The sequence below is a fragment of the Nelumbo nucifera genome, chromosome 2 (genome assembly GCF_055504915.1).
Source record: "Nelumbo nucifera cultivar China Antique chromosome 2, China Antique-T2T, whole genome shotgun sequence".
NCBI lineage: Eukaryota > Viridiplantae > Streptophyta > Magnoliopsida > Proteales > Nelumbonaceae > Nelumbo > Nelumbo nucifera.
The window spans coordinates 77,005,849-77,150,027 of NC_142650.1; the positions used below are offsets into that span (position 1 = coordinate 77,005,849).

At 40.4% G+C, this 144,179-nt stretch overlaps 3 protein-coding genes across 4 annotated transcripts; 2 read left to right on the forward strand and 1 right to left on the reverse strand.

The window, feature by feature from the left end:
* Nucleotides 1–34,711: 34,711 nt before the first annotated feature.
* LOC104590080 (putative lysophospholipase BODYGUARD 4) lies at nt 34,712–37,426 on the forward strand. The gene is made up of 4 exons (XM_010248604.2): nt 34,712–35,234; nt 35,551–35,900; nt 36,501–36,697; nt 36,859–37,426. Exons 1-4 carry the CDS (start codon nt 34,826–34,828, stop codon nt 37,199–37,201), a joined length of 1,299 nt encoding a protein of 432 aa, XP_010246906.1. The 5' UTR covers nt 34,712–34,825; the 3' UTR covers nt 37,202–37,426.
* Nucleotides 37,427–57,443: 20,017 nt separating this feature from the next.
* LOC148802338 (long chain acyl-CoA synthetase 1-like) lies at nt 57,444–66,715 on the reverse strand. Its single transcript, XM_088899360.1, has 6 exons — nt 66,356–66,715; nt 66,196–66,256; nt 60,210–60,299; nt 58,098–58,343; nt 57,872–58,011; nt 57,444–57,726 (listed from the first exon to the last, which is right to left on the reverse strand). Exons 1-6 carry the CDS (start codon nt 66,377–66,379, stop codon nt 57,703–57,705), a joined length of 585 nt encoding a protein of 194 aa, XP_088755486.1. The 5' UTR covers nt 66,380–66,715; the 3' UTR covers nt 57,444–57,702.
* A 16,227-nt stretch (nt 66,716–82,942) lies between these two features.
* LOC104590078 (mediator of RNA polymerase II transcription subunit) lies at nt 82,943–104,910 on the forward strand. Of its 2 annotated transcripts, none has more exons than XM_010248602.3 (7): nt 82,943–83,321; nt 85,001–85,163; nt 91,246–91,720; nt 103,865–103,924; nt 104,020–104,088; nt 104,281–104,324; nt 104,373–104,910. In XM_010248602.3, the coding sequence occupies exons 1-7, from the start codon at nt 83,042–83,044 to the stop codon at nt 104,413–104,415; spliced, it is 1,134 nt and encodes a 377-aa protein (XP_010246904.1). In that variant the 5' UTR covers nt 82,943–83,041; the 3' UTR covers nt 104,416–104,910. The 2 variants fall into 2 exon arrangements, with proteins under 2 accessions (XP_010246904.1, XP_010246903.1); XM_010248601.3 differs by having other exon boundaries at nt 104,396–104,910.
* The last annotated feature ends 39,269 nt before the right edge of the window (nt 104,911–144,179 follow it).

Sequence of the window (144,179 nt, forward strand, 5' to 3'; positions counted from 1 at the left end):
TTATTTAGTGGAAATAAATAAAGTGCATGTTTGATTCATGTTGTTTGGTTTAATTCTGTGTAAAACCCTAAAACTGGACATTTGTAGAGACTCATGTTAGTTTTAAATGTTCACAGCCGTTGGATAAGTCTGGGGAGATTTATCCTGCCAAGGCTGATACTGGTGTGCCACCAAGTGTTGGGATGGCCTGTCTCAGCCATCAGGGTAAGACCCGAGGCACATACAGCATGGGATTACTTGAATCCTTGAACCGGACCAGATTTCCAGTCTTGCCCTGGACCTTGGAGATAGATGGGCAAAACTGGAAAGTTACACCTGACCCCTAGACTCGATTATGACACTTCACTAGGTGCTGGATCGGGCTGCCTTTGATATGCCAATCAGTGAGATCCTTAGTGGGGATCAAAACCTGGGTACGTTGGGGCAGTTTGAGAATTCATCTGAGTGGGTGGTCATAGTGACAGAATCAGCCACTTTGTCGGACAAAGGGTAATGATCGGGAATGCACTCTCTCTGATGGAAACCAAACTGCCGGCAGTTGATTTCAATCATTGGAATTTTGTTTTTGCAAAATTAATATATTTACATATATATGTACGGTTTTAAAATGTTTGCAAATGGTTTTAATTCCCGGGATCCATGTGAGAGGAGAGTGCGGCACTGTTCCTTACAGCCGAGGGAGAGGTCCTCTCTTGTCGGGCAGTGCTTGATCATTAAGGGCTGAGAGGTTAAGTGTAAGACCATTTAGGATAATACCTGATGGGCTAATCTTGCACCTGCCCACAGTCCCTGGGTTTTTATAAGATGGCTTGGCCCAGGGGCCACTTAATGTAAGTGTTAGGCCCATAGGGTCCATACGATGGACTCAAGGGGTTCATTGAGTTTTTCAGTGAATTCGGCTGGGCCTTGTATTAAAGGCTGGGCCGAACCCATGTGGCTGGTGTGTAGATCAATGCTTGGGTCCCACGCCATACAAAGAAGCCCAACTGGGCAGCAGATTGGAAACTAATTAAACACTGAATACTTAATGGGCCAAAAGCCCATTTCGAGGTGGGCTGATATGATCACCCATCAATGGGGCGAATTTGAGATTGAAGTTGGCAAAAAGGATTGGGCTCTTAGCCTTATCCACTCTTAGAGACCAAATTCAAATCAGATTTGAATCTGGTAACCTCCTGATAAGATCAGGAGTAAGCTAACTCTATCTGGGAAAGGGACTAAGATTATCCCCTATCCAAATACTGATTTGGATTGGGATAACTCCTAATTAGGAGATTTCTTAATCAAGAAGAAAGGGAGGAGATTTCGAATGAACCAAGAGGGAGAGAAATCAGATTTCGATCCAAGGGGTTTTGGTAAGCAAGAAGGGTTCCTGCGATTTGAGATTAGATCTCATACTCTCCAGAAAAGAAAACAGTTCAGCCTTTTCGTTTCTGGAAATCTCCTCCTGCCGCCGCCATCTGCATTATTGCAAGATTTGATCTTTGCAGAAAAGAAAGTCAAGAAACCAGTTCTTGACATCAGTCTTGCAAGAAAGACTGAAAGAATTCAGTGTTTAGTACATCCAGGGGATTCTTGCGATGGATCCAGTGTGTAGGACGCACCCTGCTGGTTCTGTTCCATCCACAGCTGTGTCATCTTCAGCAGGGATAGATCTTGGAGCATTCTTTGGGCGTGAACACCAACTTTGGGAGATACTGCTTCTCCGGATCAGGTATAATCCTCCCATTTATCTTTTGGTACAGATCTGGTTTGGTTAGGGTTCAAGTAGATCCTTGAATATTGTATTCTAAATTCAGGGAATATGATTCCCAGTTGGGAGAAGGTAGGAAATTTTTGAAATTCGCCCCACCCATTCCGCAACCTTTATGGCGTCCATCAGATGGATCCTACCATTCTTTCAGTGGTATCAGAGCCACAGGTTCGAATCTTGAACCAAAAGAAAATCAGATCTGACCCTGCGCAGATGGATAGAAGGTGTTCTTTCAAGATTGGCGCAGATTGTTTTCTTTTTTTTTCTCAAGAAACTGTTTCTTGTTAAGGGCGATTGATCTGAAATTAATTTTATTAAATCCAAAATTTATTTGGAATTGTTCTTTATTTATTTTGATTTAATGGACTGTTCAAACCTGGAGATCGCAGTGCAGTTTTAGCGCAGATGGTCTGCGCACCCTTTTTCTTTTCTATTTATTTATTTCATTCAATTCGGTCTGTAAATAATTTTTTTATTTTTATTTTTAGACTGAATGTATAGGATTTGATCAAGAATGTAATTAATAGAAATAGGATTTCTGTTATTTTTCTTGATTAAAGAAGATGGAAGGAGATGGCGGCGCTGGAGATTTGCAGATGGAGAAATCGTTTTCTGCGATTTGCAGTTTATGAAACTGCAACCCTTGTGATTAACCTCTGTTTTGCAGGTGGTGCGAACAGTCCATAATTGTTTTGTGTTTGCTAGAAATCAAAACTATTAATTTCAGATCATTCAATAATTAATTCTTGAATTGAAAATCAGTTTTGGACCATTTCGGACTAGATTGGACCAAAACTGTTTGGACCGAATCTGGGTTTCGAAAGGGGCTGTTCTCAGTCCAATTGTCTCGCACTTTTGTTCCAAATCTGATGTTCAATTACAGGGATTAATTCGGCCCACCTGTAAAGCCCAGTTTTAAAGAGTTAAAACTGCAAAAGCCCATTATTGTGAGATAAGCTGTATGGGCCGAACTGCTATCTGCGATTCAGCCCATACACCTAGTGGACATTAATCGTTAATGACTTGGTTTTTAAATGGGCCGTTGAATGGGCTTTACAGCAATTAATTGATTGGATCAATTCCTCCTTTACATGTGATGTTTGGATGTTTGATGTGCTGCGACCATGGGCCATAAGTACTTGGCCCGTGATGACTCGTTAGTGGCTCTTGCGCACACCATGGCTGAATGCACATCATTGCCATGGTGTCCCTGAAGGTCATTGGATGACCCCCTCTTTGCCTGGTGGGCCCCACAACCCTGAAAAGGGATGCGTACGGAACCCCTAGCCGATTAAGGCCCACCAGAAATCTGACTTTATGAAAGTCAGTGGGAGCCACTTTGGTTTGACCTAAATTAGAACTAGGCCGTGATTTTGTTCCCTCTAGCAAATATGAATGCAAGTGATAGGGAGATCCATATGATGGACTCTCTAAAGGCCTTCCGTCATTAGCACAATGATGGGTCCATCAGTAATGAGGAAACGCACCATAAAATTGGGCTATCCATTTGCTGTTGGATCTGTTAGAGTGTTTCATAAGATGATAGGGGCGTCATAGACCGATGTGGGAGGGGCTTCACCAGAAAATGGGAACTCTCTCACGGTACCTTGGTGTAACCTGAATATGATGGGTGTGCACTCACTGGACAGAAGGGTTTACCTGAAAACGGCTCTGAACCTTGTCTGACAGAGGCCAAAGGGAAACTCATTTGATGAGTGGATATGATCCGTCACAGAAAGGTGGTGGGGTTATGCAGCTGAAACAGTTGGCTTCACGCACCCCATGTGATTTCCCACATTTCCAGAGACATTTCGTCGTCTCCGTCACTGAGATAGGAGGGAAATCACAGAGATGAACAAATGGGAATGGAACATAGATTAAAAGCCATATCTATGTAGGTAAACATGAATCAAACTAAGGTTGTGGACTAATGATTTTGCTGTTTTATCAGAAAATGGCAAACGGTCAATTTGCAAAGCTTCTAGACGATAACAAGCTTAAGGGCCCAAACTATGCCAACTGGTACAGAAATCTTATGCTGGTCCTAACTTCTGAAAAGTTAGACAAGGTAGTGAAAAATCCTGCCCCGGAACGTCCGGGTGATAGGGCTTCTGAGGCCCGTAGGAGGGACTACCAAGATTGGGAGGATAAGAACTCCCTAGCCCGCTGCTTTGTCATTGCCTCATTAGACAACTCAATACAGAGGCAGTTCGATCAGATCGAACTTGCCAAGGACATATTGGACAGTCTAAGGACAATGTATGAGGAGCAGAACCGTTCTACTCGACAGAAGGTCCTGAAATTGTTCATGACCGCGCAGATGACCAAAGGGCAGAAAGTTCATGACCATTGTCTTCGGATGATGGGATACATCAACGAACTTGAAGCTCTTGGATCCGGGCTAGATCTTGGCACGCAAGTGGATGCCATCCTAAATTCTTTGCCCTCTTCCTTCAATGCGTTCACTATGAACTACAATATGAATAAGCTGAATGTCAGCGTCCAGGAACTCAGCAATATGTTGCAGAGGGCCGAGGATTTACTCAAGAAGGATGAGCCTGTGGTTATGCTTGCTGAAGCTAACAAATCGGGCAAGAGAAAGAGAAAGGCAAAGAAGCCCCAGAAGAAGACTACCAAACCCAAGAAGCAGAAGAAGAACAAGGCATCTGATGTCTGTCACTTCTGCAAGCAGACCGGCCACTGGAAAAGGAACTGTCCTACCTACCTGGAATCTAAGAAAGGTAATATCGAAACTTGTGTCATAGAAACTAATATGTTAGTTACTTCTGTGTCCTGGTGTGTTGACTCCGGGGCTTCAACTCATGCGTGTAACTCACTGCAGGGGTTCAAAGTTAGCAGAAGGTTGAGTGAAGGTGAAGTGACACTGTTCTTGGGAACAACTACAAGTGTTGCAGCTGCGGCAATAGGAACCGTAGAATTAGTTTTTAAAGAAGGAGTCCTTGTACTTAAAGATTGTCTTTATGTACAGAACTTGAGAAGGAATTTAATTTCTGTTTCAAAATTGTGTGCTGATGGATATATTGTTTACTTTAGTAATATGATTACTGTTAAACGGAATAATAAATTCATCGCATGCGGGGAACTGGAGAACGGTCTCTATGTTCTGCATCCTTCTTTGGAAACTAATTTAACCGAAACTACGTCGGTCGAAAATCCCAAGAAAAGGACTCGTGATACAGTAAATCCCACGTGCCTCTGGCATTACCGACTTGGCCACATCGGTGTCGACCGAATCACAAGACTGGTAAAGGATGGTCCTTTGGATTTTCTAACCGTAGAAAATCTTCCCACTTGTGAACCTTGCCTCCAAGGTAAGATGACTAAGCGGCCATTTGACGGTAAGCCTGAAAGATGTGCAGGCACACTTGACCTAATACATACTGATGTATGTGGTCCCCTGAGTGTTAGGACACGGAATCAACACGTGTACTTCATCACCTTTACAGATGATTTTTCATGATATGGTTACGTGTACCTAATGAGACATATGTCTGAATCATTTGAAAGGTTCAAAGAGTTCAGACAGGAAGTCGAGAAACAGTTAGGGAGAGAAATTAAGACCCTTCGATCAGATCGAGGTGGCGAGTATCTCTTTGACGAATTCAGGGACTACTTAAAGGCCAATGGGATAGTGTCACAACTAGCTCCTCCTGCTACACCTCAACTCAACGGTGTTTCAGAGAGGAGAAATAGGACCTTGTTGGACATGGTCCGGTCACTTCTCGTACGCTCAGAATTACCCACATCCTTTTGGGGATACGCATTAGAGACTGCTATCTACGTGCTGAATAGGGTTCCAACCAAATCAGTTCCGAAAACTCCATATGAGCTTTGGACCGGAAGGAAGCCAAGTGTGAGACACTTGAAGATTTGGGGTTGTCCTGCACACGTTAAAAGAACAAGTGCAGACAAGTTGGAATCTAAAACCAGCCGTTGCCTGTTTATAGGCTACCCAAAGGATTCGGTGGGTTATCTATTCTATGACCCAAGTGAGCAGAAAGTGTTCTGTAGTCGAAACGCCCGATTCTTAGAATCCGATTACATCCTGGACACCCATCATCAGGAAATAGTTCTTGATGAGGAGAGCTCAGGAGCAGTGGGAGATGTCCCACAAGTTCCAGGTAATGACCAACCTAGAAGGTCCACCCGGGTATCCAGACCACCAGTCCGATATGGTTATGACCAGGATAGTTACCTGGTGGAAGCCTTGACTAGTGAAGAGGATCCCGTGACTTACGCGGAAGCTATGTTAGACATAGACTCCCAGAAGTGGGTGGAGGCCATGAGAGCCGAGATGGACTCAATGGAGACCAATGGAGTCTGGACTCTAGTGGATCCACCCTCCGGGGTAAAACCAATTGGTTGCAAATGGATCTACAAGAGGAAGAAGGGCCCCGATGGCAGGATTGAGACCTTTAAAGCTCGTTTGGTGGCGAAAGGGTATACTCAGAAAGAAGGCATCGACTATGAGGAAACCTTTTCACCGGTGGCCATGCTTAAATCCATTAGGATCCTGCTAGCTGTAGCAGCGTACCATGATTACGACATTTGGCAAATGGATGTCAAAACAGCGTTCCTGAATGGAGATCTTAGTGAAGATATCTACATGCAGCAGCCGCAAGGCTTCATTGCTGCTGGTCAGGAACACATGGTATGTAAACTTAATAGATCCATATATGGACTTAAGCAGGCTTCTAGGAGTTGGAACATCCGTTTTGATTCTGCAGTCAAAACGTTTGACTTTGAGCAGAATCCGGATGAGCCCTGTGTTTACAGGAAATCCAGTGGGGATAAGATCACCTTTTTGGTCTTGTATGTGGACGATATCCTACTCATTGGGAATGATGTAGGAATGTTAACTTCGGTCAAGGTATGGCTATCACAGCAGTTCTCCATGAAAGATCTTGGAGAAGCTTCATACATACTGGGTCTTCGACTCTATAGAGATAGATCGAAGCGGATAATTGGATTATCCCAGGCTGCTTACATTGACAAAATTGTCGAAAGATACAGCATGGAAAACTCCAAGAAAGGAAACGTTCCTTTCAGGCACGGAGTCACTCTCTCCAAGAAGATGTCTCCCAAGACTTCTGAGGAGATTGAAAGCATGAGAGACATTCCCTATGCCTCAGCTGTGGGGAGCATCATGTATGCCATGTTGTGCACTCGCCCGGACATAGCTCAGGCGGTGAGTGTGGTAAGCAGATTCCAGGCAAACCCAGGACAGGAGCATTGGACTGCTGTGAAGAACATAATCAAATACCTTCGAAGGACGAAAGAGTTTTGTCTGGTATTCGATGGTAGTTCACTGCAAGTTCTAGGGTATACCGATGCCGATTTCCAGTCGGATCCAGATGATAGAAAGTCTACATCTGGGTATGTTTTCACGATAGGATCGTGTGCTGTTTGCTGGAAAAGCAGCAAACAGGGGTCCACTGCAGACTCCACAACCGAGGCCGAGTACATTGCCGCAAGTGAAGCTGCCAAGGAAGCCGTGTGGATGAAGAAATTCATACACGAATTGGGAGCGATTCCATCCAGCACATCACCCATCCCGTTGTTGTGTGACAACAATGGAGCGATCGCCCAGGCTAAAGAGCCTCGGGCCCACTCGAAGTCAAAGCACATCGAGAGGAAGTACCATGTACTGCGGGAGATCGTTGGTAGAGGGGACGTCCTAATTCAAAAGGTAGCATCAGCGGATAATGTGGCAGACCCATTGACTAAGCCACTGACACAGAAGGTGTTTGAGAAACACGTGGAAAGTATGGGACTCCGGCTTGTACCAGATTGGACCTAAGTGCAAGTGGGAGCTGTTAGACAGTTTTGTATGCCCTTAGCTTCAATCATTTTGATGTACTTTTGTTATTTAGTGGAAATAAATAAAGTGCATGTTTGATTCATGTTGTTTGGTTTAATTCTGTGTAAAACCCTAAAACTGGACATTTGTAGAGACTCATGTTAGTTTTAAATGTTCACAGCCGTTGGATAAGTCTGGGGAGATTTATCCTGCCAAGGCTGATACTGGTGTGCCACCAAGTGTTGGGATGGCCTGTCTCAGCCATCAGGGTAAGACCCGAGGCACATACAGCATGGGATTACTTGAATCCTTGAACCGGACCAGATTTCCAGTCTTGCCCTGGACCTTGGAGATAGATGGGCAAAACTGGAAAGTTACACCTGAACCCTAGACTCGATTATGACACTTCACTAGGTGCTGGATCGGGCTGCCTTTGATATGCCAATCAGTGAGATCCTTAGTGGGGATCAAAACCTGGGTATGTTGGGGCAGTTTGAGAATTCATCTGAGTGGGTGGTCATAGTGACAGAATCAGCCACTTTGTCGGATAAAGGGTAATGATCGGGAATGCACTCTCTCTGATGGAAACCAAACTGCCGGCAGTTGATTTCAATCGTTGGAATTTTGTTTTTGCAAAATTAATATATTTACATATATATGTACGGTTTCAAAATGTTTGCAAATGGTTTTAATTCCCGGGATCCATGTGAGAGGAGAGTGCGGCACTGTTCCTTGCAGCCGAGGGAGAGGTCCTCTCTTGTCGGGCAGTGCTTGATCATTAAGGGCTGAGAGGTTAAGTGTAAGACCATTTAGGATAATACCTGATGGGCTAATCTTGCACCTGCCCACAGTCCCTGGGTTTTTATAAGATGGCTTGGCCCAGGGGCCACTTAATGTAAGTGTTGGGCCCATAGGGTCCATACGATGGACTCAAGGGGTTCATTGAGTTTTTCAGTGAATTCGGCTGGGCTTTGTATTAAAGGCTAGGCCGAACCCATGTGGCTGGTGTGTAGATCAATGCTTGGGTCCCACGCCATACAAAGAAGCCCAACTGGGCAGCAGATTGGAAACTAATTAAACACTGAATACTTAATGGGCCAAAAGCCCATTTCGAGGTGGGCTGATATGATCACCCATCAATGGGGCGAATTTGAGATTGAAGTTGGCAAAAAGGATTGGGCTCTTAGCCTTATCCACTCTTAGAGACCAAATTCAAATCAGATTTGAATCTGGTAACCTCCTGATAAGATCAGGAGTAAGCTAACTCTATCTGGGAAAGGTATGAAGATTATCCCCTATCCAAATACTGATTTGGATTGGGATAACTCCTAATTAGGAGATTTCTTAATCAAGAAGAAAGGGAGGAGATTTCGAATGAACCAAGAGGGAGAGAAATCAGATTTCGATCCAAGGGGTTTTGGTAAGCAAGAAGGGTTCCTGCGATTTGAGATTAGATCTCATACTCTCCAGAAAAGAAAACAGTTCAACCTTTTCGTTTCTGGAAATCTCCTCCTGCCGCCGCCATCTGCATTATTGCAAGATTTGATCTTTGCAGAAAAGAAAGTCAAGAAACCAGTTCTTGACATCAGTCTTGCAAGAAAGACTGAAAGAATTCAGTGTTTAGTACATCCAGGGGATTCTTGCGAAGGATCCAGTGTGTAGGGCGCACCCTGCTGGTTCTGTTCCATCCACAGCTGTGTCATCTTCAGCAAGGACAGATCTTGGAGCATTCTTTGGGCGTAAACACCAACTTTGGGAGATACTGCTTCTCCGGATCAGGTATAATCCTCCCATTTATCTTTTGGTACAGATCTGGTTTGGTTAGGGTTCAAGTAGATCCTTGAATATTGTATTCTAAATTCAGGGAATATGATTCCCAGTTGGGAGAAGGTAGGAAATTTTTGAAATTCGCCCCACCCATTCCGCAACCTTTATGGCGTCCATCAGATGGATCCTACCATTCTTTCAAAGGGATGTCATTCACCTATAGGTAGGTGTCACTAGTCTCGGGGTTTGTCCATCGTTTGTTACAGCAAGAGTTGCCATTTCATGCTCATCGCAAGGTGTTCATAGTGCATAAGGATCGTCTTGAAGTTGCAATATTAGTTTATGTCCATCACATGCCTTAGGCAATGTTGGTTGCTTATCGCAAGTCCCAAGAGGTGTTTTATGTTCATCACAAGTCTTGGATAGCCCTTTGTGCTCATCGCAAGTGTATGAGTTTTTCATCATTTTGACGTCCTCATCGTAATCCTGGTGATGGTAAACTACATGTACTTACAATTAACATCCCTACTTATTGATAAGGGTATTCTTGTCAAAAAGCATTCTTTGTAGTTCACCTATTTGCTTGCATGGTTATCTGTCTTTGTAATTGGGTGTTTGGAGATTAGTTTGTTGTCGATTATGATTTCATGGCCGTGGTAGGAAGAGGAGGGCTTGGAGATCTTTGAATTCTGTTGGAAAGAAGAAAGTAATTGGTGTATGTTCATAAAAAATTGGATGTCACTTAGAATTGGATGTTGCAAAGTGATGGGGCTTTGTGGCAATGAGAGTGTGGATTAAAGGGATTGGTTAAATAGTGAGTTTGTTTTGTGGCTTGTTGGCTGGTGGTGGGAATTAGAACAGATCCTTGCCTATTTTACTGTCCATTATAAGTGTGAAAATTTTTATTGTCTTCCGTTTTCGACCTTCGAAGCTGGTGTTGAGGGCTAACCTATTTCGTGGAACTTGGGAAATGAAGGATTGTGGGAAATGGCCCTAAGTTAAGGTATTGTTAGCAATGCCTTTGTTTAATGGTGTATCAAATGAGGGTGATACAATTGGATGTTTCCTCTATTGTAGCCGCCCTATTTTTTATGGAAGCGCTTTTGTCGAGAAACTTGTATGCTTACTTGTTATTTTAAGTTTACCACCCCTTATTTCTTGATAGAAGGCATTCTATTAAGAAACATTCAAGAGCGGGAAGAGATTGTGTTGAAATTTCAGTCTCCTATTTCTTGATAGAAGGCATTCTATCAAGAAAATATTTGAGGGAGGGAAGGGTGAGTCTAATTTGCAGCCCCCTGTGTCTTGATAGAAGTACTAAAGAGTAAGGATTGAGTGAAGTTTGCAACTTCCCTATGAATTCTTCTGTAGTTGGATTGAGCATGTTTCATCGAAAGGTGTGTATAGAACCACAGGCACATCGATACATGCCTAAAGTTGTTGGAACACCCAAATGCAGTGTTGTCAATAGGCATGTATTGTGATTGATGTGTTGGTAGAGTTGCTAGTGGGTTTCCAAAAATAGAAAAGGCTCGAAGATAGTATTTTGCATTTGGTGGTAAGGGGAAAATATGGTACAAAGGTGATAATAAGCCCCCTATTTAGTGTGCTGAATTTTGGAAGGAACATAATATTATTCTTGTGATGCAATTTGAGCATTTGTTGCAATTGTTTTTGTCACAACATACTGATAATCTCGTAACGATAATCTCGTGGATCATGATGCATGTAGTTTTATTTGAACTGAGTGCAGGATACATAGTCATGTAGTTTGGTTGGTGTGCTAAAATATTAACAATCAATTGAAAGAGTTCTTTTTCCATTAGTTTTGGTGTAAGATGGACGGCATTAGAGTGCACTAGTGTTGAGTTCTTGTGCAACTGTTTGATTATAGTAAACTTTGTGGTCTGTTCTACTTGTATCTATTTGTGATATAGACAAAGATAAAGTAAATTACTAGTGCCTAAGACTAGTTACCTAGAGCTTCATAAGTAATGTGCAATGCTTGGGGTTGCTAGGGCTCTATGAGATGACAGTATGGGATACCAGGGTCTTGTGATATGAGCACTTGGGGTTGCCAGGGTTTCATGAGACGAGAGTGCCTGGGTTTCTAGGGCTTCCTGTGATTGAGCACATGGGGTTGCCAGGGCCTCCTGGGGTTGCTAGGGAATTGTTTTTGAGCGCTTGGGGTTGCCGAGGAAATTGCGATGGGCTCTTGGGATTTCCAAGACCTCCTGAAGTTGCTAGGAAATTGTCAGTGAGCACTTGGGGTTGGTAGGGCCTCCTAGGGTTTTCGTGGAATTGCGATGAGCTCCTGGGATTTCCAAGGAATTGTCATTGAGCGCCTAGGGTTGTCAGGGAATTGCAATGAGCTCCAGGGGTTGCTAGGGAATTGTGATTGAGCGCTTGGGGTTGCTGGGGAATTGTGATGGCCTCCTAGAGTTGCTAGGGAGTTGTCATTGAATGCTTAGGGTTGTCGGGGAATTGCGATGATCTCCTAGGGTTGCTAGGAATTTGTGATCGAGTGCATGCGGTTACCAGGGCCTCTCAGGGGTTGCCGGAGAAATTGTGATGAGCTCTTGGGATTTCCAGGGAATTGTCATTGAGCACCTGGGGTTGCTAGGGACTTGTGATTAAGCGCCTGAAGTTGCCTGGGGCTCTCGAGGTTGCCATAGAATTGTTATTGAGCGCTTGGGGTTGCCAAGGCCTCCCAGGGTTGCTGGGGAATTGCTAGAGTCCTCAGGGCTTCCTAGCTGAGACCCAACCAAATATCCAAATTCCACCCCCTAACACTTATACCAGATGAGTGTCAATGGGGATGCCAAACCCTCACGGGATCATCGACACTCGCCTAAAAGACATCCCGAGGCCCTCTGACCGAATAAACTCTCGACGGTGTTGCTTGATGGAGTGAAACTGATGTCCAAACTCCATCCCACCGGCACTTAAACCTGGTAGAGGGTCGATGGTGCTGCTAAACCCTCATAGTTGCGTCAATACTTGCCTGAAAGACATCCCCAAGCCCTTCAACCCAATAAACCCATGATGGTCTTACCCGACGGAATGAAATAGAGGTTATGCAAAACCTTCGTTTTGCTCAGTCGAACCTATTTATAGGTCTGGACCGCTCCTTCTTCGCATCGTGGCATCGAGGGACATCATCGTACGACTTTGCAATGGTCCCATAACTGATCCATGTCCGGAGAGCCAAGCGCGACACACATGTCCAAATTCTACCCCCTAGTACTTAGACTAGGTGGAGGGTTGATGGGACTGCCAAACCCTTACAGAAGCATCGATACTCGTCCAACAGACATCTCCAGGCCCTCCCACCCAATAAACTCCCGACAGTCTTGTCCAATGGAACAAAACGGAGGTTTTGCAGCCTGTATTCCAGCGGACCTATCCTTATCAGTAGTTGCATCCCGGATTCCAGCAACATTCCCAAGTAATTGATTTTTCTTTTCCTTATATCAATTTGTATGTATGACTGCATATACTTGCTTATGAATGACTATAGCGTTGATGATGGGTTGCATTTTGTGATTGCGTATACTTGCTTGTGCATGATTATAAATCATACTTCAAGTGGTCAACTTTGCCTCATTGGATTACTGCATTTTCCTTGAAGCATTAGCAAGAGGTTTGCCCTATTCCCATATCCAAATAAACCTTTTACATAGCTTTTTTATTCATTGACTTAGAATGGAAATTTTCTTGTTTCAAACACTCCTAACTTAAGAACTTAATCCCTTGTTATTGAAATTAGAAATCCCTTGTTATTGAACTTAATCCCTCGTTAATTGAAATTAGAAAATCCAGATTTGGAGAAAGGCTATATACATTTAATTTGAATAGTTGTTTAGAATCAAAATTTTGAATTGGGAAGAGGAGTTCGTGATGATGGTTGAAGCTCAAGTTAAATACAAAATGTTTTATCGGTTCTTCACTTAGTGGGTTATCTTCCAATAGTAGATATTGAAGGTACAAGGTATTTGGGGAAATTCCAAAGACATGCTTTTTCATAGTCATGACCACTGGTTATATACTTAGGCGCAAACAACCACCGGCGATCTTGAAGATGGAACTGGTTCGATAGCAAGGACTCAACTAGAAGGAAGCAGCAGAGGTGGTGTTTGGACATAGGGGTGAGCAAAAAAACTGAAAAATCGAACCGATTGAAACCGAACCAAAAAATCGGTTAATTTAATCGGTCGGTTCAGTGTTTTTAAAAAATCGAAGGAACCGGTTCGGTTTCGGTTAACCAATATAAAAAACCAGCGGTTAACCAAACCGACCGGTATATATATATTTCTATATATTTTATATATATTTATGTATATTATTTATATACATATATGTTTATATATTTTTTATATATTATAAATTTATAAATATGCATTATTGATGATGCGCAATCCGGCCACTCCTGGCTAGAAGTGACGAGGCTTCTAGCTGGCGACGGGCAAGGGATACCTGCAAGAAGGACGAAGGGACCCGGGGTTGAATACCCAGTGGGAACTCTCTTATGCTTAAGTTAGAACTCGGTAGTGAGCTGAGAGAGAATAAATTTGCAAGAATATGAGAAAGCTAGAGAGTGGTGAATGTGCGATACCTCGGTCCCTGGGGAGTTGAAGTGTCTATATACCGATGCTCAGACGAGTTCGGCTGAGTCGGCCACGTATCCCTGTTGTGGAAGGATATGCTTGTCAGGCAGCGTCTCGAGGTGGCTGACCGTTATTGTCAGGACTGAAGGCAGGCGGGCTACAGTGACCGTTGCTTGGTATGGTCCCGCCAATCAGGAGACAACCCGCAGGTCACGACGCCACCTGTCGAGAGACGCGGGTATAGCCTTCTGAATCGGTAGGCGTTTCGCTGCCTATCGAGAGATGTGGGCACAGTTCTCTGAATCTGCAGGTGCTGTGCCGCCAGACAAAGGACGCAAGAGCAGTGTAGCAGGTATGGTTTTGTCAGATAAGAAGCTTCTCGCTGAGCGCTGCACTACCCTGTAGTGAGCTACCCCGTAGCGAGCTACTCTATAGTGGGTTACTCCGTAGCGAGCTACCGGTGATGTGCCAAAGTGATTCTGCTTTAGGCAAGTTGTCTTCGGGATGACCCACTTGCTTGGGCCTGGATTGACTAGTTCACGGACTGAGGTGAGCTTAGCTCGGAGTGCAGCTCGGGATGCCGACGCACTCGAGCTCGCTTTGTGGCGAGATGATACTTGGTAAGTTGTTACCTGCGTCGAGTCATGTCCACGTGTCACCTAGTTAGGGGGTCGGGTCAAATCGCCCTTCATCAATTGCCCTCCACTCCTTGAGCAAGTGGTTTTCCTCTGGCGTGGGGAGTTCATGAAGTGACTGGCGGATTTGACCTGTAGTTCAAACTGTCTTGTCAGACCACGTGAGGTGTACGCACGGATGCCACGTCATTATAGATCCTACGGGCGCCAAAAAATGCGCTAAACTGTTTTCGGTCTCGGAGAACGTGCATCCAATTTTGTTGTGGGCCGTTGGATCTTTTTAATCGGGCCATTGCTTTTCGTGCACAGTGGCTATAAATATGAGGGCCCCATATCTCATTTTTTCGTACCAACCATCCTTGCTTTCGGTTCTGAGGTCGTGCCTTCGCCTTGCTTGCTCGAGTTCCTTCCGTTCGTGTCGTTCTTTTCAGCCCGTCTTCTTCAGTGAGTCCCTCCTGCCTTACTCAATTATGTCTGGATATCCGTATGATGGTGTCCATTCTTGGCCTGGCAGTCGGGGCGAAGCCCCCTCGAGCACGAGGGGAGCTCGGGAACTTCCCGAGGGGCAGTCTCCGGAGGTTCGGGAAGCTTCTGGTAACCTGGCTTCCACTTCCCAAAATCGGGAGCCGGACAGTTTCGGTCCTCCCTAGGGAGCTTATCTACAGTCTTCCAACCAGTAATTATCCTTGGGAGCATGGTCACGACGAAATTGTGATCTTCGAGGAACAGCTCGCGGCTGGTCTTCGCCTTCCCCTGCACCCTTTGATAGTAGAAGTTCTCACTCATTTCAATGTCACCATAGACCAGTTGCACCCGATTTCTGTTCGGAACTTAGTTGGAACCATTTCTTTGTTTTTGCCACTATCTTGTCGATCAAGAATGCTTCCCCCGGAGCCCTTGCAAATAGAAGCTCCTATTATTTTTTCCCCCCGTCCTAGCTTCAAACTCCTCCATGGGTTGCCTAACAGGATCTCGGCCTAGAAGCGGGGATACTTTGTAGTACATAATCCCGAGGGGTGGCCCTTCCCGACCCATTGGAGGGTTGCCATCCAGGATCCGGGTGCTAGTTGGGATCCAGGGACGCAGGAAATGTTAGACAGTTTTGTATGCCCTTAGCTTCAATCCGATTTGATGTACTTTTGATATGTAGTGTAAATAAATAAAATGCATGTTTGATTCATGTTGTTTGGTATAATTCTGTGTAAGACCCTAAAATTGGACACTTATAGAGACTCGTGTTAGTTTTAAATGTTCACAGCCATTGGATAAGTCTGGGGAGATTTATCCTGCCAAGGCTGATACTGGTGTGCCACCAAGTGTTGGGATGGCCTGTCTCGACCACCAGGTTAAGACCCAAGGCACATGCAATATGGGATTACTCGAATCCTTGAACCAGACCAGATTTCCAGTATTGCCCTGGACCTTGGAGACAGATGGGAAAAACTAGAAAGTTACACCTGACCCCTAGACTCGATTATGACACTTCACTAAGTGTTAGATCGGCCTGTCTTTGATATGCCAATCAGTGAGCTCCTTAGCGGGGATCAAAACCTGGGTATGTTGGGACAGTCTGAGAATTCATTTGAATGGGTAATCATAGTGATAGAATCAACCCCTTTGTTGGACAAAGGTAATGATCGGGAATGCACTCTCTCTGATGGAAACCAAACTGCCGGCAGTTGATTTCAATCGTTGGAATTTTGTTTTGCATATATATATATATATATATATTTGTACGGTTTCAAAATGTTTGCAAATGGTTTTAATTCCTAGGATCCATGTGAGTGGAGAGTGCGGCACTGTTCCTTGCAGCTGAGGGAGAGGTCCTCTCTTGTCGGGCAGTGCTTGATCATTAAGGGCTGAGAGGTTAAGTGTAAGACCATTTAGGATAGTACCTTATGGGCTAATCTTGCACCTACCCACAGTCCTTGGGTTTTTATAAGATGGCTTGGCCCAGGGACCACTTAATGTAAGTGTTGGGCCCATAGGGTCCATGTGATGGGCGTAGGGGTTTACTGAGCTTTTTAGTGAATTCGGCTGGGCCTTGTAATAAAGGCTGGGCTGAACCCATGTGGCTGGTGTGTAGATCAATGCTTGGGTCCCACGCCATACAAAGAAGCCCAACTGGGCAGCAGATTGGAAACTAGTTAAGCACTGAACACTTAAATGGGCCAAAAGCCCATTTCGAGCTGGGCTGATATGATCACCCATCTATGGGGCGTATCTGGGATTAAAGTTAGAAAAGGATTGGGCTTTTTAACCTTATCCACTCTGGGAGACCAAATTCAAATCAGATTTGAATCTGGTAACCCCTTGATAAGATCAGGAGCAAGCTAACTTAATCTGCAGATAGGATTAAGATCATCCCCTATCCAAATACTGATTTGGATTAGGATAAATCCTAATTAGGAGGTTTCTTAATCAAGAAGAAAGGAGGAGAAACCCTAAGAGAGATTAATATCAGATTTCGAACCTAGGGTTTTGGGGCAAGCAAGAAAGCATCCTGCGAATAGAGATTGGATCTCATACAGACTCCAGAAATAAGAGAAGCTATTCAGCCATTTTCGTCCCAAGAGTTCTCCTCCAGCCGCCGCCATTCTTTCTTACAAGATTCGATCTTTGAAGAAGAAAGAAATCAAGAAATTGTTTCTTGACATCAACTTTGCAGAAAAGACTGAAAAAGATCTGGTGCTCAGAGTTTCCAAAGGATTCTTGTGAAGGATGCAGTGTGTAGGACGCACTCTGCTGGTTCCGTTCCACATACAGCTGTGTCATCTTCAGCAGGAGCGGACCTTGGTGTCCTCTTTGGGCGTGAACACCAACTTTGGGAGATACTGTTTCTCTGGATCAGGTATAATTCCTCCCTTTCCTTTTGGTTCAGATCTGGTTCAATTATGGTTCAAGTAGGATCATTGAATATTGTATTCTAAATTTAGGGAATATGATTCCCAGTTGGAAGAAGGTAGGAAAATTTTTGAAATTCGCCCACCCATTCCGCATCCTTCATGGCGTCCATCAGATGGATCCTACCATTCTTTTAGGAAATGCTACAGTCCTGGGCCGAGATCGGCTTCCTCTGTGCGGACAACTTGGCCGAGGACAAGCTCGTGCAAGCTAGCCTGAGCCCCGGTAGGTTTCCTTTAGGGTTCTTTTATTTCTTTTGCGAATTGGGCTAACACCTCTTTGCTTTTGCAGCTGCAATGTCGGATGTGGACGCGCGCTGCCTCCCGTTGAAATCCCAAAGGGGCCATCGTAGTGCGAAGAGGTTTCGCCAGGGCGAAGCGTCTTCTTCCAGGGCCGTTGACCGACCAGCCCCTCTGCCATGCCGGCGTTCCCCACCGAGGGGCATGATGAGAGCATCACCAACCCCATCCTAGCCATGTGGAGGAGCCGGGGCTCGATCTTCCACGAGGAGATAGCAGAGTGGTCAAAGATACACCCTAGGCATCTTCTGGGGATGGCCTCGACTCACTGTATGGTGGAAAGTACCTACACTTCTTCTCCCCCCCCCCCTTTTTTTTATTTACCTCGACTCTCTGTTGGCAGTTGAACTCCGCCCTCCATGCCATGGCCTGTCAGATGGTCGTTCACTCCAGGGATGCCACCGCCCAGAGGACGGAAGTGCGGAGGCTCGCAAGCTGGACTGGGCCCCGGGTGAGGTCCTCCAGGTCAAGAAGGGGAGCGAGGCCCAGGGGCAGCTCGTTCAGGACCAGGAAGCGCAGATCTCCAGGCTGATGGAGGAGAACGCCCGTTACAGGGAGGAGACCTCAAGGACGGCTGAGGACAGGGAGCGCCTTCGTCAGGAGGTTCGAAGTCTGGAGGCCACCCTCCATGAACAAGCTAGAACCTTTGGTGCTGTCGTGGAGGAGGAACGGGTCAAGGCCGTGGACCGCTTCAAAGAGTCCCCGAAGTTTCGCAGCCTCCAGGTCGAGTACGACACGAACTCCTACCGCTCGGGGTTCAAGCTCTACTGGTATCTGGTCTAGAAGAAGTTTTCTGACCTTGTCTTTACGGCATTACCATGAAGGTCCTGGCCCCTAAGACGGCGGATGCAGCGGAGGAGGAAGAGCCCGATTCCCTGGAGGAGACCGATGAGGACGTGGAGGTGTTGGATCCTTGATGTTGGGGTGTTTCTCGATTCTTCTCTCCTTCTTTTCTGATCTCTAGATGCATGTTCCTGGGTGGTTGAGCCCGATTTTCTCCTCTTTTTCTTTCTCTTTCTGATGTACTTTCCTAGGCCGTTAAGCCTGGTTTTTTATGAAGAAACTCAATATTTGACGAAATATTTTTTTTTGCTTAGAATGGTTCCTTTCTGATCCAAATCATACGTATATAGGTTACCCAACCCGTCGAGTTGTTGAGCTGGCAACAAATGAGGGTAACTGAAGCGGGAGTCATTCTGAATTACGCAAGTTACCCTGAACTATCAGTTCTATCGGTCTTGGTAGTGAGTAAGAATAACCTTAGTAAGATTTTCCTAAGTTTCTTGTCGTGAGCTGTCTGCATTTTTTACTTTAGCGGGCAACGCGGTGAGGTCTTACGCTTTGCTTGAAGCCACCGTTAGTTCGGTTTTGTAGCCCTTAGGCTCGAGGAGTGACTCGGAGTCCACTCCTAAGCTTTGCCCATGCCGTGGAGGCGACTGGGGCTTAGTTCGCCCATTTCCTAGAGGCGACTGGGACTTAGTTTGCCCATGCTGTAGAGGCGACTAGGAATTAGTTCGCCCATGCCATAGAGGTGACTGGGACTTAGCTCTCCCATGCCATAGAGGCGACTGGAACGTAGTTTGCCCATGCCATCGGTCACAGGTAGTATTGCCTTATGTTGCTAATGTTCCAGGCTCAGGGTACCTACTTTCCTTCCAACGTTTCAAGCTCGTATGTACCTTCCCCGAGTATTCGCTTTACCCGGTAGGGACCTTCCCAGTTCGGCCCCTGCTTACCCGCTCCGGGCTCAGGTACCATTACGTTCAGGAGGACCAGGTCTCCTACACGGAAGTGTCGCTTCCTGACCTGGTTGTTATAGTACCGAGCCACCTTTTGCTGGTATGTTGTGGTTCGAATATATGCGAGGTCCCGTACCTCTTCTATCAGGTCGAGGTTGGTGCGGAGCTCGTCATCATTGGCCTCTTTGTCGTATGCTTCTAATCGTAGCATAGGCACCTCGATTTCAGCTGGGATTACTGCTTCTGTGCCGTAGGTGAGATTGAAGGGGGTTTCGCCTGTGGCGGTCTTGACGGTGGTTCGATAGGCCCATAATAAACTGGGCAGTTCGTCCACCCATAACCCTTTAGCTCGGTCTAGGCGGGCCTTCAGTCCACGGAGTATAGCCCTGTTTGTGACTTCTGCTTGCCCGTTCGCTTGAGGGTGCACTAATGAAGTAAAGTTCTGTTGTATCCCCATCTCGGCGCACCAATCTTGAAACTTGATATCCTCGAACTGCTTGCCATTATCTGAGATGAGCATTCGAGGTAGACTGAAGCGGCATACCACGTTTTTCCAGAAAAAAGTTTTGTACCGTTCGAGCTGTGATTGTCGCTCGGGGTTCCGCCTCTACCCATTTTGTGAAGTAATCCACTGCTACCACCAGGAATTTCCTCTGTCCTGTCACTGGTGGGAATGGTCCAAGAATGTCGATTCCCCACTCTGCGAAGGGCCATGGGCTGGTAAGGTACTTCAGGTCGGCAGTGGGTTGATGATGAATATTGGCGTGCCTCTGGCATTTATCACATTTCTTGACGAGCTCGAGTGCATCCGCTTTCATCGTTGGCCAGTAGTATCCTTGTCGCAATGCTTTCTGAGCAAGGGCCCTGCCCTGCAAGTGTCTGCCGCACAGCCCTTCATGAGTGTCGCGGAGAACAAGCTTGGCCTCTGAGGGTCATAAGCAGCGCAAGTAGGGGAGCGTGTAAGATCTTCTACATAGCCGACCGTCTATAATGACGTACTTGGCTGCCTGTCGCTCTACCCTTCTGGCTGCATTGCGATCTACAGGGAGGGTCTCGTGCAACAGGTAGCTCGCGAGTGGGTCAATCCAGCTCGACTCTACTTGCGTAACAAGAGCTACCTCCTCTGCCCCCCCCCCCCCCGAAAATGTTGGGCGGAGGCAGGTTCTCTATAAACATGGTCCTCATGGAGTTGTTGCTTGTGCTGGCTAGTCGAGATAAGGCATCGGCCTCAGTGTTCTTAGATCTTGGAATTTGCTTGATGTAATACAATTGGAAGTCGCGTAGAACTTCCCTGGCCTTGGCAAGGTAGACGGCCATGGTGGGATTGCGAGCTTCGTAATCGTCGGTTACTTGGTTAACCACGAGCTGTGAGTCGCTGCAAATGACGAGGTGCTTTGCTTATACTTTGTTTGCTAGCATGAGTCCGGCTATCAGTGCTTCATATTCCGCTTTGTTGTTGGATGTCGTGAACTCGAAGCGGAGTGCGTACTCCAACTTCGTTCTGCCTGGGCCGTATAAGATGACTCTGGCTCCACTTCCTTGCTGGTTCGACGAACCGTCTACGTGGAGGATCCAAGGCTCCTCGTCCCAGGTTGACTTTGATGAGACCAAAAAGAACCCTATTTTTATCCCCAAATATTCACTCTTTTACATTTATTTAGCACTTAAATGGACTCATTACTCTTTTATTTCGATTCAGGGCAATAAAGAAGGCAATTGGAAGAAAACAGGGCAAATCGGGTGATTTTGCACAGTTTCGGCGACAGTCAGTAATCTGGGCCTAACTCTCAATTCCGGACTTCGAATTGGACAATTCAAGAAGCATTAGAAAGATGAAAGGAAGGCCCACAACTTTTATGTTTTGGGCTTCTACAGATTCGGCCCGAATCGAGTACGAAACGAGCCTGAAGTCAGAGCAAGTTCGCAGCCAGGCCCATTTCACAACTTAAGCCCGACTCGTAGAAGTACCTTGAAGCAGCCCAAGTTTTAAAGCAGCCCAACTCGAATTCAAGAGTTAAGAGTCCGAATTTTGAATATAATCTCCAAGGATAGAGTCTTGTCAGATCTAAAGTCTTGAATGTAATCTTAGAGAAATAAGAAGATTGAGATTAGATCATTAGATAAGAGATAGGATAGGATTAGTTCAAAGAAGACCAGGACTCCCTAAAGATAAGATGATCTCCTAGAAGGAGTTGGAAAACAGCCCTCTCCTCTGGCTATATAAAGAGGGGGGCGAACCAGCTCTAGCATTACTCATTCCAAGAACCAAGAGATCATCAAGAGGCCAAGAAGCTCAAGAAAGCAGTTTGGCTATGGAGAAGAAAGGCATGGAGATTGCGCAGATCATGAGTAGCTAAGCTTCTTTTTCTGATTCAAGGGGGGAGTTTCGATTGTGTCATTGTGAAGTTCTGTAGTTACTTTATTTTCTTGCTTTCTAATTCAAGTATTCATTGATTCTTGTGCATATTTTTATTGGATGTTGATGTTAATTAGGTTGATAAACTGAAATAATGTTGATCTTCCTACTGCTATCCATGATATCGGTGATCCGTAATAGTCACGAATAATGGTGCAAGTAGCAATTAGGTTGATTTTTTTTGGGTCAATTGTTCGTTACAGCCTTTGACCAATGTTTTAACATGGTTCAATCTAAAGGAATCGATGGAACATGATTCAGTAATTGCAGCTATCTCAATTATTGTTATTTTGATTTAACTGTTTTCACAAATCTTAATGCTATCACTGTTTAATATAGACACTATCGTACCCAGTTGGGTGGTGATAAATGTTGATCGAATGCTGGGTTTGGTCAACTGAATTAGGAAAACCCAAGGTTTATTATGGCTATCCTAATAAATCTAAGGTTAAATGCTTGAATTGCGAGAATGCTGAAGTGTACCTAGGATCAATGGCCAATTGATTCAACCCAAACCCTTGAACCAGAATTCGGTAAGACTGATTTTCTCTTTTTGTTTAAGTTGCTATTTATTTTCTTTTCTTTTAATTTTAGTGTTTAAATTCTCTCACTCAATTACATTATCCATTTGGCTAAGAGATTATTAATTTTCTCCCTGTGGGATTCGACCTAGTACCACTTTTACTGCAAATATTTGATTGTGGGACTAGCATTAATTTTGAGGGCTTCGACAACCCATCAAAATTTTGGCGCCGTTGCCGGGGAGCAACTTTAATTTCTTAGCTATTACCTTCTCTTTATTAACCTCTTTTGTTTTATGACTCGTGCTTCTCAACGAGGTGAACTCGAGTACAACCCCGAAATTGAGAGGACCACCCGTGGTTTAAGGAAGGAGGCTAAGCAAAGGAAGGATCGTTCACCAATAAGGGTGAACTCAGATTGTGAATTGCCCACTTGTGATTTTCGCATCTTCAAAGAAGGAGAAAGAATGGCTAACAGAGAGAGGACATTGAGGGAGTTGGCTGCACCGATTATGAACCAACAGCCCCTATGCATCACGTATCCCACTCTTGAGGTAGGTTTTGAATTGAAATCTGGTTTGATTCAATTATTGCCTTTTTTTCATGGTTTTCTAGGTGAGGACCCTCATAAGCATCTAAAGGAATTCCATGTCGTCTGTTCAAGCATGAAACCCCACGGTATGACCTTGAATCAGGTAAAACTCATAGCCTTTCCATTTACTTTACGTGATAAAGCAAAGGATTGGTTGTATATTCTTCCTCCCGGTTCAATACGCACATGGGATGAGATGAACAGGGTATTTTTAGAAAAATATTTCCCTGCATCCCGGGCTGCAAACATAAGAAAAGAAATATGTGGAGTTCGGCAATTTGGTGGTGAGACGCTCTATGAATATTGGGAAAGATTTAAACAACTTGTTGCTAGCTGTTCACACCACCAAATACCCAAACAACTTTTGATCCAATACTTCTATGAAGGGCTTCAGCCCATGGATAGAAGTATGATCGATGCAGCCAATGGAGGAGCCCTAGTGAACAAGACACCTGAAGCGGCCAGGGAATTAATTTCCAACATGGCCGAAAATTCACAGCAGTTCGGTGCAAGGATAGATGGCACCATTAGGCATGCAAATGAGGTAAGCCATGTAAATTTAGAAAATTAGATTTCTGACTTAACTGCCTTGGTTAGGCAACTAGTTGTAGGACAATTACAAACTACTAGGGTGTGTGGTATCTGTTCGATCCCTAGCCATCCTATGGACATGTGTCCATCATTACAAGATGGATCTATGCAGCAAGTAAACGCCGTAGGAGGATTCCCGGGGCAGCCCCAACGAAAGTATGATCCCTACTCCAATTATTACAATTCGGGGTGGAGAGATCATCCAAATTTAAGCTACGGGAACCAAGGAGGACACCAGCAATATCAGCCCCATTTTTTCAGTCGACAGCCCCAATTTTCAACACCCATCATAGCGCAAGGCCAACCCCCGAATTCAGGTACGTCATTAGAAGATATAGTTAAGGCTCTAGCTACTAATACTCAGCAATTTCAGTAGGAAACAAGAGCCAGCATTCAGAACTTGGGGAATCAAATCAGCCAACTTGCCACTTCCATTAGCAAGTTGGAGGCGCAGAGCTCCGGGAAACTACCATCACAAACGGTAGTCAACCCCAAGGAGAATGTAAGTGCAGTGGTGCTGAGAAGCGGGAAGGAACTGCAGCTAGAACCTACCTCACCAAGGAAGGCGGATAAAGGACTGGAAGAAGGGGAGGTACAGGACTCAAGAGTTAGAGATAATGTTTCAACCGTGATCAAGAGGACCTTACCAGAAAAACATGCTGATCCAGGTATGTTCACCCTACCTTGTGTGATTGGCAATAAGCAAATCGAGCATGCCATGCTAGACTTAGGTGCATTTATCAATGTCATGCCATACTCAATTTACTATGCTTTGAGATTAGGTCCTTTAAAGGAAACTAAAGTTGTTATCCAATTAGTTGATCGTTCTAACGCCTACCCAGAAGGGATTGTTGAGAATGTAATGGTGCAGGTTAACGATTTAATTTTCCCAGCTGATTTTTACATTCTAAAGATGGAGGAGAACACGATCGAAGGTTCAGCCCCACTTCTATTAGGCAGGCCATTCATGAAAACGGCCAAGACCAAAATAGCTGTGGATGAGGGTACCCACTCCGTCGAGTTTGATGGAGAGACTGTTAAATTTAATATTTTTGAAGTTATGAAGTACCCAATTGAAGACCATTCGATTTATTCGGTTAACAGTTTTGATCCAACTGTGTAGGAAAGTTTTGAAAAAGATATGAATGAGGAGTTAGAATCGAGTGCACAATTGGATACCAAGGCCCTTATTCCAAATTTGAACCTGCCCATGATGGATGGAAGGGGAGCACACCGAAAGCTGAAACCACGAGAGCTAAAGTAGCAAAGGAGGACGTCGAGCATAACGACGTTAAATAATTGCGCTTGTGGGAGGCAACCCATTGTATTTAGTTAATTTCGTTATTTTGTTTGGTTTTGATTTTTTGTGTTTAGCAGGAACCCAACAAGACAGGGAAGTACCCCCAAATCCTTCTACTTTATGCATAATCACATACATTGGGGACAATGTATAACTTAAGTGTGGGGGGATTAGGGAAATCGATTAGGGAAATCTGATGGAAATTTGGATAACCCCAGCATGCTTCGATCATCACTTCTTGACCTTATCTTCTTGAAATTTCTGCTCCTTGGAAACTTATCCTTGAACGATTTCAACTTATCAGAAATCATGTGCCTAGGCTGAATAGATAAGATAGGATGCAAGAATGACTAACTGAATCTTTCTTGGCTGCATTTGGTACCTCATGATTTAAATCGATCAATAGGCAAGATGCATAAGGGTTTGATTGATTTTCTCAAAAATTATTTGTCAAACATGGTTTGATTATTCTAGAACTTGTTGTGTTAGGCATATTGAAACCACGATCAAAGAATTCATGGATCAGGCGGCGAGACCCTGCGGTTTTTTGAATTAAAAAAAAAATAGAAAATAAAAATCGTGACTAATGTGAGATGGAGCATAAAATGCACTCACATCTATAAACAAAAGCAAGTGTGAGATGGAGCATAAAATGCACTCACATCATGAAAAGAAGGCAAGGGTGAGATTTTGCATAAAATGCACTCACCCTAGAACCCCAACCCCATTCTCACCTTCAGATCCTAGGAATTCATACTAAGTGGTGGAGATGTGATACATAGCAAGCTTATGGCAATAAGCACACCTTGTTTTGATTCAAAGAAAAGTAATTGCATCTGGCTGAATTGGTTTGTTAAAAGCAATGAGCACCCGTGCAGTCCAAGGAGTTTCAGCCCTGGAAGGCTTGTCTCCTTGACTATCGATTTAACTTGGGACCATGAGGAATGGTGATTTGCGATCACTCTTGGACAAGAAAAATGGGAGAAAGAGATGAAAAGGGAAAGGTTACCAAGTCTGGACTAAAGCATGCAATGAACCAGGCCTCATGTAAAGAAAAAGAAAGATTGAAAATCAGTAGTTGGTTTCTTTTGTGTTACTTGAGTTTTGCCTTGCCCGAGGACGGGCAAAGTTTAAGTGTGGACTCATTACTCTTGTATTTTTATCCCCTAATATTCACTCTTTTACATTTATTTAGCACTTAAATGGACTCATTACTCTTGTATTTCGATTCAGGGCAATAAAGAAAGCAATTGGAAGAAAATAGGGCAAATCAGGTGATTTTGCACAGTTTCGGCGACAGTCAGTAATCTGGGCCTTACTCTCAATTCCGGACTCCGAATTGGACAATTCAAGAATCATTAGAAAGATGAAAGGAAGGCCCAAAACTTTTATGTTTTGGGCTTCTACAGATTCGGCCCGAATCAAGTACGAAAATGAGCCTGAAGTTGGAGCAAGTTCGCAACCAGGCCCATTTCACAACTTAAGCCCAACTCGCAAAAGTACCTTGAAGCAGCCCAAGTTTTAAAGCAGCCCAACTCGAATTCAAGAGTTAAGAGTCCGAATTTCGAATGTAATCTCCAAGGATAGAGTCTTGTCATATCTAAAGTCTCGAATGTAATCCTAGAGAAATAAGAAGATTGAGATTAGATCATTAGATAAGAGATAGGATAGGATTAGTTCAAAGAAGATCAAGACTCCCTAAAGATAAGATGATCTCCTATAAGGAGTTGGAAAACAGCCCTCTCCTCTGGCTATATAAAGAGGGGGGCGAACCAGCTCTAGCATTACTCATTTCAAGATCCAAGAGATCATCAAGAGGCCAAGGAGCTCAAGAAAGCAGTTTGGCTATGGAGAAGAAAGGCATGGAGATTGCGCAGATCATGAGTAGCTAAGCTTCTTTTTCTGATTCAAGGGGGGAGGTTCGATTGTGTCATTGTGAGGTTTTGTAGTTACTTTATTTTCTTGCTTTCTAATTCAAGTATTCATTGATTCTTGTGTATATTTTTATTGGATGTTGATGTTAATTAGGTTGACAAACTGAAATAATGTTGATCTTCCTACTGCTATCCATGATTTCGGTGATCCGTAATTGTCACGAATAATGGTGCAAGTAGCAATTAGGTTGATTTCTTTTTGGGTCAATTGTTCGTGATAGCCTTTGACCAATGTTTTAACATGGTTCAATCTAAAGGAATCGATGGAACAAGATTTAGTAATTGCAACTATCTCAATTATTGTTATTTTGGTTTAACTGTTTTCACAGATCTTAATGCTATCACTGTTTAATATGGACACTATCGTACCCAGTTGAGTGGTGATAAGTGTTGATCGAATGCTGGGTTTGGTCAACTGAATTAGGAAAACACAAGGTTTATTATGGCGATCCTAATAAATCTAAGGTTAAATGCTTGAATTGCGAGAATGCTGAAGTGTACCTAGGATCGATGGCCAATTGATTCAACCCGAATCCTTGAACCAGAATTCGATAAGACTGATTTTCTCTTGTTTGTTTAAGTTGCTATTTATTTTCTTTTCTTTTAATTTCAGTGTTTAAATTCTCTCACTCAATTACATTACCCATTTGCCTAAGAGATTATTGATTTGCTCCCTATGAGATTCAACCTAGTATCAATTTTATTGCAAATATTTGATTGTGGGACTAGCATTAATTTTGAGGCTTCAACAACCCATCAGACTTCGTACTTGATCTCCATCAGTTCGGTTGTGGTGGTGCTGAAAGTACATTCTGCCATGAAGTCGGCTAGGGCTTGGGCCTTGATTTCTGTTTGAGGTTCGTACCGAATGTCATACACGCTGAGTTCAATAGCCAACTTTGTCAACCTCCCAGACACTTCGGGCTTGAGTAGTAGTACCTGCCTCAGAGGGTGATTGATAAGGATGATGATTGTGTGAGCTTGGAAGTACGATCGAAATTTCCAAGCTACTGTGACCAGCGCATATGCCAGTTTCTCGATCTCTGGATACCTAATTTCAGCACCCTGCAAAACTTTGCTCACGTAGTAGATAGGTCGTTGGACCCGGTCTAATTTTATTAGTACCGAGCTGATTACCTCATCGCTTGCGGAGAGGTACAACTTTAAAACGTCGCCCTCCTCGGGCCGGGTCAAAACCGGGATGCTAGTCATGTAACTTTTTAGTTCGTCAAAGGCGGACTGACATTCCTTAGTACACTCGAAGTATTTACTTTTCTTAATGGCCTTGAAGAAAGGCAGGCAGCGATCTGCCGACTTGGACATGAAGTGGCTCATGGCAGCCATTCAGCCTTTCAACCTCCGAACTTCTTTTATCTTGCGAGGGGGCCTCATGTCCGACATAGCCTTTATCATTTCGGGGTTAGCTTCGATGCCACGTCGGCTAACTATGTAACCCAGGAATTTTCCCGAAGTGACACTGAAGACACATTTGTTCGGGTTTAGTTTCATATTATACTTGTGCAAGATTTCGAATACACATTGCATGTCACTTATTAAATAGTTCGAAAGTCGGGTCTTGACGACCATGTCATCTACATAACATTCAACTTTGTCGCCAATCAGTGGCTCAAAAATTTGATTTACAAGTCTCTGATAGGTCACCCCGACATTTTTTAGCCCGAAGGGCATGACCTTATAGCAGTACAGGCCCAGTTCGGTAATGAAAGTTGTTTTTTCTTCATCGGCGGGGTCCATCTTGATTTGGTTGTAGCCCGAGTATGCGTCAAGGAAACTCAGCAACTCATGCCTCGAGGTCGTGCCCACTAGACGATCAATCTTGGGGAGTGGAAAACAGTCCTTCGAGCAGGCCCAATTCAGGTCAGTATAGTCGAGGCACATGCGCCATTTACCGTTGGCCTTCTTTACCAGAATGGGGTTAGCCACCCAGCTCAGGTAATGGACCTCCCTGATGAAGTCGGCCGCAAGAAGTTTCCCGACCTCCTTGTCGACTATCCTCCAGCGTTCTAGGGTGAGGTTGTGTTTCTTTTGTCTAATGGGCCTGACTAGGGGATCAATATTTAGCTTGTGAGTAATTATTTCCGAGTCTATGCCGGGCATTTCTGCCGCAAACCATGCAAATATGTCTAAATTTTGGAGTAGGAAACTTACCAATTGAGTTCGGAGGGGTTCTTCTACTGTTGCTCCGATCTGGAGGATCCTGGTTGGGTCTTCCTTTGAAGTTGGGATGGAGACCATTTCCTCGATCGGCGTGGCTTATTCTTTAGGGTATTCCACGGACCACTCGAGCTCAACACCTTCCGTCAGCTTGGCTTTTCCCTTTAGGACCGCTACTTAACATCTTCGAGACTCGAGCTGATCACCTCAGGCTACTCCTACGCCAAAGTCCATGGGTAACTTCATCGTCAGGTAGTAGGTGAACACCACGGCGCGAAGCGCATGGGTGATGGGCCTTCCTATAAGGGCATTGTACGGGGAGGGCGTGGCTACCACCAGGAAGGTGTGATTGAATCTTGTGATGCAGGGCCATGTCCCGATCTTTACAGGCAATGAGATTCGACCGAGGGGCCTAACTTCTTCTCCACTGAAACCCACTAGAGGGGTGCTCGCGGGCTGGAGGTCATCCTCCCGGAGTTGTAACTTGTCAAAGGTGCTTCTGAACAGGATGTCGGCTGAGCTTCCTGAATCCACCAAGGCACGTCTGACCTCGAAGTCATTGATCTTCATCCTTATGACCAGTGCGTCATCATGGGGGTATTGGACTCATCGTGCATCATCCTCAGTGAAAGATATGGGGTCTGAAACCCACTAGTCCCTCTCTTCTAGTGCGTGTCATGCACTAGTAAATCGAATAAAGCAAGAATTCGAACAAAATAAACATAAATAAACAAAATAAAATAATAAATAAAAACAGAAATAAAAATCCAAATTAATCAAGGTTAACAAGCTCCAATATTATAAATATAACCCTAGCAAGTGTATTAGTTATCAAGTAGTATAAAAATATCGTTCCCACGGGGATTTAACAAAATAAGTATTAGAACCACAGCCTTCCCTAATTATGTGGACAATCGAAATTCAGATTTGAGCAAGAACTACTGAAAATAAAAACTAGAAAAAGAAAATAGAAGCAAGGGTGATCACTAACCGAATATGCAAAGGATGAAATCGCTAGGGCTTTTGGTCCACCTAACCAATGTAATGAATATTAATGGATTCGATTAACCAAGATTATTTGTCATTCCCATAAGCTGAGGTCTTTCCAATTTTATTTAATATTCTCTCTCAAGATATACTAAAACTATGCCCATCAGGTAACCCTTCGGTCTCTCGAGTAGAGTTCTCAAGATGGAAGTGTATTAAGTCCGAGGAAAACCATTATATTCAGATGAATCATGTATATATATCTCTATATACCATTCAATTCACACTATGAACTATTCAGTCAAATTATGTGAATTCCTCTCTCGATTCATTCGCATAAACCAAATCAATTAAGAGGCGGCCAAGCTCTTAATCGCATTAAGAAAAATAATTCATAGACTATATGGAAATCACAATCTTGGATAAATCATAAAGACAAAAATATATTCATTAACAGGGTTTGGCTTTCCACAGCCCTAGCTAAAAACAAATCAATTCATGATAAAAGAATTAAAGCAAACAAAGGGAAAGAAAGAACTCATGAATTCGCCCATGGTGCTGAGATCTCCTATTCTTGCCGCCACCTTCTTCTTGAGGTTTCTTGAATTCTTAATCACCTTCCCCAAGTTTCTTGATTTGTTTTCTCCTTTCTTGATAGATAGCTCAATGCAATTTGTAATACCTTGATGCCCCTAGGGTTGGTACGCCCAGCTCTCATATAGCTTACAATTTCTTGGAGTTATCTCAAGAATGGATAATTCAACCTTTATCCAAATTCCTCCTATCCTATCCTATCTTATCTCCTATCTCATGATCTAAATCTTTCCTAATCTTTCTAGAATTACATTTAAAATTTAAATCTAAGAGGACTCTCGAAATTCTTGAATTCGAATGGGCTGCTTTAATAACTTGGGCCGCTTCAAGGTTTTTCTGTGAAATGGGCTTCAGCTGGGAACTAGGTCTCACTACGAAATTGCTCCGTCTTCGGGCCCGGATTTGACTTCGATGTAGGCCGAATCTGTGAAAGCCCAAAACATGAAAGTTGTAGCTCTATCTCTTGTCTTTCCAGTAGATCTTGAATCAGCCCAGTCGTACCTCGGATATGAAAGTCAGGCCCAGATTACTGATCGTTGCTGAAACTATGAAAACCCATCCGATTAGCCTTGTTTTCCTTCTTGCGACTTCTTTCCTTGCCCTGCACCCAAATACAAGAAATATGAGTTTAATTAAGTACTAATTTAGTATAAAAGATAGAATATTAGGGGATAAAATATGATAGACTTTATTCTCATCAATCTTCATCCTTATGACCAGTGCGTCATCATGGGGGTACTAGACTCATCGTGCATCGTCCTTGGTGAAAGATATGGAGTCTGCAGGCCGCGGGCGCTTCGGCAGGTTCCGCTCTTCATGTTCTAGTTCGTGGATCGAGGTCCTTCCTGCTGCCGAGGTGCAGCCCGCGACGATGGATCCACCTGTGATTGTGTTTATCACCCCGTGGACTGATCATTCTTCAGGTGGTTCTTGCTGCGCGGCTCGCCTGTTACTAGGCTCGGGGGCATCTCTCCTCTGTTCCCCCTGCCGATTTACCTGGATTTTATTATTTTTCTGTACAAAATTCTTTAAGTACCCGCAACATATGAGTTCCTCAATCTCGTCACGGAGACTTTTACAGTTTTCGGTACTATGACTGTGGTCTTTATGGAAATGGAAATATACATTCTTACTCCTGGTGGCAGGGTCCCCCTTCATCCGAGGTGGCCACCTTACAAATGGTGCATCTTTAATTGTCATTAAGATTTCCCCTCGCCTCGCGTTGAGAGGGGTGTAGCTCGTCCTCTCAACTGGAGGAGCTCGGGGGTGCTAACCTGACTTGTCTCCCCTGGCCGGGGACTTCCTCTTCTTCCTCTTACTATTTCTGTGGTACCGAAAGGAGGGGTGTGGCCTCATTTCCTCTACTAGGAGGTCAGGAGAGAGGGGAGATGGTACCGAAAGGAGGGGTGCGGCCTTTGTGACTCCTAGGCCCGCCTCTGCCTTGCCTTCGGGCTGCTCGGGCTGGTCGAGCTCCGAGAGCTATCCAGAGATCAGTGCATGGCGGGCTTTGGGATGCCGCCTCCGCTGCCTCTTGGCTGAGTTCGCGCTAGTGCTGGTTGTTTTGGTGCTGCCGGGTCGGGCCTTGGCCAGGTGAGAGTCTGACTAGAACTGGCTTTCGCAAGCTGAAGGACTTCGCCCAAAGTTTGTTGCCAGGACTTCGAACCGATTGCCCGCCAGCAAGGCTTCCGGCTGCACGTGCTGGGACAGACCGACCTTGGCGGGGCGAGCGCTCCCTAACCTGCCTTGTTGCTGCGAGGCGGCGGGGGCTGTTGGTCCTCTCCTACCGCAGGACGAGGCCTAGGAGGTCTCCTCCTTGCGGGGAGGTTGACTACTTCGATGGCGATCGAATGGCTGTTGGTTCAACAGTGTTACGGGGCACCGCGGTTGGGCTGACTGTTGGTTCTGTTGCAACGCTTGGAACTGCTGCTGGTAGAAGTGACACAAGACTTGTTGTTGGTAATGCTGAAGTTGTTGGATTTGCTGTATTTGGGCCTACATAACCCATATGCACTGCACTAAGTCACCAAGCTGGCTTTGCCCCACCGCGGGGGGGACCACGGCAGGTTCAGCGAAGGTTCACCGCAGAAGGGAGTGGGGAGTTCACAGCTTTGGCGACCTTGGGTAGGTCCAGCGTGGGAACTCCTAAGGTGTTGATGGGTACAGTAAACTGTCTAATACGTACAATGGGAGCTTGGAGGTGCTCCCCAGAGGTGTTTGTTCCGTTGTTAAGCTCGGCATTGCTAGAAGACGCATTGATACTGGTGAAAGTTTGGTAAAGAAGCCTTTTGAAACATATCCCACAGACGACGCCAATTGATGATGCACAATCCGGCCACTCCTAGCTAGAAGGGACCTGGGGTTGAATACTTGGCAGGGACTCTCCGATACTTAAGTTAGAACTCGGTAGCGAGTTGAGAGAGAATAAGTTTGCAAGAATATGAGAAAGCTAGAGAGTGATGAATATGCAATACCTTGGTCCCTGGGGAGTTGAAGTGTCTATATACCGATGCTCTGACGAGTTCGGTTGAGTCGGCCATGTATCCCTGCTGTGGCGGGATATGCTTGTCAGGCAGCGTCTCGAGATGGTTGACTGTTATTGTCAGGACTGAAGACAGGCGGGCTACAGTGACCGTTGCTTGGTACGGCCTCACCAATCAGGAGACAACCCGCAGATCATGACGCCACCTGTCGAGAGACGCGGGTACAACCTTCTAAATCGGCAGGCGCTGCGCCACCTGTCGAGAGACGTGGGCGCAGTTCTCTGAATCTGCAAGTGCTGCGCCGCCAGACAAAGGACACAGGAGCAGTGCGGAAGGTATGGTTCTGTCAGATAAGAAGCTTCTCGTTGGGCGCCGCGCTACCCTGCAGCGAGCTACTCTGTAGCGGGTTACTCCGTAGCGAGCTACCGGTGACGTGCCGAAGTGATTCTGCTTGAGGCGAGTTGTCTTCGGGATGACCCACTTGCTTGGGCCTGGAGTGAACTAGTTCTCGGACTGAGGTGAGCTTAGCTCGGAGTGCAGCTCGGGACGTTGGCACACTCGAGCTCGCTTTGTGGCGAGCTGATACTTGGTGAGTTGTTACCTGCGTCGAGTCATGTCCACGTATCACCTAGTTAGGGGGTCGGGTCAAATCGCCCTTCATCAATTATATATATATTTATATCATATTATTTATTATTTAAAATATAATATTTTATAATATATATTATAAAAACTAAAAAACCGAAAAACCGACAGTTAACCAAACCGGTTTGATTAACCGATTAACTGACTAATTTCAATTCGGTTCCGATTACTGGTTTTCCAAAACCGATACTACTGATTCGGTTCAAGAAAATGCCCCACGGTTCGATTAAGAAAACCGTGAGCACCGTACATGGTCAAAGATTTTAGGAAGAAGTTTCAAGCAACAAAGTAACTGTGTATAAAATATGAGGGTTATTTTGGTCAAAATTTAGATGACGTATACAGGTGTAGAGTTGAATTTGATTACACATTTATAAGCCGAACTCGGAATACATTTGTATTCCAGCCACCGTAGAAAGGTAGACGTTAATTTCAATTCTACCGTGGAGACATCGTTAAAAACCCCTTTATTTTATACATAAATATTATATTATAATATAACGCCTATAATACATGTTAATTCATATTATATATAAATTATTATATAACTTATAAAATAAATTTTATACACATGACATGACATATTATATTTAATGTTTTATACATAAAAGCAATGTTATATCGGTGGTTTTTTTATATGCCTGTACAGGAGATGTATAGGGGTTCTGACCGGTTCAGGGGTGGAAAAGTCTTAAATCGATTCTCTGAATTAATTTAAAAAAAAAATCTAAAAAATACTATCGATATTGCCCGATACGCTCCATCTATAATTTGAACGTTGCAGAAAAGTCATGGCCCCGGGCTTATATTTCAGGCTCGTGCACATGTGCTAAGCCCGGCCCGTCAGGCCCATGATCACCCCCTATGCGTGGCGTAATTTTTCCCGCACATTCAGGCAAAAACCTATCCATCCTTCAAATAATAATCAAATTCTAGAGTACGATCCAACCATCAACCACTTGGGTGATAACTGATAACGTCCACCAACCTTCCTTGAATGCTGCATACTTCTTTTATTAACTCTACTTTTCAACTTTCGCGTTTCTGCTGAGAGCTCCTCCGGCCATGATTTCGTCGGGATGGTCGGAGAAAATCGTCAGAAGCATTGTTTCCATAGTGGATTTGGTTGTTTTTACGTTGTTGGATTTTTTGGATTTTATTCTTTGTTTCGTTTACCGATTCTTGGATGAATCCATTGAAGTAAATCCCCCCTCATGTTACTGCCAGAACAGGGGAAAGCAGGGTGTGAGTGTCATTGGGGATGGAGAAGATGAACTCTCAGAAACTTTGTATGGTAGGAAGAACATTTTCAGGGATTGTGGTCTTCATAGATTGGGGAAAAGGGCGGATGATTCGGCCAAGAGTGGTAGTTTAAGAGCGAATAGGTGGTCCGACTGCAATTGTGAATCTTGTGTTTCATGGCAGCAAAATGGAGACAAGAATCTTCATGTTTTTGTAATGGAGCCATCACAAGGTACGTACAATCCATGGTTCTATTCATTTTCGAGGTAGTTTACTTTTTAATGGCTGTTAAATATTTCATGTTTTGATCAATTACAGTATCATTCTCTTAGCATCTAAGTGATTATGAGGAGTGCTTATGACTGAACTGGTGAAAATTAATAATCCAGAGCAACCCAGTTCTCATACTACAAACATCGACTTTGCATGAAAGATAGGAAGAACATCGCTCAGTTCTTTATGGTGTTCATACTTCTGTTCTCATAAGTATGAAGACTGCAAAACAATGTAGCTACTAACTGTCTTAATTCTTTTGTATATTGTGACAGCCATTAATGAGAACTGCAAGGGAATACTAGCTGAAAATGTGATTTTCTTACATGGGTTCCTCTCTTCATCCTCCATTTGGACGGAAACTGTGTTTACCAGTCTGTCTGAATCTGTAAAACGGAACTACAAGTTATTTGCTGTAGACCTCTTGGGTTTTGGAAGAAGCCCAAAGCCACAGGACTGTTTATACACATTGAAAGACCACATGGAAATGATTGAGAAATCTGTAATCGAGTCATCTCAACTTAACTCCTTTCACTTGGTTGCTCACTCAATGGGATGTATAATTGCTTTGGGCTTAGCTGCAAAATATGCCAAGTCTGTGAAATCAGTCATCCTTGTAGCTCCAGTGAGTATGTGAAACTTTTTTTTTTTAATTTTCCTTCCTTTTCTTTTGAGATTTCTTGTATGAGTGGGATAATATAACTCAATAGTTAATGCCACCTTTGAAATCAAGGAGGTATTTAGGCCCTGTTGGCTTTTCAGAAAGTTATGTACCCTTACCTTACCTGGGTAAGTGCATTTGCTCATGTTCTTTTATTTTCCAAATAAGTAAGACAATGACCGATTTAACCATAAGTTTTCCGTAGACCTCACATAAATCTGAAAAAAGAACAGGGGTATCTTGGTCAATGGAAACCAAACTCCGATTGACCAACTTTTCCCTCTCAAAGTTAAAAAAATGAATAAGCCCTTAGACTGTGTTTGGCTTGAAGGAAAAAGTAGGGAAAAGAAGAGAAAGGTAGGGAAACTTTTACAAATCTTGTATAGGTTTCCCTATATTTCCCTTCCATTCCTTACCTTTTCCTTCAAACCAAGCATAGTATTAGTGTTAGTCCATTTTTTCTTTTTCTTTTTCCTAATTTCTATTTCTCTTTTTCATATTGGATTCTTGGTTATGAAATTAAGCTTATTATATTACTCCTTTTCTATTGAATCTTGATTTCAGCCTTACTTCATCTCTACAAAAGAAGAGGCAAGTCTGAATGCACTTCATAGACTAGCTGAGAGGAGAATCTGGCCACTACTACATTTTGGCTCTTCTCTTATGTCATGGTATGAGCACCTGGGTAGAACCGTCTGCTTCATTATTTGCAGAAACCACAGAATATGGGAATGCATGCTCAAGCTACTAACTTGGAGAAGGTATGAAGGTGAATTTAAGTTTTGCTTTATAATGAAAAACAGAGAATAAGAAATAACAAACAGGCTTATAAAAAGAAATCAAAAACCACAGATTGATCATAAGGAAAGAAACACTCACCTTTATAATGAAGTATTTATTAACTCTGTTTTTTGTTTTTCAGAGAGTTGCCCTTCACGATTATTGACTTCACTAGGCACACGCATCATTCAGCTTGGCATACAATGCACAATGTGATATGTGGGGGAGCAAAATTAATGGATGAGTACTTGGAAACTTTGAGAAAGTCGGGAGTGTCACTAGCAGTCATCCAAGGTGATAAAGACCAAGTGGTTCCATTGGAATGTAGCAATAACATAAAACAAAAATATCCCCTTGCAGCGGTTAAAATCATCAATGGTTCTGATCACAGCACTGTTATTTTAGGTAGGGAGAAAGATTTTACAAGGGATTTAGAAGAGCTATGGTGTTATTTTTGTAGAAACTCATTGAGGAGAAGAAGATAAATAGTTCTTCAGGATGGTTAGTTTCTGGGTCGTCTATAATGCATTTATTCGAACCAAGACCATATACCCTAGATAGAAAGGATATGCATTTTGTAATGACTTTATTTATTCCCTGAAAACACATTAACTAAATGGCGATAATTATTATAGGAAAAGGGTGTATGCACCATGTTATTGCATTTCTGAGATTCTTGGTATACAAACTGTTTCTCCTGTGTGGCTTCCTATAATGACTTTTGCTTCTATGATCGCATAGTCCATTTGATTGATCCAAATTCTACCGCAACATAACTTGTGCACCAATTTTTAAATGCAGTTCGTGCTCTGATAATCCATTAAACTTAAAGGAGTTAAGAAACTCTTAAGAATAAAGAACTAATTCTTGGGATGAGTCACTACTGCATCCATGCTGCCAACATTTCGATAAGAGTGGATAGTTCATGGCATTGCATTTAGCATGTAGTTGTTAATCTGATCAACTTCAACATTTGTTGAGGGCAGTGTTAGCACCTACTTTTTGCTCAGTCCCCTTTCCAACCAACTTTTCACAGCACATGATTGTGCCACATCATCACACTTGCCACACAATCAAACTCCATCACAAGAAATAAAACCTTTAAACAACCAATTACACCAAATTTCAACCATAAATTCTTTGATTTCACCATTCATCCATCAGAGATTCCCTTTTAATGCATTTGACACTGACACTTCTCAAGCCTAAAACTTATGATCCACACATCCTTGAGATGATCAAACCCACTCAACAACCTCATAATTCAAATCCATGCTACCCTACCATGTTTCAACCTAAAATCCCCTCATTTACCGATCCATTAAATCAAAATTTCATTTTATGCCCCCTCATTGGTCCAAATACCCACTACTAGATTTTCATGATTCCCACACCTCTAAAGACATTAGATACTCCCACTAGACTCCAAAGATCCTAAGACACCCATTCACCAAATTTCAGACCTAAAAAATACCCATTTTGCCTCCTATCTCAAATGATTCCAAATCAACCACTCTCATCACCTATTACTCTCAAAATCATAGATCTCAATCACAACACCACTCCCAAGACATTCAAGCCTCACCAAAACTTTCCTCAACCACCTAATTGACCACCCAACAAATTTTAAACCTAAAAATACCCATTTTACCTCTTGTACGCAAATATTCTAAATCAATCACTTTCGTTGATTCCTACACTCAAAATCATAAATTTCTATCATGACACCTCCCCTAAGACACTCAAACCTTCCTAAAACCTTCATCAACCTCCTGATCAGCCATCCACCTAATTTTAGACCTTAAAATACCCATTTTCCCCATAGAAAAATTTTAAACCAACCACTCCTTTTACCTGTTACTCCCAAAATCTTAAATCTCAATCACAACACCACTCCCAAGACACCTAAGCCTCCCCAAAACTTTCATCATCCACCTGATTGACCATCCAACAAATTTTAGACTCACAAATACCCATTTTCCCCTCATCTAGAAATATTTCAATTTGACCACTCCCGTCACTCGCTACTCTAAAAACCTCAAATCTCGGTCATGACACCTCTTCCATGACACTCAAGCCTCACCAAAACTTTCATTAACCATTTGATTGGCCACCTAGTAAATTTTACACTTAAAAATGTCCATTTTATTGCTTGTACACAAAGATTCCAAATCGACCATTCCCATCACTCACTACTCTCAAAATCATAGATCTTCATCACAACACCTCTCCTAAGATACTCAAACCTCCGTCAACCACTTGATTAACCATCTATCAAATTTTAAACCCAAGAGTACCCATTTTGCACTCCATCTAGAAAGATTCCAAATTGACTATTCTTATTGGTCACTATTCTCAAAGTCATAGATCTCCATCATGATACCTCCCCTGAAACAGTTAAACCTTCCCAAAACCTTCATCAACTGCTTGATTGACCAGCCATCAAATTTTAGACCCAAGAATACCCATTCCCCCTATGTAGAAAGATTCTAAATTAACCACTCTTGTCCCTAGTATCAAAATTGTAGTTCTCCAACACCATTGAACCAGCTCCTCCAAGCACTAATTTCCATTCTCCTCTCTCTCTACTTCCTCCATTAATGAACCTCTTTCACAACTGAACTCCTCCATCTTCCTCCCTCTCTCTTTCAACAACACCATCGAACCCTAGCCTCCCAACACCATCTTCTTCCCCCTCTCCTTTCACACCCTCATCTTCTCACCACCTCCATGAACAACTAAATCACTCCATGACCGAAACTCTCCTCCATCTTCATATCTCCTCTCCATATCCCTAGTTAAAAGAAAAAAAGAAAGAAGCAAGAGCTCCACTCGGCCAAGAGAGCAAGGTAGAAGAAAAAGGGAAGAAAGAGAAAGATTGCTCCCTTGACCCTCATTGTTGTCTAGGTAACTAAACCCTAATATCTTCCTCTCTTTCCCCAACATCTACACTCCCCTGAACCGAACTTTCCTTCCCATCTATCTCCTTCCTCCTCTCTTCCCCAACCTCCATGAAACCCTAGCTACCAAAATCCTCCTGCATCCACCATCTCCCTCTCCATCCTCCATGAATCCTCTATAACCGAAATCCACTATATATTGACACAACACCTAACACCCACTGAATTCTCATTACCTCTAGATTCCACTTTCTCACAAAAAAAAAAAGGAAAAGGGAAGAAGGATGAAGAAGAAAACTTGGCCTAAGAAACCTAGGGAGGAATCAGTTCAAGGAAACCAAAGAAGAAAAAAAAGAGAAGAAATAAGGATAAAGAAGAAAAGGAAATTTGAACCCACCCCTCTACCTATCCGATTCAATCAAGGATTAATCCGAGAAAGGAGTGTCAACATTCCAACATTCTCCACTCTACAAGGTACCTGGTCAAAGGACACAAAGAGGCAACTTACCTCATCCCTTTCTTATTTTAATATCTATTTTTGGCATTTTGTAGCTTGTTGATTAGAATATGTCATGCTTTTTTAGTTGAATTCATGGTGTTAAAGTGTAGGAAACATTGGATTGAATTGTTAGAATATTTGAATGAAGAATATGTCTTTATTAGTGTTTTCTTTAATGCTCAAATGTCTTTGACATCTTAGTTTTTAGATTTGGTTCTATTTGATTTAGAGATAATGTGCACGCTATGTTGTTTAGTGCTGAAATCTTTTAATTCTTCAATTTTCAGATTTAGTTTTGCATTGACCTAAAGATGAATGTATGCGTCAATCTTTGATTTGCTTAGTTAAGTAAAATATTAGGTTGGGAGTGGCCTTAGAAGAGGTTGCTTGTAGGAGATTTCCTCCCTTGTGGTTTGGTCCTCTTCCATATGCTTAGTAGGAGTGAGAGGAAACTTGGACAAAAAGGGAGGATGCATGTAGTTACCTACTCCTTTGCTCCTCTAAGGATTCCTTACACCCAAAAAGGGAATGAGAAGGTTGAACCATTTGGCAAACAAGTTCACCATGACTAGCAACCTCTTGGATAGGCAAAACCATTAATTCCTTGTTGCTTTGTTTTTTTAGATTATTTTCTTCTCCTAATTTCTAGGGGAATTGTAAATTATGGGTAGGGGCATCAATCGACTGATTTTGGATTGGATCCAATCCGATACAAACCTTATCAAATCAGATTTGGATAGTCCGTTATAATTATTGGATTGGGCCAATCCAAATTAAATTGGTTCATATATATTCTTATTGGTCTGAATTGGACCTAAAGCACTTTTACAAAAGCACTTCTACAAAAGTACTTTATAAAACTGCTTTTAAAAAAGTAAATTTACAAAAGCACTTCTACAAAAGTACTTTATAAAACTGCTTTTAAAAAAGTAAATTTATAAAAGCACTTCTACAAAAGTACTTTTACAAAAGCACTTATACAAAAGTAATTTTTTAAAAGCACTTCTATGGAAGTAATTTTATAAAAGTACTTTTACGAAAACACTTTTACAAAAGTACTTTCATTAAAGTGCTTTTACGAAAGCACTTTTAAGAAAGCACTTTTGCTAAAGTGTTTTTTCAATGCCAAAAGGGTATATTTTTGTAATTTTTAGATTTTCTTCATTTTAATATATTTTTTATTTGTTTATATATTCTATTATTTTATATAATTTTTTATATTTCATTCAGTTTGGATTGGATCGATTGGATTTGGTTTGTATTGGATTTAGACTGGATTGGGTCCAGTCCATTTGTAAGTGGACTCACATGGAACTGGATCGAGTTGGACCAAATCGAGTCCAATTGACACCTCTAGTTATGGGAGAGGGGTTCCTAATACATTCCTTCTCCCCCCTTGATGTACCTAGAATAGCTTTCTGAGTCTTGTTTTTGCTTGCTTAAACATGGGAGGCCCATAACTCTCATATTTCATTTCTTGATGAGTGGCATCTCCATACTATTTCAGCCATGGAGTGAACCCCAAATCAATTGGGATGTTCACATAGATAAGTTTTAGATGTAAACTGTCTATAGATCTAGATATATATAATGAATGAGAGGTTTGATCCCATTCCCTTCGTCTTCTATTAGAAAGTCACTTGGTATATATATATATTTTGTTTTGTTCCTGGTGTTAGGGAGATGGGGTCTATGTTTCCATTGCTAACGTCAAGGACCCATTTTGCAAAATCAGAAGATTCAATGGAATCAACAACATCCTTTGATGTAGAAATGGTGTTTGTATGTTGTCCCTTTGTAATGACTAATAGTATTTGTCGGAAGTCACCGCCAAGTACAACTGTTTTTCCACCGAATGGTTGTTGATTTCACTTCATTACGTCTCTCAAAATGTGATCCAAAGCCTCAAAAGCATAGCGATGTGCCATTGGTGCTTCTTCCACCTAGCAATAGCAAGGAGGCAATTAATTCCTTATGTTGCTACTGGGAGGACTATCTTTCAATGTGCTCTTAACCTTGATATGATTATTTTCCAAATGAAAGTTTTCTCTGTTCCACCACTTCCACACACAAAGAAGAAATCACCTTTGTTGTTCATGCATGAGTTAGTGATTTTTTTTTAATATGAATCTTTGCTTAGAGTTTAATTAGGGAGAAAGGTTTTCAAATCTGCGAAGGAGGGTCTAGGGTCATAGTCCAATTCTTCACAAATTAATCTATTCATAATGGGCTAGTAAAGTGTTTCCTATGGAGTTGGTATTCCTAAATAGTCCTTTAAGAATTTGCCATTTTTCTTTAGTATCTTTTCTATCTCAAGCAAAGCCCAATTTTGCAGTCTTCATTATGTACTTGAATTCTTGTTACATAGACTTGTGATGTAAGCTTGTACCTGAAATCATCTGATAAGTGCTTTCAATATTTCAACCACAGTTGTTTTGGGTTTAAGACTTGATTAAAGAGTAAGATCGAAGCGAACAGATATCTCATTCGATTTGTAGATGCCCAAGTTAAAGCTTTCAGCAGTGCTTTATCCCATTCATTATTGTCATCAAGGAGACCTAGTGTCATACATGGAGATTTATAGTCATGATACACTATTCCACCAATTGTGCACAATTCTCTATAGTTTCAAGGTCTATAAACTAATGCAATAGCATTCGAAGGTAATACCTTTTGCTTGATGATGTGTGCAATATAATCTGCCAATTGATCTTCCCCTTTTCCTTCTTGTCCATATTTTTGCATCATCATTCCAAACAAACTAGCGAGGACCAGTTCGATGCACGGGACTTATCAAGAAAAGTGAAATAACTAAAACACATAACTAAGGAAAGAATGCAATGTTGTTAAAATAATTAAATCTTTATTTTAATAATTTGTTACAAAAATGTTTTCCTAATTACGTAATTTAGTAGTTTGGATTAATCTTGTTAATATTTATTCACAAAAATAATAAATTGTTGTTGATTAGTTAATAAAATAATTATTTTCCATATTATTTGTTAGTGTTCTATTTTATTTGTTTTACTTTATTATTGATTAAATGTTTCAAGTTTTTGTAAATATCACTGAAATATTAAATATATTTAAAGATTAGTAAATATAAAAAATTAGGCTATAGTCAAAATTAAATTAATCTAAGCCCAAAATTAAGGATTAAGACTTTGTATTAGACTTGGATTGATCCTTATCCTATGTTGGAAGGGATAGAAATCAGATTAAACATGGCCGACAAGTATAGTGGTTGGCCAATTTTTAAAAATTTTTCTAACCCCATCTAGCAATCGATTTCTTAGTAATTTTGAAATGTGAAATTTTGAGATTGATCTTGCACTAAACTTGACCAAATTTGAAACCAAATTAAAAAATGATTATACTTGATATGAAACCCACAAAATATATAGCTCCCAAAGTGGTAGTTCATGCCCAATAACAGTCCTAAAATCAGACTCTAATTAAAGATGGTGCAGTGTGTACATGAAGCTAATTCAGAAACTTCATTTCAATAAAACCGGTTCCCAATTTGATTGGACCGATGTGGGTATGTGAACCTGATATCCTTTGATGTTCTTCTTGCAAAAACATAGTACAGAACTGATGGAAATTAGACCCTATCACAGCTAGGTCGAATTAGGATTTTTGGGAGGCAATAAAGAAGAGAAGAGAGCAAGAGATTGGAGAGAACTAGTGAATTTTCCCCTCCCCTCTTAGTCCCTTATATAGAGAAATCTCTTAATATAATTAGGAGATGGTTCAAATCTAATTTTGATCAAGACTTCATCTTTAATTGATAAGCATTTACATCTTAAGAGAATGGGTTCTCCATACCCAAATCTGTGCCCATTTTCTACCCAAATCACATGACAACTTACTTAACTAATCATATTAGTAATGGACCTTAAGCCCATTTTCTCTAATAGTTCATGTCCCAAGGTGTTGCATGGAAACTTTGGGCTAGAATATTGTATGAAATGGGGCCCAAAAACGTCTCACATAAGTCCATAAGGGTTCAACACCATCTCTGGTAGAGGTTAGGATGAATTCATTGCTCAGTGGCAGTGAACCCCTAACCCAATCAGCTTGAGCTCATTTTGGGCCCAACATTTAAACATAAATGATCATTGGATTCAGCCACCCTATGAAGACCCAAGGATAAGGGACTTATATAAGATAAAACCCATCAAGTAATCATCCCTGTAATGGTCTCTTATACCATACCTCTTGGCTCATAATCGTCGAAACAATACACACAGGGAAGGACCTCTTCCCTGACTGTAAAATGTAGTGTTACACTCTGCTTAGATGGATCCTGGGATTAAAACCTTTTGAAAACCTTTTTCATAAAATAGTAATATAACATAGAAATATATTTTTCAAATTAGGTTTCTAATATAGTTGAAATCCATTATTGACAATTTAGGTTTCCATCAGACAAAGCGTAAACCATGATATTCACTTGGTCTGACAAAGGGGTCGATCTTATTACTATGATCACCTACTCAGGTAATTTCCTAAACTATCCTAACATGCCCAAATATTTGACCTTTGATGGATCTCACTGGTTGTCACAACAAAGACAATTCATTGCAAAACTTAATTCATTATCATAATCAAGTTTTGGGTTAAGTGTAACTTTCTAGTTTTGCCTATCCATCTCCAAGTTCCAAGGCATAATTGGAAATTGGTTTGGATTCAATGTTTCTCCTAAACACCCACTGGCTGTGCTTGGGGTCTAACCCTAGTAATTAAGACAAGCTGCTTCAACAATTCAGCAGCACACTGGTGTCAATCTTGTTAGGATAAACTCCCCAGGTTTATCCAATGGCTGAGAACATTCTAAATGAACATGATGCTCATAAGTGTCTAGTTTAAGAAGTAATCCATAGAAACACACCAATTTAAATATAAAACAATAATTTACTTTATTCATTTACTAATAAATGTTCGTATGCATTAATATGATTGGAGCTAAGGGCATAAACTATCTAACAGTTTCCACTTACACTTAGGTCCAATCAAGTATTAGCCACAATCTCATACTATCCATGTGTCCTTCAAACACTCTCTGTGTCAATGGCTTAGTTAATGGGTCTGCAACATTTTTCACTGATTGTACCTTATGAATTCGGTAGTCTCCTTTACCAGCAATCTCCCGTAGAATGTGATACTTCTTCTCGATGTGGCTCTTAGCTCTTTAGTTTGAGCAATGACTCTAACATTGTCACAAAAGAATGGAATGGGTAATGTGCTAGATTGTATGATTCATAATTCCCAAACAAATTTCTTTATCCATACTACTTCCTTGGCAACCTCACTTGTGGCAATATACTCAGCCTTGGTCGTGGAGTCTATTGTAGAACGTCATCTACATATAGAACTAAAAATGCAACATTGTCTCCTATTGTCTTTTTATAAACACAAGGTTCATCTAGATTTTGCTCAAAATCAAATTGATTGATAGTTAAGTCAAAATGGATGTTCCAGCTTCTAGAAGTTTGTTTTAATCCATATATGGATCTATTGAGCTTATGCAGCATGTCTTCCTGGCCTTTGGCAACAAAACCTTTTGGTTGTTGCATATAAATATCTTCAGTAAGATCTCCATTTAAGAACACAATTTTTACATTCATTTTCCAAATTTCATTCATATTCATAATGTGAAATTATAGCCAATTGTATCCTAATGGATTTGGCATGGCCAAGAGCAAGAAGGTTTCCTCATAATCGATTCCTTTTTTCTAAGTATAACCTTTCACTACAAGTTGAGCTTTATAGGTCTCAACTTTTCCATTAGGGCCCTTCTTCCGCTTGTAGATCCACTTGCAACCGATTGCTTTTACCCCACTAGGTGGGTCTACAGGAGTCTAGATTGTATTGGTATTCATTGAGTCCATCTCAGCTTTCATAGAATCTACCCACTTTAAGGAGTCTCTGTCTAACATAGCTTTTGTATAAGTCAAGGGATCTTTTTCACTGTTTATGGCTTCTATCAAGTAACTTTCTTGATCATATCTGAAACACACAGGAGGTTTAGATACCTGAGTATATCTTCTAGGTGAGGTGTTGATATTTGGAACTTATGGGTAAGGAGGTACAATTGGTCGGTTCGGTTTGGTTCGGTTCAAATCTAAAACCTAACCGACTATTCGGTTTTACTATTTCCTCTAACCGAACCGAACCAATCTTATCAAATTCAGTTCAGTTTGGTTGGGCCTTCATTCCACATAAACAATAAGCATTTACTAGGTGTTATAAATTAAAAGTTAAAATGGCCCCAAAATCCAATGATTTTAATTAATTAACTATTATTAATTAAAAGCTAAAATGGCCCCAAAGCCCAATGGTTTCAATTAATTAGCTATTATTAATTAATTGGCCATTTTCAAAAATAATTAATGACTAATAAACAATTAATAATGAGTCTTGGTTTTAATTAACTATTATTAATTAAAAGTTAAAATGGTCCTAAAGCCCAATGGAGAATTGACAAATTGTTCATTGGGAAATATAATAATTAATTAGCATAAAGTATTAAATAAAGCATTAATATTTAATATACCTGATTAAATAACAACATTAATTCAATTTTTGATTCGACTGGAAATTTCAATCAAACCAAACTAAAACCAAAAATTGATTTTTTTTTTAAATAAAACCGAACCAAACCAATACCCGAATTAACCAAACCAAATTAGCTTATTTGGTTTAGTTTGGTTTGGTTTAGTTCGATTTTTGGTTTATCAACTGAATTTGAACACCCCTACTTATGGGTTATCTCCCACTACCCCTTAGCCCCCCTCATCAAGAATAACTTCCTAATGATGATTGTTAAGGATGTAACCCTCTTTTAAGAAATGGTCATTTCATCTAACAGATGCCTTTTGTTCTCTTGAGTCATAGAAGATACACCCAATAGAGTCCTTAGGGTAGCCTACAAATAGGCAACAATTGGTTTTGGATTCTAGTTTGTCTACACTTATCTTTTTTACGTAGAGAACCCCACACTTTAAAGTGTTTGACACTTGGTTTCTTGTCATTCCAAAGCTCATATGGAGTCTTAGGAACTGACTTGGTTGGAACCCGATTCAGCACATAAATGATAGTCTCTAATGCGTGTCCCCAAATGGATATGTGTAGTTTTGATTAGACAATAAGTGATTGGACCATATCCAATAATGTTCAGTTTCTTCTCTCTGATACACCGTTTAATTATGGTGTAGCAGGATAATTCACCTCCTTGATCTAATTAAAGGACTTTTATTTGTCTCCCAAGTTGTTTCTCAACTTCAAGTCTAAATTCTATTAACTTCTCAAAGGATTTAGACTTATCTCATTAAGTACACGTATAGATACTAAGAATGGTCATTAGTAAAAGTTATAAAATATGAATGTTCTTACGTGTTCTAACATTCAAGAAACCATATACATCTGTATGTATAAGGTTAAGTGTGCTTATACTTCTTTTAGGCTTACTTGTAAATGGTTTCTTTGTCATCTTGCCTTGAAGGCAAGGTCCACAAGTTAGTAGATCTTCTACTATGAGAAAAACTAGAGGACTATCCATCACCAATCTTATGATTCATTATATTTTTATGTTGCAAAGTCAATAATGACACAAGCATGTGGGATTAATTATTTCTCATGTTCTTTTTATAGGGATGTGTTTTGAGGTTGTTTCGATCACATTTCTTTCTAGAGATGGGTGAAGTACATTGAGACCATTCTCAAGTTCTCCACAAGGAAGGAATTTGCTGTTCAACTTCATTGTAATCTTATTACTAAATAAAATAAAATAACCATCCTTATATAACTTAGAAGCCGAAATCAAATTTCTCCTAAATTGTACAACATAATGGCAATCTTTCAAGGTAATAATCCCTTCTCTAAAGACTAAATCTATTTATCCTATAGCGGTAACTAAAACTATTGTAAATGTATCCATGTAGAGTACGATCTCATTATCACTCAGACTTCTACTTTCCTTGAGTCCTACAAAGTGTTACATGCATGAGTAGAAACTCTGAAATCAATACACCAAGAGGCAGAAGTAACCAATATATTGGTCTCTATGACTTGAGTTTCCAAAATACCTTCTTTCTTCTGCTTGAGAGATTTTAGATATTGAAGACAATTCCTCTTCTAGTGCCCAGTTTGTTTGCAGAAGCACCACTCCTCTGATGACTTGTCTATTTTCTTCTTTTTTGGTTTTCTTGCCTTCTTTTGAGGCCTCTTCTTGCCCTTACATTTCTATCTTGCCAGATTTTCCAGTTCAACAATCATGGTTACTAGCTTGTCCTTTCTGATTAATTCCTTGACTAATTAAGATAGAGAATGCCAAGAATATTTGGGCGCAGTGAATTAGCAATCGGCCTTGTATTGTATTTATAGTGGAGGAGTTTTACAAAGAGGGAACTCTATCTTAGATAGAGTCCTAGATAACAACCAAGAGATAACACATAAAACAGATTTCATCTCATTAGGATAACAATTATCCTAACTCCTAAGGATAATTGTTATCCTATGGATGGAGTCCTAGATGTACAAGAGTGTAACTACTGGATATACTCTAATACGCCCCCTCAAACTCCATGCTCATCATGAACATGGAGTTTGTCCCTCAGGAAGCGAAACTGATCATCAGCGAGAGGCTTTGTGAGAATGTCAACAACTTGATCTTTGGAAGAGATGAACCACATGGTAAGTCATCGTGCAATAACAAGATCCTGGAGAAAGTGAAAGTCATCCTCAACATGCCGAGTCTAAGCATGGAACACAGGGTTGGCATCAAGGTAGGTGGCACCAATGTTGTCACACCAAATAGTAGGTATCTCGGAGATAGTGATGCCAAGATCTTGAAGAAGAGATGAAATCCACAGTACCTTGGTGGCAGATGTCGCACAAGCACAAAATTCAGACTCGGTGTTGGAGTGTGCAACTGTTGCCTGTTTGTGGGAGCTCTAGACAATGAGATTAGGCCCTAAGTAGATAGAAAAACCGTTGGTGGATTGGTGGTCAGTTGGACACCCTGCCCAGTTAGCATCTGAAATGCATAAAGGGTAAGAGAGGTAGACGACGTTCGTGAGATGTGCAGACCATGCATAATGGTATGTTTAAGGTAATGCAAGATGCGTTTCACAGCCCAATGAGCATCAGTATGGGCTTGCAGGAACTGAGAGACTTTGCTGACAGCAAATGAGATGTCTAGACAGGTGATAGCAACATACTGAAGGACGCCAACAACACTCTGATACTCAGTAGGATCAGTAAGAGGAGAACCATCATGACAAGTAAGTTTGGTGTGAATAGCCATGGGAGAGGAAATAGGTTTGGTAGCATCCACGTGAAATCGTTGTAGAAGATTAGTAATGTACTGGCACTGACTGAGAAGTACCCCATTAGAATTTTGAAGGAGCTGAATACCAAGAAAGAAAGTAGCAGGGCCCAGATCCTTAAGAGATAAATGGCGAGAGAGCTCTTGAATGCAGTTATGAATAGCACTTTGAGATTTCCCAATAAGCAAGACATCATCCATATAGATAAGTAGATATAGGGTAACATGCTTGGAACAGAACAAAAATAGAGAAGTATCAGTTGTAGAGGCTCAAAATCCATCTGTGCTAATTGATGAGTGAGACGAGCATACCAAGCTCGCGGTGCTTGACAAAGTTCGTAAAGGGATTTATGCAACTTGCAAACATGGGCCGGTCTGGTAGGATCTTCAAAACCCTTAGGCTGTTTAACGTAGATATCTTCATGAAGTACCCCATTTAAGAAAGCATAATCAAAATCAATTTGATGTATACACCACTGATTCATCAAAGCAAGAGAGAGAATGGTATGAATGGTTATGGGTTTGACAACCAGGTTGAAAGTAGTTGTAAAATCAACCCCAGGAATATGAGTAAAACCCTGTGCTACCAAATGTTCCTTGTACCTATCAATGGTACAATCTCCCTTCCATTTGATCTTGTAGATCCACTTGCTCCCGACCACATTCATGTCAAATGAGTAAGGAACAAGACTCCAAGCCATTAGAAACTAGGGCATTAAATTCTTTAGTCATGGCATCACACCAATGAGCATATTTGACTGCTTGTGAATACCCAGAGGGTTTCGAAGTATCATCTCCAGACTAAACTAATAGAGACTATAGTAAGGGAAACCTAGTTATGAGATGAGAGCGAGGTGGGAGAGACCCATCCATCGAATGAGTCACCATAGGATGCTGATGAGAAGGCTGCGAAGCAACTGGTACTGAGGCAGTAAGAATGTCCTGCATAGGACAGGTCCCATGAGGTCCGATCTCAGGAGAGGACGTACCTGTGGAAGAGGATGCCGAGTGGGGAATGCCATCAGTCGGCGATGGAGGATCTGAATCTCCCTATAGAAGTGAGTCAGATGCTGGTGAGTCCGGAGGAGAAGCTGGAGGTGGTAGCGGTGTGTGCAAATAAACCCCAGTGGGGTGATCAGAGTCAGTGGGAGCAATCGCAGAATACCCTGGGAACTTGTGTTCATAAAAAATAACATATTTGGAGATGTATTCTTTCCAGTTGCAGGGTGCAAACAACGATACCCTTTATGTTTGTTGTTGTAGCTAAGGAGATGCACTGCTGGGAACGAAAGTCAAACTTATGGCGATTGTACGGCCGAAGTAGGGGATAGCAAGCACATCCAAAAATTTTAAGGAACCTATAATCCGGAGGAGAGCCGAAGAGAACCTCATATGGAGACTTGTGCTGGAGAGTAGCAGTTGGAAGACGATTAATCAGATAAATTAGAGCTGAAACTAAATTGACCTTCATAAGGGAGACTGAACTGGCTTGACAGCTCGCATTGCTGGATGCCCAAGACATTTGTGCCAATCATAAACAGAAGAATTCTCGCCAATCTATGCAGAAGACCGATTTGTATGACCACCTCACCCGGAAACTGATACAACCCATCTCTACTAGTTCCTCGTAGCAAGATGTTCCCCGTATAATCCTTCACAAGAAAATATTCACCATGAAATTCAAAAAATAATTTGTTATCCCGAGCAAATTTCTAAACAGAAAGCAGATTTTTGGAGAGCTTCGATACATGAAAAATATTATTTAAAGAAAACTGGCTAGTAGCAGTGTATAAAATTGAAGAATCAATGTTCTTTGTTTCCAAACCTGACCCATTACCAACTTTGAATTGATCTGACCCACCATATTCAGATCGAGTTTGTAGATTGTCGACATCTGGCATTATGTGATGTGATGTGCCACTATTCGGGTACCAGGTTGGATCGAAGGAAGACTGAGAGGGAGGAGTAGTATTGTTGTTGTAGGTCGTTGGTTCTGCTTCTTCGTTCTTGTAATTGAGATCGTATCACCGACGACATTTAATCATGCCATGTCCCGACTTATTGCATAGCTAGCAAACAATTGTGTTTCCATGCCCTCTACCACCATTATTTGTGCGGTTTTCTGAAGAACTACGCCATCTGCCTCTCTCGCGGGTGTTCTCGAAAGGGGAATACTAATTATTATTCTGATTTTTTTTTTTAAATTAGCCATATTGGCCATAGGGGGTGAATCAATTATGGTAGCATTATGTTCTAACCAGCCTTTGTGGCTAAGAAGAATACCTAAAATATCATCAATATTGAGGTCCTCTATGTCAGACTTATTAGTGATGGCAGTAACAACAGATTCATATTCGGATCCTAGTCCGGCTAAGATATACAGAATTAAATCACTCATCTTTACTGGTTCTGTGACAGATACAAGGATATCTTCTATGGATTTAACTTTTTTGACATATTCGGAAATAGACATACCTCCCTTTTTGAGACTCTGAATCTGTCTTCTATACTGCATCAGCCTGGATCATGAGTAGTTTGCAAAAGACTTAGTTAAAGCGTTCCAGACATCACGGGATGATCGATGTCCTACAACTTGGACGAACACATTCTCCGTGAGTGACGCAATGGTCCAGGATAGAACCAGTTGATCCTTCTCAAACCATTCTACATGTGTTGGATTGAGAATCATCCGACCTCCATCTATCAAATATAGTATACATTGAGGAGGTGCAATGATAAAACCATTTATGTACCCCATTAATCGGTTCGTGTAGAGGACTGGTAGCAATTGCGCCTTCTAGAGCAGGTAGTTGTCGTTTGTGAGCTTGATAGGAAGATAATGGATCCCACTAGGGGGAACTGAATTTGAACCTGCCACGTTGTTGGAGGCTAATGCACCTGATGATTGTTGAGAAACAAAATTGAAGCCGCTAGAAGCCATGCGAGCAACAGTGCTCTGATACCAATTTAAGATAGAGCATGCCAAGAATATTTGGGTGCAATGAATTGGCCATTGGCCTTGCATTGTATTTATAGTGGAGGAGTTTTACAAAAAGAGAACTCTATCTTAGATAGAGTCCTAGATAACAACCAAGAAATAACACGCAAAACAGATCTCATCTCATTAATACAACGTGGCAGGTTATCCTATGGATGGAGTCCTAGATGTACAGGAGTGTAACTACTGGATATACTCTAATACGACCCTTTTCAACTAATGACAAGCTCTTGCAAGCTAGATTTTAGCTTATTCATGCTATAGTTGAGGACAAAATGATTAAAGGACATGGGAAAGGATTTCAAGATGGCATCAGTTTTTGTATTATCATATAATTTAGAGCTAAGAGCCTCTAGTTCATTTATGAATCCTATCATCTTCATGACATGGTCATGAACTAGCTAGTTCTCAGACATCCTAGTGGTCATCAACAGTCTAAGGACCTTTTATCGTATAGAACGATTCTACTCCTTAAACATGGTTTTCATGTTTTCCAAAATTTCTTTATTAGTTGTTATTTTGTCAAATTGTCTCTAGATAGAGTTGTTCAATGAGGTGATGATGTAACAATGGGCAAGAGAGTTCTTCTCTTACCATTCGTGATATTCCTTCTTTTCTAGCCTCAGAAGCTCTTTCATCAGGATGTTTTGGTGCCTTCTTGTTGGCAACTTTGTCCAATTTCTCAAACACGAGCATCAGGTTATGGTAGGAAATCCAATTTACGTAGTTGGGTCCTTTGTGTTTGTTTTCATCTAAATACTTAGTGAATGGCCAATGTGCCATTTCTAACAAATTGCATGAGTAATTAGTCAATGAATTAATTATTGTTTCATGTTATATACCTTAGAATGGACTTTTATCTACATTCCATTTTCATTTATTCATCTCTAAAATTTCCCTCTACCTCAAGAATGAAAACATTATTCATGTCTCTGGAAATGTGGGGAATCACATAGGTGCATAGGGCCAATTGTTTCAGCTGCATAATCCCACCACTTTCTGTGAAGGATCATGAATCCTCCCATGTCTCATGAGCTTCTAGTCTCCATTAGGAAAGGTTCATGGCCATTTTAGGTTAAACCTTTTTAATTGGTAAGTGATCACTTGTTATATCGAGAGCCCCAATGAACTATGAAAGAGTCTTCTATTTTAGGATAGGTCCCTCCCATTAGTTTATGATGCCCTTGTCATCTAATGAAGTAATTCAACTAACTGTCTCAGTGAAATAGATAGCCCAATTTTATGATGCATCTCTACCCACCAATTCAACCAGTTTTCATGATAATGATAGAAGGCCTTTAGAGATGTCATCTTTTGATATTCCCTATCATCTAGCACTTAGATCATTGATGAGGGAACAATTATATCAATCGTCCCTGGGTTGGTTTTACGTCTTATAATAGTGTCTCCCACCGAATTTTATATTCAAGTGGGCCTTAAATGGTCTAGGGTTCTTGTGGAGTTCCCCCTTTGGAGAGAAAACAGGAGAAGGGCCCATTAAATGGGAGATAATTTAATGATGCATAGATATCATGGCAATGGTGTGCATTTAGCCATGATAGGCATAGAGAAATACATAAAGTCTTTGCATGGACCAAACACTTATGGCTCATGTACGAATCACATTCACATAGCATGTTAGATAGTATATACCCCTTTGCTCTAATCAGATTGATGTACATAAACCATTATTAGTGAATGAATAAATTACACTATTATTTCATGTTCTAGCTGGTATGTTTTCTGTGAATTACACCTTAAACTAGACATTTATGAGACTCATGTTTGTTTAAAATGTTCTTAGCCATTGGATAAACTTGGGGAGTTTATCTTGATAAGGCTAACACTAGTGTGCTATCGAACTGGTTAAACAACTTCTCTCAATTTCTAGGGTTAGACCTCAAGCATAGATAGTGGGTGTTGAAAAGAAACACTAAACCCGATCCAATTTTTAGTTATGCCCTAGACCTTGGAGATAGATGGGAAAAATTGGAAAGTTGCACTTAACCTCAAACTTGATTATGATACTACACTCGGTATTGGACTAAGTTGTCTTTGATGTGCCATCCAGTAAGATCCATCAAGGGTCAAATACTTTGGCATGTTAGGGCAGTTTGGGAAATTACCTAAGTGGGTAATCATAGTAGTAAGATCGACTCCTTTGTCAAACAAAGTGAATATTAGGCTTTGCACTATCTCTTATGAATTTCAACTATATTTGAGTTTTGATTTGCAAAATATATTTATATGTTATATTACTATTTTATGAAAAAGATTTGCAAAAGATTTTAAGCATGGGAACCATTCGAGCATAGAGGTTAGGTCTAAGACACCATTACAAGGTTGATTACCTGATGGGATTTATCTTACATAAGTCCATTATCCTTAGGTCTTCATAGGGTGGTTGAATCCAAACATCATTTAGGTTTAAATGTTGGGCCTAGGCTGAGCCCAAGTTGATTGGGTCAGGGGTTCATTACCCTAAGCAGTCAATTCGGCCAAACCTCTACCAGAGGCAGAGTTGAACACTTATAGACTTCTGTGAGACCTTTATGGGTCCCACGCCATATAATATTCAAGCCCAAAGTGGCCATGCAACACCTTGGGACATGAATCATTAGAGAAAATGAGACTAAGGCCCATTATTAAAAGTGATGACATGACAGTTGTCATGTGACTTGTGTTGAAATTGGTCATGGATCTAGGTATAGAGTACCTATCCTCTTAAGAAGATAATGTTTATCAATTAAAGATAAACTCCTGAGCTCCTAATTAGATTAGGAGAGTGCTCTATAGAAAGGAGAAAGAGGGGAGAGTCTTACTAAACCGATTCTCTCCACTCTCTTATTCTCTTCTGCTCTCCATTGCCTTCTAGAAACCCTAATTCGACCTAGATTTGATCAGGGCTGATTTTCATTAGTCTTCTGGTGTGTATTTTCAAGAAAAACATCAGAGCATATCAGGTTTACATACCCACTTCGATCCAAGCAAGTTGAAGACCAATTATGAGACTGATATTGGGCATGAACTACCACTCTAGGAGCTGCACATTGTGGTCTTTGTATCAAATTCAATTAGTTTGAATTTGGGTTTCAACTTTGGTCCTGTTCAGTGTAAGATCAATCTCGAAATTTTAGATTTTAAAACCACAAGGAAATCAGTTCTTAGGTTAGGTTAAAAGATTTTTGAAAATTCGGCCAACCACTAAACCTAGTTTGAACATGTCAAATCTGATTTCTAACCTTTCCAACACATCATTCATAATTGATGAAAAATGAACTTAAATATTGTTAAACCTAGATCCATTTAGGTTAACACATTATCATCACATTAATGGACCCATTTATCCAATAAAATTGATCTTGGTATTTGAGCCCAACTACAAGAAGCAATTTGGCCCATATAGCAATCTATGTTGAAATGGGCTTATCTTGTTTTAATCTAAACCTAACTAGGTTTCACAAGTATGGGTTGAATTGGTCCATACAACGGCCCATAAAACCCCTATCCTATGTCCAAAATTGATCACTTAATCACTAAGGCTATGTTTGGTTTGAAGGAAAAGCTAATGAAAGGAAGGGAAAGATAGGGAAACCTATACAAGGTTTGTAAATGTTTCCCTACCTTTCTCTTCCTTTCCCCGCATTTTACTTCAAACCAAACATTGCTTAAGGGATTGCCAATAGTCTCGAAAGCACCCTAGGTTCAGCTCATGAAGGGTGGTCCAAAACTTGGTCAAATCGGCTTAGGGTTGGTGCCTAAAACATGCATCAATTCAAAACCATGAATCTACAATCAAATATGATTCACAATCAAATAAGTATGATTCACAATCAAATAAGTAAATAATCAGCAATATAATATAATAAAATAACTAGGTCTGACAGTGTAATGGTCCAAATCTAATCCGGGCAATCTGTAGGAATCCATCAATCTACAATCTCCACATCAATCTTGCTCTCCATCATTCCTTGTGATTTCCAACTTGTTCTCCAATGTAAACAAATTTAGAAAACCCTAATTTCTAATTCTTACATTAGAAAAAAACCATGAATATCAAAATCGCATGGTGTACATTAAACTTGCCACCAATAAAGAATTTGATCTCCATTACACTTTCAACCTGAGAATTCAAGAATTTACCATAGAATCATTCAAAGTAATATAAAAAAAATATAAAGACTAAATTTCAGATCATTGGCCCTAAACTAAGGGTGTATTTGGTTCACAGACAGGACTGGAATCAGAATCGGAATCACCTATTCTTGGTACCTGTTTGGTTCAATCAGGAATCGAAATCAGATTCCAATTGTTGTTGTTTGGTTCAACTAGAAGTTGGAACCGGATTTATCCAAAGTTTCCAATTCTGCCCATGTTAAAAGAACCGCAAAAACATCCACTAATTATATATTTTCAACATATACACACATCGACAACCTGCTACCAAGTGCATATATGGAGAAAATATGAAAAAACAAAAGAAAAGAAAAAACACAAAAAAATCATTCTCCATCATAAAAAATTTAAAAATGCACAACAATTTCTCACAAAACCCATCTACAAAAAGTTGACCTTTCAAAATCTATAGAAAAAAGCAGCGAAGGCAAGGGTAGTTAAACATGGCAACATTCAAGATGCAAGGGGATTATGAAAACAATGTCAAATTATTAGAGTCAATATCCTTGTTTTTAAGTATGAAAAACTCTAGTTGATTCCCTAACCAGAGAAGGGGCACAACCATTCACATTAGGATTCATGACGTTGAAAATCTGTCCTTCCATGGAATTAAACCCGTGACAAACTGAACATTGGGTCATTGGCTGTAGTCTATTGTGTATTCACATTTTTGTCCTTCACCACTTGTATCAATTGCAGTAGCTAAATTGGCCTAGACTAAAGGTTGCAGTCTACTTAATAATGTTAACTCCTATATCAAGTTAGTGCCTTTTTTTTTTTTTTGAAAAGTTCAGGTTAGTGCAATTATGATTGATCAAAATCCTAGTATTCACGGCTTTGCATAAAAATTCTTTCTGATTGCATGTTCTTCTGCAAGTACCAACTATAACAAGTCAAGGTGGTGTTCCCCACATTATTTATTGGGAGAAGGATATATTCATATTATGATATGAGGGCTCGATGACAACTACTTGGTCTGGCATGACTATGTTGCACATTCGTAGTTAACAACCCAATGATGCATCTAGAAGAAGAAGAAGAAGAAGAAGAAGAAGGCTCTAACATTTCTCTCCTGTCAAACTTCAATAAACATTATTGATTTCTACCTGCAAAATATCATGAGACCAGATTTGAAACAATACAATATTAATAGTTAGAATAAGAAGCCATCTTAGTGACCTCAATGTAGGTATCCAATAGAGGAGGAATTCTTTCTAGAAAAATAATTAGAAAATTAAGAATACCACTTACATCTGCAACAATAGGAGAGAAACTATAGATTTTCTCCAGATACTCAACTGCAACATACTCTCCTTGAGAGAGTTTGAAAATATTCTTCTTTCTATCAATGATCTTTAGGCCTCCATTAGGCAGAAGCTCACCTATTTCCCCTGAGAGAGTAAAAAGACAATGTTACTTTTGCAAGATAAACCATAAATCTTCTAATCAATGTATAGAAGAAATAGCTATGTTCAACCTGTATGAAACCACCCATCACTAATGGATTCCCTGGTTATATCAGGATTTTTGTGGTACCCAGAGAAGATGCCCTTTCCTCTAACACATATCTCACCACGTGGAGGATTCCCAAGTGTATTGTATCCCATCTTTGGAACTTTCTCAAGGCGTAGGTTAGAATATACAAATGGAATACCAACACTGCCAAACAATGGCATTACATCTGTGAAGCCTAGTGTTGTCATCTCACATGTCTCTGTTAGTCCTGTATAAGCCACAAAATGCGGATGAAATTCCCAACCAATTCAATATATGTCAATTGAAAAGATGGTGTTCTCTCCAATATATACATATTTTGTTAAATTGAATTTGCATTAGTTGCTTTTGGTACTACTCCATCTACAAATTAACGGAGAGACTGATAAAGCATGGATGAGTAATAATTTACCCAGATAACTTTCTTTTGCATGCCATACCTTTCATATGCCTAGATGAAGAAATCTCAGGATCTGGTTGGACCAGTTGGAATTCTTAACATATGCATAAATTGGTGATCTTAATGAAGCAATCGAGACATTTTTTTTTGGTAAACATCAAGATAATTTATATTGTTTTAAGATATTGAAACTCCTAGATTGTTTTTGCTTATTTATTTATTTATTTATCACTTATGATAATGACAATAAGAACAACAACAACAACTATGCAATTTTTATGATACACATTGAAATATGCACCTTGAGCTGCAAATTTTAGAAAAAGAGCTCTAAAATGTTGCAATGCTTATGGTTGCAAAACCAACACTACATCCCATGGTAGGGCGCAAGCATTAAATTGCTCATGGTCTGACATTTATAGCTCAAGGTGCATTTTTTGGTACTTGTACCAAAGAACATTTTTCTGTACTGTAAAATTTCTCAATAATAATTGATCACATACATAGAAACAACTCATGACTTATGTACCTTAAGGAAAATTTCACTTGTGATTGTTATAGGTCCATCATATCGAGAACCCTCTCAACATATGGAATGAAAGCTTGTTCTGCAACAGCTGCTATAGAACCAATAGTAGATTGCAAGGAAAACCATTTGTACACTTTCATGGTGAGACATGGAAGCATTGAATTCCTCAACCACCGAGTTGATACTATTATTACTAGCATAAATGCACTCTTGTGAAACTAATCTCTTTAAGCTAATAGTGATTTTCTTATTTTCTCTCATATGACTGGAAATACAAAATAACAGATCTGGAGAGCACACTTTCCGAAGTACCTCAAGGAGAACTTGGTATTTTTCTAAAAGAAAACTTTGGTCAAACTCTAGCAAGAGCATGTTAATTAAACATCTTAACAACATAGTCAAATCTTCTAGATGGTTTAAAATATCTGAACAAAACCTAGCTTGGTCTGTTGCCATATTTACAGATGCATTGAGCCAAGCAGGTAACAAAATGCCACAAAGCCTTATCCCAGTTATGTAGAGTTAGCTTAATTGATGATAACTGAGGTTTCTATTTATTAATTTGTTCTTTTTGTGTATAATCCTTGGAGCATAACCTTGACATAGCATAAGAATATATAAGACAGTTGAACAAGTTTCACAATAAAAAGAGAAGCAAAATATCTAACAACCACAATGCGCCATTTACCAATCATATGGTTGTCATTAGTTCTCTTTCCTTCTCCTTCCTAAACTGCGAGTGTGATTTCATCCCAAAACTAGATACACATGAAGGTAGCACCATATCCTCAAACAAAATCAAGGTTTAGTAATTGACTTCTATGACATGTAGAGCAACATACACATGTGGTGTGGTGTGTCCGGAAGTGTGTCATTAACCACTTTATAACACTAGTTTCAATATTTATAAATTTTTTGATTCTCAAAATAACTACAAAATGCAATTAGTTGTGAGAAAGGGGTCATATCCACATGGAAGCGAGGGAAAAATTGTTACGTACTTCAATCCGAACAAAATAACAATATTTGATCTTGCAGAAACATAAAATTTAATTAACTGAATTGGAATCCATTAAAATAAAATTCCAACAATGCTAACGGTAAAAATTGCAAAAAAATAAATAAATAACAGAAATGAAAAAAAAAACTAAATAAAAAATCTGCACCTCGACCAGAGGTAGCAGCCTCCGGATCTATCTTTTGACCCTCGAACTCCTCGAGCTGGACCTTCCGCCTTACCTGGCCGAATTTCAGATCTGTAGAAAGGAAGACAAAAATTAAATTTGATAAAAATAAATTGCAGAAATAAAATAAAAACTAGAAATTAAAAACGGAAAATAAAAACACATGTAAAAAGTAAATCTAAAACTATGGGAAACTGGTTGGGATCCGGATCTACAGGTGGCAGTAGTATTTAGGCGAACTACAAGCAAGAACCCCTCTTGCCTAGGCGTTCTCCTCTTCCTCTATCCTTCAACTTCTCAAGAACAGCCTTCCGTCTTACCTAGGGGCAGAATCCAACCCTTTCTCAGGACCCCTTGGGTCCTTTTTATAGAGAAGAAATGATAGGTTTGGGATTAGAGAGAAAAAAAGGGGCAGAAACTGGGGTTTTGTAGAAATATAGGTGCCCTAGGGTTGATAATGGAGGGTGAGGATTGTTCTAAGGTGATCCTAAGGCTGAGAAGATAAGGAGAATGCGTCCAATATTATGTAGGACTGAGATTTGGGCGTCTAGAATGGAGGGAGCAGATTTGGGCACCTAGAGCTGGAGAAATGTGATTTGTTGGTGTGATGTGGCGCTCTAAGGTGATTGGTTAAGGTTTAAGGAGTGAGGTGTAAGGCTAGGATGTTGTCTAGTGAGAGATCTAAGGGTATGAGGGGCTGCTAAGGCTTGGATGGTTGAGATTAGAAAGAGATTGCAGTGAAAGGTGGGGATTTGTAGAGTTGGGGGTGGCTAGGAGATAAAGAGATGAGGGGGAGGCACCTAAGGCTTCAAAGAGAGTTATTTTGCAAGAAAGGCGTCTATCTGGGCTTAGCAGAAAGGAGGCACCCTCCTGTGCTCAGTTTTTCATAGAAACACCCCTTCTCTCAGCTGGAATTCGCACCAACTTTCCAAAATCTACAGGAAACTCTGTAATTTTACTAGTTTTTACCCAAAATTTGCACAGGGACCCTTAGAGGTCACAAGAGTACAAATTAGCTAGTCTAAGGTCTAAAATACCCATGAAATAATGCCCTTAAGGCATCAAAATATAGAGTTATCATGGTGCCCTCAGTTTAGAGGAAACTCAAATGATTTGGGAAACTGATCTATTGGTTGAAATACTATAGATAAAACCAATAAGTGATTCCATGTCCAAATCAGGTCCATCAGAAGGGATGAGAGATCCATCTTATGGACGCCCAAAGATTGCGGAATAAGGGGGCGAATTTCAATAAAATTTTCTCTCCCTTCAACTGAGAATCGCATTCCCTATTTAGAAAATCATATTTTCAATGATCATTCTTGAACCATAAACTGAATCAGATCTGAACCAAAACGATTAGGAGAGAATTATATCTGATACAAAGAAGTAGTATCTCCCAATGGAGGTGTTCACGCCCAAGGAAGGATCCAAAAATTGTTCCCACTGAAGATGGCGCAGTGCAGGATGGAGCAGAATTAGCAGAGTTCTTCTCCAAAGAACTCTGTCCTTCACAAGAATCAGCAGGATGGCACGTGAGCACAGCTTCCTTTCAATCATTTCTCAAAGAACTAATGTCAAGATCCAATCTTGACTTCTCCCACAACTGGAGATCAAACTGGCAAACAGGGCTGCAAGAGCAGGGAGGCGGCAAGAGAGTATTCGCAGGGTGCAGAATTCTCTCTTCTTGATTTCAGCACTGAAGAAAATCTGATGATCTGTGTCCTCTAAAGGCTGCCGCCCCCTCCTTCTTTAGTTAACCTAAAAGATCAGCTCCTAATCCAATTAGGAGCAGCTTATCCAAATCATATTTGGATAAGACTTCTCTTTAGGTGATGGGGATAAACCCTTATCTTATCTGCAGATTAGATTAGCTTTCTCCTAATCTCATTAGGAGGTTTCTAAATCTGAATCACATTCAGATCTGGACTCTCTGAGTGGATAGGGTCAAGACCCCATCCTATCTGTTAATCCATCTCAGAATTCGCCCATTTAATTAATTAAATGAATAGCCCAGTTCGAAATGGGCTTTAGGCCCATTAAGCTTATGTGCTCACTTAACCTTCCTAACTGCTGCCCAGTTGGGCTTCCTTGTATGGCATGGGACCCAAGCATTGAAAAACACATCAGCCACATGGGTTCGGCCCAGCCTTTGTTACAAGGCCTGGCCGAATACACTGTTAAAGACAGTGCACCCCCTGAAACCCATCGAATGGGCTCTATGGGCCCAACACTTACCCTAAGTGGTCCCTAGGCCAAGCCACCTTGTAACACCCAGGGACTGTGGGCAGATGCAAGATTAGCCCATCAGGTATTATCCTCAATGGTCTTACACTTAACCTCTCAGCCCATAATGATCATACACTACCCGACAAGAGAGGACCTCTCCCTCGGCTGCAAAGAACAGTGTTGCACTCTCCACTTATATGGATCCCGGGAATTAAAACCTTCTTGCAAACATTTTAGAAACCATAATATATATACTTTTATATCTCATATAAAATATACTTTGCAAAACAAATCTCAACGGTTGAAATCAGTTGCCGGTAGTCTTGGTTTCCATCAGTGAGAGTGCATCCCCGATCATTACCTTTGTCCGACAAAGGGGCTGATCACTATGATCACTCACTCAGATGAATTCTCGGACAGTCCCAACATACCCAGGTTTTGACCCCCGCTAAGGATCTCACTAATTGGTACATCAAAGACAGTCCGATCCGACACCTAGTGCAGTATCATAATCGAGTCTAGGGGTCGGGTGTAACATTCCAAGTTTGCCCATCAATCTCCAAGGTCCAGAGCAATACTGGAAATCTGGTCCAGTTCATATATTCAATTAATCCTACACTGTATGTGCCTAGGGTCTCACCCTGGCAGCTGAGACAGGCCACCCCAACTGACTTGGTGGCACCACAGTGTCAGCCTTGTCAGGATAGGTCTCCCCAGACCAACCCACTGGCTGTGAACATTCTAAACTAACACGAGTCTCATTAAGTGTCCAGTTTAAGGGTATTACACAGAAACATACCAAGGGAACATGAATCAAATATGTATCTTTATTCATTTACAATAAACTCATAAAGTACATCATTCTGATTGAAGCTAAGGGCATACAAAATTGTCTTAACACCATCTTGTCAAGAGAACAATTCCAAGTCAGCAAAGATGTTGAAATTAAGTAAAACCATTGAATAATCTTGAAACTAAGGTAAATAAGGTTCCAAGTCAGCAAAGTAAATGAAATATTAACTAGAAATGAATTTTTTCCCTTCATGTTAAGCCCTCCTATATGTCAGAATTCAATCAACTATATATTGTGTAGATTGAACAAAAATCATTTTCAAAAGAATTCAATGAACTGCAAATTATTACTCCTACATCATCAAATTCAGTTTGTTGTGAAATGGCTAAAACATAAACTGGCTCACCATTCTGGAATATAACCTGATCAAAATTCTTTGATTTTCTTCAACTTTTGGGAATCAATCTCTAAGTACATGGCCTATAATAAACAAACACATAAACAAAAAAAGCAAGTCCAATAAAAACACAAAAAGTCCACCAAGTCCAAGTCCATTAAGTCTAATCCAAGTCCAATAAAAACACAAAAAGTCCACCAAGTCCAAGTCCATTAAGTCTAATCCAAGTCCAATAAAAAGCAAAAAAAAAAATTACAAAATCAAGTCCAAGTCCATCATCTATCGAAAAAAATCCACCATATATCAAACTAAAATGATAATATGCATAGCTTATGCATATTGCCTAGTTGTTAGATATAGATCCACCATAGCTAGAGAGAAGCTCTAACACATATTGTCTCCTCATTACTTGTGGTAGTTGTGAAAACACATTCAGCTTCGGTGCCTCGATAGACAAAATATTAGCCGCTCTAATACATCACCACTAGTTAATCCCTCAATCTTCATCAATTCACCCACAATGTTATTGCTCCTATCAGCTAATTGTTGCTCACGCTCATCCTCATGAGCCATTGCGAAAGCTATGGCCTTAAAATGAATACCAATATCTTCTATCAATGACCCAAATTTGTTCACAACAGATGAAAATTGTACCTCCAAATTGATCTGTGTATGCATTACTTTTTGTTTCTTTGCCTCCTTTTCTTTAGTTTGCTTATTCTTCTTCTTTGAACTGCTCATTCTTGGAGATGTTGAAATGATGGGTTAAGGAATTGATTGGCTTTCATCACCTAAATCATCATCATCACTGATAATATGTGTTTCACAATTTTCTATCTCATATACTTCCATATGATGAAAAACTTCTTCAAATGTTTCAACTAATTGGCCAGTTGACCTATCTTTGCCATAAATCTCTCCAAGTTCCCAAAATCATTTAAATTCCACATCGTACAAGTCACTCGCATCCTTGTGAGCCTAATATTATAAACAATACAATCTATATCAAAAGAACAAACAAAACACATCAAGGGAAACTATAAAAGATAATAAATGGATGGGTAGCTTACCTTGCACCAACGCTCGTACCAATGTTTCTCACATTGAATCATCTTCCTTGTATCATCCCACTTACAACTGCTTTCCTTTAACATTTGAGCAATTGCAAAGTATATCTACCCTCTTATCTCTTAAGAGGAATCTTTTAACTTTAAGAGAAAAATGGTTGTTTGTTTCCTCTTATCTCTTATCTCTTAAAGTGCAATTATACAACTTTTTATTTTCTAATGATACCCCAAAAAGACAAACACAAACTCTCATATATGAGGCCAAAATGGACATTTGATAATTTTTAGAACTTAGAACAACATTCTCTGCATTCAGAGTTCAGAGGAAAGAAAAGTTCACCAATACCAATATACCTCTTAATGTAATTATTGCACTTTCAGATGTCAGACTTCAAACGAACAGGCCCTAACTGTATCACTAACTAGTTACTCAATACTTGTGATGTAGGAACCTAGATGACTAAACATCAACTAATTGTCTAGGTCAACTAGTCAATTAACAATTATAATTTCCTTAAGGTGTGGACAACCATATATATCTATTTTGTGATGTAATGAGTCATTATTTAATGGATTGTAGCACAAACCAACTTGCTCAAATGAACAACACCAATTGCTATAGTTTTAATATTGAAATGTTGATACAAAGGCAATCTCAAAATTTTAGTATTGCATCTCTGTATTATTATTGATCCAAATGGACTCTAAGATGTAATTCCACACCCTCATACTTGTAGCAAAGAGTTCCAAGTTGAAATCTTAGTTGTATCCATTGCTAGCTGAATTCCCAAATTAGAACATTGAACTTTTTTTCTTTGAGAAACAGGATTAGGAATTAAACTGACACAATTTGTTACAAGCATTACAAACTGCATGAAAGAAAACTATTCCATGCTTCAAGGAAAACAAACCAAGAAGAAAGAAATGGTTACCCAAATTGTAAATTTCAATTATACCAGTAAAAACCACCATTAATATGGGCAAAGCATTATTTACTTTTTTTTACCAAACAACATAGGAATAGGGAACAATAAGAAATACCTAAGAGTTGGTTGGTCCCAAGAATAGATATCCAATACCACTATAGATTTGGTAGATCTAAACAAGAAACTTAATCGTTAGGACCAACAAAATTACAGATTTGTTAGATCTACAACAAAATTTGTTAGGACCAAAAAAATGAAAAAGTGGTTCAATGAAGGAAAATGAGAAACACAGGGATTTAGCAAATATAAAAAACATAATGAGAAACCACCAATGGAATGAACCGTTGTAGTGCAAGTTGCAAAGAGAATAATAGAGAAGGGGAGGAAGATGAAAGGAATACTTGAGAGTCCTTTGAAGGGTCTAAAAAACAAGAAAAAAACATTGTGGTTTAGCATATCTAACATAGGGGTTGCAGATCTAAAATACGAAAAAAAATGTTGATCTGCAATAAAAAATTGGTCCAATGAAAAAAGCGGAAGCATAATTTAGTCTTACCTTCACCAAAGATGAAGAAGGTGGTGGTCAAAGTTGTGACCATTGGGGGTGTGAAATTCGACTGGGGGAGAGAAAGAGCATGAGGTTCCAAATAAAAAAATATAAAAAAATGGTGTTAATGATGTGAAACAGAGAAGAAAATGATGATCGGATATCCTACCTTCATTGGAGAAGAAGAGGACATGGTCGGAGTTGTGACCGTTGGGAGTGTGAAGTTAGGTTAAGAAGACGAGTTCTGCCCCCCTTGATACTTTTTTCCTAGATGCTTCTTAGCATTTTTGTTTCTTAGTGGGCTCATACCTATTTGGTGAGACCCCACATCCCTAATTTTGAGGAGTTCAAATCAGCCCCCCACCAGATTGCCCCCCACAATGTCCCACAGCACATCCCTGCCATGTATTGTGAACATTTCTCGATGATGACATCATCATCTCTGGTATCATCATTGAGAGATGTTTCTAATACATGACAGGGATGTGTTGTGGGACATTGTGGGGGGATGATTTGATCTCAATTTTGAGAAGTGGGTTCTCTCATATTTCATTGTTTCTCCCTAAAACAAATAAAAGAAAATAAGAATCTTGGGGGAATATTCTTAAATATAGAAGTTATTATAACAAAGAGCCCCTCCATGTTCCTAAATATAGAAGCGGTTTCTCATCGTATCTCATTGTTCTTCCAAAACACATGGGCTCAGCATATCCAACTCCACATTCTTATATATAGAAGTTACTATAACAAAGAGGCCCGTTATTTCTCTACCTCAATAGTCAAATCATTCAGTGAACCTCATTCATCAATGTATCTCATTGGTTTGCATTCAGCAAACCAATCAAATCTGAAAAACAAAGATATTGTAATAAATTAATGAAAGAGAAAGTGGAAAAAGAAATGAATTCTATTTTAATCCAATCAAGTCAAAATAGCCCTGGCTTCATATACAAAGAATCTAAATTTTGAAACTGTTGAAGACGAACCAAGTTCAACTCTATTGCCTTTTATTAAGGGTCCTAATCCAAAGAATAATTTAACTAACATATATTAATACCCTACACATGTAAATGAAACTCAAACCAGGGGCAACATGTCAGAAAGTGCATGTTAGATTTCAGCAATCTAATGCTCTGTGCACTTGATTTAAGGGAAAAGTTCAGTTGTTTTCCTATTTGTATTTCCTCAAAAGCATCTTTAGAGATTATTAGATGTATCATTGTGTTGCAACTCGTAGATCAAAGCATTCCATGTAGCTTGGACCATAGAACCCAAATATTTCTTTTTTCAAATATACCATGGTTTTTGGTCTCTACTAATACATATTTTTTGTGCATCACCTCACCAAGAATAGCCTTGCTTAGTTACTAGATATCCAATAACCCTGTTTGAGAAAAAGCTTTGGAAACCTGCTAAAGGAAAGGCATGAATTTAGACATATGAATTCAAAAGAGAGGATATAAGATTAGGACTAGCAATCTTGACCCCAACCCATTTGACCCACCCATTCAATTGGTAGGTCAATATGGGTCGAGTAACCCATTAGGGTCAGTGGAAAAGGGTCAGGGTGGGTTGGGTCGAGGGTACCCATTAGGGTCAAGATGGGTTGGGTCGCGAGGGTTAGGATGGGTTGGGTCAAGTGTCTATCTATTCTCGCCAAGTCTCGAAAAACAATAGTTGAGGTGACTCAAATTCAAGCCTCCTAGCACATCCACATCTCATTCCAATTCCAAGCCACCATACCACATTTCATTTTATGATTAAAAGTGAAATAAAATAGATTTTATTAACTTTTGTGTTCACATGCAATTTTACACGAAAGAACTTTTACAAAAGCAATTTCATAAAGTAATTTTTTGAAAAGTACTTTTATGAAAGCACTTTTACAAAAGTATTTTTACACAAAAGTACTTTTACACGAAGCACTTTTATAAAAGTACTTTTATAAACAGTCATGAAAGTACTTTTACAAAAGCACTTTTATAAGAAAGCACTTTGTGAAAACACTTTTATGAAATCACAAAAGCACTTTTATAGAAGCACTTTTATGAAAGCACTTTATAAAAGTACTTTTACATAGAAGTAATTTTATGAAAGTACTTTTACAAAAGCACTTTTACATGAAAGTTCTTTTATGAAAGAAGTTTTACGAAAGAACTTTTACGAAAGCACATTTCGAAAGTACTTTTATAAAGTACTTTTACAAAAGCACTTTATAAAAGTTATACTTTTTTGCATTTTCTACAATTTCTATAATTTTTTGGTATTTTCTGCATTTTTGCAATTTTCTTTATTTTTCTACATTTTCTAAAATTTTCTGGTATTTTCTGCATTTTTTACAATTTTTTGGTGTTTTCAACATAATTTCTACATTTTTTGGTGTTTTCATGCATTTCTTGCAATTTTCTGGTATTTTTTTGCATTTTTCTGGGTTTTTCCGCAAAAGTTCTATATTTTTGCATTTTTTGTAATTTTTCTGCTTTTTCTACATTTTGTTGGTATTTTTTTCCACATTGTTTTGCAATTTTTTTGTTATTTTCTACATTTTTGTAATTTTCTTGTATTTTTTGATTTTTTGTCATTTTTGGTATTTTTTGCATTTTTGTAATTTTTTTCATTTATCTACAATTTTTGCATTTTTGGGTATACTGGTTGACTTGACCCATTTTTGTCATGTGGCAGCCTTGAGAGATGATTCTATCAAAAATGTATTTTTTGGATATACAGGTCTACCCAAACCGTTTATGTCACGTGGCAGTCTTAAGAGAGATGATTTTCTCAAAAATGTTTTTTTTTCGGGCGTACGAAGTCGGCCCAACCTGGTTCTTTCACGTAACCTCCTTGAAAGAGATTATTCTCTCAAACATTGTTATTTTCAGGTATACGGGTTGCCCCAACCCATTTCTGCCACGTGGTAGCCTTGAGAGAGATGTTCCTTTAAATAATTTGTTATTTTCGGGTATACGAGTTGGATGACAACCTTGAGAGAGATGTTCCTCTTAAAAATTATTATTTTGGGTACACAGGTCGTCCCGACCCATTTCCATATTTATAGGTGAGCATAGGTGGGTCAGTATGGGTGAGGGTGGGTAAGGGTCAATATGGATGGGTCAAGTGGGTCAATATGGGTGGGTCAGGGTTGGGGTGTATGACCCTTTAATAAGGATTGATGATGGGTCATAGTGGATTGGTGGGTCAATATGGGTGAATTGGTATTCAACCCTTACCCAACCCAACCCAACCCACCCATTTGCCACCCCTATAAGATAGATATTATAGGAATGAGCATTAAGGATGCAAAAACAAAGTGGTAATTGGTATGTTGAATTGATTTGTTTCTTTATAGTATTTGCAAATGTTGCAAATTTACTATTAAAACAATAGTTAGTTTTAATTTAGTTAAACTAATAGGAGGGAAATTGAAGTAGAATGTTAGAATTGAACTTGAAAATGGTTCAAAAAGTATATACTTAGAAAGGAACCATCATAATTTTCTCTTCCATTCATGTTCTATTTTAGATGTTTTTATATCTCTTAACAATCCAAGTGTAAGTATGAATAGCACTAAGGCCTGTTCGCTTTTCAGTAAGTTACTTACCTGGGTAAGTTTTTCCGAGGAAACACTTACCCAGATTAGTGTATTTGCCCATGTTCTTTTATTTCTCATGTAAATAAGACAATGACCATTTTAGTCATAAAAAGAGATAAGGAGATGTTATCCAAGAAAAAAATTCAATGAGTAGATGCCCACACTGTTGTTTTATAGGATAAATGAGAAATCATGCAAATTGCAAACAGATTACAAAAATTACAATGTGATATCAACAATATTTGGGAATGCAGCCCTCAATAAAAATTTATTGACTGGCTTCCATGTTGTATTTCAATAGAAGGATGAGATCAGTAATCAACAATCAATGAACTTGGGACACAACTAGTGAAAAAGTAAATCTATACTACTTTAAAAAGTATGAATAGCCTCAAGAATATTTCTGGAATTTTCTAAGGACAAAATTTATCCCTCTATATTTAAATTTATTGATAAAAAATGAGGGTAAATAGGATAGTTGGTTATTGATATTAATTGAGTTGTAAAGAGGTAACTTCAAGATATTCAATGCATTCAATTCTCTCTCATTAAATCCAATGTTTAAGGGATTAATTTGCATTCACCATCATTGAATCATATATTTAAGGCTTTTTTTTTTGTTTTTTCTCATCATTAAATTCTATAATTAAATCCTTATATAATAAATTAATAATTTTAATAACATAAAAGCTTATACTTTTCATATCTACCTAGAAAAAAATAGTGATTTCATCTAGGTGGTGGTAAGAAATTAAACTATTCGGGTCAAATGGGCCAATCCGTGTTGCCACAATTAAATAATAAAATTCAAAAATATATAAAATGCAAAAAGATATGAACGTTTTTAACATCCTATATTTGACATATTAAACAATAGTAAGTGATGGAGGGTGATTTGGCCCAACCTCATAGCACGGGGACACGTGGGTACAACCTGGCACAAGTGACAACTCAGCGTGGCAGCTTGGCCATAACTTGATGTAATGAACTCGCCGGAGCCTGGCGATACAACTCGGTGGACGTGGCAACTCGCCGAGAAGAAGCATCCAACTTACCCCAAATTCTCCCTAACGGAGGAGCATCCCGAGCTCCCTCCAAGTGAGGACTCCCGAGCTCCTCCCAACGGGCCCCGAACTCTTCCTTCCTAAGAAGTGAACACCCCGATCTACGGGTAAGTATCCTGAAGGGGAAACACTTCGGGACAGCCCCATTGACACTCCTGCTCATACTTACCTAAGGCTCGCCTCAAGCATAAGCACCTTGGCGTACCCCCAGCACCCCGGCGTAAGGTAGCTCAGACCAAGGCAGCTCAGCAACCTACAGGAAAGATCTGCATGACAATAGTACCTGCCGAATCTGGAGGCTGCGCCCACGTCTCTTGTCAGGCGGCATCGTGCCTGCCACTTCTGCCAAATGTGGCATACCTGACAGGTCCATACCTTACAACGGCTGCCTGCATCCGCCACCTCGGCTCTGGTAGTAACGGCTGTTGTAGAGGCGGTTACGCCTGATTTGAGAGATCTCCAATACAAAAAGACCTTGACCCCCGAGGAGCCAAGGTACTAAACTTGTGCCATCTGCACTCTTAGCTCTTTGTTTGTATTCTTCAATTCTCTTAGAGTTCTAACTTAAGCATCGGAGTGTTCCCGCCGGGCGAGCTCCCCAGGAATTCTGCACCTTCCTCTTTGGCTCAGGTACCGTCCGTCACCAGCTAAGAGCTAGGTTTTCGCCAGTTAGGAGTGCCCAGATCGCGCAGCATCATTTGGTGCCATCTGTGGGAACTGGTTCAAAAGGCCTTCCTCCAATCTCTGCAACTCTCAGAACTCAACATCCATGGCTTCCTCCAGCAATGCCAGATGAGGTGCAAACCGAAATGCCTCTAAGGAACAACCCCAGCTTTCCACTGTCTGCATTGGACAGTTCACCATCTCCCTCTCTGCGGATGGAGTTCCCATTCTAAATGTGCCTCAAACAGTGGCACCCGTAAACGTTCCACTTCCCCCTACGATCGGAACAACCTTCGTTGAACCCTCCATCATCCCTCCAGTGGCTAGCCAAAGCTAGCTTGAGGACCTGATGCAATGCATGCGAGCTAAGCAAGCTCAAATGCAATAGTTCCAACAGCTTCAACTTTATCAGCAACAAGTGCTACACCAAGTTTCCCAGTATCAGTATCAACAACTATTTCCCCAAGTGCCTCAGGCACAGCAGCCACTCCCTCCTCGGCATCCGACCACGCAGCAAGCCAAACCCCGCCGCCGGAACGAACTTCCTTCTTGCCGGGGAGAGACCTCGGCATCGTCTCGTGGCGGGAAAGAGAGACCAGCTACCCCTGCCTCGCAGCCTGCAGTCAGGTCGGGGGCCTCCTAGCCAGTTAGGTCCGCGTCACCTCAGAATTCGCAGTTCGAGCTCCCACTTGCTGAAAACCGGTTCGAGGTGATGGCCGCAGACTTGAGGCAAGGTCCCTCAGTTCGCAGATACCAACAGCAGTCCGAGCCCCTCCCTGGGCCCATCGAGCTCGGTAATACCGAAGCCAGCAGCACCAACGCCGAGCCAACAAGGAAGCAGTAGAGGCGTCGCCGAGTTCGCCAAGCTCCCACTCACGATCTGCCCAAGCTCTGGGGTAAGGAAGAGGCAAGCTTGGGTGAAGTAAAAGTTACTCCACTTCTTTCAGTTCCTTCTCCTCTATCACCAAAACTTCTTATTGTTCCTATGCCAAAGGACTTCAAGCTTCCCCCACTGGATAAGTATGACGGATCCTTCGCCCGAACGACCATATGGATGCCTTCCAGTCCCAGATGATGAGAATAAAAATTATCATATTTTTATCCCCAAATATTTAGTCTTTTATACTTAGTTAGCACTTAATTGGACTCATTACTCTTGTATTTTGATTCAGGGCAAGAAAGAAGGCGACAGGAGGGAAACAAAGCTAATCGAATGATTTTGCACAGTTTCGGCACTGTAAGATGATTTGGGCATAACTCTCACATCCGGACTCCGATTGAGAAGATTCAAGATGCATTGGAAAGACAAGGGACAACTCCACAACTTTCATGTTTTGGGTTTTGACAGATACGGTCTACATCGAGCTCAAAATTGATTCCGAAGTCGAAGCAAATTTGTAGTAAAGCCCAGTTCACAGTTGAAGCTCAATTCGCATAAAAGCCTTGTAGCAGCCCAATTTATTAAAGAAGCCCAACTCGAATTCGAGAATAAAGAGTCCTATCATATTTAAATTTCAATTGTAATTCTAGAAAGATAAAAGATTGAGATTACTAGATAGGATAGGATAGGATTAGATCTAATTAGGACTTTCTATTTTTTAAGAAAGAACTCCTAAAAGGAGTTGGACACAACCCCTCCTCCTAAAGCTATATAAAGGGCGACGTCATGAATTCTTTCTTACCCCTTGTTTGTTTTATTTCTTTTATCAGGAATTAATTTATTTGTAGTTTGGGCTGTGGGAAGCCTAACCACGACAATGGATTGATTTTTATTTATCCAAGATTGTTATTTTCATATTGTCTATGAGTTATTATGCATAATGCGATTAGGAGCTTGGCCATCTCTTAATTGGTTTGGTTTATATGAATGAATCGAGAGAGGAATTCATATAGTGGACTGAATAATTCAGTGTGAATTGAATGGTATATAGAGATATATATACATGATTCATCTGATGATATAAGTTTTTCATAGAACTTGTTGCATCTCTATCACGAGAACTCTAGTCAAGAGATCAAAGGGTTACTTGATAGAGGTAGATTTGATATATCCTGAGAGGGAATATTAAATAAATTTGGAAAAACTTCATCTTATAAAAATAATAAATTATCTTGGTTAATCTAATAAATTGATATCCATTGGAATGGTTAGGTGGACCAACAGTCCTAGTGCTTCCAATTAGATCGTTGCAAGTTTTGTCATTGATTGCCCTTATTTTTATTTCTTTTTCTTCTATTCTTAATTTTCAGTAGTTCTTATTGTTAGATTTAAAATTTGGTTGTCCAAATAATTAAGGAAGGCTATAGTTCTAATACTTATTTTGTTAAATTCTCGTGGGAACGATATCTTTATACTACTTGATAACTAGTGCACTTGCTAGGGTTATATAATTATAGCTATCACTAGATGCACCTAGCAAGGGCCGGTGAATCCTGTATGTGCGCGGCTTTCTCCACCACCTTCAAAGGGGTAGCCCGCACATGGTACCGAAACCTTATGCCTGGATCAATAAGAAGTTGGGCACAGTTCGTGCAAGTCTTCGTTTCCCATTTTGTCACCAGCAAGAGATGCCCAAAAACTCAAGAGAGCCTCCTTGGCATAGTCCAGAAGGAAGAGGAGTCCATCCGAATCTATATCAAGCGGTTCAATGATGCTTGTTTGCAAATACCCGACCTGGACCCCGCAATTCAGCTCACTGCGGCCAAGCGGGGCATCACCCATAAAGAGTTCAAGTGGCATGTGGTTGTTAATCAGCCCAAGACTGTGACCGAGTTCCTCAAGCTTACAGATCAGTTTATAGGGACGGAGGAGGAGATCAACCAGAAAGGTGAACAGGCCCTTGAGAAAAGAAAAAGGGAGACAGAGCCCTCAACTCAGGGCGATAGTAAGAAGAAGAAGGACCAAGCTTGAGGGGCAAGGCCAGGACAGCCTTTCCAAACTCCAACAGCAGAAAGGCCAGGACAGCCTTTCCAAACTCCAACAGCAGAAAGGACGGACTACACACCCCTGATCTAACCTCTGTTTTGCAGGATGGATTGTACGAACAGCCCTAATTGACTGATTGTTGTTTTTCTTTTATCAGTAATTAATTTCAGATTATTTTCTTGAATTAAAGATTTAATTAGAAATCAAACCCTAGACCCATTCGAACCAAGATTGGTTCAAACTGTTTGGACCAAATCTAGGGTTTAATCAAGGCTGAAAGTCAGCCCTAATTTTCCCACTAATGGGCCTGAGGATTGATGTTTAATTAAATGGTTAATTCGGCCCAACCTGTAAAGGCCCAGTTTTAAATAGTTAAAACTGCTAAAAGCCCACTTAACACATAAAGCTATATGGGTTGAACCGTTAGGCCCATATACCTGAATAATATTAATGGTTAATATTATGGATTTAAAATGGGCTGCAAATGGGCTTTACAGATAATTAATTGATTGGATCAATTTATCCCTACATAAGATGTGTGGATGTGTGATGTGCTACGTACATGGGCCATAAGTACTTGGCCCATGCTCAATCGACAGTGGCTCTTGCGCACACCATGGCAGAATGCACATCATTGCCATGGTGTCCCTTTTGGTCATTGGATGACCTCCCTCAGTAGTGGGCCCCACACCTCATCATGAGGCCTCGTGCGGAACCCTAGCCGATTTAGGCCCACCAAAATCTGGCTTTATGAAAGTCAGTGGGAGCCACTTTGGTTTGACCTAAAGATAAAACTAGGGCGTAATTATCAGTTCCCTCCAGATAATATGAGTGCATGTGATAGGGAGATTCATATGATGAACTCTCTAAAGGCCTTCCATCATTAGCACAAGGATGGGTCCTTCAATAATGAGGAAACGCACCAGAAAATGGGCTATCCATTTGCTGTTGGGCTTGTCTAAGTGTTTCATAAGATGATAGGGGCGTCATAGACCGATGTGGGAGGGGCTTCACCAGAAAATGGGAACTCTCTCACGGTACCTTGGCGTTCACGATCATGATGGGTAAGCACTCACTGGATAGAAAGGTTTACCTGAAAACGGCTCTGAACCTTGTCTGACAGAGGCCAAAGGGAAAACTCATATGATGAGTGGATATGATCCTTCACAGAAAGGTGGTGGGGTTTTGCAGCTGAAACAGTTGGCCTCATGCACCCTATGTGATTTCCCACATTTCCAGAGACAACCCGTGGTCTCCGTCACTGAGAAAGGAGGGAAATCTCAGAGACGAATAAATGGAAATGGATCGTAGATTAAAATCCATATCTATGAAATGAACATGAATCAAATTAGGTCATGGACTGATGTTTGCTCTTTTATCAGAAAATGGCAAACAGATCTTTTGCAAAGCTACTTGATGACAACAAGTTGAAGGGCCCAAACTATGCTGACTGGTATAGAAACCTTATGCTGGTCCTTGCTTCTGAAAAACTTGATAAAGTAGCAAAGAATCCTGCCCCGGAGCGTCCGGGAGATAGGGCTTCTGAGGCCCGAAGGAGAGACTATCAAGAATGGGAGGAGAAAAACTCCCTTGCCCGGTGTTACATCATTGCCTCGCTGGACAATCCGATACAGAGGCAGTTCGATCAGATCGAACTTGCCAAGGACATATTGGACAGTCTCAGGACGATGTATGAAGAGCAGAATCGTTCTACTCGACAAAAGGTCTTGAAACAGTTCATGACCACACAAATGTCCAAGGGCCAACAAGTTCACGACCATTGTCTTCGGATGATGGGATACATCAATGAACTGGAGGCTCTTGGATCCGGGCTGGACCTTGCAACCCAGATAGATGCTATCCTTAACTCTTTGCCTCCTTCCTTTAATCCGTTCATCATGAACTATAACATGAACAAGCTGAATGTCAGCTTACAAGAGCTCAGCAATATGTTGCAAAGAGCTGAAGAACTGATTAAAAAGGATGAGCCTGTAGCCATGCTTGTTGAAGCTGGCAAGACAGGCAAGAGAAAGAGGAAGGCAAAGAAGCCTCAGAAGAAAGCCACTAAAAGCAAGAAGCAGAAGAAAGACAAAGCATCGGATGCCTGTCACTTCTGCAAGAAGACCGGCCACTGGAAAAGGAATTGTCCTGCCTACCTGGAATCCAAGAAAGGTAACTTCGAAACTTGTGTTATAGAAACCAATTTATTGGTAGCTTCTGCGTCCTGGTGTATTGACTCCGGGGCTTCAACTCATGTGTGTAACTCACTGCAGGGGTTCAAGGTAAGTAGAAGGCTGAGTGAGGGAGAAGTCACACTCTACTTGGGGACCACTGCAACTGTTGCAGCCGCGGCCATAGGAACTGTGGAATTATATTTTAAAGAATGAATAATTATACTGAAAGATTGTCTTTATGTACAAAATTTAAGAAGAAATTTGATTTCTGTCTCAAAACTGTGTGCAGATGGTTATTCTGTCTTCTTTAGTAATACGATTACTATTAAAAGAAATAACAGATTCATCGCATACGGGGAACTGGAGAACGGTCTCTATGTTCTACATCCTTCTCTAGAAACTAACATAACCGAAACTACGTCGGTTGAAAACCCCAAGAAGAGAGCCCATGATACAGTTAATCCCACGTGTCTGTGGCATTACCGACTTGGCCACATCGGTGTTGACCGAATCACAAGGTTGGTAAAGGATGGTCCTTTGGATTTTCTAGCTGTAGAAGATCTTCCCACCTGTGAGCCTTGCCTACAAGGCAAGATGACGAAACGGCCATTTGACGGTAAGCCTGAAAGATGTACAGGCACACTTGACCTAATACATATTGATGTATGTGGTCCCCTGAGTGTTAGGACACGAAATCAACACGTGTATTTCATCACCTTCACAGATGATTTTTCACGATATGGTTACGGGTACCTAATGAGACACAAGTCTGAATCCTTTGAAAAGTTCAAAGAGTTTAGACAAGAGGTCGAGAAACAGTTAGGGAGAGAAATTAAAGCCCTTCGATCCGATCGAGGTGGCGAATATCTCTCTGACGAATTCAGGGACTACATAAAGGACAATGGGATAGTATCACAATTAGCTCCTCCTGCTACACCACAACTTAACGGTGTTTCAGAGAGGAGGAATAAGACCTTATTAGATATGGTCCGGTCGCTTCTCATACACTCAGAGTTACCCACATCCTTTTGGGGTTACGCATTAGAGACTGTGATTTACGTGCTGAATCGGGTTCCAACCAAATCGGTTCCGAATACTCCATATGAACTTTGGACCGGAAAGAAACCAAGTGTCAGACACTTGAAGATTTGGGGTTGTCCAGCACACGTTAAAAGAATGAGTGCTGACAAGTTGGAATCTAAGACCAGCCGTTGCCTATTTGTAGGCTACCCAAAAGGCTCTGTAGGTTACCTTTTCTATGACCCAAGTGAGCAGAAAGTGTTCTGCAGTTGAAATGCGCAATTCTTGGAAACCGACTATATCCTGGACACCCATCGTCAGGAAGTTGTTCTTGATGAGGAGAGCTCAGGAGCAGTGGGAGATGTCCCACAAGTTCCAGGTAGTGACCAACTTAGAAGATCCACTCGGGCATCCAGGCCACCAGTCCGTTATGGTTATGACCAGGATAGTTACCTGGTGGAAACCTTGACTAGTGAGGAGGATCCCGTGACTTACGCGGAAGCTATGTTGGACATAGATTCCCAGAAGTGGGTGGAGGGGGGCGGCAGCCTTTTACATCATCAACAGCATTCTTCTCTCAAAGAAAGAGAGATTGAGAGATTTCCTGCATACTGTGAATTCTCTCCTGCCGCCACCTTCCTGCCATTGCCATTCCTTCAGTTCGATCTCCAGTTCTTGGGAGCAATCAAGATTGGATCTTGATTTCAATCTTTTGTGAAAAGATTGGTTGGAGCTGTACTCAAGTCGTCCAGTTGATCCTTACGAAGGATCAAGTTCTTTTGAAGAACGTTGCTGATTCTGCTCCACCCTGCACTGCGCCATCTTCAGTGGGAGCAGATTTTTGATCCTTCCTTGGGCGTGAACACCTCCATTAGGAGATAGTATTTCTCCGTATCAGGTATTATCCTCTCCCACTCCTTTTGGTTCAAATCTGGTTCAGTTTATGGTTCAAGATTGATCCTTGAAAATATGATTTTCTAAATAGGGAATACGATTCCCAGTTGGAGGGAGAGATAAAATTTTTGAAATTCACCCCTTATTCCGCAATCTTTGGGCGTCCATAGGATGGATCTCTCATCCCTTCAGTGGAAACACTTCGGGACAGCCCCATTAACACTCTTGCTCATACTTACCTAAGGCTCGCCTCAAGCATAAGCACCTCGGCGTACCCCCAGCACCCTGGTGTAAGGTAGCTCGGACCAAGGCAGCTCGGTGCAAAGTAGCTCGGACACCTGTAGGAAAGATCTGCCTGACAATAGTACCTGCCAAATCTAGAGGCTACGCCCACGTCTCTTGTCAGGCGGCGTCGTGTCTGCCACTTCTGCCAGATGTGGCACGCCTGACAGGTCCGTACCCTGCAACGGCTGCCTGCATCCGCCACCTCGGTTCTAGCAGTAGCGGCTGTGGCAGAGGCGGTTACGTCTGATTTGAGAGATCTCCAATATAAAAAGACCTCGACCCCCGAGAAGCCAAGGTACTAAACTTGCGCCATCTGCACTCTTAGCTCTTTGTTTGTATTCTTCAGTTCTCTCAGAGTTTTAACTAAGCATCGAAGTGTTCCCGTCGGGCGAGCTCCCCGAGAATTCTACACCTTCCTCTTCACCTCAGGTACCATCCGTCACCAGCTAGGAGTGCCCGGATCGCGCAGCATCAGTAAGTATGATAAACAATGTTTTAAAAACCGACCTAGAGGCAGACCCGCTTTTGTCATCGGGTCACAGGTCACCAGTTTGACTATCAAGGTCAAACATGTCAAACCGCTCTGCATCAACACTATATATGTGTGTTTGTGTGTGTAAAAATACATATTTTATCAATAAATAGTATAATTATGTTTTACATATATTATAGTTTTGTTTTACAAATATTTTATAATTATGTTTTGCATATATTACATATAATATATGTATTATGTTACATTTGTTTATTTTTTCTTTTATTCAGATTTTAATTTTTTATTTATAAAAATTACAATTGGGGGCCAAAAAAGGGGTTTCTTTTTCATGAAAATAGCAAGGTGATAACTCTACATTTTGATGCCTTAAGGGCATCATTTTTGGGGTATTTTCAGCCTTATAATAGTAAAGATGTGCCATTTTCTTCGTTAAATGCAATGTTGTGGCCTCTAAGGGTTTCTGTGCAAATTCTAAGGAAAATTATGAAGATTTCATGGCTGAAATGCAGATTTTGGGAAGTTGGTGTGAAATCCAGCTAAGAGAGGGGGTATTTTTGTGAAAAACTGAAAGCAGGAGGGCGCCTCCTAGTTGCTAAACCCAGTTTGGCGCCCCTCCTACTGTATTAGCATGTTCCCCACGCCTTCGCAAACCCTAGGGCGCCTTTTAACCCATTCTTTTCACTTTGAACAAACCCTAATCACCCTTAACTACTAAATCCTCACCTTCCATCCCTTCTAATCTCCACCATCCATTCTAGGGCACTCTCCTTTTAGCATCCTAACTCTGTGAGCCACCTAACTTCTAATCTTCACCATTTAGCCTTTAGCCATTAAATCTCAGCCTTACATAATATTGTGTGCCTTCTCCTTTTCTTCTCAACCTTAGGATCACCCTAGGACCATCCTAACCCTTCATTCTAAACCCTAGGACACCCATATTTTTGCTAAAACCCAACTATCGCCCCCTCTTTCTCTCTAATTTCTGTTATATCCACTCTTATCTATCAAAAGGACCCTAGGGGCCCTGGAGAAGGGCTTGGTCAATTCACCCAGTTAACAAGGCTAAGGTTTCTTGAGGAGTTTAAGGATTGTAGAAGGAGAGGACGCCTAGATCTTGTCAGGAGGGGTTCCTACAAGCTGTTCAACCATTATGCAACTACCGCCATTGGATTTGATCAACCATTCTTTTCTTTTCTATTATTGTTATTTCTACAATCTTTTATATTTAATTCTTGTTCGTTTCTCTGTTTTGCAGATTTGAATTCATTTGGTTCAAGGCTAAGGTGTCTCGAGGGGTTCGAAGGTTGTAGAAAGGACGGATGCTCGGTTCTTGTCAGGAGGGGTTTCTATAAGCTGTCTAGACGATCTGCAGCTACTGCCATCGGATCCAGATTTTGGATTGTTTTATTTATTTATTTCTTTTATTTCCTTTCTTGATTCCCATACTTTATTATATTCTGATTTTTATTTATTGTCTTGTTTAAATTCGAAACATTTAATTTCAACAATAATAGATTTTATTTTCGTATTTTTTGCCATTCCCGATTGCATTCTCTTGTCTGAATCTAAGTATATATTAATTTTTCGCTTGCTTCTCTGTGGATACGAGTCGTTCTCACCCACTTACTACATTAGTAGTTGTTTGAAAAACGATAAAAATTATAAATGCTTAAACTGGTGTTCCGGAGTGTTTAACGACGCGCTTCTGGACACACCATAAGGCAAGGTACCTAAGGCCCTTGGAACGTATAGATCTTGAAAATTTACTCAAAAAAGAAAGATAACCCCGACCAGACATCAAAGTGCAAAGTTATGGCTTCCAAAAGTTTGCACATAATTAAGTGTGCAACTTGCACTAGGTCGAACGTGGCATTGTTTGAACCACTCGGGTTAGATGGTTTTTAACTGAAAGGGGGAATGTTTCAACAGAACCAAACTTAAGATCAAAGCCAAGTGACGGTTTGAATAGTTCAATCAGCAAAGTCAACAACAACTTGAAAACATTGATGATAAATAAGAAATTTATTTATCAATGATGGAAATGGAATGTACAATTTAAAACCAATTGGAAGTAAAACTATTTTCCTATTATCTCTCATTAAATCTCATATCTAAGGTATATTCTCTTATTAAATCATATATTTAAGATATACTTTTCTCATCATTAAATTCTATTAATTAAATCTACAACATTAATTTTAATAATATAAAAATAAATATTTTGAAAAATAATTTGAAAACAAAATCATTTTCTTCCTTCTCGGTGGTGGGTAAGCAATTCAACCATTTGGGGTCAAATGCGTTAATAAATAATGCCATAATTAAATAATAATAATAATAATAATAATAATACTAATAATAATAACAATAATAACAATAATAACAATAATAACAATAACAATAATAATAATAATAATAATAATAATAATAACAACAATAATAATAACAATAACAATAATAATAATAATAACAATAATAATATATTATTATTATTATTATTTAAAATTTCTTCACGTAAGCATTTAGTACAAGTATTTAAGTTTCTTTTTAATCATATTGTTATTTTTATTAATTTTCAATTTATATCTTAACTATGATATATCTAAAATTCAAGTAATTAATATGGAAAAAAATTCATACGTGCAATGCACATGCTTAATTACAAGTAGCGCTAAGAACACAGGAAATTAGAACAAAGAATACATATCTTAGATATTTTCATTTGGGCAAGAGCAAAGTACATAGCACTAAAATGGACTTCGGTCCAAATCATCCTACACCGATAATATGTTTTCACATAAAATAAATAAATAAATAAATAAAGTAGAGAGAGATAAGATTTGGAGAGGGAGGGACATGATTAATATAATCTAGAATTAGAATTGTAAGACACAATGGAAATCTTGAAGCTATATAAATAAAGTAGAGAGAGATGGGAGAAAGGAAAAAACATGGTTTGTTATTTAGAATTGTTAGACACAAAGGAAATCTTGTACAACTGCAAGGGGTGTGACAGTAGGGGTAAAAACGAATCAAGCTTTTCATGAATTATTTGAGTTCGGCTCATGAATAGTTTGATTTGGCTTGGTTTAAATTGAGCTTCGAGCTGAGCTTGAGCTAAATTCATACATACATATATATTCAAAATATTATATATATATAATATTTTTATTTTTTATATATGATAATAAATAATTTTTATAATTCTTATTTTTTGTAAAATTATAATTCTTATTTTTTGTATGTAAAATATATATTTTTTATTTTTATATTTATAATAATATTATATATAGTATATTTATTTTTTATATGTATGGTAATAAACAATTTTTGTATGTAAAATAAAAAAATTTATGTATAATTTTTATTTTTTAAAGGAAATTTGGCTCATAACCGAACTAGACCGAGTCAAACTTGAACTATGAACTTTAGAGCCCAGCCGGATTCGAATTCAAGTCCCTACAATTCGAGTTCAAGCCTAACATTCTTTTGGCGAACCGAGCTCGAATAGATAGGCAGGTCGGTTCGGCTCGGATACACCCTGTTTGTCTGTTTGTGTATTTTCTTATCGGGTCGGAAGCGGGTATACCCAGATCCAGTCCAGACGACCAGACCCCAACGGCCCAACCCAGTGACCATTGAGACTTGACAGACCTAAGAGACGTGGACCAGTTGATTCGAACTAAAAAACGGGAGTGGGTAGAACGCGATCTCACCGGAAAGTGCAACTAGCGAGGAAAAGAAATGCAGCAGCAACCTCAGGCGCCGGTGGCGTCTGCTACACAGCCAGACCAACTGGAATCTTGTGAAACCACGGCGGAGGCGCCTCCGAAGCAGGTGGCTCTGGCGATGGAGAGGTTAGGGCAAGCGGCTCGTCTCATTGCTGATGTCAGACTGGGCGCTGATCGCCTACTTGAAGCTCTCTTTATCGCTGCACAACCTCATCAATCCAACAAGCCTTTGCATTTGATTGTCAACGAAGAGGCTACAATGCGCCAGCACCTTCAGGATCTTCGAGCAGTCGGTAACAACACTTAGCAATTGATCCCCTATGTTCTTGTTTAATTTTATTTCCCAGGCTAGGGTTCTACAGTTCTACTGTCGACTTAGTTTGCTTTTTATTCCTTTTTCTTTCTTCTTTTTTTTTTTTTTTAACTTCAGTTGGTGATATATAAACCTAGAGCTGAGTATTAGTTGAAGAATTTGTATATATTTCTCCTTAGAAGAAATGCCATGGAGTTATCGATGTTTGTAGTAAGGATGAAACATAGGAGGCTAGTAAGCTATTCCTTGCAAGCTGGGTTGTTTCAAAAGTTATAAATTGCGACCTGAGCCAGTACAAGACAAACCATTGAACTATTGACCATAAAAAGAGTCTATCCACTTCTGGTTCAGCCTCACCATAGAGTTGAAGTTAGTAATTGTATCTGTTATTTTCTTTTCTCTGTTCTTTGAATCCAGTGGTCATATTGTGGACAGTATGTCCTGTTTAGGCATTTTTCTACGGATAAATATATCTTGATTAGCCATTGTCAGACTATTTTATGCTATCAGTGCTCATTAAGCCCCTATCCTATTGCTGATTTTTTTTTCTTGTCTTCTTTTAAAGTTATCTTTTAAAGGAAAAGAAATGTTTTCTATGAATTTTTAGCCTTTTTATTAGACTATTTATTTTAGCTGCCATAATGGAAACTATCTCCATATTCTTGTTTTTAGGTCTTGAAATTCAGTGATGATGGCAAGATTGTTGGGGCTCACAACAACCATCCATGGGATAAAACTACAAAGTATTTGAAATGAAATAGCAATCAAGAAAACCCAATAGCAACAAAAATAATGAAATCCAATCAAAGACAAATAAAAACAAGTACTACAAAGAACACAAAGGATTTATGTGGTTCGGCCTTAACCACCTACGTCCACGGGAGAGGTGTAAACCATTTTTCGTTATGAGTGAAAATGAGAAACAGTATTTATCAAAAAAAAAAGAGAAACAGTACAAGAACCTTGTGGCTTGCAACCCAAACCAATCCTTAGCCCTTGTATACCCATTCTCCCTTTCCTCTCCCAACTTGAAGAAGAAAAACCCACTCTTACACCAGAGCACCCTCATTCTCTCAACCTCTTTTTTCAACAAGGAAAAGAGCAAACTTCTTTCTTTCTCCTAAACCTTACATGCAAAAGAAACCTTTTATTTGCAAAATCCACCTTAACCTAAGGATGGATCACACTCAACCATTAGATTAAAAACTAATCCAGCGGTTGAAAAATAAGACACAACCCCAACAAAGATTAGATGAAGTTGAAGTTCATTTTTGTTGTTTATTACACTCTTAACTATGTGAAGCTTTTTGAAGAATTGCTATTGTTTAGTCTATGAATTTGTAGCATTTTTGTTCTTTATTCTATTGATGTGTAACAGTAAGAGGCCATTTGATAACAGCTGAAGTTGCTGAACTAAAAGACATTGTTTTGTCTTTTAGTGGATAAAATAAGTAAATAATAAATATTCAAAGGTTATCTACTCAACTTCAGCTCCAGTCGTTAAGGATCCCACAACCTCCTTAAAAATTTATTCACTAAAATACAAATTAATAAGTTTTTCAGTTCAGCCACTTTAGCTGTTATCAAATGCCCCCCCTAAGGCATTTTTTTTTTAAATTAATTTGAGATCATTAAACAATGGGATTCTCCAATTGTTAGGAAGACAACTGGAAGAGTCTGGGGTTCTGAATTCTCTTCGATCACGAAATAACTCTTGGGGTTTACATATGCCCCTTGTTTGTCCGGATGGTGCTGTTGTTGCATATGCTTGGAAACGTCAACTTGCTGGTCAGGCTGGTGCATCAGCTGTTGACAGAACCAGGTAGAAGATTCTGTTCACTAAAATGCATAATGGTAGCAGATCTGTCTAACTTGTAAATATCTTATGCTAGCTGGAAAATTTCTCTATCTTTGCTCCTTAATTTATCCGTTCTTATTACTAGCTGGCTGATCTCCCTTAATTTATCTGTGTGGTATTTATTTAGGATAACCTTAGTTCCATTTTGTGATTCTGAAGTTCTTACAGTTTTTTTTTTCTTCTTCTAATTTTATGTTAACTAGTTCTAAATACTCAATGTTTAGAGGAAAAACTGTACTAATTGTACTACCTTCTGTTATGTATTGGAATGTATCAAATGGGAAACAATTCATATGCATCTTTTCTCCTTACTTTATCTGTTCTTATACTCACTGGATAATTGCTCTATCTTTTCTCCTAAATTTTTCTGTGTGGTATTTATTTAGGATAATCTTGTTTCATTTTTAGATCCCAAAGTTCTTACAAAGAATGAGTAATTTCAATTTTTCTTTTTAATTTTGTTTTAGCTAGTTCCAAATAATCCTTGCTTAGAAAAACAAATCTACTTAATTATACTACCTCTTATTATTTGTTGGAATGCATCAAAGGTAAAAAACTTGTATACAATTTCCTGAAACATACAAGTGGAGGAGATGGTTTACCATGTTTAGTGTGCCTCTGAAGTTAGTGTGCCATCATTGGAATAATCAGGGATTTAACATCTTATAATTTTGTATGGAACATTTGGTCTGTGATGATTTGATTTATTAAGGCTGTATTTGGTAAGAGTGCAAATGCAAATATGTTTGGTTTATGAAAATGTTAACTTGGTTTGGTTTTGCATTGATATTTTTTTTTGTATTTTTACCAACTGCATTTGGTTGTGATGGGTACAAACACGAATTCCGAGGCTGGGATCTACCTTTTATACATTGACAAATTTTGAGTGCAAAAATGAACTGCTTGCAAATTCACTTCACTTCAACATTTACACTCTTACCAAACACAACCTAATCAGTTATTGAAAGGTGAACCTTAGGCGCACAAGCAAGGTGCATTTCAAGGCTTGTGTGACTTTAGAAAGGCATGCGCCTGGTGCTCCTTGCGCTGTGACACAAGCGTGTACCTGTGAGAACCTGATGGGGATCAACTTAAGGCATATCAAAAGAGAACCAAAGTTGCTTTTATGTTCATTTGGCATCATTGCGAAGACATGGGGCCCACATGGGAGCTGGGTTAGTAGTGGATCAACTTGGGAAGACCCTAGAGTCTTCATTCCACCTTAAAATGCTCTTTGTGTGGTTGAGCTTGCTATGGACAGGACTTATTTGGCTTTCTTACATTTCTAGACAGCAAAGGTATTTTTGTAATTTTGCATGTTTAGGGGGGGGGGGCTTATGTTTAGTCTAGTAATTTCCCTTTGTTTGGCTTTATATTTGTAATTGTTTAGAGTAGGTTTAGTTTAATCTAGCTTCTTTTTGTGAGTGACATGTTGGGCAAGCTAACTTGAGGGGCAACTTTCTTCCTTTGGAAGCTTCTTATTAAGCTTGAGGCTCATTTGGAGGATAGTTTTTGCTGATGAACAAAGAAAATTTATCTACAGAATTTGGTGTAGTTGCCAAGTTAGGGGTGTGATTGCCCTCACACCTCACCCTTAGGTGTGTAATTGCCTAGGGTTTTCATCTTATTTCCATCTCTTCTCTTCTCTTTTCTTCTTTCTCTATTCGTTCTTTGTTTGTTCTACACGCTTAGACGCAAGTTGGTTGCAAGAATAATGCTGAATCACAAAGATCCTGCATCAAAACCCCTCTTTTTTGCCAATATATTGTTCATTTCATTTTTCCTAATACAAGACATATTTTAAAAGATAAGGAACTAAAACTAAATTATAAAACCATTTTTTTTTCAAGTAGGAATTAAGAATTTAAGACCTTAGCATGAACTTACTTGGGTTTGCCTCAAAGGGCTTGATAAAAAGCGTCTCATAGAATTAGAGTAATACAATTGGGAAAGAAATAAAAAGCTTTAAAGTTTATGCTTAAATTGTTTTTTTATCAATAATTGTAACTTTTTCATTAAAGTTAAAAGAGTATGAGTACAACACAAAGAAGACAGTGAGAAATAAGCTCTCTTAGCCTTAAAGGTACGACAAAAATTATAGCTATGCCCAAAATAAATGATTTCTCCCCACCCCTTGTTTGGCTAGTGCATCAGCCATAGAGTTAGCAGTTGTTTTTTACTCATTGTAGCCTTAGATCCATATTTTTAGTGATCCATTGAAATTTCTTCTTCTCAATATTGTATCTCCATATCCTAGCTTCCTCTTTCTGCAGCCATGTCATAACCAGTTCGGAGTTCCTTGTATAATTAACTTCCTCAAGTTCATAGCTCTGGTCCTTTGTGCCCCTTCCATCAGAGCCATTACTTCTGCCCTTAAAGAGTCTCCCTCACCAGCTGGGCCTGAAAATAAATCAATAACCTTACCTTCCTCATCCCTGAAGACTTCTCCAATTCTAGACAGACCTTGATTGCCCAAACTACTTCCATCAAAATTTAGTTTGATAAACCCTCTTTCTGGTGGTGACCAAACAAGACTGATAACTTGCTTATTAGAAGTTGAATCCACAGCCTCCTTCTAGTTTCTAAAGATATCATCAAAGGATACATGTGAGAAAGCTTCCAAGGATTTAAGCCTATAAGCTACTCTGATCAGAACAGTTTCCATTAAAGCATTCTTCCTTCTTTCCTTTTCCTTAAAAATTCTAGCATTACTAGAGGACACTTCTACCCCCATCACTTGCCCCCCACTTCCGAGGTCGAGGTGGTTCTACTCGGGTAAAGGAAGTACCCTAGAAAGTCGATTCTTGTCAAACTCTCCATCGTGAGGTTTTCCTTCAAAATCCGTTGATCTGTATGCGAGCAAAGTGTCGCTTCGGTTCGCTCTGACAGGTCGAGTCCTCTCTACGCGCAAACTTAATGCCATTTATTAACTTGAAGCGGACTTAAAAAACGTGCTCAACTGGTTTTGGTTTTCGGGAAGCCCAACCGTCATGAATTTTAGCCATTGGATGAAGGGCGATAGCCGTTGGAGACCTACCATCCCCGCCTATAAATAGTGAGGAGAAGGGGGGTCCATTTCACACTTACTCACTTGAAGGGGTCTTGCTCTAGAGGTCGAAGCTTGGTCCTTAGAAGCTTCCCAAGTCGTAGGTCGTCGGGTCGGTCTTCCTTCAGTCTTCTTTTCTCTCCTATCCTAGGTGAGTTTTTCCCTTCCCGAGTTCTCGTCTTTTCTTTAGTTTGGGGTTCCATGTCGGGCTCTCCAAAACATAGTGACTTTAGGGAAATGGACAGGGCTGTCTAGATGGAGGAGGAAGAGCTCGCCAACTCGACCTCCTTTGATTGCCAGGGGTTAGGGCATCACCATGATCTTTGAGCGGCCATATAACTAGCTCGTCTTAGATCCTTCCGAGCCTTAGTTGATGGTGGTAGAGCTGTCCTAGAATGTCTAAGATTCTGAAGCGAAGGTGCTAGAGTTGCAGGCCCAGGTCGAGGAGATGAAGGCTGAGCTGGAGAGAGTGAGGGCCGAGGAGTTGAGAATTCAATGCAAGCTATTGGTTGAAGCTCGGAAGGAGGCTATTAGGGCTTTTAAGGCATCCCAGGAGTATGTGGACGAGTGGGTTGATTATGTTGTACCTTACCTAGAGAAGGGTTTCAGGTTGTGCAAGCTCTTTGCGGCAAGCTTGTTCCTTGACTTGCCCGTTGGTCAATTGAAGATAGATAATGTTCCCTAGGAGCTCTTTGCCAGCATTGACCAGGAGAGTGAGGAGGAAGGGGGAGAGGAAGGAACTAGGGGGTGGTGATGAGGTGGCCACGATCACCGAGTAGGCCACCACCAACATGCCCCCCAGTGATGCATGAGTCTGTTGGCCTCTTTTCTTGGCCCTTGTACAATATTAAATTGTCTGAGCTTTCACGCTCGACTTGTTGTAGTTTGGTTTCTCTTTTTTTTTGTACTTAGTCGCCCTTAATGAAACAAAGAGCCTTTTTTTGTTAATGTTGTGTGGATGATCTGAGTTTTTGGACTTACCCGTTTTCCCATTTATTTCTACGCCAGTCGAGTTGGAATTGGCCCTAACCGCTTTTTTCCTTTATTCTGAGCTGACAACAGGTCGCTCGAGTTATTCCCAGTTCTTCATGTCAAATTGAACCGAGGAGTTATCTCAACTCAGTTACGAGTTGGGTTATGAGATGGCTCCATCTTGGTGTTCGGTCACAGCCAATCACTCGAGCTGAGTTGAGGCATACAAATGTGGTAAAAATATAAGTGTTGAAAGGACAACTCGTGATTCCGTTAATAATCAACCAACTACATTATTGATAATATAATTTTAGATTCATGGTATGCCAAGTGCGAGGTATAGCACAGCCATCTAGAGTCTCGAGTTGGTAGGTCCTAGATCCCAACACCTTTACCACCTTGTATGGGCCTTCCCAGTTTGGGTCGTGTTTTCCTGAACCTACCTCAGGTACAATGATCTTTTTGAGCACGAGGTCATCAACTCTGAAATTCCTTCTTTAGACATGTGCATTGTAACAATGAGCTACTTGCTGTTGTTAGGCGACTGTGCGGACTTGTGCTTGCTCCTGTACTAACTCCATTAGGTTTAAGTTTTGAGCTCGTTGTTGTTCTACTTTTCATCGTAGGTCTCCATTCGCAAAGTGGGCACCTCGATCTCGGCAAGGATAACAACTTTAGTGCCACAGGTGAGGTTGAAGGGTGTCTTCCCAGTGGCCATTCTACTTGTGGTCCGATAGGCCCAAAGTACACTAGGGAGTTTTGCCCACCTCTCTTTCGCTCTGTTGAGTTGGGTCTTTAGCCCTTGGAGAATGATGCGGTTGGTCACCTCAGCTAAACCGTTGGTTTGGGGTTGGTTTATTGAGGTGAACCTCTGGTGTATTCCCATCTCCGTTCACCAATCTTAGAATCTGATGTTGTCGAACTGCTTCCCATTGTCCAAGACTAGTACTTGTGGTAACCCAATCTTTTGTGTTGTTTTTTTACCATATATGTATATAACTATTGGGTCAAACTTAGGGGTTGTTTAGCCTGGGCTTGGGCCTGGCCCAGAAATTTGCAAGTCTAGCCGGGCTGGTCTAGGTCATAAATGATCATCGCTAAGGAGAAGGAAGGCCTTATTGACATTTCCAATTGAGCCACTATTATTTTTCTATGGAATGCAAATGGTTTGTTTTTATTACTTTTAATAATTATTTACTTTTTATTGTTAATTTTAATTTTTCTATTATTAGTTATTTTTAAATGGAATTCAAATGTATTTTAATTTTTAATTTATGAGCTATTATTTTTTATTAATTTCTTAATAATTGTTGGATAAAAGCTTGCTAAAATACTTTTTTATTAACTCTATTAATTTTAGTCATTGGATTTTAAATTATAATTTACGACAACTAACCAATTAAATGGAATTTAAATATGAAACAAAAAATGGAATTTGAATGAGAATAAAGTTCTCTCTTTCTCTTTCTCTCCCCCCCGTCCTCCTTAATGGGAGGATTATATAACTCTTGGCATACAAACTGTTGGAATGCCAACAATTGGTGGGACTCACTCAAGATTGGTTGTTTCTGTAATATGACATGGAATAAAAAAAGTCCAAAGTTCAAAAAAAAGGAAGGAAAACACACCCTCTCTTGTTTTAGTGTGTGTGGATTTCTAGCTGGGACCTGTGCAATGCATGGTCTTTGTTAAGCGAAAATTGAAGCAAAAAGAACCCCGTGTCCAAACCCAAGTATTATGTTTGGGTAATTTAACATTTATTATAATTATTAACTAAAATTTAAACTTTTCTTTATTTGCTGTCTGGGCTGGGCCCGTGCCAGGCTTGAAGTATTAGTTCCAGATATGTCAAAAATTTGTTAACCTGTTGGAGCTTCTTGTTTAGCCAAACTCCCAAAGTTTGTTAGCTTCATAAGTCTCCTATTTTGTTTGGTTAGGGATATGCAATACTTTGGCTCCTGCTTCTTGCACATCATGCATATACCCAGTATCTGAGAACCTCCTGTCCAATACTTTTTAATGTTGCAGGTTAGCTCTTAAAGCGTTCACTGATCAGAGGAGACGATTTTTTCCCCACCTTGAAGATGAATCATCTGGCCAAACTTCTGGTGTGGAATCTGGAGTTTCAAAGAAACATTGCAGTTCCCAAGCATCAACCTTGACTCATAAAGAAGAGCCTAGTGAAGAAAAAACATTACCTGAAGTTCTACTGCGAGTGGAAAAAGAAGCACCTAACATGAGGATTTTTACTTACCAACACCTGGATTGGCTAAAAAGGGCCTCTGCATTGTCGTCTTCAACAAATGAGAACTTCATAGAGTCATCAAAAGAAAATAATTTCCAGACATCAAATAGACTAAGAACAGGGTCACTGGGGCCTGTGTCAGCAGATCAGATTGCTGCTGTTGAGTTGTTGGTGCCTTCTGTTTTTAGAGCTATAATATCACTGCATCCAGCTGGGTCTATAGAACCTGATGCAGTAGCATTCTTTTCTCCAGATGAGGTAATCTTGTTAACAATATATCATGAGCTGGTTTTCAATGTTAGGTTAAGTATTTTACTCCCCTGTTTACTTACTGAAAACTTGAAGAACAAGTTGCAGGAAATTATTTTCAAGTGCAGTGCACTAATACCCTAAACCTTGTTAAAACAGGAAATTATTTATCAAGTTATCCTTGTTTCTGGATTCCTATTTATAGGTTGTCTATAGTGTGCTCATTGTTTTATGCCATGCTGTCTCAAGTATGTGCTTGTTATTGCTGTCTCTAAGCTATCATATGTTTGATCATTGCATATGCTTTACTTTCTCTCTCTCCCTCTCTCTATACACTCACATGTATACATATTAGGGTTGCATGGACTCTCCTCAGTGGATACCACGTCATGTCGGACATTTTACCTGAGGCTGACACTTAATGTTTTCTTGGGAGCACTTCTACATACCATTTCCTTTTTATTTTCCTAGCTTATTTGGCATATATGAACAGCTAATCTACAAAATAGATCCATTTTTCAGATCAAATGATACTTGGTAACAAAGGCAACATTTTTTGTAAGTATATAATGTTAAAATTGAAAAAAAATATGAATTATATTAATAGTATATACTTTTCCATAGATGTGTTTGTGAGTCAATGTTTTCTCATTGTTAAGGAGTTTCTTTAGGTTCTTAGGATTTATAATGTTCTGTTATTGGGCTGTTTTTGTGTTATCGTCTGTTTAGGACAGAAGGGTAGTTTAGTCATTTTCATTCTTTTATTAAGGACATACCCAGTCCTGATACTAAATAGGGATTCTTGTAATTGATATATTTAATTGAGTAATATAATGTTAAAATTGAAAAAAAATATAAATTATATTAATAGTATATACTTTTCCATAGATGTGTTTGTGAGTCTATGCTTTCTCATTGTTAAGGAGTTTCTTTAGGTTCTTAGGATTTATTATGTTCTGTTATTGGGCTGTTTTTGTGTTATCGTCTGTTTAGGACAGCAGGGTAGTTTAGTCATTTTCATTCTTTTATTAAGGACATACCCAGTCCTGATACTAAGCAGGGATTCTTGTAATTGATATATTTTATTGAGTAATATAAGTACCCAACCGCCTTCTAGGTGAGACGATTAATTCAACGACTCACCCAAAGAGGGGGGTGGTTGTTTCTCTTATTCCCAGTCTGCAATAGGTCTTCTTCCTTATTCACCATTTCTCTCAGTTGAGAACAGGTACAAAGGCTTTCATGGTATCAGAGCAGGCTTGCTTACCTTCTGTTCCTCTCTTTTTTCTCTTTCTCTTATCTGATTTCTCTCTTCTCCATTATTTCTTTTCTTTTCTATAGAGGATAGAGGATCAGAACAATGTTGATTGCTGTCTAGGTGATTTATGATGGTTCTACCATCGCTCTATGTGCTTTGAGTGATGTGTGATGTGAGATCCTCTATCAAGGCAATCCTTGAGGGCTTTGTGATTGCTATGATTGAAATCAGTGAAGATGGTGCATACTATGGAGTTTCCATGGTGTGATTTTGTGTAATAAAAGGTGAGCAGTTGTTTATTGATGCTGAAAGTCTAGTTTCATTTTTTTTAATGACTGGCTGATTGTGTTAAAGTGAGGTTTACCAGATTTAGAATTTATTTAATTAATTATGACTGACATGGGGTCTAAATCTGCTGTTGTGGTATCTCCTGATTTTTTACCCATTCAGACGACATCTGTTATGTGGGCTATATCCGTTGAGGTGTTATTGACTACAAAGGGGAAACTTAAGTACCTAATGAAAAGAAACCTAAATCTGTTAGGCCTTCTTACTCTGATTGGCTGCAAGAGAATGATCAAATAAAGATCTGGTTGTGGAATTCATCAAGCCTAATGTTAGTATCAGCTTAATTTTCTTGGATACTTCTAAGCACATTTGAGATCAAGTTAGGAGAATGTATTTGGGAAGCAATTGAAGGGATTATTTCTATGTTGCCATTTTTTTTAATCTAGAATTAAGCCTGAGTACGAATCAGTGAAATCACAAATTTGGGTAGTCTTGACTTTCTATCCATGGAAGAAGTTTTCTCATGACTCTGAAAAGCTAGACTTCTGAAGTCACAGACTACACCTGTTGTTAACTGTTTAGCTTGGAAGTTAGTGGATATATAGGATGTGGTGGACCTGGTGGTTGTAGTAGTAGTTCACATGGAGGATGTGGATGTGGCTCTACAGGAGGTTGATCTAAGGTTGGAGGTGGTTGTGGTCATGGTAGATATTGTATTCACTATGGACTCGAGGGACATACAATTGGGTATTATAGAGATTTACATGGAGTTTGGACATGCTTTTGTTGTGGGTCTGAGGGGCAGACTGTTGACTATGGTAGAAGTCCACTTGTATAGCTGTGTAGTCATTAACCATGTGAGCACCACCAGATTGTGAGAGGAATTACACCTCATGCCTCTTCTTCCACGACTACTATTGCCCAAACTTTCAGGTATTGTCTCATCCTGCTCTTTTTCTACTAGTACTCCATCGGTCATTGACTTGGGAGAGCTACAAACCATATGATAGGTACCTATTCTTCCTTTTAACAATTTATCCCTATTTAAAGTCTTTTCAACATGTCACCCTGGCCAATGGTACTGTTTCCTCTGTCTCTGGTGTAGGAGTAGCAATTCCTTTTGTTTTTGATAAGCAACCTAAATTTCATGAAATTAAAATGATAAAATGAGAAAATACAACAGGACGGAAAGTACCCCACTCACCCATATCATTTTCCAGTACATCCCAATACAATTTAGTGCAAAAGAATTGTTCCCTGTGAACCCCTTGCTTGGCTAAAGAGTCTGCCATTATACTTTCTATCCTGATCCACCTAAATGTAGCTGCCACATCCTTGGAGAATGACTCAATTTCCCTTACTGTCTACCTATAAGTCTAAAACTCCTGGGATGTTGCTGCTTAACCATGAGATAACTACTTTAGAATCCCTTTCCACCTCCAATTGTTAGAGTCCAACTTTCTTGCCCATCCCTTAAATCTTGTAGCAAGGCCATTATTCCAGCTTTAATAGAATCAAGAACTCCAATGGGGCCTGAAGACAATGCCTTGATAGCACCTGTTGTATCTCTAATGAATTCCCCAATTCCTGCCAGGCTTGGGTTGCCTAGCAAGCTACCATCAAAAATCAACTCCAGTCTCTGACTTGATGGTTGTTTCCAGTCTCTGACTTTATCTTTATGTTGCCCATTATTTCTCAGTTATCTTTATCATCTACTCCTAGTTCTCAACAATCTTTATCATCTATTTTATTTGTTCCTCAGGTTTCTTTTTGATCAATAACTGAATCAGGCTCATTAAATTAAAAGAAAGAGATACAAGGAGCAAAAAAGGGAGAGATAAACCTTCTTAGCTCTCCCTTACACATGTTTACTACAAAGCCCAAAATAGTTGATTCCTTTCCACCCCTTGTTTAGCCGATGCATCAATGAAAGAATTAGCATCTCTTTTCACTCATTGTAGATTAACTTCCATTCCTTGTGATAGCCACTTGAACCTCCTTTTTTCATTAATGTAGTCCCACCAATTAGCACCCTCCTTTTTTTTTTTGATAAGTGCATCCTCCTCCTTTTTGTAGCCAACCTCTTACTAACTTTGAATCCAATCCCCTTCAATAATCAGTTTGTAAATATGCATTTCCTTAGCCTTTTGTACTCCTTCCATTGCATCCATTATTTCAGTGGTCAGAGGATCACCCTCTCCAATTAGGCTTGAATAAAGAGCAATGATCCTTCCTTCATCATTTTTGACACTCGTCCAATGCCTGAAGGGTGTGGATTTCCATCACTACTTCCACAAAGTTCAGCTATATGAATCACCCAATTGGTGGGGACCAAGATGCCCAATGACATCCCTGAGGGGGGCTGAGTCAGCCATTTCCTTCCGTTTTCTCATCAAGTCATAGGAATGTACTCAAAAAGTTTCAAGGATTTCACCCAATGAACCACTCTGATAGTAATAGCTTCAATTAAAGCAACCCTACTTCTCTCCTTTTCTGAGAAAACTCTCTGATTTCTCTCTTACCAAATTGTCCAACAAACAGCCGCTCTTGTACACCTTCATAAAATTCTTCTCCTCTTCTTCGGTCAACTAACAAAGGTAGAGGTAAACAAGCTTTGTACATTTGGCAGGGGTTTGCTTCCCAAACAAAGAATAAAACCATTCCCAAATTGAGGAAACAAAGGGGCAGGAGATTAATAAGTGATAGAAAGTCTCATCATTAGCCTTACAAAGAGAGCACCAGTGAGGGAATATGCATCAATTAGGTCTTTTTCTCTAGAGTAAGTCATAAATGTTAAAGTGGTCTCATCTCTGCAGTTAGGAAAGGGCATATAGTAAGGGGAATTATTCCTTTAAGAGTGAATTGCACAACTAAACGTGTTCCCAAAATTCAATAAAATTTCCAGAACAAAGGTTATACATAGTTTCAGGAAAGGGATAGGCGCAACAAATTAGATGGACTTGTTTTTTCTTGTTCAAGTGTTTGGAGCTCACAAATTTCCGCACTTGGAGTTTCATCTGGGAAGCCTCCTGTGGTTGTTTTAACCCTCTGAGCACTCCCATTGTTCTGTTGCTTATCCCTAACTGGAATCTCCCTGCTCAGCCTCAGTTGATCCTTCACTATCTCCTTACGGACACCCTGCCTAGAATGAAAATTTGGTTTGGTTCCCCCTTGTTTGGGGTTTGGTTTCCTACCCCAACTGCCTCCTTATATGTAACCATATTACATCCTCTATTTTTTTTTTATGAATATATTACATCCTCTATTTTTTTTGATGAATATATTACATCCTCTATTGTTTTCCGCTGAACATGAAGATGAGGCATCCTTCAACACATTCCCCTCTTCGGCAAAGAATATGCCTGTGCTGAGGTAGTCTTCAGGTTTCTCTACCATAACTCCTCATCTCCCACACTATCAACCAATGACCCCATCTCTGAATCAGATTCTTCTTTGTCCGACTGACTACAGTCCACCCAGCCATCATCAACATCAAGATCCTCCGGTCAATCCTGATGTACCTGGGATTGGGGCAATCACTCATGGCTTCAGTTGAAGTTTTATGCATAGCCTCCAGCTTTGGAACCCACTGCTATGATGTCTTCAATCCAGAGTTTGAAGCTGTTCTCTCATAGGCATCAACTTGGGACAATGATGGACCAGTTTTACCATTACTAGTTGAGCCCAACAGGTCGCGCCTCATGTGACAACTAAAATTGTCACATGATCCATAAACTGATAAGCTTCCAACTCATTGGAATTTCAAGCAAGTCCATAGCCTGGTCCAAATTTCTCCTAATTAGTTCAGATGTTACTTCACCCTTATGAGGTCTCTTGTTGGCCTTCAATGGACTGGGCCCCATGTGGGATCTGATGCGGTCCCTTTTCTAAGAACCTTAGCAAAGAGGTGTTACCCGTTCCCTTCATTTTAGGTTCAAATTTATTTGAAAAATTTTCCTTACCAAGGAGATCCTTGATTTGACCCCTGGCTTTTGATTGTCATCTTCCATGTTAAAAATTTCTCACACTTCTTTTCCTCTATCCTCTCTCCTTCCACTACATAAGCATCACCCTGCCAGCCCATCATCTTCTTCAACATCTCAACCTTCTCTCCACAGTGACATTTCAACTTCCGCCACCAACCACACATTGGTCCGCAACCTGTCAGAGATGTCGATTGAACGGGGAACTGTTTCAGGTTTCAATCCAGTGATTCTAACCCTCACAGAACAAAAATTAGCTATTTAGCTGTATTGATCGCTAGGACACTTCCCATAATTCTTATGATTCTGTCAAGAGAAGACTCCTTCCACAATGTAAAGGGTAGGCCTACCAATTTAATCGTGAAGGCTCCATCAGTTACCTCCTTCTGTTGCAAGATAATGACCAATTCTCTACCAAAACCAATTCCATCTCAGTTTCCACTGTAGTAAAGTCTACATCTTTGTCCCCTATTTCCAGAACAGATCTCCTCTCGTCAAAGGGAAAGAAACTCCAAAACTAACTGAGTTTGGGCATAATCGAATCCAGAATAACTCCCCAGTCGGTCACCTCCTTCCCCACCCTTAGAATCTGTCTTTTTCCCCATTCTCCTTTGCCATTTTCCAGAATTAACTTTTGTAACTTGAACTTACCACCAGCAAATTCTTTTGTCTCTTCTTGCAAGTTATATTCTGCATCTCCTCCACTATTATTTGCTTCACTTGACTCCTCTTTAGACTTCTCATGATTAATCTTTATTTGCTTTGCCTCCAGGGTCTCGCAACTTAAGATTATCATTTTCTTTCTTCAACGGAAATTCTTGCATCTTCTCTACAACTGTCTTCTAGCCCAGACCTTGCTTTCCTTCTGGGATACAAATCAGTTGTCTTTTGTTGTTGCCAAAGAACTCTGAGTATTTCACAAACCAGCCTTTCCGATTATGCTCCAGCAGTCCAGCTCCACTTGATATCTTCTTCTTGATAGCTCTGGATAGCTCTCCCAACCAATGTTCTTAACAGAGTAGAGTGCCCCATTGATGAAGCCTTTCAACCGTAGTGTTGCTTCTCCAATCAGGAAAATGATTTCTTTTTCTTTATTCCATTATCATCTTCTTTGCTTTGATTACCATCTCTTCTTAACATCTTGTTGCAGGAAGGAAAGTCCCCTCATTTTTTCTCTTTATCTCGTCAAGTGAGAGGATTTTATTTATTCCTCAGTTTCCTTTTAGCTTAATGTCTGTGAGTAGATTAACCAAGTCCCTTAATTGTAGTGTGACCTTTTATCCTTCTCATTGTGTATTTTAGACTTGAAGACCAAGAGGCAGATTGGTGGATGCAAGTCTGGTGGTTCATATTTTCTTGATGGTGGCAATATAGCTATATACTCATCCTCTAGTGAATTAGTACTTTGGTTGCATTACCATTTGGGCATCCTTATAGAGTCTACAGAGTATTATCTTTATTGAAGTTTGTGTTGTGTTAGAGTGTGATGTTTGCCAGTTGAGTAAACATCACTGGGCATCTTTTCCACCTTGTGTCATTAGTTTTGTGTCTAGTCTATTTATGTTAGGTGATTCTGATGTTTGAGACCCATGTTCAGTTATGTCTTTTTTGGTATTTAAATACTGTTACCTTTGTTGATGACTTTCTCGGATGGCTTGGTTATGTTTAATGAATGATAAATCTGAGATGTTCTCTATTTTTAAATCTGGGGTGCAGGCCAAGATGAATTTTGACAAGCTCTCAATTCATTAATAGGTGAAATGGAGGCAGCATTGCAGCAGTCCTGGAGTCTCTGGTTGAAAGGTGATAATAATACTGCCTGCATTCACAAAATGGCCAATGCTAGGAGGTGGGTGAACAGTATTATGACATTGAAAGCAAGGTTCAACGTATCGATACGATACACACTGTATCAGGCATATCGTATCGTATCTTTGGGTACCTGATACACCTGTTTACAGGTGTTTTTGGGAACCCATTTTTATAAAATTATATATATATATATATGTTTAAAACTGAAATTTGAAAAAATAACTAAAAAAAATAAAGGGTGTATAGTTTAAAGTACCTATTACACCTCTGCCGATACGCAAAGGTGTATCGATACTTTGAACCATGATTAAAAGTAAATGAGGAGGTGCTGGGGGATGAGTGTCGAATCAAGGGAGCCATTATGGATTTCTATTCAAGCCTCTACGAAGAATGGTGGAATAGAAGGCCAAGGCTGAATGGCTTGGACTTTAATAGATCTGATGAAGAAGCTGCTGGTTTAGAAAAGTCATTTTTAGAGGAAGAAATAATGGATGCCATTTTCCATATGGAGGGAGGTAAGTTACTAGGACTGAATTGTTTTACAATGAAATTCTGCAAGATTGGTTGGTACACTTTCAAACAGGATTTTTCAAATGGAGGTGCAGAGGGACTTTCTATGGAGTGTTAGGGCCAAGGAAAGAAGTCCCACTTGGTGAAATGGGACGTTTGTAGGGATAAAAAAGATGGCTTGGGGATTAGAAGGGTGAGGTTATTTAATGGTGCACTACTGAGGAAGTGGTTGTGGAGGTTTGGTTGTGAAAAGGAGGCATTATGGAGGGTCATTGCATGCAAATATGGGCTGGTGAATTTTGGATGGGATTTAAAAGAGGTGAAGTTAACTCATGGGGTGTGTTTTTGGAAATGGATAATGAATTTTCATTCAGCCTTTATGAATTGTCTTACGATGTTGGAAATGATTCAAGAACTAGATTTTGAGAAGACAAGTGGTTGGGGATTGAAAGGTTAAGTGATATATGTGCAAGGTTGTATAGACTTATGAATTGTGTCTTATGATGTTGCAATTTCTAAATGACCTGGCCCCTTAATGGACCTGAATTTCCTTGAAAGCTTGCTAACATTTTCCAAAAAAAAAAGCTTGCCAACATTTAAGGACTTCATGCAGCAGTTTCCTTTTCTGGTTTTCCCATCAGACATTGTGAAGCTCTTTGAGAGCAGTTTTCTTTCTATACCTACAAAAAGGTTAGAGACTATGTGGAGGTGCAAACAAGTAGAAGAGATGGGTTATATGGAAGGAGAGAAGCTCCATTCTATTTAATGAGAGGTGAGATTCTGAAATGGTCATTTACTTGGCTGGATACACACAAGCCAGGGAACATGGCAGCATAGAGACATTCTGACAGAAATTAAGCAAATAATAAGGGAAAGAGTTATTTCAATTGTGCGGTTTCATAGGTTAGCAAGTTGCATCACTGACTCACTTGCAATGCAAGGGGAAAACAGGGCTCAAATGTATTTGGGCCTTAGGGACTAACAAATGAAAGGTACTTGGTAGCAGTAATGAGAAGTAAAGACGTTGGTGTTAGGTGGTGAAAGGCCTGCCTAACGTGATCCTTTTTTTAAAAATCAATAAAGTTATTCTTAACAATAAAAAATGATTATTTATTTGGTTATGATCAGAGTTATTTATTGGATGCTTAGAATAGAAGATATAAGGGAGTAATAGTTGTGTTGATCTTTTGGCAACCGATTGCTAGTTTTTTGTCCCATAGGGGCACCCATCAACGTTGATATTTTATCTCCTGTTTGTGGAAGTCCTTCTTCCTGTTGAGCTGGCAACCCATGGAACAAAGTAACCCAAGAATTAGCACCTAGGCTTCACTGGAAATCAACTCCTAGAAGAACTATTAGCAAGCAATACCTAATAGCTTCTTGAGGGAATTGTCACTTTAGGAAAGTTTCTGTAACTTAAATGTTAAAAGCAGAAAAATATTACTTTATCTTCTGCAGAAAAAATATAGACCTTATATATAATTATAGGCAAAGATGAGGAAATTGGCCAGCCTTTCCCCCTTGTTTTTCTACTTTACACCAAAAGCAAACTAAGATACTAACTAGGAATAAAGCAAATCCTAGTTGACTTGGAACTAAGACTCCTACAGTTTAACATAATTCTTGGTTTTGTACAAATTCCTATTTCAATTAGGAAAACTAACTCTTAACTATAATCAGGAAAACCAACTTCTAATGCAACTAGAAAAACCAAATCCTATTGCAACTATAAAAAATACTAATGGTTTAAATGATATAATATAGCTACTGAAGTACCGAATAATTAATTATATGATAGTACCCTCCGAAATGCAAGAAAACACATGGAAATTCAGAATATCCTGGACTTGACTCATTAGCTTTTGCATCGTTCTCCCCTAGATAGAAAAAACATGCCCTTGAGTTTTAGAGGATCTGAGGATGAATCATGAAAGTTTGTTCAATGCCGATGGTAGAAAGAACATAAGCTATGAAGATTCCCAAAGCAGCTTCAATGAACTTGGATTGTACAATAAATTTCTTTTATATGACCAGGAAATGATCTTGAAAGCAATGTATATCTGAACCTATTATCTGTTTTCGATGAATATATCTGAACTATTATCTTCCATAACTTAGTAGGTTGAATCAGAATGTCTTAGACCTCTCTCTCTGATGGATATCTTTCAGAAATTTATTACAATGTAATAAAACAATCTATATACTATGTGTTCAGTGATTTCCCCCAGGCTACAATAATTAGTAGCCATTACATTGCTTTCCCTTCGTTTACAGCAACTGTTATATATCCCTTTAAATGGTTTCCCAATACATTCGACTTCTGCTTACCCCTTGTCTTGCAAGAGTTGATGTCATTGATCACATGAATCTGGGTATCATCTCCCTTCTTTTTTCTTATACTACAGCCATCTGGTAGCTGTTTTTGAGTCTCCCACAATCAAAACTGTGTGGTCTTCCTAACTTCAGCCCTTGTAATAAAGCCAGTCATTAATCCTTGTTCAGTAGTTGTCAAGGCATCGCCTAGGTGACTAAGCACCCTTGGCTGGGCACCTCACCCAAACGCCTTGACTTTTAGCAACTAGGTGCCCTTCTAGACAACTAGGTGCCCACCTAGCTGACTAAGCGCCTGCCTAGGCGACAAAAATGACAAGGCAGGCACCTTTTATAATATCATTTGTACTGTATCTTATTAATGTATGTGTTAATAAATTCTATTATATGCTATATATATATATCAATTATACTTTGTTTTAATGTTTTACTATTGAAGTTTAAAAGATCAAAGGGTTTTGAGGAGAGAAGAAAGAAAGAAAGAAATAAGAAAGAATAGAATTACGAAGTGGTTCTTTTTTTTTCTATTCTCTCTCTAATTAAATAAAACAGAAAGTCCATCCTTGTTTTTTCTAATTTACTTTCCATCTTGAATATTTATCATATAAAGTTAACCTTCTTTAGTTGCTAATTGATATGAATTTCTCTATTAAATCCTTATTATAGTAGTATTATTTATGAAAATAATGAAATTAATATGTGTAGAAGTTTTTCATCTTTTAGATGTGATGATTTGCCACATTTTTAAAGGAAATTTAATATTCTTAATAAAGATAATTGCTATTTTTTCAATTAATATACATGTTGAATGGTATATAAAACTAGGGAACTAGCCAAAAGTTAGTGTTTTATATTATAAATTTTTTATAATATGATTGAGAGGTGATCCATAATGGTAGGACCAATACCTACACTTTTTGGAAGGATGGTATCAAATATTTTTTCGCAGCTGAACTACCAGATGGACTTCCCAATTGTTCACACTACCGTCTAGGCCCTAAAGAGCAAGAACTGAAATGGCAAGTGAAAGAGCTGCTAGAAAAAGGGCATATCTGCCCCAGCCTCAGTCCATGTGCAGTCCAAGTTTGTTGGTGCCAAAGAAAGAATGTCAAGTGCAGATTTCCAATTCCCTGGTTGGATGAAATGTTAAACAACTTAAGCAAAACCTTGTGTTTCCCAATAATCGATTAGAAAAGTGGGTATTACCAAATAAGACCTAAACTTGGAGATGAGTGGAAAACATCCTTCAAAACTAATGAGAGGTTGTAGGAATGGTTAGTCAAGGCATTTAGCTTGTCTAATGCCCCATCCACTTTCATAATGTGTACTTGGCAATTTGGTTCTTTGCACCAGCTTGAGGGGGAGTATTGTTAGTGTGCACCAGTGTTGGTTTTTCTCAAGGTGCTTTACTCTATCTATTTCACATTAATAATTAAAGGAGTTTATAAGGGCCATGGCCTTAGTATCCCTCTCTTCAATTTCTCTATTTTCCTCCCAGCTTTTCCTTCCCTCTCCTCTTTTGATCTATAATGGCCACTCTATCTATTTCACATTAGTAATTAAAGGAGTTTATAAGGGCCATGGCCTTAGTATCACTCTCTTCAATTTCCCTATTTCCCTCCCAGCTTTTCCTTCCCTCTCCTCTTTTGATCTTATAATGGCCACTAGAATTAAATAAACAACAATAATAAAGGTCCTGCCATCTTGAAGGTGTCCTGATGTATATTCTTTATGGGTTTCACCATTATATCTGTGATTTGTTCGATGTGCATAAAATGGATTAGTTGCACTGATGGACCATGTTTAGGTTCTCAGCTTTGTCACTTTCTTTGTTAAACAATGTGATCTCCAGTTTTGGAGCTTTTGTGTTTTCAGTTGCTTGGTTTGTTATTTTTGTTTCTCTCGTTTAGAGTTTCTGAAGTGCTGTCTATCAATTCACTGATATATGATTTGACCTCTTTTTTCTCTTAGGGAGGCAGTTACATTCATTCAAGAGGATTTTCAGTGTATCATGTGTTTAGACACCTCACGGTAGGAGCTACAATGACTAGGGAATTTTGCAGTTTCAGTGGCTGACTGAAATACATATGAAGCTCAACTTTTCACTTTTGACCACACCCTTGCAGGAACATGCTGTCAAGGCATTGCAGTTTTTTCTTGGCATCAACACTGATACGGCATTATATAATCTTCTGGTTCTCTCTCTCTCTCTCTCTCTCACACACACACACACACACACACCCACAAACAGTCACAGACAGCTAAACCAGAGATGCACAATGAGATGACCTAGTTCAGTTCCAATCCCTGTCATCCTAAGTAAGGTATATGTGCATGAGTACTTTGTTTATCTCCTGGAATGTCCTTGACTTTTTATGTTTTGGCAGCATTGGATCTGCAGCTACGAAACTTTGTTTACAAAATCCTGCTGGTAGGTAAACATGTCCTCCTGTAATTTATTTCTATGATTGCTTTGAAGTATTTTTAATTGTTGTTTTGCAGTAAATGTGGGCGGCTTTTGACCATAGACAAGCAGTCGACTTTACTTCTGCCTCCTATTATTCGTCCTTACCGACATTCTTTTACTACAAAAGCCACAGTAACCCAATCATCATTTTCAATGAAAGACCAAAGCTCACATCTCGTCCCAGCGTATCATGTTGGGTGCTACTCTGAAGAATTATAGTCACGTCTAGTGGTTACCATTTCATTGGCCAACGTCTGCCTGCAAGGCCTTGTGAGGAAATTCGACAACGAAAAGAAATGCTGGCGTTTGTAGATTAGAAGACCCTCTCGATGAAATTTCAATTTTATCCAGTCACGAGATATTGACAATGTAGATTATGCCCGGAGATTTTGTAGAGAATTTTTTCAATGTACATAAACCAGTACAACCCAAACAAACTAATTTGTTTGGGGAAAGGTTTATTTATTTATTATTATTATTATTTTTTCTGGGCAAACAAACTATTTTGTTCAACATTAAACCAGTACAACCCAAAGCTTTCTTTCATCCATTCCGGAGGCTCATCTGGCGACAGTACATCCTTTTTCAGTCTACTTATGGAAAAATATTTACAAAGATTTGATTTATACTTGATGTTAACAAAATGAACACAAGACCAAAATATCATATTGATCACTCTTTAAAGCATGATCTGAATTAGGTTATTTTTTTTTCCTTGAAAAAAAAGCCCGCAGGCAAATTCATTCAACTTAATCCTATTGTAGAGGATTTGGGAAATTTGGTGAACGAGGCATGCCTCTATTCTAGAAATAGTTCAAGCATGCGCGGTTAAGACATGCGCAATCTTATTTCATGTACGGGGAGTGAAGATGCTAAAGTTTTGTAAATTGTGGGAAATACTACTATAATTGGCAATGGTGTGGATTGGTCAAAGGATCACTTTACTATGATCCAACAAGAGTTGGTGCAAAATTTTTGAGCAAAAGAAGTCCTTTGAATGCAATAGCTTCCATCTTTTATGCATACTGATTATGATTTTGATGGGGCTGTACCCCGACTTGGTTGGCCTGCCACATTGGATTTGACATGGTAGGCAATTTGAATGTTGGCCTGACCATGTCATCAGCCCGAATTGCCACCATGAGTAGAGCAACGGCCACAGAGTGGACCGAGAATCCAAATGTTAGATAGTGTATGTCCTTAGCTCCAATCAGATTGATGTACATTATGACATTTATTGTAAATGAATAAAGTACATATTTGATTCATGTTATAGTGGTGTGTTTCTGTGTAATACCCTTAAACTGGACACTTATGAGACTCGTGTTAGTTTAGATTGTTCACAGCCGTTGGATAAGTTTGCGGAGATTTATTTTGCCAAGGCTGACACTAATGTGCCGCCAAGTGTTGGGGTGGCCTATTTCAGTTGTTAGGGTGAGACCCGAGGTACATGCAGTGTAGGTTTACATGAAACCCTGAACTGAACCATAATTCCAGTATTGCCCTGGACCTTGGTGATTAGTGGGCAAAACTGGAATGTTACACCTGACCCCTATACTCGATTATAATACTACACTAGGTGTCGGATTGGACTGTCTTTGATATGCCAATCAGTGAGATCCTTAGAGGGTGTCAAAACCTTGGTATGTTGGGACAGTCCGAGAATTCATCTGAGTGGGTGATCATAGTGATAGGATAAACCCCTTTGTCGGACAAAGGTAATGATCGGGGATGCACTCTCTCTGATGGAAACCAAGATTGCCGGCAACTGATTTCAATCGTTGAAATTTGTATGTATTATGGTTTCAAAATGTTTGTAAAAATGTTTTAATTTTCGGGATCCATGTGAGTAGAGATGCAACACTGTTCCTTGCAGCCGAGGGAGAGGTCCTCTCTTGTCGGGCAGTGTTTGATCATTATGAGCTGAGAGGTTAAGTGTAAGACCATTGAGGGTAATAATTGATGGGCTAATCTTACATCTGCCCATAGTCCCTGGGTTTTTATAAGGTGGCTTGGCCCAGGGACCACTTAGTATAAGTGTTGGGCCCGTTAAGAGCCCATGATGATGGGATTAGAGGTTCACTGTCCATAATAGTGAATTCGGCCAAGCTTTGTAACAGAGGCTAGGCTGAACCCATGTGGCTGATGTGTAGATCAATGTTTGGGTCCCACGCCATACAAAGAAGCCCAACTAGGCAGTAGTTTGGAAGGCCATTGAGCACATAAGACTTATTAGGCCTAAAGCTCATTTCAAACTGGTTTAGTTAGACTAATTAAAAAGAGGGGCGGATCTGGGATTGGATCAACAGATAGGATAGGGAATTATCCCTATCCACTCAGAGAGTCCATATCTGAATTTGCATCTGGAAACCTCCTAATGAGATTAGGAGAGAGTTGATCTAATCTGCAGATAAGATAAGGATTTATCCTTATCACTTAAAGAGAGTCCAGATTCAAATAAGTATTTGAATCAGGAAACTCCTAATGGGATTAGGAGCTGATCACTTTAAGTCTATAAAAGGAGGAGGGGGCAAACCATTCACCCCATCCCAAAATCCCAAAGATCAGATCTCAGATCACATAGAGAGAAGACAACAACAGTGTGACTGCGCCATCTTCTCCTTGCGTTCTCCTCCAGTTGCCGCCTATTGGCAGTTCGATTTCCAGTTTTGTAGGAGCGATCAAGAATAGTTCTTGATATCAGTCTTTGGAGAAAGGCTGATCAGAAGTCGTGCTCACAACTTCCATCGAATCCTTGCTGAAGGGTTCGGTTCTTGGGAAGAACACTACTGATTCTGCTCCACCCTACACTATGTCATCTTCAGTGGGAGCAGTCTTTGGATATTTCTTTGGGCGTGAACACCTTCATTGGAGGATACTATTTCTTCGTATCAGGTATCTCCCTCTCCTACCTTTTGGTTTCAGATCTGGTCCGGTTCTAGGTTCAAGATTGATCTTTGAAAATGCAGATTTTTTAAAACAAGGAATGTGATTCTGGTGGGTGTCGAATCCAACCAAAGATAAAAAGTCTTGCTCGAAGTGAATAATTTGTATATGGTGATGAGCAAGGTCATCTCCACAGGGATTGGGTGGATTTATTTCCAAGTAACGAAGTAAGGGGCTTTGTAAAGTTAAGGAAAATAAGATGAAATAAGGAAAATAACAAAAAATAACAGAAAAGCAAGAGATCAAATCGATGGTAGATAGCTTCCGGTTGAAGGGACAAGTTCAGCCTTGATTCTTATCATTGATCATCGATGCAAGGATAGGTTTATATGGTTACGAATAAATTGGTTATAGCCATTAACAAGCTCTAACAGCCAGCCTCCACTCGTATTAGTCGACAACCAAAACAAGCTCCTTGGTTGTTTCCCTTATCCATAGACAGTCCTAAACAAGCTCTTAGGTTTTAATCTACTAATAGCATTAAGAGGGGAGAGACCTAATTCTGGTCAGTGATCTCACAAGCTCGGACCGTTTAAACCAGATCATACCTTTTCCTAACATAAATCGAAAACTTTTTTGCAATCAATTTCTGTTAGTTGCCACCATGATCGAACCTACCAATCATATACGAAACTGGAGGTTCAATCGGCCATTGATTATTTCCATTGAATGAGCAAGGGGCCCTTCTTGCTTAATCAATAAAAATAATCCTCATAGTTAAACGCAGAAAACATATGAATACCCATAAACAATGAACTGAAATAAAAATCAATTAGATCTCACAATGTTTAAAGAATCAAAGCTTCCCTAACCCTTCAACCAGAAATAAAAACTTACAGACACTCCATGATGAAATCACAGCTTCCAGATGAGAGGGGGGGCGAACTCTACTTCTTCCTCCTTGGTTGCTGATGTCTCTCTCTGAAGCCTAAAGCTCTTCTTGGAGGATTTGATGCCTTGGGTGCCAGTCCGCCCCCCTTTATATAGGTTTGGGGAAAGGGCTGTTCTCCAACTCCCTTTAGGAGATTATCCTCAAAACTGGAAAGTCCTAGTCTAATCTGAACTTATCCTATCCTAACTCTTATCTCAATCTCTTATCTTTCTAGGATTACAATTTGAAAATTTAAATTTGATAAAACTCTCATTCTTGAGATTACATTCAACTTCTATTCTAATGGGACACTTGGTTCTTGAATTCGAGCTGGGCTTCTTTAACAATTCGGGCTGCTTCAAGGCTCTTCTGCGAAATGGGCTTTAGCTGTGAAATGGGGCTTGCTACGAAATTTCTCCGACTTTGGGCCCGAATTATTCTTCGATTCAAACCGATTCTGCCAAAACCCAAAACATAAAAGTTGTGGGACTTTTCCTTATCTTTCCAGTGCTTCTTGAATTGTCCAAATCGGAGCCCGGAATTGAGAGTTATGCCCAGATAACTGGTCGGTGCCGAAACTGTGTAAAATCATCCGATGAGCCTTGTTTTCTTCCAATCGCCTTCTTGCTTGCCCTGAATCGAAATACAAGAGTAATGATTCCAATTAGGTACCAATTAAGTGTAAAATACTGAATATTGAGGGATAAAGATATGACAAATTTTATTCTCATCAGATTCCTAGATGGGAGAGAGAGAAATTTTTGAAATTTCGCCCAACCTACCTGCAGGGTTCGGCCATCCATATGGTGGATCTCTCATCCCTTCAGTGGTATTAGAGCCATATTCAAATCTTGAACCGAAATAGACTAGATCTGAATCTACGCAAATGGGCAGAAGGCGTCCTACCCGATTTGCGCAGATTAGGGTTTTTCTAGAAAAATTGGTTCCCAATTAAAGGGCGAATGATCTGAATTTTATTTTTATAAATCCGAAATTTATTTAGAATTGTTCTTTATGATTTTCTTGATTTATGGGATGTTCGTACAAAGGAGATCGAAATCTTTAATGGCGTAGGAAATCTGCGATTTCGTAGTTCTATTCATTCTGGTCTGTAATTAATTTTTTTTTAATTTTGTAGACTAAATGTATAGGTATTCGATCTGATGTAATATTAATAGAAAATTAGGGTTTTTTCTATTTATTCCAAGATCGAAGCTGATTGCGCTGGAGAAGGAGATTTCGCAGATGGAGAAATTGCTATCTATGATTTGCAGTTTATGAAACTGTAAACTGTGATCTAACATATGTTTTGCAGGTTTGAGATGTGCGAACAACCCTGTTACTAATTTCTGATTGTCTTTGATCAATAAATTTAATTTCAGAGCGTTTCTTGAATTAAATATTTAATTAAAAATGAAACCCTAGACCCATTCGAACCAAATTGGTCCAAACTGGTTGGACCGAATCTGTGGTTCAATGGGGGCTGTTCTCAGCCCTAATTTCCCACTCTTGGGTCAAGGGATTAATGGTTAATTATGAGATTTAATTCGGCTCACACCTGTAAGGCCCAGTTTTAAAGAGTTAAAACCGCTAAAGCCCACCAACTACAGAAAAGCTATATGGGCCGAACTGCCAACTGCTATTCAGCCCATATACCTAGATAATATTAATCAGTAATATTATGGATTAAAATGGGCTTTACAAATATTAATTGATTGGATCAATTCTATCCTTGCATGTGATGTATGGATGTGTGATGTGCAACGTACATGGGCCATAAGTACTTGGCCCATGCAGATACGATAGTGGCTCTTGTGCAAACCATGTATGAATGCACATCATTGGCATGGTGTCCCTATGGGTCATTGGATGACTTCCCTCAGTGGTGGGCCCCACACCCCTGAAAAGGATACGTGCGGAACCCTAGCCGTTTAGGGCCCACCAGAAATCTGGCTTTATGAAAGTCAGTGGGAGCCACTTTGGTTTGACCTAAATTAAACTAGAGCGTAACTTTTGTTCCCTCCTGAAATATGAGTGCATGTGATAGGGAGATTCATATGATGAACTCTCTAAAGGCCTTCCATAATTAGCATGAAGATGGGTCATTCAGTAATGAGGAAACACACCATAAAATTGGGCTATTCATTTGCTGCTGGATCTGTCGGAGTGCTTCAAAAGATGATAGGGGCGTCATAGACCAATGTGGGAGGGGATTACCAGAAAATGGAAGACTCTCTCACGGTACCTTGGCGTTCACGAATATGATGGGTAAGCACTCACTGAACAAAAAGGTTTAACCTAAAATGGCAATGAACCTTGTCTGACAGAGGCCAAAGGGAAAGCTCATACGATGAGTGGATATGATCCTTCACAGAAAGGTGGTGGGGTTATGCAGCTGAAACAGTTGGCTCCATGCACTCTATGTGATTTTCCACTGATGAGAATAAAAATTATCATATTTTTATCCCTCAGTATTCAGTATTTTATACTTAATTAGTACCTAATTGGACTCACTTATTATTGTATTTTGATTTAGGACACGAAAGAAGGCGTAGGGTGAAAACAAGGCTAATCGGGTAATTTTGCACAGTTTCGGCGCCGCGTGATAATTTGGGCATAACTCTCCCATCGGACTCCGATTGATATGATTCAAGATGCATTGAAAAGATAAGGAAAAATTCTACAACTTTCATATTTTGAGTTTTGATAGATTCTGACTGAGTCAAGGTCAAAATCATGCCCAAAGTCTAAGAAAATTCATAGAGAAGCCCAGTTTGTAGAGAAGCCTTGCAGCAGCCCAATTCATTGAAGAAACCCAATACAAATGCAAGAATAAGAAACATCAAAGAGTCCTATCAGATTCAATTTTCTATTGTATTTCTAGAAGGATAAAAGAGATTATGATTACCAGTTAAGATATAGGAGTAGATTAGATCTAATCTAGCCATTATCTATTAGAAAACTTAACTCTCAATGGGGAAAGAACTCCTTAGAGGAGCAGGAGACAACTCCCTCCTAAGTCTACATAAAGGGGGCGGACTAGCACCCAAGGATATCATCAAATCTTCCAAGAGAGATTCAGCCTTCAAGAAAAGCAATCAGCAACCAAGGAGGAAGAAGTAGAGTTCGCCCCCTCTCATCTGGAAGCTGCGATTTCATCATGAATTGTTTGTAAGGTTTTAAATTCTGGTGGAAGGGTTAGGGAAGCTTTGATTCTATGAACATTGTGAGATCTATTTGATTTTTATTTCAGTTCATTGTTTATGGGTATTCATATGTTTTCTGCGATTAACTATGAAGATTATTTTTATTGATTAAGCAAGAAGGCGCCCTTGCTCATTCAATGAGAATAATCTATGTCCGATTGAACCTCCAGTTTCGTATATGATTGGTAGGTTTGATCATGGTGGCAACTAACAGAAATTGATTGCAAAAAAGTTTTCGATCTATGTTAGGAAAATGTATGATCTGGTTTAAATGGTTCGAGCTGGTGAGATCGCTGACCAGAATTGGGTCTCTCCCCTCTTAATGCTATTAATAGATTAAATCCTAAGAGCTTGTTTAGAACTATCTATTAATAAGAGAAGCAACCAAAGAGCTTATTTTGGTTGTCGAATAATACGAGTAGAGGCTGGCTGTTAGAGCTTGTTAATGGATATAACCAATTTATTCGTAAATATATGAATTTATCCTTGCATCAAGGATCAATGGTAAGAATCAAAGCTGAACTTGTCCTTTCAACTGGAAGTTATCTCCCATCGATTTGATCATTGCTTTCTGTTATTTTCTTTTATCTCATCTTATTTTCCTCAATTCAACAACCCCTTACTTTGTATACTTGGAAATAAATCCACCCAATCCCTATGGAGACGACCTTGCTATCACTATATACAAATTATTCACTCAAGCAAGACTTTTTATCTTTGGTTGGATTCGACACCCACCAAATTTTGGCGCTGTTGCCGGGTGTTAGACAGTTGTATGCCCTTAGCTGCAATTAGTTTGATGTACTTATGATATTTATTGTAAATGAATAAAGTGCATATTTGATTCATGTTCTTATGGTGTGTTTCTGTGTAATATCCTTAAACTGGACACTTAATGAGACTCGTGTTAGTTTAGAATGTTCACAGCCATTGGATAAGTCTGGGGAGATTTATCCTGCTAAGGCTGACACTGGTGTGCTGCCAAGTGTTGAGGTGGCCTGTCTCAGCTGCCAGGGTGAGACCCAAAGCACACGCAGTGTAGGTTTGCTTGAAACCCTGAACCGGACCAGATTTCCAATATTGCCCTAGACCTTGGAGATTAGTGGGCAAAACTGAAAAGTTACACTTGACCCCAAGACTCGATTATGATACTGCACTAGGTGTCAGACAGGGCTGTTTTTGATATGCCAATCAGTGAGATCCTTAGCGGGGGTCAAAACCTGAGTATGTTGGGACAGTCTGAGAATTCATTTGAGTGGGTGATTATAGTGACAGGATCAGCCCCTTTGTCGGACAAAGGTAATGATCGGGGGATGCACTCTCTCTGATGGAAACCAAGACTGCTGGCAGCCGATTTCAATTGTTGAGATTTGTTTTGCAAAATATATTTTATATTCGGATATAAAAGTATATATATGTTACGGTTTCAAATTGTTTGCAAAAGGTTTTAATTCTCGGGATCCATGTGAGTAGAGAGTGCAACACTGTTCCTTGCAGCCAAGGGAGATGTCGTCTCTTGTCGGGCAGTGCATGATCATTATGGGCTGTGAGATTAAGTGTAAGACCATTGAGGGTAATGCCTAATGGGCTAATCTTGCATCTGCCCACAGTCCCTGGGTGTTAAAAGGTGGCTTGACCTAGGGACCACTTAGTGTAAGTGTTGGGCAGATAGAGTCCATGTGGTGGGCTCAAGGGGTTCACTGGGCTTTCTAGTGAATTCGGCTAGGCCTTGTAACAAAGGCTGGGCCGAACCCTTGTGGCTGATGTGTAGTTCAATGCTTGGGTCCCACGCCATACAAGGAAGCCCAACTGGGCAGCAGTTTGGAAGGCTAAGTGAGCACATACTATTAATGGGCCTAAAGCCCATTTCGAACTGGGCTGATTTGATCAGTTAAAGAGGGGGTGAATCTAAGGTTAGATTAGCAGATAGGATAGGGTCTTACCCTATCCACTCAAAGAGTCCAAATCTAAATACAAAATCAGATCTGGAAACCTCCTAATCAGATTAGGAGAGGGCTGATCTAATCTACAGATAAGATAAGGGTCTATCCTTATCTCTTAAAGGGAATTCAGATCCAAATATGATTTGGATCAGCAACTCCTAATGGGATTAGGAGCTCATCCATTTAAGGTTATAAAAGGAGAAGGGGGCGGCAACTTTAGAAGATCAATCACATTCGAAATTCAGAGAGAGAGAACACAACACCCAATGAGATTGAGCTGTTTTCTCCTTGCCGCTTCCTTCCTGCCGCCACCATTACTGCCAGTTCGATCTCCTCTTTCTAGCAGGAGCGATAAAGATTTGATCTTGATATTAGTCTTTGGAGAAAGGCTAATCTGAAGGTGTGCTCACTGCCTCCAGCGAATTCTTGTGAAGGGTTCGGTTCTTTTGGAAGAACATTGCTGATTCTGCTCCACCCTACACTGCGCCATCTTCAGTGGGAGCAGTCTTTGGTTCCTACCTTGGGTGTGAACACCTCCATTGGGAGATACTACTTCTCCGTATCAATCTCATCCGAAATTCAAAGAGAGAGAACACAACACCCAGTGAGACTGAGCTGTTTTCTCCTTGGCGCCTCCTTCCTGCCGCTGCCATTACTGCCAGTTCGATCTCCTCTTTCTAGTAGGAGCGATCAAGATTTGATCTTGATATTAGTCTTTGGAGAAAGGCTGATCTAAAGGTGTGCTCACTACCTTCAGCGAGTTCTTGTAAAGGGTTCGGTTCTTTTCGAAGAACACTACTGATTCTGCTCCACCCTACACTGCGCCATCTTTAGTGGGAGCAGTCTTTGGTTCCTACCTTGGGTGTGAACACCTCCATTGGGAGATACTGCTTCTCTGTATCAAGTATATCCCTCTCCTGCTTCTGGTTTCAGATCTGGTTTGGTTTCTGGTTCAAGATTGATCATTGAAAATGCATATTTTCTAAAACAGGGAATGTGATTCCCAAATGAGGGGAGAGGAAATTTTTGAAATTTCGCCCAACCTACCTGTAGGGTTCGGCCATCCATATGATAGATCTCTATTCCCTCACCAGGGATTGGTGTCCGAAGTAGATTTATTTCCTTTTGCTTGGTTTATGCCTCGTTCTTCTCGTGTAGGTGAACTCCACTACGACCCCGAGATTGAAAACATAGTTCGCTGCCTAAGGAAAGAAGCCAAGCAACATCGCAACCAATCAGCATCACTCCCATCTCTCAGGGTGAAGTCGGCTGCAGAGATCGTTGAGCTGTCTAACCACGCTGAAGAAGAAATCATGGCCAACATCGAAGAGAGAACTCTTAGAGAGCTAGCCGCACCAGATCTGCACCAACAACCACTCTGCATCGAATATGCAGATCTAGCAGTACCTTTTGAACTCAAGTCTAGTCTTATCCACTTACTTCCTACTTTTCGTGGACTTTCGGGTGAAGATCCCCACAAACACTTAAAAGAATTCCATGTAGTATGCTTAAGCGTGAAACCTCAAGGTGTTACTAAGGAACGGATCAAGCTGTGTGCCTTTCCTTTCTCATTACCTGATAAAGCTAAGGATTGGCTTTACTATTTACCCTCCGATTCTATCACCACATGGAACAATATGAAAATGCAATTTCTTGAAAAGTTCTTCCCTGCCTCCCGAGCTGCTAACATTAGAAAGGAGATATGTGGTATAAGACAATTTAGTGGGGAAACTCTCTACGAATACTGGGAGAGATTTAAGCAACTCCCAGCTGTCCGGAACATCAGATTCCAGACCAGCTCCTTATCCAATATTTTTATGAAGGGTTATTGCCGATGGATAGGAGTATGATTGATGTAGCAAGCGGAGGTGTGTTGGTGAACAAAACTCCTACCCAAGCAAGAGAATTAATCTCGAACATGGCAGCCAATGCACAATAGTTCGGCATTAGACAGGTGTCCATTCCAAGGAGGGTCAATGAGGTAAGCACTTCTTCCATCGATCAAAGATTAGATAGTCTTACCTCTCTTGTGGAAAAATTGGTGGTAGGTCACGTACAGCAAGCAAAGACATGTGGCATTTGTTCAACTACGGGTCGTCTAACCGACATGTGCCCTACACTTCAAGATGAACTCTATGAACAAGCCAATGCTGTTGGAGGCTTCCCACAAAAGAGATACGATCCCTATTCAAATACCTACAATGCAAGATGGAGGGATCATCCTAACCTTAGCTATGGAGCCAAGCCCTTTGGCTTCCAACAACAACATCAATCTAGACCGCCGGCTCCACAATATTCATCTTCCAACCCAGGTATGTCTCTAGATGAAATTTTTAAAGCACTTGCAACTAACACTCAACAACTTCAATAGGAGACAAGGACAAGCATCCGAAACCTGGAGAATTAGTTCAGCCAATTGGCAACTGTTGTGAGTCAAATAGAATCTCAAGTATCAGGAAGGCTACCCTCCCAGACCACAGCTAATCCAAAACAGAATGCTAGCACAATCACCTTGAGAAGTGGGAAGGAGCTGAATGAGCCTAGTGAAGAAGCATTTAAAGATACAACTAAAGAAGAGAAAGAAAAGGAGACACCATCACCCCGAAAAAATTCAAGCGGAAAGCAACCCCAAGCTATAGTCATCGCTCCACATTTTCCTAGCCGATTTGCAAAATCCAAGAAGGAGGAGCAAGATAAGGATATTCTCGAGACATTCCGCAAAGTTTAGGTAAATATCCCCCTCTTTGATGCAATCAAGCAGGTACCCCGCTATGCTAAATTCCTCAAGGAGTTGTGCACCACTAAGAGAAGGCTGAAAGGCGATGAGAAAGTCCATATAGGAGAAAATGTTTCAGCAGTTCTCCAAAAGAGACTACACCCTAAATGCAGGGATCCAGGTATGTTCACTATCCCCTGTAAAATAGGAAATGTTCAGATCGAAAAAGCAATGTTAGATCTAGGAGCTTCGATAAATGTCATGCCCCATTCTATTTACTTGACCATGAATCTTGGACCATTGAAAGAGACGGGTGTGATCTTACAACTCACTGATCGATCTACTACATACCCGAAGGGGGTTTTGGAGGACGTCTTGGTCCAAGTTAATAGTTTGGTCTTTCCTGCCGATTTCTATGTGATCGATATGGAAGAAGATAATTCTTCCAATTCGACTCCAATTTTGTTGGGAAGACCCTTTCTTAAGACGTCCAAAACTAAAATTGATGTGCATAAGGGGACACTTACCATGGAATTCGATGGTGAAATTATCAAGTTTAATATCTATGATGCCATGAGATATCCTAACGATGCGCATTCCATTTTTTCTATAGATATCATTGACTCTTTGGTGCAGCAAACTTTTGAACTAGATGATGAAGACACATTGAGAGTTGCACTTAACAATAGTCTTGATCAAATACAAAAAGCAGAAAAGGAGTTTGTGCTGAAACCTGAATTGCGAAATTTGACTTCTGAGCTGGAATCTCTTGAAACTATAACTCGTAATGCATTTTTTATTAGTTTACCTCCAGCTCACACAAAACTCCTCCCATCTGTTTCGCAGGCCCCTATTCCAGATTTGAACCCACCTATGATGGATGAAAGGGGAAAACACCGAAAGTTGCAACTACAAAAGTTAGAGGATCCGGTTTATGATGATTAAAAACAGGGAAGTTTGTTTTTTCTTTTTCTTCTTGTTTTTGCATCTATAGTTTAGTTATTTCCCCCTTCTCTTTACATTTCAACAATGCGTAGATTAAGTGTGGGGGGGGGGGGGGGGGGGGGGGGAGTGTAGGTTTTAACTGCTTTTCAGTTCAAAAAAAAAAAAAAAACAAATCATAACTCAACTCTTTTCAAATCAATTGAAACAATATTCTAGGAAAATTCTTGTGGACCTAGTAATGAGGTACAATTAAGAAGTACATGACCTATCTGAAGCCATTCCCTTTTAAGCTAGTCGTAAATTCAGGTTTAAGTAAACAGGGCAAATACTTTACCGTTGCTACAATTGGTAGGATGGAGCATAAAATGCACCTACCGGTCAAGTAATCCAATGGTAGGATGGAGCATAAAATGCACCTACCAGCCAAGTCATCTGATAGTAGGACAGAGCATAAAATGCACCTACTACCCAACTAATTCAGAAGTGAGACGAAGAATAAAATGCACTCACTTCCTCAGAGGAGAGAAAAAGAAAATAAAAAGAGAGAGAAGATAAAAAGGTTTTCCTAGATTTACTACTTGGTTTGCAGTAGAAAAAATTGGATTGACTGATGAATGAGTCGTATATGACTTGATTGTGTTGGTTTAACGGTTTGCAATATTTAACCTAGAATATTTGTGGAGAAAGATGAAGGGGAGTTGAGCTTAAAAATCGGTAGTATAGTTAGTTTGTTCTTGTTTTATTTTAACTTGAATTTTGTCTTGCCCGAGGACGGGCAAGGTTTAAGTGTGGGGGGATTTGATGAGAATAAAAATTATCATATTTTTATCCCTCAATATTCAGTATTTTATACTTAATTAGTACCTAATTGGACTCACTATTCTTGTATTTTTATTTAGGGCACAAAAGAAGGCATAGGGTGAAAAATAAGGCTAATCGGGTAATTTTGCACAGTTTCGGCGCTGCGTGATAATTTGGGCATAACTCTCCCATTCGGACTCTAATTAAGAAGATTCAATATGCATTGGAAAGATAAGGAAACACTCGACAACCTTTATGTTTTGCGTTTTGATAGATTCGGACTGAGTCAAGGTCAAAATCGGGCCCGAAGTCTAAGCGAATTCATAGAGAAGCCCAGTTCGCAACTGAAGCCCAGTTCGTAGAGAAGCCTTGCAGCAGCCCAATTCGTTGAAGAAGCCCAATACGAATGCAAGAATAAGAAACATCAAAGAGTCCTCTCAGATTCAATTTTCTATTGTATTTCTAGAAGGATAAAAGAGATTAAGATTACCAGTTAAGAGATAAGGGTAGATTAGATATAATCTAGCCATTATCTATTAGAAAACTGAACTCCCAATGGGGAAATAACTCCTTAGAGGAGTAGGAGACAGCTCTCTCCTAAGTCTATATAAAGGGGGCGAACTAGCACCCAAGGGCATCATCAAATCCTCCAAGAGAGCTTCAGCCTTCAAGAAAAGCAATCAGCAACCAAGGAGGAAGAAGCAGAGTTCGCCCCCTCTCATCTGGAAGCTGCGATTTCATCAGGAATTGTCTGTAAGGTTTTAATTTCTGGTGGAAGGGTTAGGGAAGCTTTGATTCTATGAACATTGTGAGATCTAATTGATTTTTATTTCAGTTCATTGTTTATGGGTATTCATATGTTTTCTGCGATTAACTGTGAAGATTATTTTTATTGATTAAGCAAGAAGGCGCCCTTGCTCATTCAATGAGAATAATCTATGGCCGATTGAACCTCCAGTTTCGTATATGATTGGTACGTTTGATCATGGTGGCAACTAACAGAAATTGATTGCAAAAAAGTTTTCGATCTATGTTAGGAAAATGTATGATTTGGTTTAAACAGTCCGAGCTTGTGAGATCGCTGACCAGAATTGGGTCTCTCCCCTCTTAATGCTATTAATAGATTAAATCCTAAGAGCTTGTTTAGGACTGTCTGTTAATAAGAGAAGCAAGCAAAGAACTTGTTTTGGTTGTCGAATAATATGAGTAGAGGCTGGATGTTAGAGCTTGTTAATGGCTATAACCAATTTATTCGTTAACATATGAATTTATCCTTGCATCGAGGATCAATGATAAGAATCAAAGCTGAACTTGTCCCTTCAATCGGAAGTTATCTCCCATCGATTTGATCATTGCTTTCTGTTATTTTCTTTTATTTCATCTTATTTTCCTTAATTCAACAACCCCCTATTTCGTATACTTAGAAATAAATCCACCCAATCCTTATGGAGACGACTTTGCTCATCACTATATACAAATTATTCATTCGAGCAAGATTTTTTATCTTTGGTTGGATTTGACACCCACCACCCACATTTCTAGAGACAATTCGCAGTCTCCGTCACTGAGATAGGAGGGAAATCTCAGAGATGAATAAATGGGAATGGAACATAGATTAAAAGCCAAATCTATGTAGATAACATGAATAAAATTAGGTTGTGGACTAATGTTAGCTTTTTATCAGAAATGGCAAACGGACAATTTGCGAAGCTTTTGGACGACAATAAGCTTAAGGGCCCAAACTATGCCGACTGGTACCGTAACCTAATGCTGGTCTTGACCTCTGAGAAATTGGATAAGGTGGCCAAGAATCCTGCCCCGAAGCATCCGGTAGATAGGGCATCTGAGGCATGGAGAAGGAACTATCAAGAATTGGTGGAGAAAAACTCCCTCGCCCGGTGCTATATCATTGCCTCCCTGGACAATCCGATATAGAGGCAGTTTGATCAGATCGAACTTGCCAAGGACATATTGGACAGTTTAAAGACAACGTACGAAGAGCAGAATCGTTCTACTCGACAAAAGGTCTTGAAACAGTTCATGACTGCACAAATGTCCAAGGGGCAGGAAGTTCATGACCATTGTCTTTGGATGATGGGCTACATCAATGAGCTTGAGGCTCTTGGATCTGGGTTGTATCATGTGACCCAGATAGACACCATTCTCAACTCTTTGCCTCTGTCCTTCAATCCGTTCATCATGAACTCAATAATATGTTGTAGAGGGCCGAAGAACTAATCAAGAAGAATGAGCCCCTAGCCATGCTTGTCGAAACTGGCAAGAAGGGCAAGAAAAGGAGGGCAAAGAGAAAGCCCCAGAAGAAGGCCACCAAACCTAAGAAGCAGAGGAAAGACTAGGCATCAGATGCCTGTCATTTTTGTAAGCAGAACGACTACTGGAAGAGGAACTGTCCTCAATACCTAGAATCCAAGAAAGGTAATTTCGAATCCTGTGTCATAGAAACCAATTTGTTTGTAACTTCTGCGTCCTGGTGTATTGACTCCAGGGCTTCAACTCATGCGTGTAATACACTGCAGGGGTTCAAGGTAAGCAGAAGGCTGAGTGAAGGAGAAGTAACTCTTTACTTAGGGACTTCTGCAAGTGTTGGAGTTGCGGCCATAGGAATCGTAGAATTAATTTTTAGAGAAGGATCAATTGTACTGAAAGATTGTCTTTATGTACAAAATTGGAGAAGAAATTTGATTTCTGTTTCCAAACTGTGTGCGAATGGATATTCTGTTTGTAATACGATTACTATTAAAAGAAACAACAGATTCATTGCATACAGAGAACTTGAGAATGGTCTCTATGTTCTCCATCCTTCTCTAGAAACTAACATAGCCGAAATTACGTCGGCTGATATCCCCAAATAAAAGAATCCGTGATACAGTTAATCCCACGTGCCTTTGGCATTACCAACTTGGCCACATCAGCATTGATCGTATCACTAGGTTGGTAAATGATGGTCCTTTGGATTTTCTAACTGTAGAAGATCTTCCCACTTGTGAGCCTTGCCTTCGGGGTAAGATGACAAAACGACCATTTAACAATAAGCCTGAAAGATGTACATGCATGCTTGACCTTATACATACTGATGTATGTGGTCCCCTAAGTGTTAGGACTTGTAACCAGCACGTGTATTTTATTACATTCACCGATGATTATTCTCGGTATGGTTACGTGTACCTAATGAGACACAAGTCTGAATCATTTGAAAAGTTCAAAGAGTTCAGACAAGAGGTCGAGAAACAGTTAGGGAGAGAAATTAAGACCCTTCGATCGGATCGTGGTGCTGAGTATCTCTCTAACGAATTCAGGGACTACTAAAAGGTCAACGGGATAGTATCATAGTTAGTTCCTCCTGCTACACCATAGCTTAACAGTGTTTCAGAGAGGAGGAATAGGACCTTATTGGATATGGTCTAGTCACTTCTCATGCACTCAGAGTTACCCACATTCTTTTGGGGTTACGCATTAGAGACTGCGATATACGTGCTGAATCGGGTTCCATCGAAATCGATTCCGAATACTCCATATGAACTTTGGACCGGAAAGAAACCAAGTGTCAGACACTTGAAGATTTGGGGTTGTCCAGCACACGTTAAAAGAATGAGTGCGGACAAATTGGAATCCAAGACCAGTCGTTGCCTATTCGTGGTCTACCCTAAAGGCTCTATGGGTTACCTATTCTATGACCCAGGAGAATAGAAGGTGTTCTATAGTCGGAATGCCCATTTCTTGGAGGATGATAACATCCTGAACAACCATCATCAGGAAATAGTTCTTGATGAGGAGAGCTCAGGAGCAGTGGGAGGTGTCCCACAGGTTCCAGGTATTGACCAACCTAGAAGATCTACCCGAGTTTCCTGGCCACCAGTTTATTTTGGCAATGACCAGGATACTTACTTGGTGGAAGCTATGACTAGTGAGGAGGATCCCGTGACTTATGCGGAAGCTATGTTGGACATAGATTCCTTGAAGTGGATAGATGCCATGAGAGCTGAGATGGACTCAATGGAGACCAATGGAGTTTGGACTCTAGTAGATCCACCCCCCCGGGTAAAAGCAATTGGTTGCAAATAGATATATAAGAGGAAGAAGGGCCCGAATGGTAAGGTTGAGACCTACAAAGCTCATCTGGTGGCGAAAGGGTATACTCAAAAAGAGGGCATCGATTATGAGGAAACTTTTTCGCCCGTGGCCATGCTTAAATCCATTTGGATCCTGCTAGCTGTAGCAACATACCATGACTACGAGATTTGGCAAATGGATGTCAAAACTGCGTTCTTGAATGGAGATCTTACTGAAGATATCTATAAGCAGCAACCGCAAGGTTTCATAGCTGCGGGTTAGGAACACATGGTATGTAAATTAAATAGATCCATATATGGACTTAAGCAAGCTTATAGGAGTTGGAACATATTTGATTCATGTTCCCTTGGTATGTTTCTGTGTGATACCCTTAAATTGGACACTTAATGAGACTCATGTTAGTTTAGAATGTTCACAGCTAGTGGGTCAGTCTGGGGAGACCTATCCTGATAAGGCTGACACTGATGTGCCACCAAGTCGGTTGGAGTGGCCTGTCTCAGCTACCAGGGTGAGACCCTAGGCACATGCAGTGTAGGATCAATTGAATCTTTGAACCGGACCAGATTTCCAGTATTGCCCTGGACCTTGGAGATTAATGGGCAAAACTGGAAAGTTACACCCAACCCCTAGACTCGATTATGATACTGCACTACGTGTCGGATTGGGCTGTCTTTGATGTACCAATTAGTGAAATCCTTAGCAGGGGTCAAAACTTGGGTATGTTGGGACAGTTTGAGAATTCATCTGAGTGGGTGATCATAGTGACAGGATCAGCCCCTTTGTCGGACAAAGGTAATGATTGGGGATGCACTCTCTCTGATGGAAACCAAGACTGCCGGCAGCCGATTTCAATCGTTGAGATTTGTTTTGCAAAATATATTTTATATGAGATATAAAAGTATATATATTATGGTTTCTAAAATGTTTGCAAAATGTTTTAATTCCCAAGATCCATATAAGCAGAGAGTGCAACACTGTTCCTTGCAGCCGAGGGAGAGGTCCTCTCTTGTCGGGCAGTGTTTGATCATTATGGGTTGAGAGGTTGAGTGTAAGACCATTGAGGATAATACCTGATGGGCTAATCTTGCATCTGCCCACAGTCCCTGGGTGTTACAAGGTGGCTTGGCCCAGGGACCACTTAGGGTAAGTGTTGGAACCATAGAGCCCATGGGTTTCAGGGGGTGACCTGTCCATAACAATGTATTCGGCCAGACCTTGTAACAAAGGCTGGGCTGAACCCATGTGGCTGATGTGTAGATCATTGCTTGGGTCGCACGCCATACAAGGAAGCCCAATTGGGCAGCAGTTAGGAAGGCTAAGTGAGCACTGGACCTTAATGGGCCTAAAGCCCATTTCGAACTAGGTTATTTAATTAGTTAAATATGGGGCGAGTTCTGAGATGGATTAGCAGATAGGATAGGGTCTTGTCTTAATCCTATCCACTCAGAGAGTCCAGATCTAGAAACCTCCTAATAAGATTAGGAGAAGGTTGATCTAATCTATAGATAAGATAAGGGCTTATCCTTATCACCTATAGGGATGTCTGATCCAAATATGATTTGGATCAGCAACTCCTAATTGGATTAGGAGCTGATCCTTTAGGGTTACAAAAGAAGGGAGGGGCGGCTGCCTTTAAAAGACACATATTCACATCCTCTTTAGTGCTGAAATCACAGAAGAAAGAATCAAGCAACCCTGTAGAATTCTTTCTTGCCACCTCCTTCTTCTTGTGCCTACCTTGCCAGCTCGATCTCCAGTCTAGTGGGAGAAGTCAAGATTTGATCTTGATATCAGTTCTTTGTGGAAGGACTGATAGGAAGCTGTGCTCACGTGCCATCCTGCTATTTCTTGCGAAGGACTAGGTTCTTGGAGAAGAACTTTACTGATTCTGCTCCATCCTGCACTACGCCATCTTCTGTGGGAGCAGTCTTTAGATCTTTCCTTGGGTGTGAACACCTCCATTGGGAGATATTACTTCTCTGTATCAGGTATAATTCTCTCCTGTTGCTTTTGTTCAGATCTGGTTCAGTTTATGGTTCAAGATTGATCCTTGAAAATATGATTTTCTAAATAGGGAATTCGATTCCTAGTTAAAAAGGGAGAGAAAAACTTTTGAAATTTGCCCACCTTATTCCGCAAGATTTGGGCGTCCATACGATGGATCTCTCATCCCTTCAAAGCACGTGTACCTACTAAGTCCTTATAACTCTTCGGCCTCGCGACTAGTAGGGGCACACGACCTCCTCCGAGGCTATACCCCTCGCTAGACCGACGCCAAGACTTAACGAATAAGTAGCAGATGCCTTAGCTATAACTTAGTGCGTCAGAAAACGCTAGGACGGCCAAGGGCCCTATGTGCCTCAGCACCCCGGTGCTACTAGCAAAGGAAGCCAGCCCCCACGGAGTGTTGCGTTCGACCTCATCGAAACAAGTATGCGAGGATACGGGAGCAAAGCGAACCTCGGCTCTGCTTAGGCACCATGGAGCCAGACAAGCCTCAGGTCTGTCTCGGCCACCCCCCAATATGGCGGGCCACCTCGGCCTCGTCAAGGTTAACACATTGGGATACGGGAGTCAGAGGAGCTTCAGCTCTACCGGGGCCCCACGGAGCCAGACGAGCCTTAGCTCTGTTTCGGCCACCCCCAATATGGTAGGCAACCTCAGCCTCGTCATGGTTAACACATTGGGATACGGGAGCCAGGTGAGCCCCTGCTTGACCTGGGCCCCATGGAGCCAGATGAGCCCTAGCTCCGTCTTTGCCACCCCTTAATACGACAGGCCACTTCGGCCCGCCGAACCCAACACTTAGAAGATTGGAAGATAGACGTGCCCCAGCTCAGCCTCGGCCCCACTCTACTTAAGTAAAGGGAAGAGAGCCAGGCAAGCCTCACACCTCGCTTCGGCCTCTCCCCATCACAGGCCTGTTTGGGCCTTGCCTAAATGAACGCTTAAAAGGGTGTTCGACCAGGCAAGCCCCGGCTCAGCCTCGGAGGCTTCGCCTCGGCCACCCCTCTGCCATGATCCTAACGCGCAAAAGTAGAACAAAGTAAACCGAAGAGAACTACGCTTATCCTGCGTTGTATTCTTTCTTTTGGAGGGGCAAGGACCCTTTGGCAACAAAAGTATAAGTGCAAAAAACATTGCAAAAACATAGAAAGAAAGATAACGTAGCAAAACACAAGTGCAACAGTCGAAGAAAAAGATCAAAAAATTCCTTTGATTTTCATTATGTACAAAAATTCTTTTGGCTTTACAAATTTGTTTCATGGCCCTCCAGGCCGAGTACATACAAAAGAAAAAAAAAGAGAGCCTAACTTAAGCCTCACCACTAGCTGGAGGAGGAAGTGTAGAGTCGGCAGCCTCTTCGGGAGTATCGGGAATCACTTTCAGAGATTTAACATCAAAGTCCGGAAGCACTACTAGGAGTGCCTTCTTGGTGTCCTCGATCCCGTCCAAATAAGCCCTAGAAGTGACGTCGGCCAGCTTACTAGCTTGCTTCTCTTCTTCCTGGGCCCTCTTCTCGGCACCAGCCTCCTTTTGCTCGGCCTTCGTAGTCTTCTTAGCTGCCTCCTCAGTCCTCCACTCTGCCTCGCCGCCCGCCTGTTTGCCTCAGAGATGCCCTCCTCGGCTTAATGGAGACACCGCTCGGCCTCGGAGATGAGGCTCTCGACCCGAGCCCTCTCAATTTGCACCTTGGCAAGAAGATCTTGTGTCTTCTTCAGGTTCTCCTCGGCCTCCTTGCAGAACTTCTATTCGTCAACGAAGAACCGCTACATCTCGCAGCGCTTCTCCACGGCGTTGGTGGCAGTCTGCTGAAGCTTGTCTTTCTCAGCCTCCAGCTTATCCATATTCGCCAGGGTCAACTTCAGCCGATCCCCTAGGCCAACAAAATGAAGGCAGATTTGCAACAAGAAAACAGTCAGTACCTAGCAAAAAGAACGAAAGAAAAAAAGAAAAGCAAAGAGGAATAGACTGTCACCTTGGCCAAGCTCTACAACCCTTGGTCGTACAGCTTGTCAAGGGTCACCCCCAACATCTGGAAGCGGTCCTGAGACAGCAGGAACCCACTTACCAGCGCTGGGCCAACTCCCGCGTTGCGAATCGAGACCCCCTCATGAACCTCCCACTGAGGGCGGAAGATTCGATCAGACTGCTGGGCGAGCTCCTCCAATGGTGTGGATGCAAAGAACGACCTCATTCGCTCCGTGTGGGACCCCCTTGAGGCATCATCGGCATAACTTCTAGTGTGGGCCACCTTCTGCTGTGGTTGACCCCTCACGGCCCCCTCAGCCGGCCTTTTCCTCCCCGCCTCAACCTCGTTGGTAGGTCCCCTCGGCACCTTGGCCGATTGCTATGGTGCTTGCTCCTCGCGTCCTGGCTGGCTCTCCTCAATGGGCCCCTTCCCTTTTTCGGGGATTTACGGAGTGGCTCCCTTCGGGGGAGCTGTTGAAGAAGTCCCTTTGGCAGGGACCTGTGCTTTCGTCTCCTTAGTAGGGACCTGGCGGGAAGATCCCCCCGCCCCTTTGCAGGGGTAGAGACCTTTTCTTTCTACCCAACAGAAGGCCTCTGAGGCATCTTGGCCCATTCCTTCTACATGGCGCGAGCACATAAAAAAAAGAAAGAGAAGAGAGAAGAAAAAGGGAGGGGGAAAGAGGACTTGTTAAAAGGACTACAGGGTCTCTCCTACCGAGGGGAGCAGGGCTGAGCCCCGCAAAAACTAGTGGGACCTCTTCCTCCACCAAAGGCTAGGCTCGGACTATCCCCAGGTCGAGCAATTGCGCGAGATCATCATTCTCCTCACTTGTGAGCATGGGGACACTCTTCTTCGCAGCCTGACTAACCTCTCCCCACCTCGATTGGAAGGAGCAACCCTCAAGGCATGATGGAAAGAAGAATTTTCCCTTCTAGTTATGCATGGAAGAAGGGTTGTCTATCGGCTTGGTATTACGGGGTTGGAGGTAGTACATGCCATTTTCGGAGGAATGCCTCATTGGCACAAACAACACTCGGAAGAACCTTAGCGTCAGCTCCACCCCCTGGAACCGAGCCACCACCAGCATGGCCACTATGGTCCTAACGACGTTGGGCACCAGCTGGCTGAGAGTAATTCCATACACCCTCAATAGTTTGGAAATCAGCGGATGAAGGGGAAACCGAAGACCGAATTGGAGGAAATGTTAGTAAGCACAGATCTCCCCCTCCTTAGGAGTCCACGGCCGTTCGCCTACTTCGGGCACCCTCATACCATAGGACGAGGGAATGAAGTACTGCTTTTCTAGAGCTTTGGCATGGTCCCCATCTAGAGAGTTCTCAAAACCCAGGCGGAGGACATCAGTCTCAGCTACTACCTGGGAAGCCCTCGTCCCGGGAACATGGTCTAGGGTTCCCTTCCCCTCGGCTGGGTAGGCCCCTTCAGCCTCCCTCAGTGTCATAGAAGTGGCACTCTTACAGGGAGGGTCCTCGCCTCGATGACTGCCTTCGGCACCCTTAGGGGCTACCCTTCCCTGGAGCATCGTGACCTTCTACCGTAGGGGGGCAAGAGTAGAAGGACTCGAGGGGGAAAGGGGAGAAGGGGTACGGGAAGAGCTCCCTTCCGACTCATGCGGAAGTTCATACCACTCAGGTCCAGAATCTGAGAAAGACATTGTTTAAAATTACCTAAGAAATGTGGAGGAAGAAAGAGAGAGTAAAGTGTTGAAGGTTGGAGAGTTTGGAAGCTGAGTTCACTCGAAGGAAAAGGCGCTTAGAGGCAAACAAAAAGAATGCTGCCGCTAAAAGCCCTATTTAAAGAGGAATGAACGGCCCAGAATCTCAAGTTCCAACGGCTATGAAGCCACCGCCTCCACTACCCAATCATGGCATGCCGTGTGACACTCAACCTAGGAAGGTGAAACGACACGCTGGCGACGGCTCGGATCATCCCTGATCCAATGGATGCAAAACACCTCCGCACCTACGATCTAGTTGCGCCGCATCCCTAAACGCTCACCCTCGGAAGGTGAAACAATGCTCCGTGTGAACAAACGTGTCCGCCCACTGTGGACCACCGGCTTATGCGACCCGGCCATGCGAATGCACGCATTGGTCGGACTGGAAAGCCATCCCATGCATGGGTCCTCGGGCTTCACAGGTCTTCGGCCTAAAACAACCTTCAGCTTCACGTGTCTTTGGCGTAAACAGCCTTTGGCTCCACAGGTCTTTGGCCCAAACAGCCTTCGGCCCCCCATGTTCTCAGCCCAAATGATGGCACCAGGACATCCGCACTGAGCACGCCTCCCGAATCACTCGCAGCCTCAGCCCAACTCATAAAGACGAATCAGGCAGAGACACGAAAGAGGACACCATCACAGGGTACACCTCGGCTATCGGGCCACTAGCGCTCACCATTATTACTCCCATCAGCCGAAGCGAAATTTTTCTCTTCGGCCTCAAGAGTGGGGGGCAAGTGATGTGGGGTGACCCAACCCAGCCCATGAGCGCTAGATCAGGGAACGAGATGCACTACAGTAGGGGTTACCCTGCCCCCATCGTACGGAGCCAACCGTGATGCGCTTACATGACCTTGCCAAACCTGCTGTAGGACCTTGTATGGCTCCCATCTCAGGCGTTCATCTCCACCTACCTCCAGGCAGCTCAAGTATAAATAGGAGTACCCCCCTCCAGGTAAAGGGGTTACAAAAACTCAAGACCTACAACTAAAGTCATAATAGCTATTGCAATAACTGCTATCGTGACTCTATTCTAGAACTATCCACCAGGATCCTATCCTGGTACTCTCCCTTCGTATCCTATACTAACTTGACCATTGGAGACTCTACCTCAGGTTCTCACCCGGGGCCTCTGATGAGTTTTTGCCTTGCAGCACTTTGGCCGTCTACCCTCGGCTTCTACCGTACTCGGGGTCCACCCCGCCTCGGCCTACACGCCTCGGCCTTAGCAGTGACCTCTCCGAATCCTCAAAGCCTTCGGCCAGCCTTCGGAGTCCAGGGGTGAAATTACTTTGTTGTCTTCGGCCATTCCGAGCACTAACATATATATTAAATTAATATAAATGTAGCATATTGAGTGTGTTATATTTATAAGTTCATATATAATATAATATATATAAAATATATTTTTTATAATTTTAAATATATATTAAAATCAATAAATATTATAATATAATCAGATTCGTATTTTAATTAGATGTAGATTGTAACATCCAAATCCGATATGATTATATAAATATATCACCCGAATATGTGATAATTGTCTAGTATGTTGGATTAAGCCTTGGATCTTTGGGTATTATTGGCAGGCCTAAGCTCAGCAGCGTAGCCAGTAACCCTATGCTAGAATTTACTCCCTATGGGATATGGTAACAAGTTGAGCACCTCATTGCTATGATGCAAGCACTAGAAAACGCATCTTGCAGTTTCCACTGCCTCCCGTGGCTAATCTCCTCAACTATAACGGTGTGCCCATGCAGTCACACTGCTCGCAGGCTGAACCAAGCTCTATAAAAGACTAACATGCCCATCCGAAGCCAGCTAAGCGGATCGATAGCGACAGTGAAATCCAAGACATACGTGTGCGCCTGAATGTTCTCGAGAGGAGTCACCTAGATCGTCATGAGCCCACTCTGGGGCTTGGCCTAACAAAGAGCCCATCTTCACATAGATCATGCCATCGATGAGCTTCCCCTTCACAGATTGAAGCTGCCACGGTTCGAGAAATGCGACAACACTATTGACCTCGTGGATCACCTAGAGGGGTTCAAAGCCACCATGCTCCAACATGGGGCTTCGAATATGCTCACGTGCAAAGCGTTTATCTCTATCCTATAGAGAGCAACTCGATAATAGTACTCTGCACTGCCCCCTTGGTTCAGTGTCACTTGGGACCCACAAGGTTCAAAGTATCGACACGTATTCCGGGACCCCTCCGATACCCCTCTACAGTGGATGTATTGGGGGTCTGACCGGTTCAGGGTGTGGAGGAGGCCTAAATCAGCTCCCCTGAACCAATTGCAAAAAAAAAAAAGTGTGAAAAGCTGTATCGATTCACTTGATACGCCCATACCGGCATATCGATATTTTGAACCTTGGGGACCCATTTGAAGACCTGTTTTTAGCACAGTTTATCAACAGCCGAAGACACTGGAAAACAACTGCAACCCCATGTAGCTCAAATAATGGGACGACGGATCCCTGAGAGAGTTCTTGGCAAGATTTAACACCGAGTCCTTGTTAAGAGTTTAATGATAGATCTAATCACTATAAGATAGTCAAGATATGATTTAAGGTGATAACGAAAATCAGTTAAGAACCTAATTCTTAGATTATCTTTCTGGGCAAAAGTGACAACTGATTTATAGTGGTTTGGTCAACCAAACTTACATCCATTCCTCAGGGAACCTCCTTGAGAACTTTCACTATTTTGACTAGTTTCATAGATACCAACCAAACCTTTACACCATTGCTTTGCTCTTTGCATAAGGACTTGCAACCATTGCTTTGCCATGTTCACTTAATGACTTGCAACCAAATAGTTTCTTAAGTATGAGCTAAACCTTTGCCATTGCTCTACCCTTTCATTCGGATTTGTAGCAACCTCAACTAGAAACCTAGTGCTATCCACACTAATAGGAGCCACCTATTCTCGACCATGAAACTCAACGGCTGGTTAATGGGTATTTGTCTATGAATATTTTACTAATTTATTGTTAACGGGCTGGTTAACTGGTATTTTAAAAATCAATATTAAATCTATGGATATTTTACTAATTTACCATCGGATTTAGGGAATTATATGCAAACCTCATTCCTAATTTGGGGCAAAAATATTTTCCCTATCCCCACCCCGTCCCTGTTTAACATTTGAGAAAACTTGCCCCACATGGGACAAGGACAATTGCTATCACTACAATTCTAATAATTTCTATAAATAATTAACTAACAATAAATTACAATATTTTATGATGATTTCCAAAAAAATTATTGAAATTTCTATTGATTAATAATAATGTATAGTAAATTAATTATTTACAATTACTATAAATTAATGTAAATTATTTACATTTTAAGCCTAAATTATTTACTATTAATCCAAGTAAATGTAATTATAGTAAATTAATGTAATTATGGTAAATTATATTATTTTTAATTAAAAGTAAACCATTTGTTGTTAATTAATGTAAAACCAGGTATGGTTGAAGTCAACCAAGTGGTTTAGATTGGTGTGGATAGACTTAATAATTTTCCTAAATTATTTAATAATGATTTATTGAAATAATAATAATAATAATAATAATAATAATAATAATAATAATAATGGATTTTTATTTAAATAATTATGAAATAATTTCTAATAGATTAATTTCCTAATTTAATTTTCCTAAATTTTTTAATAATTATTTAGTTGAATAATAATAATGGATTATTATCTAAATAGTTTTGGAGAATATTTTTTCATAAATTAATTTCTTAATTTTTTAATTTCTTATTTAAAAGCTAATTATGGATTATTAGTTAAAGAGTTTCCCAAAATTATTTGATAATTGTTAATTATAATTATTGATTTTATAGTACTAATTACGCTAATTAGTAATATCTTTTATCAATAAATTATTATTGTAAAAATGTATTAAATTACAATGATTAATGTAAATTACACTAACCGTTGAAATTTTGAACATTTTTTAATAACCAAAAATTATTAAATAATGGATTATTTATCAATTTTTGGTAGATTTTTAAATTATTTAATATTTGTTAAATAATGGATTGTTTCTGAAATAATTATTTCATAATTTTTGTTAGGATATCTTTTAGAAATTTTTAATAACTTTCATAACTAATGGATTATTTAACAATAGATTATTATTTAAGAATATATTATTTAACAATAATGGAAAATGCCATGAATTTATAGAAAACGTCAAATTCCCCTTATTTCCCTCTCTTTGCTTGAAATCACCTCTATAGATATAAATATTGTTTAATTTGGAAAACCAAATCTTAATAAATTATGGCCCTATTTTTATGGAAAAGTATAGAGAATAGAGGAGAATTGGAGATAAATGTAAAAGAGAGGATACAAAACATATATTGAGCTAATTAAGGAGAGAAGTTAGGTTATAGAAAGTGAGAGACGTGAGTTGTGGGGGAAGAGAGATAACCCAATGGAAAGAGAGGAATGAAGAGAGAGGGTGTTGAAATGACAAATTGGCAATAATGGGAAGGCGGAGAGGAAAAAAGTCAAGGAGAATGCAGGGTTGAGATAATGGAACAAGGAGAAGGAAGGTGATGTGATTAAACCCTTTAGATGCCTAAATGTCTTCAAACTCAAAACACCATTCTGAATGCGTAAAAAATGCAACTCTTGACTATCTACAAATGTGGTCAGAAAGGAGCATTTAATAGTGGAAGGTATAAATATGCATAATGTTAATACAACGTTCTTGAAAATTGAAATGTTGAAATAACTATGAACAACATAAAACGTATAAGTTCTAATTTAAAAATAACCGTGTGATGGAAAAAGAAAGGTAAGCATCTAGTCAAATCGTCTCCACTTTTCCTCTAAGACAAAACGCCTCCACTTGGGCGAGTTTAATAAGAACCACTGTTTTAAAAACTGGATTGGACCAGAGGTCGAACTGTTTGACTTGGGAACCAGTCCTGTATAAGGGTTTGTTTTTAGACTGGGTGGCTTTTTTTATTTTTTAAAAAAAAAGACTGTTGAATTGGTTAGATATGAGATCAGAGAAAGAAGTTGTCACTGTTGTCATCATCTTCTTCTTCTTCTTTCCTTTTTCCTTTCTTTCTATATTCTTTTTTCAACCTACAGCCACTTAACTTTAGCTCTCTCTAAATTTCCTATCTAAATGTCAAACCACTCAAACCATTCAACCTGAATGATCGAACCACTGACTCATAAATCGGTGATCAAAATGATTCTATTTCTGTTTTAAAAACTGGATTGGACCAGAGGTCGAACTGTTTGACCCGGGAACCAGTCCTGTATAAGGGTTCGTTTTTAGACTGTATGGCTTTAAATAAAAAAAAAAAAAAAAAAAAAAAAAACTGTTGAATTGGTTAGATATGAGATCAGAGAAAGAAGTTGTCACTGTCGCCATCATCTTCTTCTTCTTCTTTCCTTTTTCCTTTCTTTCTTTTTTCTTTTTTCAACCTACAGCCACTTAACTTTAGTTATCTCTAAATTTCCTATCTAAAGGTCAAACCAGTCAAACCATTCAACCTGAATGATGGAACCACTGACTCATAAACTAGTGATCAAAATGATTCTATTTCTGGGTCGGTTTTAAAACATTGATAAGAATAAATGGCAAGATCCGAATCAAATCATTGTTAGACTAAATATTGGAATGGATTTTCAGAGCTACCAATCACAAAATGATGGTATATCATACGTGTTTTATAATTCAATAACAATGAAATGATGTCTTATACATGTATATCATACGTGTTTCATGTTTTGGCATGACATTTAGAAAATTCAGTCACAAAATACCATCCTGTGGAAAAGTTTCTATTTTAGTATTGCCAAAGACACTCATGTATTATACTTTGATTACCATAAGTAACTACTCCAGGTATAATAATGTTCCCCATTGGTGAAACTTTGATTAGTCTATTTAGCTTCTAATTACTCCAGATTTAATAATGTTCCCCATAACTGAAACTTTGATTAGTCTAGTGAGCTTTTAAGTACACACTTAAATGGGTTTGGGAACATGATTTTGCATGGACGTCCCACAAATTGTGCCTCACAGTCCATCCCAGTCGTGCATTGGAAACACCTTCCCATGATAAGTATGGGAGATATTTCCGATGCATGTTGAGATGTGCATGTGGGATACCTATGGCGCATCAATCTGAACTTGTGAGATTGCGAGGTTTCAATATTAAAAGGCCACGCAGGGTGAGAACAGTGCATACAGACGAGTTCTCATCGGAATCAGGTATTTTTTTTTGGCATAACAAGGGTATGAGAATGGACAAATTTGATACCCCAATGATTTTTTAACACCCGAATGTTTTTAATCAAATACTGTTTGATGTGATATTTTGTCTTTTTCACTAAACACTATCACTGAGGGGTCTTGGGTTTGGTTGTGTGAGTATAGGCTAAGGGTGATCATTTCAGCCTGGCCTGGCCTAGAAATTCCGGGCTTAGGCCTGGGTTTTGTGTTCAGGCTTGGCTTGGGCCTGGGCCCACATTAGGCCTATAAATTTTAGGGCTGGGCTTGGGCTTAATACTTCAAGCCTGGCCTGGGCTTAGTCCGATCTGCATATATTTAAACTTACACATTTTGTGTATAATGTATTGGGTTTGGTTTTGTGTGAGTCTAGGCTAAGGGTGATCATTTCAGCCCAGCCTGGCCTGGAAATTCCGAGCTTAGGCTTGGGTTTTGTGTTCAGGCTTGGCTTGGGCCTGGGCCCACATTAGGCCTATAAATTTTAGGGCTGGGCTTGGGCTTAATACTTCAAGCCTGGCCTGGGCCTAGTCCGATCTGCATATATTTAAACTTACACATTTTGTGTATAATGTATACATATGTATACAAGTTATTTTATATTATATTATATATTTTATATATAAATATTATAACATGACATATATAATTTATATTATATGTAATATTTTACATTATATAATGTATAAAATAAGTTTATATGCATGTTATGTTATTTAATATAAAATATTATAGATATGCAATATTTTATATATATGAAAGACATTGACCTAGAATCAAGCCCGGCTCGGCTTGGGCCTGTGTAGACCTGGACTAGGGCTTATGTTTCAGGCCCGGAACTCCGAGCCAGGCCAGGCCCAGGCCTAAGATATAGGTCTTATCATAAGTGCAAAGCCCAGCCCAACCTGGCCCATGATCACTCCTAGTCTAGGCTATATTTGGCAGTGCGTATTTTAAAAATTAGTATTTATTGAATAAGTACTTAAAAATAAGTACTTATTTGCATTTGGCATATTTGGGCTCTCTGTGTCTCCATTGGGTGGTGGGCACACTCTCTCTGCATTTGACAGCCTCTCCATTGGGTAGGAGATCTGAATTCTACCCATTAGGCGAATTCTGAGTAGAGCACATACCTGAAATATGGTTCAGTTTATGTCGGATTCAATCCTAAACATTGAAAGTTTCTTTGAGAAAGTTCGTGGGTTATCGGAATGCACGGATATATCTCCTTCGAAACTCAGCAATTGCTTCAGTCTCCCAAAGTTAAATTTTTGTAATGATTCAGACAGGAAAACCAGCCGTCTTGTAACATCCAATTTGAGTCCTTCCCTGACTAGACTCAGCGGTGCGTCATTCATCTGTCAAAGATATCAACATCTTGTGTAATTAAAAACATGGATTCCAATAGTCGATTCTCAATGGGATTGGTTGAAGCGATGCCGGTGTTAGCGTATTCTCTATATCTCCTTACTTCTATTCTAGGACATATCCTAGCTTCTTATCTCTTTTTCTTTCCTTCTTGTATTCCCTTTAGGTCATCGATCTTGTCTCCCTATTGTATCCCAATTCTAATTAGCTCTACTATAAATAGAGCTGTAGCCTATTGAATTCTGATATATAGAGAAATTATTATCTTCTCCATCCATCGTTCTTGTTCTCGTGTCATGGTATCAGAGCCTATCGTTCTTGTTGCACCACCTCGGGTTGAAGGCTAGCACGAGCCCTGTCAACAGAATCTTGTAGCACCTCGGTTATCGTCGTCCTGTACACGACTTCCGGTTTAAGGTGAAGCTCTTGGCAACAAAGTGGTGGCTTCGAATCTCCCCACAACTTTCTCCATTATAGTCTGCAACCGAGTACGAATACAAAAGGGCAAAGAAATCATCAGTATCGATGTCGGTATAGAATCTGTCTTGGCAGAACAATCCCGGATACACTTTCGATCTCCTAACATAATCGACTGAAGTTCTCGGCCACGAAACAAGAAATGAACGAGAGATTCCGGCCGGCATTTTGAACGAGATCTTACCGGAAGCAGGGTCGCTGAGGTAGATACCTGAGAGGGTGACTCAACCCGAATTGCCGAGCAGATTCCCGGAGTATAGCAACACTCCGTTGAAGACTCTCCCATCGCCAAGCACAACATCCGCTAGAAATTCCCTGTCGATGGTTGACGCTGCAATGGTGATAATCCATGGCGCAATATTGACAGTGCCAAACGCCCCGATGGCGATAGAAACATTAAGGTGCGTAGCCGGTCGCACCAACGGAAAGAGAGCTTATATGTATGCCATCGGTGATGACCTGATCCATTGCGGCTAAAATATTGGAATCAAAACAACCAAGTTTCCAGCAGACCTTGTAAGCAGCGATTCTTGCCCTATTAGCCATGCCTCTGGCTTCTCCCACCGAGAACTTATAAAACCCAGCTTCTCTAACGGCTGCTCCGGCAGCTGTGGATGTCGTGTGAGTCCCATGCCTGGGAAGGTGGAAACGTCTGAAGATTCGACTCTGCAAATTTGACGGAAGATTCGACTTTGTGAATTTGACGGTCACATGAGCAGGATTTGAAGCCACAGGTACTGATCCAGAAAGTTTCTCATTGTCCTTGGCGAGACTGGTATAGCCGTCGGACATTATCTTTTCCCTCCTACAGCAAGTCGCGGGAAATCAATTCCCTCTTAAGCCAGACGAACCCGACTTCCCGATTGTAGCCCACCTCCTCCGTGCCGTCCCGGTTGCTGCTGCCTAAGCTGGTCGCGAGCCTGAGCCCCAGGTCTGCCTTGGTTCTTAAAGTCAGTATTAAGATCTTCCCGTGATTTGTGTTGTTCCAAAATTTTGTGTTTCTCCTCATGGATTCATCTGAAGCTGCTCAACATATCTCTCATCCCATCACTGTTACCTTCGATGGCTCGAATTATGATTTATGGTCCCAGGAGATGTGTAGTTTTCTCAAGGGACGTCTTCTATGGCGAGTAGAAAAATTGACCTGGTTTGCTGAACGAGTAGAAAAATGGGACGGGAAAAATCATCAAATATTGACCTGGTTTCGCAATACCTGTATCGCAAGCATCAAGTTGGAATTCCACAGATATGACTCTTCTAAAGAGGTATGGGATTTCTTACAAGTTCGTTATTCTAATTCTGATGATGTGCATCAGTTTCAGCTCTATAGGCATCTTCACCGTATGAAGCAGCAACCTGAACAGACCATTCACAGTTATGTCTCCGAATTACAAGTTCTTTGGGATCAGTTAGCACAGTGTGAACCGGAATGGGATAGTACCTCTGCAGCTACTACTTATTCCAAGCTTCGTGACCACCAACGTGTTTGGCATCTTCTGATGACTCTCAGGGATGAGTATGAACCTATTAGTGGTACTTTACTTCATCGTAGCCCATTGCCTTCTCTTGAAGTTGTGATCAAAGATTTGCTTTCTGAAGAAACTCGTCTAAAAACACTTCGAGATGAGCGATCCTTATTATCTACTGATGCTGTTCTTGCTACTCCGGGTATATCTGCTACTTCTTCAACTAAATCTTCAAAACGGACTTTCTGTAATTACTACAAGAAGACTGGTCATACTATTTTCGAGTGTCGCCGCCTGCAAGCCAAAAAGGCGTCTGGACAGAAGTCCTCATCCATGGGTTCTCAGGCTTCGAGTTCTACTGCAGCTGCTACCACAGAGAGTTCTTCTAATAACACCTCTCCAAGATTTTCTCTTAAAGAACTCCAAGCTCTTCTTCACCAGCTCCAACCTGATTCTGGTATGCCTTCTAATCCAGCCTTGTCCGTCACTCCAGGTACTACCTCATCATGGTATTTTGATTCTGGCAGTTGCAATCATATGACATCTAATACATCACTGTTTACTTTCAAGTCACATCCTTCTATTGCACCAATTGTTCATACTGCCGATAGTTCCACCTTAACTGTCAAAAGTGTAGGCATTGTTTCAACATCTCGTTTGTTACTTCCTAACACTTTTTTGGTACATCAATTATCTCTAAATCTTATATCTGTTGGACAATTATGTGAAATTGGTTTTGAAATACATTTCTCAAGTTGTGGTTGTACTGTGCAGGATCCACGGACAGGGAAGATCATTGGGACAGGCCGTAAGGTTGGGAGACAGTTTGAGCTATCATCCCTTCAACTACCATCTCTTGTTGTTGCTGTCACCTCTAGTGTCCGGCATTCTTGCCTTGGTCACATTTCTACCTCTAGATTAGGATCTTTAATTTCTAATGGATGTTTGGGTCCTGTTAAAACATCACACTTTGATTATGTTTCATGTCATCTTTCAAAACATCATGCTTTGCCTTTTAATATAAGTGATTATGTTTCTTCTGCACCTTTTGATCTTATTCATTCTGATATTTGGGGCCCTTCGCCCCATAATACCATGGGTGGTTCGCGTTATTTTGTGATCTTCGTTGATGATTTCTCTCGATATACATGAATTTATCTCATGCATAATAAATCTGAGTTATTTGCAATTTATATTCAATTTTCCACCATGATCAAAACTCAATTTTCTTCTATCATTAAAGTTTTTCGCACTGATAATGCCATGGAATATAGAGATTCTATCCTTATGCAATTTCTTTCACAAAATGGAACTATCATTCATAGATCTTGTCCCGGTACCTCTCAACAAAATGGGCGTGCAGAACGAAAACATAGGCATATTCTTGATATTGTTCGAGCCCTTTTAATCTCTTCCTCTTGTCTTGAACGTTTTTGGGGGGAAGCAGCCCTCACTGCTGTTTATACCATCAATCGCATTCCTTCTCCTGTTATTGGTAACATTTCTCCTTATGAACGATTGTATGGCCATTGCCCTGATTACCAGTCTCTTCGTGTATTTGGTTGTGCTTGTTTTGTTCTATTACAACCTCATGAACATACCAAATTGGAACCGAAAGCACGTCTATGTTGTTTTCTCGGGTATGGTATTGAACATAAAGGATATCGGTGTTGGGATCCTCTTTCCCAACGACTTCGCATATCTTGTCATGTTACCTTTTGGGAACACAAAATGTTCTCCAGTCTCTCCCCATTTCGAGTTACCACAACATCTTCACATTTTTTTACTGATCCTACTACCTTTTCATCTGATAGCTCTGACAGTACTGCACAACCAGCAACCTCTCTTGATGCATCTATCTTGGCTATGGATCCTCTAGCTCTGCCTTCTTCTGAGCCCTTGATTCCTCCTGATGAAGTAGACCCTGCTTACTCTGATGCCCCGCTTCGTCGCTCCGGTAGGGTCACTAAACCTTCCATTCTTCTTTGAGATTTTCATTGTTATTCTACCATTGTATCTTTATATGAGCCTTGTACCTATCGTGAGGCTAGTACTGACCCTCTATGGCAGAAAGCAATGATAAAAGAAATTCACGCTCTTACAAGCACTCATACTTGGGATTTAGTTGACCTGCCTCCAGATAAATCCGTGATTGGTTACAAATGGGTTTACAAAATCAAGACTTGGGCAGATGGTTTAGTTGAAAGGTATAAAGCTAGATTGGTAGCTAAAAGGGTTCACACAGGAGTATGGCATTGATTATGAGGAGACTTTTGCCCCAGTAGCCCGTCTCCCTTCTGTTCGCAGTATTATTGCGATTGCTGCAGCTAAGCATTGGCAGCTATTTCAGATGGATGTTAAGAATGCTTTTCTCAATGGTGATCTTTCTGAAGAGATTTATATGCAGCCCCCTCCTAGTTATGACCATCTCCCTAATCAGGTTTGTCATCTCCGTAAGGCTCTATATGGACTTAAGCAGGTGCCTCGAGCATGGTTCTCCAAATTTAGCTCTACTATTTGTCAGTTTGGTTTTCAATATAGCACTTATGATCATGCTTTGTTCATCCGAAAGACCTCTCAGGGTTGTGTACTTCTTCTCCTTTATGTGGATGACATGATCATTATTGGCAATGATTTGCAGGGCTTTTCCGCTCTCAAGACCTTTCTTAGCAAACAGTTTGAAATGAAAGATCTTGGTCGACTGAATTATTTTTTAGGCATTGAGGTCTCCTCCAACCATTCGGGATATTATCTCTCTCAGGCCAAGTATGCCACTGATCTTGTTTCTCGTGCATGACTCACTGATACTAAAACTGTTAACACTTTGATTGAGCCTAATGCCCATTTTTCAGCCACTGATGGTACTCCTCTTAGTGACTGCACCTTATATCGGCAATTAGTTGGCAATTTTGTATATCTTACTGTTACTCGTCTTGATATTGCATATACTGTCCATATTGTAAGTCAGTTCATGTCTGCCCCTCGCACTACTCATTATGCTGCTGTGCTTCGGATCATCCATTATGTCAAGGGCACTTTGTTTCATGGATTTCACTACTCCAGTTCTTCCCCTCTTCATTTGATCGCATATTCTGATGCTGATTGGGCTGGTGATCCTACTGATAGATGCTCCACTACTAGTTATTGCTTCTTTCTTGGAGATTCTCTTATCTCTTGGCATAGTAAGAAGCAAACGGTTGTCTCTCGTTCCAGTACTGAAGCTGAATATCGAGCTCTTGCTGACACTACCTCCGAGCTGCTATGGTTACGATGGTTACTCAATGACATGGGAATTACTCATTCATCTGCAACCCCTCTTCACTGTGACAATTGTAGCGCCATACAGATTGCCCACAATGATGTCTTTCATGAACGCACTAAGCATATTGAAACTGATTGTCACTTTATTCGTCATCATGTGCTCGAGGATACTGTTCACCTTATTCCTGTCCCTTCCCAGGATTAGTCTGCAGATATATTTACCAAAGCTCATTCTCCTCTTCGCTTTCGTGCTCTCGTTGGCAAACTTCAAATGACTGATACATTACCATCTTGAATTTGAGGGGGGATGTTAGCGTATTCTCTATATCTCCTTACTTCTAGGAGACAATTAGTTGTACATATCCTAGTTTCTTATCTCTTTTTCTTTCCTTCTTGTATTCTCTTTAGGTCATCGACCTTGTCTCCCTATTGTATCCCAATTCTAATTAGCTCTACTATAAATAGAGCTGTAGCGTATTGAATTCTGATATATAGAGAAATTATTATCTTCTCCATCCATCGTTCTTGTTCTCGTATCAGCCGGAAACCGTGAGGAATTCCCTGAATGGTTTTGCTTCAGGTGTTTGATCAGGAATATGAAGCTGGAACGTTACTGGATGCTGCCCTGTGCTGTCTTCGCCCAAGTTGGACCATCCTTCTGCCATTTATCTACTAGAATCAAGGCTAACAATGGTGATTCAACAGAATGATTGATCGAATCTAAAAGCAAGGGTTAAAAAACCAGCTTGGTTCATCTGATTGTACGAATTAGGGACAGCGGAGTCCAGTCCCAAAATTCTGTAGAAAAATAGATCAAGAATCCGGTTGCTAACATTATTGATTGGAGGTTAGATCAATTAAGAGGCAACAGGCAACGGTAGTGCAGCTTTAGTTTGTCGTAATTACTGAACCATCTTGCTATCATTCCCCAAGGTTGGAGCGTAAACAAAGATTCTTTATAAGCCAACGATAAGGCGGTTTGTGGTGGTCAGATTACGAAAGTTTGAGGAGAATGGGGAAAGGCCGAAAGGGAACTAGCCCAATTCCCGAAGGGGATATGTATGTAACATGGTCTTCAAAACCGGACCAGACCGGATGGTTGGATCGGAAAAACAAGTAACCGGTCAGCCATCCGGGTCCAGTTTTAATAGAAATCAGAAAATTGAAAAAACGTTGAAAACTCAAAAAAACCGCTGATCCGGGCAGTCAGACCGCTAAACTGTTCGACCCGGGCAGTGGTTCGTGGGTTAATATTTTTATTTTTAATGTTTTATATAAAAAAACAAAACATAAAATGCCAATTATATCCCACGATTTTCGAATCCCAATCCCAGTCCCTTATTCGGTTTAGTCTTTAGGGTTCTCAAGTTCCCTCCTCACTCAGTCACTCCTCAGTCCTCTCAACTCTCAAGTCTCAACCCTCACACCCTACCACCTGTGGCGGCCATCAATTTCGGCATTTGATGGCGACATACACCGACGGCGACCGGCGAACTTGCAGCGGCGGACGATGAGCGACTTGCAGCAGTGGCGACTTGCAGCGGTGGACTACCCAAGCTCACTGGCGGCGAATCCTTGAAGGTATATTTTTTTTTCTGATTTTTTTTGTGATTTAATTGATTTTTTGAATTCTTTGAACCTGCTAGAATGGTATAATTTGTTGTCATTAACCCTGTATATATATGCTTGTTTAGTAAGCATGAATTAATTTTTCTAGAGATTTTTTTTCTTTGGTAGGATTTCTAGAGACAACTTGAGATTGAAAGAAAAAAACTCTAAAGGGGTTACTTAATTCCTTAATCCTTATTTTTGCTGATTGATGAGGGAGCTCTTGATTCAACTGAATCAATCAATTAACTGATTAAGAGCTGCCCCTTCATTGTGCCTTGATTAATTCTTATTTTTTGAAAATTTTCTATATTTTTTGGAAATTTTCTGTATTTTTTGGAATTTTTTCTGTATTTTTTGTATTTTATTATTTTTATATTTAGATTTTTTTTATTTTTTTCATATGTTTTTCTTTTTCCTATATTTTTCTGTGTATTTTTTTGTATTTTATTTAAAATTTTATGGTATTTTTTATTATATATAAGTATTTTTTATTTTTATTTATTTATAATGTCACGGGTCGAACCGTTCAACTCAAATGGTTGAACTGCCGAACCGGAAAATGGTGCCTGACCGGTTCGATTTTAAAAACCATGGTATGTAACCTCCAATAGTGAGGGATAACATGAGAGGATAGAGAGAGAGGGTTTTTAATGGGGACCGGATCTAGTAGGCACAACACGCTAAATTAGCACTTAATAAATATGGACTGAGGGTATTTTAAGGGATAAATGTAAAAAAAAAAAAAAAAAAAATCTAGTGCTCATTAAACGTGCTTACAACGTTATGTTTATGTGAACTAAACTGTTTTTAATGGATGTATGGTGTATGGTTGGTGGGTATCTATATTCTGAGTCCAATTTAATAGTGATTTGGATTTCCATTTTCTAAAATCTTCTTATATTTTCTTTTTGCTTATTTCGCCCTTATACTTAATTAATACATATGCCTTTAATTGATATTTTGAAATGTATTAAATACTATAAATAATTTTGTTTAAATGGATAATCTGCCTGAACTGGTTCAGCTTATATTTATGTTGGAACGGTTGGGTTAATGTATTTATATAAACCGTCTTACAATGCCAGGTTTAATGATTGATTAAAAACCCTTTTGAGAGATGATTTAAAATCTTTTGAACCCAAGTAAATGTAAAAGAATTGTTTACACAATAATCTATTGGGTCGTGCCGCGGCTTGGGGTTTCAGGTCAGTCAGGGGGGCCGGCACAGTCCGCATTGTCGTGCTATGGTGCCCGTGGCCCACGGGCTGGCACAGTCCAGCCCGCCAGAAGAATTAGCCGTTGGAGACCCCCCCCCCCCGAAGGGCTATTTTCAACTTTTTTGGGTTTTTTTACAGAAATATCCCCTGGACAACTATATAATAATTAGTTTAGGGAGGTATTTAGGTAAAGTGAGAAATGACTTTATAATAACCAAAATACCCCTCCCAACAACTGAAAAACAATTAGTTTTTAGTGTGTTTTGGGGAATTAAATTATTTTCAATTCCTATAAATAGCGTTGTCCTCCACCATTCTCAACACACCAATTCTCATACTCTCTTATACTCTCTCAAATCTCAATCTCTTCTCATACATCATACTCTCACATATACTCTCATATTCCCTCTACTCTCTAATTCTCAACTTGATCCAAGTTTCAACAAGAAGAAGGTTTGTTTGGGTATCTCAAGTTAGCAATTTGGGAGACTTGGAAGCAACAACTATTGAAATCAAGTTGAAATTCTAAACTAACAATCCAAGTAAGTGCAATTAAATTAATATTTAACTTTTTATAATTAAAAAAATGGCCAGCTACTCCTTTTGCTCTTGACACCAATTCCCCTACATGGTTAATGTCGACAATGTCGATGTTCAGTTGCAATATGATAGTGTTAACGTCGATATGGATGTTATTAATATTGCTGACGTTCCCACCCCTAGCCCCTAGTACTGCTACTAGAGGTAGGGGAAAGAAAAAGGAGAACACTAGGTTGATTAGTCCGGTTTGAACAATATTTAAAATAGAGGAGGTTGAGGGGAAGGAAAAGAAAGTCGTTTGACAAAAATGTAGGAGTGACTTTAGTTATAATAGTAGTAGTGGTACTGGCCATTTGGGCAGGCATTTGAAATGCCATAT

What these genes read in the sequence shown, in the direction of transcription:
- LOC148802338 (XM_088899360.1), bottom strand. Translation starts at nt 66,379, where the DNA reads ATGTCCTCTTCTTCTCCAATGAAG. An exon ending in CTTCTTCATCTTTGGTGAAG is followed by an intron (nt 60,300 to 66,195) that starts GTAAGACTAAAT and finishes TCCTTTCTACAG; the next exon opens with ATCTGAAATTCGGCCAGGTA. An exon ending in TGATGGGTGGTTTCATACAG is followed by an intron (nt 58,012 to 58,097) that starts GTTGAACATAGC and finishes TTACTCTCTCAG; the next exon opens with GGGAAATAGGTGAGCTTCTG.
- LOC104590078 (XM_010248601.3), top strand. Translation starts at nt 83,042, where the DNA reads ATGCAGCAGCAACCTCAGGCGCCGGTGGCGTCTGCTACACAGCCAGAC. An exon ending in TCAGCTGTTGACAGAACCAG is followed by an intron (nt 85,164 to 91,245) that starts GTAGAAGATTCT and finishes TTAATGTTGCAG; the next exon opens with GTTAGCTCTTAAAGCGTTCA. An exon ending in CATTCTTTTCTCCAGATGAG is followed by an intron (nt 91,721 to 103,864) that starts GTAATCTTGTTA and finishes TTTTTCTCTTAG; the next exon opens with GGAGGCAGTTACATTCATTC.
- LOC104590080 (XM_010248604.2), top strand. Translation starts at nt 34,826, where the DNA reads ATGATTTCGTCGGGATGGTCGGAGAAAATCGTCAGAAGCATTGTTTCC. An exon ending in TGTAATGGAGCCATCACAAG is followed by an intron (nt 35,235 to 35,550) that starts GTACGTACAATC and finishes ATATTGTGACAG; the next exon opens with CCATTAATGAGAACTGCAAG. An exon ending in AAGCTACTAACTTGGAGAAG is followed by an intron (nt 36,698 to 36,858) that starts GTATGAAGGTGA and finishes TTTGTTTTTCAG; the next exon opens with AGAGTTGCCCTTCACGATTA.